Genomic DNA, 118,163 nt, shown 5'->3' with positions numbered 1-118,163 from the left:
AGCAATAGCGAAACGTGTCAGAAACGCAGTCCCAATTAGCATTAGTGAAACATGTTGGGGAAACAGAAGCGCTATCAAAATTGATCTTAAACAATCGGGTATACACTTAAGCCCCGCCCACTAAAAATGCTCCATTTCAGCTGAGTTGCAAAAATAACACTCAATGATGAAGAAAAACAGATTGAGTGAATTTTTAATAGTTTTTATTTGATTCAGAAATTCAAATAAATGTCCAACAAACACAAGATGAAACAGAAGTGATGTCTGAGTCGTTGCGAGGACATCAGTGGAGGATCATGGAGCAAACGTACGCCATTTTTGTGGTGCATTTCTGGTCATTCCAGTAGTTTTCTGTAGGGGGAATATCACAGTAAGAACCTCTCTTTAGGAGGAAAGAAGATTTTCTACTCACTGCGCCAATTCATCTCTGCGCAGTGCTCTTTATTAAGGTTGTTGGGTTCATTCGCGGCCCAACGCTTGTAAATGAATTTGGTGCCATCGGTCCACATCCAGAGACCCTCCTGGAAAGAGAAACCCTCGTTTGATTCTCATCCGTGTTCGACAACTCATGAACAAGGAAGTCAGTCTCACCACCACCGAGTCGTGAGCTCCGATCCAGACCCGGGGGAAGTGGCCGGTCACTCTTTGGATCAGATTACGGACGTAGATATGCTCTCTGCCTTTGGTGATGGAAGCCAAGTTTCCTCCAAATGTCTGGCAGTGTTTCTGAAACAAGAGGAAGTCGATGACTCGGCAGATTCTGACGAGCACAGGTTTTCAGGTTGTAGTACCTCTGCGCTGACCCAGTCCTTATTGGTGTGGTGGTACATGTAGCAGCGCTCCTCAAACTGGGTCCATCCATTCGGGCAGCAGCGAACTAGTAACCAAAGACAATTTGATTGTAAAAAAAAAACAGATTGTAATAACCACAGATCAGATACAAATCACCAAACACTGACCTGGTTTGACTTCTTTATCACAGCAACACTGTAAACACAAGAAAGTTGTTGAAAACAAACCGTGAGATCTTTGTCTCCATCAGTCGACACTCGAGACTCACAGAGGTGGCGGACAAAACTGCACAGCTCAGGCAGGCCAGCAGGAGCACGAGCGATGACGACGACATCTGGAAGAGACGCAAATATAATGCTAAGCTCCCGATGAAGGAAAGAAAATGCATCGACGGCGAGGTCCTACCTTCACTGGTTGTATCTTCGCGGTGGTGATGAACAAGCGTTGACTGATGACTGTCTCAGGCGTGACTGCTCTTTATATACTCTCGCAGATCTCTAAAGTATGTGGGACACCGGGATACACCTTCACTTGGAATTACAATAATGTATTTAATTATCCAATTTTCAATAGTTACTTAATGCTGGGAGGTTAAGCCCATTATCTTCTTGTTTGAATACATCTCTGATAATTGTCTATCATTACTTGACGTATCTGGTTCACCCGAGCTTCGTATACAAAGTCAACAGTTGTATCCCTGCCACACATTCCATTTTCTCCTGATCAAGTGCTTATATACCCCACAAAGTTTATCTAACATTTATTAGAATACAGTTTGTTGGCATTCTTGATACTTTAAGCAGTTAACCCTTGTGTTATCTCAGGGTCAAGGTGACCCGAAAAGCAAATATGTTTGTGCTATACCCTGTGTTATGTTTCGGTTGTGTTGCCTCACCTTCGTCTCATCTTGGTCTTGATACTCTTCTGTGTGGTAGGTATACTTTTAGTGAACATGTTGGAGCTGAAGAAAAGAGATCCCATCTTCCCCCTTCCCTACAAACCTCTTGGAACTACCAAGGTATTCCTGGGCCAAATGATATAGTATTTTCAATGTGTCCAGTGGGTCTACACCAGGGCCTCCACCCAGTTGGAATTGTCTACAGAACGTCACCTTGTGTGTCCAGGGAAAAGGGTAATGGTTGGTACAAATCAAGACATTCAAGTTTCTTATGAGGAAAAGAGGTATTTAAGGGCGACCATACCGTGAATCGCCACAGATAGATGGAGTTGTCGCTTGGTTAGGTCTTGTGTTTCTAAACATTTAACCAGGCCTTGTGGAGATGCTGAAAAATAAACTGTGATTCTTATTTTACTCCTTTAATTCGTCTCCTCTCGGTCTTGATACTCTTGATAGTCGGATGAAGCTTCATGAGCATCAGTGTCATTATCCACAGAGTCCACTAGATGGCGTCTCTGAATTATTTTACCTTGTTTTGAACAACTGTTCTAATGAAACTTCATTTTTAAACAGAAGGCGCCACCTACTGACCTCTAAAAAACATGACACTGTTTCATGAAGCTTCATCAGCCCATCACTACTTGGAGGTCTACTTTGAGGGAATAGTATCCATCCATTCATTCTTCTGAGGTCAGGTTTTCGGCAACAGCAGGAGCTGAAGACCAGAGGTCCCCGACTTCCCCCTAGCCTAGAAATCTCATGGAACTACCAAGGTTTTTCCTTGGCCAACTAAGAGACACAGTCTTTTCAACGTGATCTGGTTCTACGCCTGAGCCTACTTCGCCTTGTGTGTCCAGAAACAATATTAATGTTTGGAACATAAGAGAACATTGAAGGCTCTTATCAGAAAAAAAATATGTATTGTAGGGCGACCATATCCTAAAACCCCCAAAATAGGACACTGATACGTGGAGTTGTATTGTCGCAAATTTCTCTAGGTTTGTGGTTCTGGTTAAGTGTTCCGAATTTCCAAGGAAACATAATCATCCCTCTTGGAGATGCTCAGCCAAATACAAGGTTGCGGCAAAAAACAAAACAAACTAAGGACTGTCCATGGTGACCCATGGTGTTGGCCGATATTGAGGCGCGGGAATGCTTTTTTGTTTTCAGGAATCCAGCCACCGGTACCATGAAACCAACTGGTTTGTGTAAGAGGAGCATTCCTGATCAACCCTGGCAGGGTCAACACCCTATGAACCCAGGATGCAACACTAATGATGTGTCTAAGTTGCACCAAGAGTGTTTGCTATAACAAGTTCATCTGGCCAAGCCAGGAATGGGCCGGAAGAGGACTATGAATAGGCAGAGAGGGTCAGCAACCCAAGCTGCAGCTCCACAGAGGGAGCACCTACAAGAAGCTACGGAAAACTCCCCGAGAGGGGGGGAGGATGAGCACCCTAGCAGGACGGATAAACAGGCTTCGAACATTTATAGCGGCAACGAGCGCAGTCTGTTCACGTGGCAAAGTGTGCAGGAACCAGCATGGCCTGAAGATCCATCAGGCCAAAATGAAACGTCTGACAGGAAAGCATGTGGAGCAACGCACCGGTCCAGTACCTGGTTAGATGTGGGAGGAGCCCGGCCGGGACGCAACCCACAGTGCCCGGACCCTCGACGCTCCACAAGCCCCACCCCATGCCAGGCTTTCAGGACACCGCTGGGTCATGTGGCATGCTAACCAAAAGGAAAGAGAGCGGCTCCAGTTTGATGAGGTTCTGGATCAGGAGCTGGTAGGCGAACAAGGACCCGATGCAACCCAATCAAGGTCGGTTGCAGAGGGTTTGTCGGCCAGTCTCTCATCAGGGCACTCAAAATGTTGGGAGTGAAGGGACTGCAGATTAGGAAAGCTACAAGGCAACGCAGCAGAAAAGGCATCAAGGTGGCTGTGGATAAGGGGGGGATCCCTGGGCTACACAAGCTACTCAGACACAATCCGGGGCCTGATCAACACAACACAACACTGATGATGTGTCTCACCTGCACCAAGAGTTTTTGCTATAACGATGGTGAAGGTGTAACAATCATATAATTAGAGTAGAAGAAAAGATTGAAAGGTTTAAGGTCATCCAGTAGAAATAAATGTGTTTACTTCATATTATTGACGTGGAACGTGGAATAACAGGTCTGACTAATGGCTACATTAAAAAATAATTGAGAACATTTCTAAGAGCTCGATCAACCACAAGTTTTCACTCAATTAACTTATTCACAGACACGCCTTCTCTCATTAACATATGAAATTAGAACATTGAGAAAACATTGTTATATCACCTTGATTTTGAAGTTATATGTTTCTCTGAACTTTCCCATGAGGAAGTAAAAACACGGATTTTGTAACCCGAGATACAGAAAGAAAAAGGAATTTATATAATCACTTTTTTTTTTTTTACTGTCTGATGTGTTTTTGTTTTTTTTTAAGGAAAAAAGTATTTTTTCTCTCGAGTAACATTTTACTCTTGACACGTCAAGACAATCGTTTTCGCCCAGTTTACTTAAAAGATAAACCTGTAAAACAAGAAAAATGAGTGAAAAACAAACTCTCTATTATTTATATTTACACAGCACATTTTAAAAACCCTAAAGAAAATAACAGCATATTTAATGATAATTTACAAATACTGAAACAAATTCACAAAGCTATTTGGATAATTTCAAGATTTTTAAAAACAAAATTGACAAAATATTGAAAAGAACTGTCAAATTCTTGAAATACATTTTCAAACTTTTATTAAAATGTACAGATTCATGAAACAAAAAACTGGAACTTTGTTATTTTATTTAGTTTGTAAATGTGTGTCACATTCACTTACTGTCAAGTCTGGCTTGACTATAAATAAATAAACTACAGCTAAAAAGGTATTAGTACCTTAAAGGTAGCCAGAATAAAAAGTAAAGTTTCAACAATTCAACCCTCTTGAGTTTCTGAAGTATTTGTAAAGCACAAAGGATTCAGCCAAAAGTACTGTGAAGAAGTCTTGATTTTTTTTATGAAAGATATCTTCTTTACTTTCCAGGACGACTTGTGTTGCGCACTTAGAACCATAAACTAGATTCCAGGCGTGCATTAGTTTCGATGATTTTATTTCTCTGTAGACAGAAACACAGAAACACTTAACTCGGCTGCTTCGCACATGCTCGCTCTTCATCGAATGACTCGAATGAGCCGAACGGACCAATATTTAAATTTACACTTTTTTTACAAGGAGCTCTTCCAGTCTGATTTGGCTTCTGGTGTCCGATTTCTCAGCATGGAAAGGAGTGTCCGATTAAACCGTTCTACCTGACCGTTCCCAGCTGGATGGTAGGGTGTTGTTCTGGAGCCCTTTATACCGCAGTATTCTTCCAACTTTGAAAACAACTTGTTTTCGAACTCTCTGCCCTGATCATGATGTAACTTGGCAGGAAATCCAAACTTGAGCACAAAGTCTCCGAAGATCTTCTCCGCTGCCGTCCTAGCTGATTTGTTGGTACAAGCATAGGCCTGGGCTCAGCGCGTAAAATGATCCATGACTACCAAGATATACTCATATCCTCCTTTGCAGCTTTCCAAGTGCAGGAAATCTATTGAGACCATCTCAAAGGGGTATGTAGTTACCACATTAACCATTGGCGCTCTTGTTATCTTATTTGTACGCTTCTGCTTTAGGCAGCGGCACACCTTGGTGACGTAATGATCCACATCTCTTTGCATACGAGGCCAATAGAAACTATCACGGATCAAACTGAGTGTCCGCTCTACCCGAGGTGTCCCATTTACTCATGCAGTTAGATCAGCTGATGGAGAGATTTTGGCAGTAACAGTTGAGCTCGAGCTCCTGACTTTCTATACAAGATACTCTCGTCGTTGACAAACAACTTGTTTTTGTCACTCACTAGTATAGAAATGTCATCACGCCGGTCTCTCCCTCCCAGATAAGGCCACTTCCCTGCTCTGACATACTCTAGTACCTTTCCAATGACCGGATCATCCTCCTGCGCTCTCCTGAGTGTCTCTGCAGAGATTTCTGCCACTGGGGGTATTACTCGTTCCTGCTCTACATGAGTACATGCTGCATGAATAGTGACTGGACACATCCAAGGTTCATGCTTGTCAAACTCAAGTTGAAGTGCCTGTGTGACGGTGGCGATCACCATCTGGTTCCATCACTGAGTTGAACTTCAGTGACAGCTGGTACCCACGTGACCGCAGTTCGCTTCAAAAGATCCCGCTCTGCGCGCCTGTCAGTGACGTCATCGGTGCTGAATGTGGGACTTCTTAATGTTCGCTCCATTACTAACAAATCCTTTATTCTTAATGATCTTTTCACAAGAGTTAATTTGGATTTATTATGTCTTTCTGAGACTTGGCAGAGAGAGGAAGAGTTTATTCATCTGAACGAACTCTGTCCAGTAGGGAGCGCTGTCCTGGGGAAGCCTCGTCTCTCTGGTCGTGGAGGAGGTCTTGCTACTGTTTTTAGGGAGAGTTGGTCTTGCAAAGTGATTCAGACACAGGAATTCACTTCTTTTGAGTCTCAGATGATCTTGGTTGGTTCTACAAGACCTTTCTATTGTGTGTCAATCTACCGCCCGCCTGGTCCTGCGGTGGTGTTCTTGAAAGACTTTAGTGACTTCTTATCTTCCATTATTCAGATGGAATCTGTTCTTATTCTTGGAGACTTTAATCTTCATGTTGATGACGTCACATCTTGTTCTGCTAAAGAACTTTTAACTTTAACCGAAGCCTTTAATTTTGAGCAACATGTTTCTGAACCCACTCATCAAAAAGGCCACATTTTAGACTTAGTTTTTACTCTTGGCCTGAACATTTCTAATGTATCTGTACATGATGTCCATCTGAGTGATCATTCTCTTGTCTTGTTCAACCTGGACTTCATCCCTGAACCTAAGCCTTTGAAAGTTAGGTCTCAGAGGCGTGTCATCTCAGCCGATACTGCAGACAGTTTTTCTGCTATGTTTGACCGTCTTTCCTTTGATGACTGTCCAGATGTGGACAGTTTGATTCACTGTTACACTGATCATTGTGTTGAAATACTGGATCAAGTGGCACCTGTTAAATCGAACTTGAAAATTCATAAAAAACGGTGCCCTTGGACAAATGAAGATCTCCTGAGTCTGAAGAGACTTTGTCGAAAGACTGAGCGTCTCTGGAAGTCTACTAAACTTGAGGTGCACAGACTTCACCTCAGGGATCTGTTGACTTCTTACAATGAGATGGTAGAAACTGCTAGATCTGATTACATCAGAAAACTGGTAGCAGCAAATAGGAAAAACCCCAAAGTTTTGTTTGACACGATTAATTCTCTCGTGTCTCCTGCTCCTCAAATCACGCCCATCTTCTGTGAAGCTGACAGCAATGCATTGTTGAGATTTTTCATTGACAAAATTAAATTGATCAAAGAGAAAATCTCTCCCCCTTTGTTGGGAACCCCTACTGTCTCTGAGCCCATCTCCTCCTCTTGGTCATCCTTCACTGCTGTATCTTTGGGTGATATTTCAGCACTAGTGAACAAGATGAAACCCTCCTCTTGCTCAGATGACGTCCTTCCTTGTAGGCTTTTTATCAAAGTATTTGATGTAATTGGCCCCTGGGTTACCAATATGGTAAACCTCTCCCTTTCCACAGGGGTTTTTCCCAATGCATTTAAACATGCCATTGTGCAGCCTCTGCTCAAAAAACCAGGCTTAGACCAAACTGACCTCAGTAATTTCAGGCCTATTTCTAAGCTCCCTTTCTTGTCCAAGATCTTGGAGAAGGTGGTGTCCGAGCAGCTGTCTTTGTTCCTGGATCAGAGCGACATCCATAAGAAGTTTCAGTCTGGCTTCCGTAAACATCATTCTACGGAGACAGCTTTATTGAAAGTGTCCAGTGACATCATGATGTCGGCTGACTCTGGTAAATTCACTGTTCTGGTTCTCTTGGATCTGTCGTCAGCCTTTGACACAGTTGATCACCAGATCCTGCTGAGAAGACTAAGGGATGAAGTGGGACTGTCTGGGTCTGTGTTAGAATGGTTCTCATCTTACCTTTCTGGGCGCAGTTTTAGTGTATCTGCCAATCAAATGAGGTCTGAATCGGCAGATCTGTTGTGTGTGTATTGTTTTTGCTGTACTTGATTCCCCTTGGTAAAATCATTCAGAGATTTCCAGATGTTTCTTATCACATTTTTGCTGATGACATCCAGCTCTACTGCTCTTTTGACCCAACTGAGCCCCAAAGGCTGAACAGCTTAGTCAATTGTTTGCTAGAAATCAAACAATGGCTGAGTGAAAACACTTTACAGCTAAATGTGGACAAAACTGAAACTCTGGTGATTGCTCCTGATGATAAGATTCCAGGGTTGAGTCAGTACTTGGGTGACTTAGGTCAGTCTGTCAAACTGAGCCTGAGAAACCTGGGTGTTGTATTTGATAAAGACATGTCTCTTATTCAACACTGCAGAAAACTGACCAGAAACTGTTTCCTTCAACTGAGAAAAATCTCTAAACTTAGGAAAATGTTGTCACAACATGATCTGGAGCTTGTAATCCATGCGTTTGTTTATTCTCGTCTGGACTATTGTAACAGTTTGTTTTCATGTCTTAACAAGAAGGATCTGTCTCGTCTGCAGTTGATTCAGAACTCTGCAGCGAGAATTCTGACCCGCTCAAGTAGGAGAACTCACATTTCTCCGATCCTTAAAACTCTTCACTGGCTTCCAGTTTCTTTCAGGATCAACTTTAAAATTCTGGTTCTTACTTTCAGAGCTATTCATGGTCAGGCTCCTCCTTACATCACTGATCTGATCCAGCCTTACACCCCAGCTCGGGCTCTGAGGTCTGTGGATCAGAATCTACTTATGGTTCCACGCACACGGCTCAGGACCAGAGGAGAGAAATCTTTTCAGGCTGTTGCTCCTAAGCTTTGGAACAATCTTCCTCTCTCTTTGCGCTTGATGGAGTCTACTGACTCCTTTAAGAAACATCTTAAGACGTTTCTATTTGTTCAGGCTTTTCCTTGAATTTCTCGAACTCCTGTGTTGTTCTCGGTGTTGTCTTGATCTTTGAAGTATTTACTGTTTTGAGTATTGTTTTGATTGTTAAAGCGCTTTGTGACCCTGGTCTCGAAAAGCGCTATATAAATAAATATTACTTACTTACTTACTTACTTACTATCTCTTGTGAGCAGGCATGCATATACTCTTCCATGTTAAGCGGCATACGCGACAAGCCATCTGCGTCTCCATTAACTTTCCCAGGCCGGTATTTGATTGAGAAGTTAAAGTCTGCTAACTCTGCAATCCACCGGTGGGTGGTGGCGTTCAGCTTGGCTGTGGTCAACACATAGGTTAAGGGATTATTATCTGTGTAAACTATAAAAGATGGTGCATAGTACAGATAATCACGAAACCTTTCACAAATGTCCCACTTCATTGCTAAGAACTCTAACTTCCCTGAGTGTAGGTGGTAATTCTTCTCTGGAGCAGTTAGTGTTCTTGACCCATAACCAATGACGACCAATTTACCTTGTTGTCTCTGGTACAGTACTGCACCCAGCCCCTCCTGGGAGGCATCACAATGCAGTACAAACGGCTTCTCAAAGTCTGGATAACCAAGGAGTGGTGGATGCAGCAGATAGTCAAGCAGTTGGCAGAGCACTTTTTGGTTTAGTTCTGTCCAGGTGATCGACTGTCGAGAGGGTAGCTGATCTGACTTCTTGCATTTTCCTCTGGCCTTACTCGCTTTTGATCCTTGAACATTGCCCTCTTTAGTCTTATCTGTGCATAACAAACTGTAAACTGTGGTTTGGCAGTCCTTGAGAAGTTCGATATATACTGTCGATAGTATGAGAGGAAGCCTAGCATTTTCCTCAGGTCTCCCACAGTCTCAGGTTTACGGTCTTTGAGTGCTTGTACTGTAATTTCAGCAGGGTCCATGCAATAGCCATCTTTGGACACAATCTTTCCCAAAAATTTGACCTTGTCTCTGAACATTTCACATTTCTTTGGTGTAAGTTTCACTCCATGTGCCTGATAACGGCGTAAGACTTCTCTCATATCCTTCAGATGGTTTTCAAAAGTGTTGCTGTGGACAAGATTGTCATCCAAATATGGTTGCGATGTCTCGTCTCTCAAACCTGCGAGGCACTCCTCCATACTGCGCTGAAACTCTGCTGGGGCCGAGGACAAGCCAAAGGGGATCCTGACCCACTCGTACAAACCCTAGGGTGTTATAAAGGCTGTGAGTGGTCTGCTACTTTCCTCCAAGAAACCCTGATGGTAGGCCTTTCCCTGGTCCAAAACTCAGAACCATGCACTTCCAGTCAAGCTATTCAGCATGTCCTGCACTCGGGGAATGGGGTGGCGATCGGGAATTGATTTCTGATTCAGTTCATGGTAATCCACACATAGGTGCAAACCCCCATCCTTCTTGCGGACACAAACTATTGGTGAGGAGTATGGGGACCGGGATTTCTTTATCCATCCTCTGTTCAGCAAGTCCTCCAGATACTCCTTTACCTCCTTGTGAAGTGGCTTGGGTACAGAGGTGTAGGTGCGTCTGACTGGAGTTGTGTCACTCAATCTGATTTTTAGCTGCAGAGATGGTATACAGCCCACATCCTGGTCATCTTTAGAAAATGCTGCACTTTCTTCCCTCAACATTTGTCTCACCTTTTCCTGCTCGTCTGGTGTCAGGTGATCAACTGCCACTGGAGGGTCCCATAGATCTTGTGTGCATTTATCCACTGGTCTGTTGCACTTTTGCTGCATTCCAGGAGTGCTGACAGTATCTTCTCTGCTCTCACTTGTACTAGATGTTTTGATTTTGTTTCCATTCACTGTGGCTGGTCTTACATCTGCTGGATATATTGCTGTAACTTGTTGTAATTGTCCCAGCACTGTACGGGGGTTGAGAGTAATGGCATGGTTACTCTCATTAGTGACAGGTATCGTTACCTTGGACCAGCTTCCCTTCTGCAGGCAGATGACAGCTTCCAAGATGTAGGTACCTCCTCTGGTTCAAAAACAACTTCCTGTTTAGTGGAAAGGGGACCTGTCCTCACACTGCACTTCACCTCTTTGGTCTGCCCTGCAGGGATCACAGTCTTTGTTTTTCCGGCTCTTACTAAACCTTCTTTGTCATGCAGGACACCACTTTGAACTACCCTTATCAACCCACTTGCCTTCTTGGAGTCAATGCAGAAAGCGTCTTCTACTACAGCAGGTATCACTTGTGGATGCTGCTCCATCCCATTTAGGACTAAATGCTCAATCACATTGTAGCCGATGATTGGTGGGTCTGCTATTCCTGGCTCCCTTGAGACAAGCACTGGCACAATGAGTTCTGGTTGTGGGCTTGAGACTGATCCAAGTCTGAACTTGATCTCCACCCAGCCTGCAAAGGGGATATCCGTCTGGTTTGCTGCTTTTCCGACAAGGGTCTCCTCTTCACTTAGGAGTTCATCTAGGCTCCTCAACTGGATTTGTGGAAAGCAGGATTCTCTCCAGCTGTCATTTATGATAGTGACCTGCGAGCCTGTATCCCACAATGCTTGCGTTGATACTCCCTCAAAGGAACAGTCCACCATGCACTTCCTACCAATGAGGGCTCTCAACTTTGCTTGCCGATGTAAAGAGAGATGACTGTTGTAGGTAGCACACACGATCTGTTCAGTTCTTTCGCCTTTCTGTAACTCTTCCTCAAGCTGCTTGATTCTCCCATGCAGTAACTTATGCACCATGCTATCCTGTTCAGCTGGGCTTGGAGTAGATTCTCGTATAGGTGCAGTAGTTTGTATTGTCACAAAGACCCTAAAGCTGCCCAAAGTGCCTGCTAAAGTTTAACTCACTGTCCCTGTCTAAAAATAGAAATACAATTGTTCTGCACACATGAATGATACAAATTAACAAAACTCACAAAATAACATAAAATAATGAAAAATAAATAAACAAATAAGAAAGGGGTGCTCTTTCAATATGCTAAATATTACTATTGCTCCACACTTGCGTTCGGCTTTTAGTTCAACATTTTGTATTTCGAAAACATATTTTCCACTATTTTCAAGAACTTAACTATTCAGAGAAATCCACGAACTTTAAAACCAATTTACCAAAAATTTAAAACCAATGCGAGACTTGCAGTTGACTTTTGTGCGTTACTTTGTAGTCACTTTTTTTTAAAACCTGTTATGTATTAGTGACAACTTCATCAAGTTTTCTCACGCTCATAGCTGAACAAGCAATTTCAAGTAATTACAGATTCAGAAGATGCAATTAAAAAAATAAATACAAATAAATGAGATTGCAATTACAATTAGCATTAATTGTACAGTGAAGGTGTGTTCGGGTGGAGGTGCCATCATTTCTGGACCTGGTTGTCACGGAGATACATTCCTCATCCAGGGCCAACGATATAAAGAGGCAGAATCTCTCTTCAGCTGCACTCGTACTGCGACGGAGATCTTGCAAAGGTGTCGGCAAAGGCAAGAGAGAAACACAAAAAAGGTAAAAAAGATGATTAGATACAGAAAAGAAACAGGGTGTATTAGCTTGAAAAAAAATGAAATTGAAAAACTTTTTTTCTTGTGTATTTTTTTTTTTTCAGATGGCCTCGTCTCACCTGCTTCTGCTCGTCTGCCTGTCTTGTGCAGTTCTGACGGTTTGTTCTCGGACAACATTTTTATTTGTGTAAATCTCAAATAATCAACTTAAAAAAAATAACATTATTGTGAATTAACATAAACTTTATGAAGGCGATACTTTAATGATCCTTTTTTACACTATTAAACAGCTAGCTAATAGACCAACGGGTGTTAGCTCTTCATCAGCTGCCGGCCGGATTCGGTATCCTCCCTACTACTACCAACGTCAGTATATTTTCCATTTTCTATTATAACTGGCAGGTTAAGAATCTGACTTACTATTGACATAAACAAAGAATAGAAATCAGATCTTTTTTTTTTTTCACATTTTACTTGTATGAGAGAGAAGAACACAGAGTTAACATGTCTGTCTGAATAATTTCTGAAGCGCAGAGGTGTTTAGTGGTTGTTGGTCACCTGAAGAAAAGACTTGTTCGCTGGTTGTTGGTCACCTGAAGTAAAGACTTGTGCGCTTGTTGTTGGTCACCTGAAGTAAAGACTTGTGCGCTTGTTGTTGGTCACCTGAAGTAAAGACTTGTGCGCTTGTTGTTGGTCACCTGAAGTAAAGACTTGTGTGCTTGATGTTGGTCACCTGAAGTAAAGACTTGTGTGCTGGTTGTTGGTCACCTGAAGTAAAGACTTGTGCACTTGTTTGCAGCTCGCTGCTGCCCCGCCGGCTGGACCAGCACGTGGAACAGATGCTTCATGTACCATTCAAAGGCCAAGACCTGGTTCGATGCCGAGGTGAGGCGGGATCTCTCCGCCGTCCGTCTTCCTGTCACAACAACCGTATCAACTCGTGGCTATTGATTTCAGAAACACTGTGTCTCGCTCGGAGGACACCTGACCTCCATCAGAGGAGCCTGGGAGGACAAGTTTGTCAAAGGCATGGTGAGAAGACTCGCGGCTGCCAACAACCCAGTCTGGATCGGTGCCTTCAACAGCATCCAGGTACATCTTCACAGAACCTTTAAGACGTTGTGTTAAACACGTGTGACCTGAAAGGAAATACTTTTATACAGTGGTATGCAAAAGTTTTGGCAGCCCTGCATCAGTTTGCACTTGCTGAGCTTTTAAAGCAGCAACTTCATTTTGACATGTTATACCTTATGGAAACAGAAACATCTCCGTAGTGAAATCATTTGCAACTCGTGTTTTGTGGACCAATCAGAGCAGAGTGGGCGTGGTTGCTTGGACGTGACTTCTTCTCAGCCAAAAAAGCGCACTTTAAGTGGGCGGGGCTTAAGCGTATTTTCTAATGTAAATATCTTTATTAAATGAGAGTTTTGTGCAAAAAGAAACATACTGATGAGTATAATAGAGGTCCTAGAACAATTTAAGAGACACCTAAATCAGCACATTAGGTTCCCTTCAGCTCTAGGTAGTTTGGGTAGCTTAATATTTATTTTGGGGGGGATTATGGTCCAAAAAAATATTCATTAAAAATTATTTCATTATCCACAATCTGATTCATTACATCATCAGTATCATCCTTCATTCAGACAATGGAAACAGAAAATTCTTTCAACTGCTACAAACTGGGACATGGCAACTTTTGCGTTTCGCAAGTGCTCATGGGAAATGTAGTCTCCCGTCGGACTACACACTACTACTGTAGTCCACTTGACCAAAAATCGAATTGCTTTTAAATTGAGATTTGAAGAAACTTCTCGTGTGTTGGATCTTTTTCCATCAAATAAATTAACTTGCCTGCTTAAGGCCTTTCATGCTTGTTTGTCACTTTTAAGTTGAGAAACATTGTCAAGTACTAGAGGTATCCATTTTTTTTTGATAATTAGAAAAAGTATAATATATGTAAAATAGACAAGAAAATGTCACGTATCATGCCGTGTAGTGAAATTGTTCTTCTTCTTTCCAAGGACGGAGCCTGGCTCTGGCTCGACGGGAATAGATTCTATACAATGACCGCGTGTAGAAACCTGAAGAAGATGAAAACCGACAAGGAGTGTGTGCTGTTGTACCCGGACGGTGAGACGAAAAAAAAGCCAACATTTGAATTTTAAAAACTTTCCAAACGGTGTGATCTTTTCCTCAGATTCCCACTGGCACGAATGGAAGTGCGACCAAAAACGTTCCTACGTGTGCGGCATGACCAAGTAAAGAAGACGCCATGGCGTCGATGAAATGACGTCTCGCCGCCTTCGCGCTTCTTTTTTTTTTTGCCGTTTCCATAAATATCACCATCATCTTCCACCTTGAATCACTATTCTGTTCAATAAATCTGCTCAACTTCTCTCGTCTTTTGTTTACTTAAAAAGTTTCTACCAATCCTTTTAGTTTTTGCTTCTTCTGCACATATCCCACAATGCATTGCGAGTGTGAACCAATAAAAAGGCGAGAGTGTGGGGGGACACAGGTGATATTGCTCTGGCAAAGACTTTTATAAATTAATACAAACATTTTCATCGTAGTGTTAATCCCACAGATTATCCTCCATTTTTTTTTTCTTGTGACCACATTGATTCTCAAAGTATAGAAAAATATTGTTTCGCAAACATTCATCGTTATTTTTCGTTCCATCTGTTCACGTTGGTTTTTTGTTTCGTTTTTTTCTCCCGTTCCGGGGTTCGGTTCAGGTGGTGGTTTGGGGCAGGTTTGCATAGATCACGGCTGAGATTGGGGGGAAAAAAAAGACAGACTTGGCAACGTCGAAACAGGAAGTTGCAACGGAAGGTTTTAAAACAAACAGGAAATGCAACGTCAAGACTATGATCTCTAAATTCCAGTTAAGATTCCAAAAAACATTATTACGAGTAAAATCATTTAAATCAACTGAAAACATTTTTCATTTCAAATCCCGCTTTTCCGACAATTTCAGTGTCGTCCTGGACGATATTTTGGCAAAAAAAAAAAAAACCTGCTCGTAACACAAACAACCCAGAAGAAGGCGCTGATCATTTTTTCGGCGTCTGGAGAATGGGCCAATGGGTGGGGGAGATGTAAGATTCCAGTTTTGCCAGAAGTTATTGAAGCTGATAATGAAAAATTAATCTCTAAAGTCGCTTGTTATCAGGTGCAAATTAGGAAGAAACGACTTCAGCGCGAGAAATTCAAACTGAAGAAGTGGTAAAACATGAAGGTTTCTGGACACGCTTGGCACAGTTAAAGTGGTCGTTCAACCCAAAATTCAAACTCGTTTTCTTCTCGCCCTCATGTCGACTAAGGGTTGGGATTATTTTCAGAGTGATCTGTTCTTTTTTTTAGAGTTATAGACAAAAACGTATTTCCATCGACAGTCGTGACTCACTTTAATTCGTCCAAAAGACACTTGAAAACCTCCAAAAACCTCCATACTGCTCATTTGTAACGTCCCTCTTGTACTGAAGCATCGACATAAGGAATAATCCTAAATATATTATTATCTAGTTTTTAATTTAAATGTGTTTGTAACAGACGGTAAAATGCTAACATGCTAAATATCACCAGTTTAGCTTCTGCTAAAAACACTCTTAAAATATAAACTTCTTCAATCGTTTTCCGAACAATTCCTCGCGTCGAGGCTTCACGCTCGGTTGGAAGACCATGTTGGTGTTGAGCAGGAAGGAGCGGAGGAGGGGCTGTGGGTAGCAGGCCAGCTGCGCCACGATGCCCGTAAGCAGAATGTTGACGTACAGAGAGTTCTGGAGCATGTTCTCCAGCTTGGCAAACAGAACCATCATAAAAGGACCTGCAGAGGGAGCGAAATATTAACAAAAGATATGTTTTTCTCTTTTGGCTTGTAGGGGGCGTCTCAGTTACCAATAGTGACAGACAAAAATAAATAAACTTAAATATCGGATATTACTTCTCAAACCAGCACTGTATAGATGTGTTATTTGAATGTGAATATTCACAGCATTTGTTAATTTATGTTGCTATTCTGGCAGCAGACCCCAAGCCAAGTTCAGCAATATCCTGGCGACGACTGAGGACAGGAGGATACAGTCGACTCCAGCATCTTTTAAAGCTGATCTTTGGACATATTTTGAATTTCGAACAAAATATAGTTTTTTCTCGCCACTGTCACAATGTGATTCACTCATTGTTGATAAGTACCAGTTTTTCTTTCCTCCCATATAGTCTTATTTAAACTGTAAAGTGTCTTGAGATAAGTTTGTTAAGATTTCACACTTAAAGTTAAATAAAACTAAAATATATACTGTAAGTACATTATTCCAACACATCGTATCGTTGCCCCTGTATCGTGAGACGTATTGTAAACTAAATTCTTGCCAATACACAGTAGTTCCATCTGGATCTAAGAGGGTTTGGAAGACTTGTCTCAGTTAAAGTAAATCTGACGCATGTTGTGAAAAAGGGGGTACCTGTGTAGGGCTGAGATGCTGGCTGGTTCAAGGGTCTTCAGGACTACACACGCTCGCCGCAGACGGCTCTGCTTTGTAGCTGCCGATCACCTTCGCTTCGGAGCCGCCGGGCAGTGCTGGGTCCTCCTCCTGCGTCTCTACGGTGACCTCTTCCTGTCGGTCGGTTGAGCCGCCGCGCTCCTTCACCCTTTTCTCCAGCTCTCTCAGCTCCTGGGTGAAAGCTTCAATGCTGATGCCCTGACCATTGGAGTCCCCAGGGAGCTGAGGGTCTCCCGGAGCTTGTTCCAGCAGCTCCTTGATGAGACTTTCTACAGACTGTTGTGTGTTATTGGCTTCTGGAAGATCTGAGAGTGCACCCTGCAAGTATGAGGTATCGCTGTTGGGCTGACTGAGGGAGGTGGTGCAGTGAGACGTCGCATTACTCGAGTCGCTCTTGGTAAACATGGACTGTGAGAGAGTAGGGCAGGTCTGGGATGTGCAGGTGACGATGGATCCGTTGGCGTTCTCATCCAAGAACTGGGTCTCCCCGAAGTCCCTCTTCACTTTCTTGACCTCGAGTTCTCGATCCTGAGCCCGAGAGCAGCCGTTGTCCGGCCTTATTGGCCCGTTGTACACGGCCTGGTAGCTGACGGTGATGGCAGTGGCTGGAATGTGAGGCGCAGCGGACGACGTTTGGCGAGACCCTGATGACGTGTCGTCGGACGAACAGGAAGGGATCAGAGGAGGAACTGGTTTTGGCAGGAATTCCTCTCTCTGTAAGCTGCACTTCTTGGAGCGCCTCGTCAGGCTGATGCAGTTGTTTTCCCCGATGGTCACGTCCCATTCCCCGCTCTCTCGCTCGCTGCTCGACCACTCCGAGCGTGCCACCGCCACCACCGCCGCCCTCTGCTGGCCGGGTGGGGTTTCGCTGCCGCCCGAGTGCTGCAACGAGAAGTGCTCCGGGAACATGGCCAGAGAGGGGTTGGATGTCGGGGGAAGAGACGGCGGGGGTGCAGTGTTCGCAGAGGGATTCTCTCCGTCGTATGGAGCTGACCAGTCCCGGCAGGCCCACGAGCAGATTTCCACGCCTCTCCTGGCGTCTTTGAGATACTCGAGATAGCCAGAGTCCCATTCCAGGCAGTCCAACTGGCCATGCTGGTGAGTCACGCAGTCAGGGGACATGGAGCTGGAAGACCCCGGCTGCAGCGACTCCACTCCGGTGGGGGTCGAGGGTTCCCCCAATCCACCGCTGCTCTGTTGGCGTATGAAGAAGGACAGGCAGGACGGTGTGCTTGGTCTAGGTGGAACCGGGGATTCTGTGTTTCAGGCAGACAAAACACCACAGATTTAAACGACTTCACGACTTTCAACAACACAATCCTACTCACCTCTTCCCCACAACGGAGCTTCCTCTTCTCGGTCAGCAGATGGCGCCACACTCACACGACAACATTCAGGAATGAGCGACAGGAACTTGTTAGCAGACTTCCCGGAGACGTCGGTTTCCCTAATGGACCTGCTTTGACTCAGCATCAGGTGGGTGCAGGGCAGCAGATTTGGGGGCTAGGAAGTGTATCGTATGTTACCCTAATGAGGAAACTGAGTCAAATCTGTGGCAGTTTCCAAAACTCAGTTGCCTAGTGAAACCCTCCCAGATTTGCAAATTCACGATTGTACACACAACCTATGTCAGAAATGGTGTCTGACTGTTCAAAAGTACAAATTTGGGATCAGATAAAACCTGGATCATAACAATCCTGAATCAAAAGGGGTCTGTGGTCTTCTTGGTACCGCAGAACTTATTAGACCCAAACATTGAGTTGGCTAATCGCTAGCTTAAGCAATTATCGGTTCCTGGAAGGGCATCTTAACTACAGGTCTATGAATCCAGAAGAACTTTTCATTTGAATCGCTTGTTTCTGAATCTTAAGACATGATAGTGGATCCCTGAAATTCCCAACAGAACATACCTCCATTCCAAGATAAATACATGTGGGATTCTGGGTATGTTGGTATGTGTTTTTTAGTCAAATGGCTGAGAATATTTGAGGACGACCTTTTTTGCACAACCTGAAAAAGAATGCTAGTTAATTTTTTTCTAGACACTTTCTTAAACCTTTTTTTCGGTGTAAGTAGATTTTCTAGTGTATCACCTTTAGGCACCTGATCAGGATCCTCCAGGACGCCTCCCTGGTGGGGTGTTCAGGGAATGTCCAACTGGTAGAAGACTCAGGGAGTAGACCCAGGACACGCTGGAGAGACTATGTCTCCTTAGTTCGTCTGGGAACGCTTTGGTGTCCGCCGGGAAGAGCTAGACGGTGTTGGCGAGGAAAGTCTGGGCCTCCTTTCTGAAGCTGCCAACCCAAAACTGGGTAAGCAGAAGAAAACTAACAAAGTTTTCCACTTTTCACTAAAAAAGATTTGGATCTTCTCCCAGCTACAGTGGAGCAGTGGTTCCTGTCACGGCTAATTTGAGGTTTTCTTGGGTAAGCGGTAATAAGTGTTGTTGCTTCTTACTTGTCTAACTCGTCTATAAGTGACCTACATTTGACTAGTAGCCATTCCATGATAACTCACCTCTTGTTAGTGTAGCTGTGATGGGCTTTCAATCCCAGTGGTTCTTGAAATCATTAAAGGTTTGAACCAGATCAAAACCAGGACTTACAACTTCCCCAAGTTCCCTTCACGCTGAACCTGCATTAACTCTACTTGAAATCAGCGGCTCATCCCAACATACTTTTAAAAACACAATTCCTGCTGTTCGTCTGCAAAAAAAAGACAATTCTCGTTTTTCACGATTGGGTTTTACGACCCGGGACTGTACTGGTCTGGTTCTTGAAAGTATCAACTATGAAGCCTGAATAGGTTTCATTCATTTACTCAAAAAGCAAGAAAAAGTCTCCTCCTAATTTATTTGTCTGTTTTGAACAGATGTACGCAAATAATTATTTTACTTGGTTTGATGTCAATATGATCGCTGCTGTCATCCAGATTTGAAGGCGGATGAATTAATGTGGTCGTGTTTGCGCTACCAGGCTCAAATTTTTTATCCTTTGAAAAGTTTATTGATTTTACTGTCAGGTCAGGAAACTGACTTAGAGCTGAAACCCAAAGAACCAACACCAGGTTTAGTTTAAAGCCACAAATATTTACTTGCAGGAAGGACATCAGTTTAAATGCCCAGAGCTGTTAGTTCGCTGTTATACTGTACCTTCATTCCAGTCTCACAGTCCGTTAATTATCTTCCCCAAAGGTATCCACCAAAGACAAACCTAAATTATTTTTAAGTCAAGGTTGGCGTCTACTCCTTCAGAGACCAGTTCCTGGCACAAAGGCATCTCTAATCCTTATATTCCTTCCTCACACAGCCACAACTGGATACAATTCAAATAATAATCTGTGTGGTTAAGAAAATTTGAAGAACATACTTTAGCTCAGGACTTTCCCATCAGTAACACCCTATGAAAATGAGTATTGTTGTTTGTGATCCTGCAGTTCTGGTTTCGGGTTCTGTAGGTGACACAAAATAAGGTTAATCGTGGAGAAAATCTTTTGTGTTAGGTCCAGATTAGGGGTTTCAAAAACCGTTGAATGCCCTGATTAGCAACAATAGATATTGGGAAAAGACATGTTACATCTAGACCTTTATCTGGTATTTCTTTCCTATTCCTATCTTTCTTATTAAATCGGTCAAAACAGGACTCCGTTCCGGTCGCTCCAACACGCCTTTACTTCCGGTTCTTATGCTTCGCTTTGTGGAGAGAAATGGTCAATGCAGAGTGTCACGGGTCGTTTATTAGCCGCTTCAAGTCAAACAAAATACAAGCTTTACAGTTCAATAGCCACGGAGAAATGGTCCCAAGCTGTAGAAACATCACGATATTTAAGGCAAATTTCCCGCCCAGGGGGTCGTCTTTTCCGGGGAAAATGGTTCTTTCAAGTTGCCTGTGTCTCGATCACCCGCAGAGCGAACTTCCTAACTTGCCCTCTTGCAATCTATGATTCAAATGTTCTCGGGTGGGGGCCTCCGTCTTCCAGCCCCCCCTCCTGGATGTGTCCCGCTTCATTCTTTGATCCATGACCCAAGGTGTGAAACGGCAGACAAACAGATGTTTTTTAAATAACCGGTGTTATGTCTCTAATTCTGTTTCAAGCTTGTCTTGAGTGTAAATCAGTCTGAGTGAAATGTTGATTGTGAATGTGTATTCAAACGATTTATACTTTATCTTTTGATTATCATTTAGCATTAATTTAAGTATGGCGTATACTTATAGTGTATAATAATTTTTAATCTTACAGTATTTATGGAAGCAGGGAAGTCGGACATGCTTAAAGTGTCATGACCATAACATACTGACAGTCATGGTAGATGAGAATATGTGGAAGGGAAATAAGAAGAAGTTGCAAAAGTTAAGGGACGCACAAGTGTTAAGAAAAGGTTATCAGGAAAAGGCTAGCAATAGCGAAACGTGTCAGAAACGCAGTCCCAATTAGCATTAGCGAAACATGTTGGGGAAACAGAAGCGCTATCAAAATTGATCTTAAACAATCGGGTATACACTTAAGCCCCGCCCACTAAAAATGCTCCGTTTCAGCTGAGTTGCAAAAATAACACTCAATGATGAAGAAAAACAGATTGAGTGAATGTTTAATAGTTTTTATTTGATTCAGAAATTAAAATAAATGTCCAACAAACACAAGATGAAACAGAAGTGATGTCTGAGTCGTTGCGAGGACATCAGTGGAGGATCATGGAGCAAACGTACGCCATTTTTGTGGTGCATTTCTGGTCGTTCCAGTAGTTTTCTGTAGGGGGAATATCACAGTAAGAACCTCTCTTTAGGAGGAAAGAAGATTTTCTACTCACTGCGCCAGTTCATCTCTGCGCAGTGCTCTTTATTAAGGTTGTTGGGTTCATTCGCGGCCCAACGCTTGTAAATGAATTTGGTGCCATCGGTCCACATCCAGAGACCCTCCTGGAAAGAGAAACCCTCGTTTGATTCTCATCCGTGTTCGACAACTCATGAACAAGGAAGTCAGTCTCACCAGCACCGAGTCGTGAGCTCCGATCCAGACCCGGGGGAAGTGGCCGGTCACTCTTTGGATCAGATTACGGACGTAGATATGCTCTCTGCCTTTGGTGATGGAAGCCAAGTTTCCTCCAAATGTCTGGCAGTGTTTCTGAAACAAGAGGAAGTCGATGACTCGGCAGATTCTGACGAGCACAGGTTTTCAGGTTGTAGTACCTCTGCGCTGACCCAGTCCTTATTGGTGTGGTGGTACATGTAGCAGCGCTCCTCAAACTGGGTCCATCCATTCGGGCAGCAGCGAACTAGTAACCAAAGACAATTTGATTGTAAAAAAAAACAGATTGTAATAACCACAGATCAGATACAAATCACCAAACACTGACCTGGTTTGACAGGTTCTTCTTTATCACAGCAACACTGTAAACACAAGAAAGTTGTTGAAAACAAACCGTGAGATCTTTGTCTCCATCAGTCGACACTCGAGACTCACAGAGGTGGCGGACAAAACTGCACAGCTCAGGCAGGCCAGCAGGAGCACGAGCGATGACGACGACATCTGGAAGAGACGCAAATATAATGCTAAGCTCCCGATGAAGGAAAGAAAATGCATCGACGGCGAGGTCCTACCTTCACTGGTTGTATCTTCGCGGTGGTGATGAACAAGCGTTGCCTGATGACTGTCTCAGGCGGGACTGCTCTTTATATACTCTCGCAGATCTCTAAAGTATGTGGGACACCGGGATACACCTTCACTTGGAATTACAATAATGTATTTAATTATCCAATTTTCAATAGTTACTTAATGCTGGGAGGTTAAGCCCATTATCTTCTTGTTTGAATACATCTCTGATAATTGTCTATCATTACTTGACGTATCTGGTTCACCCGAGCTTCGTATACAAAGTCAACAGTTGTATCCCTGCCACACATTCCATTTTCTCCTGATCAAGTGCTTATATACCCCACAAAGTTTATCTAACATTTATTAGAATACAGTTTGTTGGCATTCTTGATACTTTAAGCAGTTAACCCTTGTGTTATCTCAGGGTCAAGGTGACCCGAAAAGCAAATATGTTTGTGCTATACCCTGTGTTATGTTTCGGTTGTGTTGCCTCACCTTCGTCTCATCTTGGTCTTGATACTCTTCTGTGTGGTAGGTATACTTTTAGTGAACATGTTGGAGCTGAAGAAAAGAGATCCCATCTTCCCCCTTCCCTACAAACCTCTTGGAACTACCAAGGTATTCCTGGGCCAAATGATATAGTATTTTCAATGTGTCCAGTGGGTCTACACCAGGGCCTCCACCCAGTTGGAATTGTCTACAGAACGTCACCTTGTGTGTCCAGGGAAACGGGTAATGGTTGGTACAAATCAAGACATTCAAGGTTCTTATGAGGAAAAGAGGTATTTAAGGGCGACCATACCGTGAATCGCCACAGATAGATGGAGTTGTCGCTTGGTTAGGTCTTGTGTTTCTAAACATTTAACCAGGCCTTGTGGAGATGCTGAAAAATAAACTGTGATTCTTATTTTACTCCTTTAATTCGTCTCCTCTCGGTCTTGATACTCTTGATAGTCGGATGAAGCTTCATGAGCATCAGTGTCATTATCCACAGAGTCCACTAGATGGCGTCTCTGAATTATTTTACCTTGTTTTGAACAACTGTTCTAATGAAACTTCATTTTTAAACAGAAGGCGCCACCTACTGACCTCTAAAAAACATGACACTGTTTCATGAAGCTTCATCAGCCCATCACTACTTGGAGGTCTACTTTGAGGGAATAGTATCCATCCATTCATTCTTCTGAGGTCAGGTTTTCGGCAACAGCAGGAGCTGAAGACCAGAGGTCCCCGACTTCCCCCTAGCCTAGAAATCTCATGGAACTACCTAGGTTTTTCCTTGGCCAACTAAGAGACACAGTCTTTTCAACGTGATCTGGTTCTACGCCTGAGCCTACTTCGCCTTGTGTGTCCAGAAACAATATTAATGTTTGGAACATAAGAGAACATTGAAGGCTCTTATCAGAAAAAAAATATGTATTGTAGGGCGACCATATCCTAAAACCCCCAAAATAGGACACTGATACGTGGAGTTGTATTGTCGCAAATTTCTCTAGGTTTGTGGTTCTGGTTAAGTGTTCCGAATTTCCAAGGAAACATAATCATCCCTCTTGGAGATGCTCAGCCAAATACAAGGTTGCGGCAAAAAACAAAACAAACTAAGGACTGTCCATGGTGACCCATGGTGTTGGCCGATATTGAGGCGCGGGAATGCTTTTTTGTTTTCAGGAATCCAGCCACCGGTACCATGAAACCAACCGGTTTGTGTAAGAGGAGCATTCCTGATCAACCCTGGCAGGGTCAACACCCTATGAACCCAGGATGCAACACTAATGATGTGTCTAAGTTGCACCAAGAGTGTTTGCTATAACAAGTTCATCTGGCCAAGCCAGGAATAGGCCGGAAGAGGACTATGAATAGGCAGAGAGGGTCAGCAACCCAAGCTGCAGCTCCACAGAGGGAGCACCTACAAGAAGCTACGGAAAACTCCCCGAGAGGGGGGGAGGATGAGCACCCTAGCAGGACGGATAAACAGGCTACGAACATTTATAGCGGCAACGAGCGCAGTCTGTTCACGTGGCAAAGTGTGCAGGAACCAGCATGGCCTGAAGATCCATCAGGCCAAAATTTAACGTCTGACAAGAAAGCATGTGGAGCAACGCACCGGTCCAGTACCTGGTTAGATGTGGGAGGAGCCCGGCCGGGACGCAACCCACAGTGCCCGGACCCTCGACGCTCCACAAGCCCCACCCCATGCCAGGCTTTCAGGACACCGCTGGGTCATGTGGCCTGCTAACCAAAAGGAAAGAGAGCGGCTCCAGTTTGATGAGGTTCTGGATCAGGAGCTGGTAGGCGAACAAGGACCCGATGCAACCCAATCAAGGTCGGTTGCAGAGGGTTTGTCAGCCAGTCTCTCATCAGGGCACTCAAAATGTTGGGAGTGAAGGGACTGCAGATTAGGAAAGCTACAAGGCAACGCAGCAGAAAAGGCATCAAGGTGGCTGTGGATAAGGGGGGGATCCCTGGGCTACACAAGCTACTCAGACACAATCCGGGGCCTGATCAACACAACACAACACTGATGATGTGTCTCACCTGCACCAAGAGTTTTTGCTATAACGATGGTGAAGGTGTAACAATCATATAATTAGAGTAGAAGAAAAGATTGAAAGGTTTAAGGTCATCCAGTAGAAATAAATGTGTTTACTTCATATTATTGACGTGGAACGTGGAATAACAGGTCTGACTAATGGCTACATTAAAAAATAATTGAGAACATTTCTAAGAGCTCGATCAACCACAAGTTTTCACTCAATTAACTTATTCACAGACACGCCTTCTCTCATTAACATATGAAATTAGAACATTGAGAAAACATTGTTATATAACCTTGATTTTGAAATTATATGTTTCTCTGAACTTTCCCATGAGGAAGTAAAAACACGGATTTTGTAACCCGAGATACAGAAAGAAAAAGGAATTTATATAATCACTGTTCTATTTTTTTTTTACTGTCTGATGTGTTTTTGTTTTTTTTTAAGGAAAAAAGTATTTTTTCTCTCAAGTAACATTTTACTCTTGACACGTCAAGACAATCGTTTTCGCCCAGTTTACTTAAAAGATAAACCTGTAAAACAAGAAAAATGAGTGAAAAACAAACTCTCTATTATTTATATTTACACAACACATTTTAAAAACCCTAAAGAAAATAACAGCATATTTAATGATAATTTACAAATACTGAAACAAATTCACAAAGCTATTTGGATAATTTCAAGATTTTTAAAAACAAAATTGACAAAATATTGAAAAGAACTGTCAAATTCTTGAAATACATTTTCAAACTTTTATTAAAATGTACAGATTCATGAAACAAAAAACTGGAACTTTGTTATTTTATTTAGTTTGTAAATGTGTGTCACATTCACTTACTGTCAAGTCTGGCTTGACTATAAATAAATAAACTACAGCTAAAAAGGTATTAGTACCTTAAAGGTAGCCAGAATAAAAAGTAAAGTTTCAACAATTCAACCCTCTTGAGTTTCTGAAGTATTTGTAAAGCACATTTTTCAAAGGATTCAGCCAAAAGTACTGTGAAGAAGTCTTGATTTATTTTATGAAAGATATCTTCTTTACTTTCCAGGACGACTTGTGTTGCGCACTTAGAACCATAAACTAGATTCCAGGCGTGCATTGGTTTCGATGATTTTATTTCTCTGTAGACAGAAACACAGAAACACTTAACTCGGCTGCTTCGCACATGCTCGCTCTTCATCGAATGACTCGAATGAGCCGAACGGACCAATATTTAAATTTACACTTTTTTTACAAGGAGCTCTTCCAGTCTGATTTGGCTTCTGGTGTCCGATTTCTCAGCATGGAAAGGAGTGTCCGATTAAACCGTTCTACCTGACCGTTCCCAGCTGGATGGTAGGGTGTTGTTCTGGAGCCCTTTATACCGCAGTATTCTTCCAACTTTGAAAACAACTTGTTTTCGAACTCTCTGCCCTGATCATGATGTAACTTGGCAGGAAATCCAAACTTGAGCACAAAGTCTCCGAAGATCTTCTCCGCTGCCGTCCTAGCTGATTTGTTGGTACAAGCATAGGCCTGGGCGCAGCGCGTAAAATGATCCATGACTACCAAGATATACTCATATTCTCCTTTGCAGCTTTCCAAGTGCAGGAAATCTATTGAGACCATCTCAAAGGGGTATGTAGTTACCACATTAACCATTGGCGCTCTTGTTATCTTATTTGGACGCTTCTGCTTTAGGCAGCGGCAAACCTTGGTGACGTAATGATCCACATCTCTTTGCATACGAGGCCAATAGAAACGATCACGGATCAAACTGAGTGTCCGCTCTACCCGAGGTGTCCCATTTCCTCATGCAGTTCCCGGTAGATCAGCTGATGGAGAGATTTTGGCAGTAACAGTTGAGCTCGAGCTCCTGACTTTCTATACAAGATACTCTCGTCGTTGACAAACAACTTGTTTTTGTCACGCACTAGTATAGAAATGTCATCACGCCGGTCTCTCCCTCCCAGATAAGGCCACTTCCCTGCTCTGACATACTCTAGTACCTTTCCAATGACAGGATCATCCTCCTGCGCTCTCCTGAGTGTCTCTGCGGAGATTTCTGCCACTGGGAGTATTACTCGTTCCTGCTCTACATGAGTACACGCTGCATGAATAGTGACTAGACACATCCAAGGTTCATGCTTGTCAAACTCAAGTTAAAGTGCCTGTGTGACGGTGGCGATCACCTCTGGTTCCATCTCTTGTGAGCAGGCATGCATATACTCTTCCATGTTAAGCGGCATACGCGACAAGCCATCTGCGTCTCCATTAACTTTCCCAGGCCGGTATTTGATTGAGAAGTTAAAGTCTGCTAACTCTGCAATCCACCGGTGGGTGGTGGCGTTCAGCTTGGCTGTGGTCAACACATAGGTTAAGGGATTATTATCTGTGTAAACTATAAAAGATGGTGCATAGTACAGATAATCACGAAACCTTTCACAAATGTCCCACTTCATTGCTAAGAACTCTAACTTCCCTGAGTGAAGGTGGTAGTTGTTCTCTGGAGCAGTTAGTGTTCTTGACCCATAACCAATGACGACCAATTTACCTTGTTGTCTCTGGTACAGTACTGCACCCAGCCCCTCCTGGGAGGCATCACAATGCAGTACAAACGGCTTCTCAAAGTCTGGATAACCAAGGAGTGGTGGATGCAGCAGATAGTCAAGCAGTTGGCAGAGCACTTTTTGGTTTAGTTCTGTCCAGGTGATCGGCTGTCGAGAGGGTAGCTGATCTGACTTCTTGCATTTTCCTCTGGCCTTACTCGCTTTTGATCCTTGAACATTGCCCTCTTTAGTCTTATCTGTGCATAACAAACTGTAAACTGTGGTTTGGCAGTCCTTGAGAAGTTCGATATATACTGTCGATAGTATGAGAGGAAGCCTAGCATTTTCCTCAGGTCTCCCACAGTCTCAGGTTTACGGTCTTTGAGTGCTTGTACTGGTGCAATTTCAGCAGGGTCCATGCAATAGCCATCCTTGGACACAATCTTTCCCAAAAATTTGACCTTGTCTCTGAACATTTCACATTTCTTTGGTGTCAGTTTCACTCCATGTGCCTGATAACGGCGTAAGACTTCTCTCATATCCTTCAGATGGTTTTCAAAAGTGTTGCTGTGGACAAGATTGTCATCCAAATATGGTTGCGATGTCTCGTCTCTCAAACCTGCGAGGCACTCCTCCATACTGCGCTGAAACTCTGCTGGGGCCGAGGACAAGCCAAAGGGGATCCTGACCCACTCGTACAAACCCCAGGGTGTTATAAAGGCTGTGAGTGGTCTGCTACTTTCCTCCAAGAAACCCTGATGGTAGGCCTTTCCCTGGTCCAAAACTCAGAACCATGCACTTCCAGTCAAGCTATTCAGCATGTCCTGCACTCGGGGAATGGGGTGGTGATCGGGAATTGATTTCTGATTCAGTTCATGGTAATCCACACATAGGCGCAAACCCCCATCCTTCTTGCGGACAAAAACTATAGGTGAGGAGTATGGGGACCGGGATTTCTTTATCCATCCTCTGTTCAGCAAGTCCTCCAGATACTCCTTTACCTCCTTGTGAAGTGGCTTGGGTACAGAGGTGTAGGTGCGTCTGACTGGAGTTGTGTCACTCAATCTGATTTTTAGCTGCAGAGATGGTATACAGCCCACATCCTGGTCATCTTTAGAAAATGCTGCACTTTCTTCCCTCAACATTTGTCTCACCTTTTCCTGCTCGTCTGGTGTCAGGTGATATACTGCCACTGGAGGGTCGCATAGATCTTGTGTGCATTTATCCACTGGTCTGTTGCACTTTTGCTGCATTCCAGGAGTGCTGACAGTATCTTCTCTGCTCTCACTTGTACTAGATGTTTTGATTTTGTTTCCATTCACTGTGGCTGGTCTTACATCTGCTGGATATATTGCTGTAACTTGTTGTAATTGTCCCAGCACTGTACGGGGGTTGAGAGTAATGGCATGGTTACTCTCATTAGTGACAGGTATCGTTACCTTGGACCAGCTTCCCTTCTGCAGGCAGATGACAGCTTCCAAGATGTTCAAGCCCTCTGGCCACTTAGGTACCTCCTCTGGTTCAAAAACAACTTCCTGTTTAGTGGAAAGGGGACCTGTCCTCACACTGCACTTCACCTCTTTGGTCTGCCCTGCAGGGATCACAGTCTTTGTTTTTCCGGCTCTTACTAAACTTTCTTTGTCATGCAGGACACCACTTTGAACTACCCTTATCAACCCACTTGCCTTCTTGGAGTCAATGCAGAAAGCGTCTTTTACTACAGCAGGTATCACTTGTGGATGCTGCTCCATCACATTTAGGACTAAATGCTCAATCACATTGTAGCCGATGATTGGTGGGTCTGCTATTCCTGGCTCCCTTGACACAAGCACTGGCACAATGAGTTCTGGTTGTGGGCTTGAGACTGATCCAAGTCTGAACTTGATCTCCACCCAGCCTGCAAAGGGGATATCCGTCTGGTTTGCTGCTTTTCCGACAAGGGTCTCCTCTTCACTTAGGAGTTCATCTAGGCTCCTCAACTGGATTTGTGGAAAGCAGGATTCTCTCCAGCTGTCATTTATGATAGTGACCTGCGAGCCTGTATCCCACAATGCTTGCGTTGATACTCCCTCAAAGGAACAGTCCACCATGCACTTCCTACCAATGAGGGCTCTCAACTTTGCTTGCCGATGTAAAGAGAGATGACTGTTGTAGGTAGCACACACGATCTGTTCAGTTCTTTCGCCTTTCTGTAACTCTTCCTCAAGCTGCTTGATTCTCCCATGCAGTAACTTATGCACCATGCTATCCTGTTCAGCTGGGCTTGGAGTAGATTCTCGTATAGGTGCAGTAGTTTGTATTGTCACAAAGACCCTAAAGCTGCCCAAAGTGCCTGCTAAAGTTTAAGTCACTGTCCCTGTCTAAAAATAGAAATACAATTGTTCTGCACACATGAATGATACAAATTAACAAAACTCACAAAATAACATAAAATAATGAAAAATAAATAAACAAATAAGAAAGGGGTGCTCTTTCAATATGCTAAATATTACTATTGCTCCACAACTGCGTTCGGCTTTTAGTTCAACATTTTGTATTTCGAAAACATATTTTCCACTATTTTCAAGAACTTAACTATTCAGAGAAATCCACGAACTTTAAAACCAATTTACCAAAAATTTAAAACCAATGCGAGACTTGCAGTTGACTTTTGTGCGTTACTTTGTAGTCACTTTTTTTTTAAAACCTGTTATGTATTAGTGACAACTTAATCAAGTTTCCTCACGCTCATAGCTGAACAAGCAATTTCAAGTAATTACAGATTCAGAAGATGCAATTAAAAAAATAAATACAAATAAATGAGATTGCAATTACAATTAGCATTAATTGTACAGTGAAGGTGTGTTCGGGTGGAGGTGCCATCATTTCTGGACCTGGTTGTCACGGAGATACATTCCTCATCCAGGGCCAACGATATAAAGAGGCAGAATCTCTCTTCAGCTGCACTCGTACTGCGACGGAGATCTTGCAAAGGTGTCGGCAAAGGCAAGAGAGAAACACAAAAAAGGTAAAAAAGATGATTAGATACAGAAAAGAAACAGGGTGTATTAGCTTGAAAAAAAATGAAATTGAAAAACTTTTTTTCTTGTGTATTTTTTTTTTTTCAGATGGCTTCGTCTCACCTGCTTCTGCTCGTCTGCCTGTCTTGTGCAGTTCTGACGGTTTGTTCTCGGACAACATTTTTATTTGTGTAAATCTCAAATAATCAACTTAAAAAAAATAACATTATTGTGAATTAACATAAACTTTATGAAGGCGATACTTTAATGATCCTTTTTTACACTATAAAACAGCTAGCTAATAGACCAACGGGTGTTAGCTGTTCATCAGCTGCCGGCCGGATTCGGTATCCTCCCTACTACTACCAACGTCAGTATATTTTCCATTTTCTATTATAACTGGCAGGTTAAGAATCTGACTTACTATTGACTTAAACAAAGAATAGAAATCAGATCTTTTTTTTTTTACACATTTTACTTGTATGAGAGAGAAGAACACGGAGTTAACATGTCTGTCTGAATAATTTCTGAAGCGCAGAGGTGTTTAATGGTTGTTGGTCACCTGAAGAAAAGACTTGTTCGCTGGTTGTTGGTCACCTGAAGTAAAGACTTGTGCGCTTGTTGTTGGTCACCTGAAGTAAAGACTTGTGCGCTTGTTGTTGGTCACCTGAAGTAAAGACTTGTGCGCTTGTTGTTGGTCACCTGAAGTAAAGACTTGTGTGCTTGATGTTGGTCACCTGAAGTAAAGACTTGTGTGCTGGTTGTTGATCACCTGAAGTAAAGACTTGTGCGCTGGTTGTTGGTCACCTGAAGTAAAGACTTGTGCGCTTGATGTTGGTCACCTGAAGTAAAGACTTGTGCACTTGTTTGCAGCTCGCTGCTGCCCCGCCGGATGGACCAGCACGTGGAACAGATGCTTCATGTACCATTCAAAGGCCAAGACCTGGTTCGATGCCGAGGTGAGGCGGGATCTCTCCGCCGTCCGTCTTCCTGTCACAACAACCGTATCAACTCGTGGCTATTGATTTCAGAAACACTGTGTCTCGCTCGGAGGACACCTGACCTCCATCAGAGGAGCCTGGGAGGACAAGTTTGTCAAAGGCATGGTGAGAAGACTCGCGGCTGCCAACAACCCAGTCTGGATCGGTGCCTTCAACAGCATCCAGGTACATCTTCACAGAACCTTTAAGACGTTGTGTTAAACACGTGTGACCTGAAAGGAAATACTTTTATACAGTGGTATGCAAAAGTTTTGGCAGCCCTGCATCAGTTTGCACTTGCTGAGCTTTTAAAGCAGCAACTTCATTTTGACATGTTATACCTTATGGAAACAGAAACATCTCCGTAGTGAAATCATTTGCAACTCGTGTTTTGTGGACCAATCAGAGCAGAGTGGGCGTGGTTGCTTGGACGTGACTTCTTCTCAGCCACTTTAAGTGGGCGGGGCTTAAGCGTATTTTCTAATGTAAATATCTTTATTAAATGAGAGTTTTGTGCAAAAAGAAACATACTGATGAGTATAATAGAGGTCCTAGAACAATTTAAGAGACACCTAAATCAGCACATTAGGTTCCCTTCAGCTCTAGGTAGTTTGGGTAGCTTAATATTTATTTTGGGGGGGATTATGGTCCAAAAAAATATTCATTAAAAATTATTTCATTATCCACAATCTGATTCATTACATCATCAGTATCATCCTTCATTCAGACAATGGAAACAGAAAATTCTTTCAACTGCTACAAACTGGGACATGGCAACTTTTGCGTTTCGCAAGTGCTCATGGGAAATGTAGTCTCCCGTCGGACTACACACTACTACTGTAGTCCACTTGACCAAAAATCTAATTGCTTTTAAATTGAGATTTGAAGAAACTTCTCTTGTGTGTTGGATCTTTTTCCATCAAATAAATTAACTTGCCTGCTTAAGGCCTTTCATGCTTGTTTGTCACTTTTAAGTTGAGAAACATTGTCAAGTACTAGAGGTATCCTTTTTTTTTTGATAATTAGAAAAAGTATAATATATGTAAAATAGACAAGAAAATGTCACGTATCATGTCGTGTAGTGAAATTGTTCTTCTTCTCTCCAAGGACGGAGCCTGGCTCTGGCTCGACGGGAATAGATTCTATACAATGACCGCGTGTAGAAACCTGAAGAAGATAAAAACCGACAATGAGTGTGTGCTGTTGTACCCGGACGGTGAGACGAAAAAAAAGCCAACATTTGAATTTTAAAAACTTTCCAAACGGTGTGATCTTTTCCTCAGATTCCCACTGGCACGAATGGAAGTGCGACCAAAAACGTTCCTACGTGTGCGGCATGACAAAGTAAAGAAGACGCCACGGCGTCGATGAAATGACGTCTCGCCGCCTTCGCGCTTCTTTTTTTTTTGCCATTTCCATAAATATCACCATCATCTTCCACCTTGAATCACTATTCTGTTCAATAAATCTGCTCAACTTCTCTCGTCTTTTGTTTACTTAAAAAGTTTCTACCAATCCTTTTAGTTTTTGCTTCTTCTGCACATATCCCACAATGCATTGCGAGTGTGAACCAATAAAAAGGCGAGAGTGTGGGGGGACACAGGTGATATTGCTCTGGCAAAGACTTTTATAAATTAATACAAACATTTTCATCGTAGTGTTAATCCCACAGATTATCCTCCATTTTTTTTTTCTTGTGACCACGTTGATTCTCAAAGTATAGAAAAATATTGTTTCGCAAACATTCATCGTTATTTTTCGTTCCATCTGTTCACGTTGGTTTTTTGTTTCGTTTTTTTCTCCCGTTCCGGGGTTCGGTTCAGGTGGTGGTTTTGGGGCAGGTTTGCATAGATCACGGCTGAGATTGGGGGGAAAAAAAAGACCGACTTGGCAACGTCGAAACAGGAAGTTGCAACGGAAGGTTTTAAAACAAACAGGAAATGCAACGTCAAGACTATGACCTCTAAATTCCAGTTAAGATTCCAAAAAACATTATTACGAGTAAAATTATTTAAATCAACTGAAAACTTTTTTCATTTCAAATCCCACTTTTCCGACAATTTCAGCGTCGTCCTGGACGATATTTTGGCTAAAAAAAAACAACCTGCTCGTAACACAACAACCCAGAAGAAGATCATTTTTTCGGGGTCTGGAGAATGGGCCAATGGGGGGGGGGGGGGGGGGACGTAAGGATCCAGTTTTGCCAGAAGTTATTGAAGCTGATAATGAAAAATTAATCTCTAAAGTCGCTTGTTATCAGGTGCAAATTAGGAAGAAAAAGACTTCAGCGCGAGAGATTCAAACTGAAGAAGTGGTCAAACATGAAGGTTTCTGGACACGCTTGGCACAGTTAAAGTGGTCGTTCAACCCAAAATTCAAACTCGTTTTCTTCTCGCCCTCATGTCGACTAAGGGTTGGGATTATTTTCAGAGTGATCTGTTCTTTTTTTAAGAGTTATAGACAAAAACGTATTTCGATCGACAGTCGTGACTCACTTTAATTCGTCCAAAAAGACACTTGAAAACCTCCATACTGCTCATTTTTTAACGTCCCTCTTGTACGGAAGCATCGACATAAGGAATAATCCTAAATATATTATTAATTAGTCTTTATTTTAAATGAGTTCGTTACAGAAGCTAAAATGCTAACATGCTATATATCACCAGTTGTTAGCCATTTAGCTTCTGCTAAAAACACTCTTAAAATATAAACTTCTTCAATCGTTTTCCGAACAATTCCTCGCGTCGAGGCTTCAGCACAAGATGGACGTCACGGACGATGAGGTATTTGGACGTTTTTAAGAGTTTTTTCGGACGAAGATGAAGTTAGCATCAGACGCCACATTAGCGCGCACGTACATTTCTGCCTAAAAATGAACAGATTACTCTGAAAATAATTCCGAGTCGACATGAGGGCGAGTCGAAAATGAGTGAATTTTTTTAGGGTGAACTATCACTTTAAGGAACAAACACAAAATCTCTTTAACGACACTATAAAACTGCATGGGTAGAATTTTCCCCGTGTGCAATCTCTCTCCACGTGGAGACGTTTTCATAAACACTGCATTCTTTACGACGCTGATCCTCGGATCGACTGGAGTGGAAGGGATTTCGTTTTGGCAGTTCAGGCTTTCTCCACGCGCTCGCCATCTTGGCTTAAATGAGGATTTAAGAGTCAAACTAAGAACGATCGATGGTTCTCCGCGAGTTCAAAACAAAAAAAAAGCTTTTTTTTTAAAAAACAAACATAGTTAGTCGAGTGCTCGTGTTTTCTGGCCAGTACAAGACATCAAGGTGCGTATGTTCCCAAGGGTTCTTGGGACTTTTTTTTGGGGAGCTTTAGTGTCGCCTGAAGATCCCATCGACTAAACTAAGGTAAAACTACCGTACTGGAGGTTTAAACGTTTAAAAAGAAAAGGATTTTGGCCTTGAAACGGTCATTCGTGGTCACGTGACTGTAGCTGCTGCGAATCAACCCCCGACAGACTTGATCATCGACCGGCTCGCTATGAATGCCAAACTATTTAAACCCATCGAGGTCAAAGGTTTTTTTCCCTTTTCACCGCCAGGATGCGCCCGGAGGTCGTTTCCCTTTGACGCATGTATGTACAAACTTCAAGCTTAAATCTTCTGACTGTAAATATATTACAAGATATGTACACGTGTCTGATCATAGAATATTTTGGTAGAAAACTCTTTTTCGTATTCCCTTCTTTTTTTTTTTTACCCCCCCCCCCCACCACCCCAGAGGCAGCCTTCACTCCTCTGCCCTCCGACTGTGAGGGAAGGGCAGGCTGACCGCGTGCTCTTGAGCCAGCGCCGCCAACTCCTTCAGGAACTCGGAGAAGACGACGGCGCAGTAGACGGCGTTCTTGACCCGGAGCGCCTCCGCCTGCTTCTCCAGGCCCGTGACTCCGCCCCCTCCGCCGCCCTTGAAGAGAGCGCTGTGCAGCGATTGGCCGCCCACTCGCACGTGCGCCAGGGCCAGCTGGGCGGCGTTCCTGGCCCGGGTCGGACTGTTGGTGTGTCGCAGGATCAGGTCGCCCAGGGACGGCTTGCGGCTCTTCACTGCAAACGGACGAAGGTTTAGACTCTTGACTCAAGAATATCTTGGTAGAAAAAAATAAAATCGTATAAATCTTAGTCTGAGGGACAGGAAGTTGAAAAAATAAATAAAAATTACAATATTAAATTAATTAAATTGTAAAGTTACAGACAAAGGTCTAAAAGTGGCCCTTAGTTCTATATTTTTCACATCATAGTTTGGTGCAACTGCAGTTTATTGAAGATCAAAAATTATTATTGGTATTAATTTAATTGAAAAATTAATAGGCCCGGGGGCCAAATAAGTCCGTTTTAGTGCATTTAAGTGGCCCTGAGAGGTAAAACTAAAAATTTGATCAAAAAAGTTTCATGAAAGATACTATTTAATAATAATTTTAACTCGCAGTTTAATTTTGCTCTTTTTTTCAAAATTTTACATTTAACCTTTTCTGTTCTCTTTTGTAGAATACACTTTTATTTTACTCCTTTTAACTGTAAAATCACAAATCAATGTGTTTAATCAAATTTAAACTTTAAACTTTTATTGGATCCTAAATATTTGCATTTGTATTAATGAAAATTATTGACTGAGCCTCATGTCAGCTTCGAAAATGATCAATAATGACAATAATTAAACATTTTATTTGCCAATTTTTTCTCTTTAAGGAAACCTATTTATCTTCCCTCTCTTTTGACATTTTCTTTCAGAAAAAAAAAAGGTTCAATAAATTACAGTGAAATTATAGTTATACATTTTATGTTGAACATCTTTAATACAAACTTTTATATAAAACATTTAAATATTAATTTATCCATTTCTTTTTTTTTATTGACGTTTTTCTCTTTTCCACCATATTTAGGATGTTTTTTTGTCATCCTTTCTTATTTTGCTTGGCTTGACGTTCCCATTTAACCCAATAAAGTGTGCCGCCCCTGCCTAACGTGGAGAAGCTTCTCACCCAGTGAGTCGGAGCGCCGCAGAGGAGGCACAGCAGCAGGCGAGTCGCTCCAGTCCAGCTTCCCTCGGGCCACCAGGTACTGCTGGGCTTTCTTCAACATGGCGGGAAATTCCTCGTGCGAGGCGGCGAACGCGTCAATGCGGTTCTTGACGGAACCCAGCACCTGGTTTTGGGTTACAAAGTTATCCCGGTGAAACAGAGAACAGGAAGTTGAAAATGTACGTTCATTTATACATATATATATGTTGATGCCTCACCTGGATCAGAGACTTCACGCTCGGTTGGAAGACCATGTTGGTGTTGAGCAGGAAGGAGCGGAGGAGGGGCTGTGGGTAGCAGGCCAGCTGCGCCACGATGCCCGTAAGCAGGATGTTGACGTACAGAGAGTTCTGGAGCATGTTCTCCAGCTTGGCAAACAGAACCATCATAAAAGGACCTGCAGAGGGAGTGAAATATTAACAAAAGATATGTTTTTCTCTTTTGGCCTGTAGGGGGCGTCTCAGTTACCAATAGTGACAGACAAAAATAAATAAACTTAAATATCGGATATTACTTCTCAAACCAGCACTGTATAGATGTGTTATTTGAATGTGAATATTCACAGCATTTGTTAATTTATGTTGCTATTCCGGCAGCAGACCCCAAGCCAAATTCAGCAATATCCTGGCGATGACTGAGGACAGGAGGATACAGTTGACTCCAGCAGCTTTTAAAGCTGATCTTTGGACATATTTTGAATTTCGAACAAATGAAAAAAGTTACGACTTCGTCAAGAGTCATGTGGTCTGTAAATTCTGCAACACCAGAGTCAAGTACTCGACAATACTACAAATATAGCTTTTTCTCGCCACTGTCACAATGTGATTCACTCATTGTTGAAGTACCAGTTTTTCTTTCCTCCCATATAGTCTTATTTAAACTGTAATGTGTCTTGAGAAAAGTTTGTTAAGATTTCACATTTAAAGTTAAATAAAACTAAAATATATACTGTAAGTACATTATTGCAACAAATCGTATCATTGCCCCTGTATCGTGAGACGTATTGTAAACTAAATTCTTGCCAATACACAGTAGTTCCATCTGGATCTAAGAGTGTTTTGAAGACTTGTCTCAGTTCTTTTGTAAATCTGACGCATGTTGTGAAAAAGGGGGTACCTGTGTAGGGCTGAGATGCTGGCTGGTTCAAGGGTCTAGCAGGACTACAAACGCTCGCCGCAGACGGCTCTGCTTTGTAGCTGCCGATCACCTTCGCTTCGGAGCCGCCGGGCAGTGCTGGGTCCTCCTCCTGCGTCTCTACGGCGACCTCTTCCTGTCGGTCGGTTGAGCCGCCGCGCTCCTTCACCCTGTTCTCCAGCTCTCTCAGCTCCTGGGTGAAAGCTTCAATGCTGATGCCCTGACCATTGGAGTCCCCGGGGAGCTGAGGGTCTCCCGGAGCTTGTTCCAGCAGCTCCTTGATGAGACTTTCTACAGACTGTTGTGTGTTATTGGCTTCTGGAAGATCTGAGAGTGCACCCTGCAAGTATGAGGTATCGCTGTTGGGCTGACTGAGGGAGGTGGTGCAGTGAGGCGTCGCATTACTCGAGTCGCTCTTGGTAAACATGGACTGTGAGAGGGTAGGGCAGGTCTGGGATGTGCAGGTGACGATGGATCCGTTGGCGTTCTCGTCCAAGAACTGGGTCTCCCCGAAGTCCCTCTTCACTTTCTTGACCTCGAGTTCTCGATCCCGACCCCGAGAGCAGACGTTGTCCGGCCTTATTGCCCCGTTGTACACGGCCTGGTAGCTGACGGTGATGGCAGTGGCTGGAATGTGAGGCGCAGCGGACGACGCTTGGCGAGACCCTGATGACGTGTCGTCGGACGAACAGGAAGGGATCAGAGGAGGAACTGGTTTTGGCAGGAGTTCCTCTCTCTGTAAGCTGCGCTTCTTGGAGCGCGGCGTCAGGCTGATGCAGTTGTTTTTCCCGATGGTCACGTCCCATTCCCCGCTCTCTCGCTCGCTGCTCGGCCACTCCGAGCGCGCCGCCGCCACCACCGCCGCCCTCTGCTGGCCGGGAGGGGTTTCGCTGCCACCCGAGTGCTGCAACGAGAAGTGCTCCGGGAACATGGCCAGAGAGGGGTTGGATGTCGGGGGAAGAGGCGGCGGGGGTGCAGTGTTCGCAGAGGGATTCTCTCCGTCGTATGGAGCTGACCAGTCCCGGCAGGCCCACGAGCAGATTTCCACGCCTCTCCTGGCGTCTTTGAGATACTCGAGATAGCCAGAGTCCCATTCCAGGCAGTCCAACTGGCCATGCTGGTGAGTCACGCCGTCGGGGGACATGGAGCTGGAAGACCCCGGCTGCAGCGACTCCACGCCGGTGGGGGTGGAGGGTCCCCCCAATCCACCGCTGCTCTGTTGGCGTATGAAGAAGGACAGGCGGGACGGTGTGCTTGGTCTAGGCGGAACCGGGGATTCTGTGTTCAGGCAGACAAAACGCCACAGATTTAAACATCGTCACGACTTTCAAAGATCCTACTCACCTCTTCCCCACAACGGAGCTTCCTCTTCTCGGTCAGCAGATGGCGCCACACTCACACGACAACATTCAGGAATGAGCGACAGGAACTTGTTAGCAGACTTCCCGTAGATGTCGGTTTCCCTAATGGACCTGCGTTGACTCAGCATCAGGTGGGTGCAGGGCAGCAAATACCTGTCGATAAATGAACCACACAAAAACTAAAATATTGAATTTTAGCTCATTTTTATCAGAACTGATGATTGAGTGATGACCATCAAGGTTCTTTTAAACAAAGGCGTTGAAGAACGATTTTGTCCGTTAGTAGAGATAAGCGAACTCGATCGTGTGACCCATGTTTTGCTCATATGTAGCCTGCCCAACATAATCCAGCCCAAATGTTTTGCCTGGGACATGTGACTTGCGGCTATGAGTCACTCTAGAGCTCAGTCATACTTGGCCAACAGTAAATCATTGACTCATTGCAGAAGTTGAAGAGCAAGTCAGAAATATTTGACTAAAACACAAGTACTTCTAGTGGCTTCACATACTGTAGTGGTCTGTGACTTGCTGAGGTGTCACAAAATTAGATGGAAATTTGAATTTGTATTCAAACCGATGAATAAAAAGGGGATATTTTTGATAATCGTCGACAGTTGTAAATATATCATACGGTAAGGTAAGGTAAGGTAAGGTAAATTGTATTTCCTAGTAGCCAGCAATTTTTCATAAACAATAAAAAATAATACATAAAAAATAAAATAAGAAAAGAACATAAGCGTAAGAGAAAATGACACAATCTAAGTACAAAGATAAAGACAAAGAACATAGGTCAAAGAAAAAAAACAAAGACAAAGGATACAAAGACTAACATAGAACAGAACATCCAGATACTCTCACTCCACTCCTGCCCCTGAACTCAGAATTGTACAATTGAATAGCCCGAGGAATGAATGAGTCCTTGAGTCTATTAGTTTTGCACCTGGGTAGGAGCATTCGTGCACTCATTCTGCTTCTCTGCGCACTGATGACAGTGTTCAGAGGATGACTGTCATCATCCATGATGGACAGTAGTTTGTTCAATGATCTCCTCTCAGCAACTGTCACCTGTGAGTCCAGCTTCATTCCAACCACAGAGCCAGCCCTCCTGATCAACCTGTCCAACCTGTTGACACTCCTCTTGGACACATTTCCACCCCAACACACCACAGCATAGAACAGGACACTGGCCACCACAGACTGGTAGAACATGCAGAGGAGCTTCTTGCAGATGTTAAATGATCGAAGCCTCCTCAGAAAGTACAGTCTACTCTGAACCTTCTTATATACATGGTCTGTATTGCAGGACCAGTCCAGTTTACTGTCCATCCACACACCGAGGTACTTATAGTTGTCAACTATCTCCACCTCGTCGCCTCTGATGGACACTGGACGTGGCTTTGTCCTGGACCTCCCGAAGTCCAAGACCAGCTCCTTGGTCTTTGAGGTGTTCAGCTCATCATCAAGCGAAGACTGTTTTTTCAATTATAAAAATATCTTCTGCATTATTATGCAGCAGAATGATCTGAATTTTGGTCAAAACTCAGGACAATAAGCCATCATAAACATTTCAATGTTCCATCCGACATCTGAAACCATGGTGTTGAAGGAGAGGAGAAGAAGAAGAAACTATCCTATCATTCTGTTTATTTTTAGAATCCTTCTTGTCCTTACAATGACAACACATGAGGCCTATGACATACGGAGGAGAGATTAGATGATAATCTCTTCATCATTTACTAAATGTGATTGCGTTAAAAGATCATGACAATATAGATTAGCCTAACAAGCATGTTAAAGCAGCTTCATTTGATCATCATCAACCAGGATTTACTACTATTGTGTTTATATAACCTTAATAGTTACCTGAGAACAAGCTGCAGCATGATGTCCTCACAGTTCAGTGAGAGGAGGGTCCTGAAGAGGCTGAGGGACACCATGCAGAGCTGCAACACACATAAGACAAATGCTTACTTTTAACAAGGCAGTGGGTTTTTTGTTTGTTTGCAGTATACAGAAACCAATATTTTCTTGATTCTTATCGTCATCACATCGTTTCCTGTGTATTTAAAAAGCTTGGTTTTCAAAAAATGAAACCGTGTCAGACATGTTCATCCAAGTGAATGGAGGGTTGAATGTCAGATTGTGTTTGCTCATCCGAAGCTGCAAGTGCAGTGACCAAACATGATCTCCACAACAAAACCTCCGCGAACAGAACTATTGCTTTAGTATTATTTGACAAAAACTAGGACTTGTGTTCTCGTCAAAGCTGCGTTTCTAAGGAAAGCCGATGACTCTTGCTACTGATGAAATGTTACGCCTGCATATGCCTTTAGAGCATGCGGTCCATTAGGACGGTTGGCTCAAAGTAGATTAATGTTCATGTTAATATTCTGACATAAAAAGATGCCAGTGTTTAAGATAAGGAACTGATTTTATCTTCATCAACATACAGCTATTTCTAAGTTAAAAAAAAGTTTACTATAAAAGTATAAAACTAAAAGTATACTATATAAATAGTTTGGTAAATATAACATTTCTTTGGTCCCTTTGCCCGATTGTTTTGCCACCCTTGCTTTAGAGGAAAAAGAACGTAACAGCAGTCCATGAAAACAGGTAAATATTAACGCTCCAATCACCTCATTTTCATCGTGCTAAATTGTGCATAACCCACTCAATGAGGTGGTGCCTGGTTAATCTAAAATGTATTTAACTTTTCTGCATCTTACACTGGTGATTTACGATGAGTAATGTTCAAATAATTGAATGTTTAAATGTTATCATGTACCGTAAAGTCAATCACCAAAGCCAGCATTCGCTTATCACAGTGTTACTTTTAGTTCTTCACATGCATCTAATGTATATGCATGTTTGTAGTACATTCATTTGAAATCAATTATTGATTTATTTTTAATTTTTGCAAATGGTTAATTGCATTTAATGTTGTATTTCCTCTTAATGTTTCTATACATTTAGAGTTTGATTTGAGGAAAATAATCAAAAATAGTCTTTAAATCCAAAAATACTTAAATCCTTCAGTCGTAAGCGTAAGTCACATGTTCTTAAACGCTTTCCGTTCCCCTCACATGGCAAAACAAAACGAGTGCACACACCCTGGAATTGCTGCTGATACGTGTGACCAGTGTGTCGAGGATGGAGTCATTGTCGAGGTGATGTAGGAGGATAAAACGCAGGAAGGTTTTCAGGAGCGATGTCTCGGTCACACTGCGCAGGAAGAGATCCAGGTACGCCGTGCTGGCGATCATCTCGTCCACCGACGACTAGAAACACACACAGATGTTTAAAAAAAAAAAAAAAAATCACTGTAATAACAGCAAGGATCATAATACTTTTCTAAAAAAACAAACTATTAGAGCAAACTTAATTTTGTCAAATTATTAATTTAAATGTATCGTTTTAAAAGGCAGCTCAAATAACAAGAATCTGATGATTTGATATGTATAACAATACAACAATACAATATTTTGTGATACTGTAGAAACAAGGACATATTTGTAGTATTGTCGAGTACTTGACTCTGGCTTGGAACATTTTTTACAGTTCACATGACTCTTGACTTAGTCGTATCTGCTTTCATTTCTTTTGAAACCAAAATATGTTCAAACATCAGCCAGTGGAGGACGTAATGGCTGCTTCCATCTAGTGGCTGGGAGTTTAATTGCAAACCCAAAATAAACACTGAATAAATTATACTGGAAAATAATGTGACTATATATATTATTCATATTGATATTTTCAAACACCCCTAAAGATGAGAAAGTTTTCTAATGGACGGAGAGTACATCAACTCATCTCTCTGCACTTCCTACCTTGTGGAGTGCAGGACCCATGACGGGCACCAGGAAGCCATTGTGGACATAGTCCAGGAGTTGGGAGCGGACCAGCGGGTGAGCGACCTGGACCACGGCGTTGCAAAACTCCAGGGAGTTCATGAACAAGACGAGCGACGAGACGCCGATCCAATCTTCGCGCCGCAGGGCGTGCCAGTCGTCACCCCGAACCTCAATCTTCCTGGGTAAGGAGGAGTAGAGGGCACTCAGGCCAGTCGCCAACACCTGAGGAGACAAAGTAAAGTCAACAAAAAGAACCATGTGACTTTTTACTTATTGTTCTTGTATACATTTTGAGGGACATTTTTGAAAAAGTTTACTTTTTTCTTTTTAAACGAAGGAAGTCTTACAGCTGAGAAGCGTTGATAAACTTCATGTTCTGCTTTTGTTATCATCACAACATCAGTGAAGAAAAAGAGACACAATTTTGCAGCCACAACGACAAACAGTTTTCAGATCAGTCAGATAATTATTCTACTGATGCACGCCTGCTGATTATAGACTTTACAGCAGTACCTTGTTTATTGCAGGGCTTTCGTTCTAAAACCACCCATCGCGTTATAAACCATCAAAGTAGAGACCATCTAAGTTTTCACTTTAAATGAACAACATAGATTTGAAACGGCAAACCTTGACATTTCATATGAGGTATCAACATTCTAAACAACCTTCTTGTGCCAACCAATCACAGCTGTCGATCACTTCTGACATAGCAACAAAGAAGTAGAATTTAAATTTTAAATACCGTATGTCGCGACCAATTAGCCGTCATTAGATGGAGCAGTATGTAGAAAGGCATCATGGAGTTCACCGATTTGTTGGTACCATAGATAAGGTGGGTGTGGCATTTAGTTGGCTGTGTATTGGCAAAAATCTGCCGTGAAATATTGTGATACGTGTTGTGATATTGTAGGAACAAGTTCATATTTGTTGTATAGTCCAGTACTTGACTCAGGTGTGACACAATTTACAGACCACATGAATCTTGACAAAGTCGTAATGGCTTTAATTTCTTTTGAAACTAAAATATGTCCAAAGATAAGCTTCAAAAGCTGCTGGAGTCACTGTATCCCCTCGTCCTCAGTCATCGCCGGGATCTCGCAGGATTGTACGAATATAAATTACTTACCATACTTACAAACAGTGTAAATATTACAGTATAATAGAAAATAAAATGGTCAATACATTGTTGTAGATGCGCTAGCGTGGAAAATAATAATGCAATATATTGTGATACTTTCTAAAACCCTTAATATTTAGTGCCGCACTAAATTGTGTTGAAGTTAATCTGCTACTCAAATATATAATGGTTTAAACAATGACCAATATATTGTAAGTTGGTTATACATGGTCAAACTATCAAAAACTTTCATTGAATCCAGATTAAATTGACATCAACTGAAACACTTTGATGATGGATAATGGATTGTGTAAGAGCAAGAATAACAGAGACGTCTTCCTCACCGGACAGAAGTAGGAGTTTTCAGTGATGTAATGAGCCACAGCTTCGTTGCTTGCCGACGCCGCCATGACCAGCAGGAGCGCGTCCCGGGCCTGCTGGCCGAGCGCTCCGTCTCGGTGTATAAATGGCACTAGAAGGGAGAAGATCAGCAGGTTGGTGGAACCCTGCTGGGCCGGTGCCGCCCGGAACAGCATCTCCAGAACCACAGGCTGCCGAGCCATGGACACGCATATCTATCCAGGATGTAACAGAAATGGAAGTTATGTCAAGCGTGGAAAATGGGTCGTTCAGAAGGTAAAAAAAGATTGTGAAATCAGATTCGATCATTAAATCTAATCCTAGTTTGTACAAGTACAAGGTGGATTTCAGAAAAGAAATGCATCAACATTCTAAAACCTATATTAATATTATAGAATACTATCCACTTGATTTGTTCAACTGTTGCAGTGCTGAAGTTGAATAACAAACCAACATGAATACATTTCTGTCCTTCAACACTGTATATTCATTAAAATAAAACAATAATCAGAGATGAAACTGTCAAAAATAATTTCAACCCTGAACATTTTTTAAATTTACAACAAATCTACACTATACGAGTTTAGGTTCATTATTTTTTGTTGTCACTCCGAAGCATTTTTCATAAAATAAGCCATAAATACACATTTTTATTTTTTAACCTAAACACAAAATTAAACTTAAAGTCACACCTATTATTCTTCAAATCGCTGGTAGCCAACATTGTGAATACTTCTTGCGTTTAGAGCACAGGTAATCTGGATTTGGTGATCTTAAAAACTGTATCTTGATTAGGGTAATCCAATCCAATGATGCTTTCAAAGACTTTCATAAAAAGAAAAATAAATGACCTGATGCTGGATAGCAAAAATTAGATTTCCAAGTCCGGATCATTTTAATCAAGATTATATATATTTTTGAAACAACTGGCCCCGTGTAATATTGCACATTTTTAGATTATTTTTATTTAAATTTGTCTGTTCTTATTTTTGTTTTGGAAAAAATGGGAACGTAGATAAAAATATTCCAAGGGAAACATGTATTTTGGTGTCCAATTTGAGAATGTCATCCCCATAATGCAAATATTTACAGTCCAGATCAGTATATACATTTGACACGGTGGACTCAAACCTGATTAAGCAGCAGAACCAGGCTGTTCTCCAAGGATGAGGGACACCCCAGATCCGGGTCAGCACATGTTCCCAGCAGCCTCAACAGCGGGTGAAGGACGGCAGTGTGCTGCAGCAGGGGCTGCTGGGACTGACCGATGAGCATCTCGAACAGCTTCAGCAGCGCCCCCTGGCTTTCCGGGTCCAACCCGCGACGCAGGTGCCATTGAACCAGGCACTCGAGAATGTTCTCGGTGACCACGAGCTCCAGAATGGGACCCATCGGCGGCAAACTGGAGGAGCCTTCGAAGCCCTCCAACGGCCGCTCCTCCGCCAGCAGACACAGCATCTGATCCGTGTGATTCCTCACTGCGATCAGGTCATCGCTGGATGAAGACGTGTCGTGTTGATCCAACACCCGGAACAACTGAAATCACAATCAATGTTTTTTACTTAAATAATCATCATCAGCTTTTATGTTGTTTTTTTTTGCAGATAAACATCTTATACCACTAATTACTTATTTTGTATATTTCTAAAACACACATATTTACTCTCAATCTTCTGTATCTATTGGAAATATTTAAGATGTAAATCTGCTTATCAGCATCACCAATAACCACAAGGACTCACACACATGCGTGTTAATGCAAGTGATTATCATTTACACCATCTAGTCACGGGTTTCCATGCCTGCATAGATGATAGCACGTGAAACCTTCTCTAAGTTATTAGTTTATGTAACGCTATCTTGACACAAAACACACTGCTGCTATTGATTTCTTCATATAATATTCTATTTTATGACCATTATAGTTGCTGTATAAAACTCAAATGACATTTAATTTATTTAGAATTTGTCTCTATACACACTTCAATAAACATATGTTGAATTTTACCAAATCCTGTCAGTATAACATGCATGGCAGAACCATACTTTTATTTTAAAGTAATTTTATTTGTATACTGAATTTAAAAAGGTCTATTTTTCCCAATATGGTAACATAAAGTTCTTGTGAGAATTTTTCTGGAAACTTAGACTTAGACTTTATTTACAAGAATCTTGCGACCCGATAAGTATAACGATACAGGGACAACAAAACGATATATTGAGATACTGTAGTAACAAGGATATATTTATACTATTGTCGAGTACTTGACTCTGGTGTTGTAGTATTTACAGACCACATGACTCTTGACAAAGTCGTTACTGCTTTCATTTTATTTCCAATATATGTCCAAACATCAGCTTTAAAAGATGTTGGAGTCACTGTATCCTCTCGTCCTCAGTCATCACCGGGATCTTGAAGGATTTTAATGTTCATTTAGCTGCACGGGACGTAATTAGTGCTCCCATCTAGCGGCTGGAAGCAATACGCAATACTTTCGTTTTAATTGCAAGAAAGGAGTTTAATTAATTTAAATATTTAATTTTAAACACTTTGAACTGTTAACCATAAAATAATATATATACATTTATTAATATTATAATTACTGACAGTATGGTAAAGAAAAAACACATTGCCATATCAAATTTTCTAACAGCACTACTCGAAAACGATTATTATTAAATTAGTAATTAATATTAAGTCAAATTTTGACAGTGTATGCCATTTTAAAGTAATGTCTCTTTTTAATTGTATTTAGATCATATTATTAAATGTAAATATTTATTGTCATCACCACAAAGAAACAAGACAATCCAACAAAAATGTGTTGAATTTACACAGGAAACAAACATGTTCTGTTGTGATTAAACGGCGGAAAAGCATGTGTTTGACTTGGATAAGAACATATTGACGACACACTGTTGTCGTTGATGAGATTACACGATCATGAATCATTGTCAATTAAGAACTCACTTGTCTCCAGTGGTTCTCGAACACCATGAGGCAGGTCTCGGGGTCGGCAGTGCAAGGGCCGGACAGAGGAGCGTTCCGTCCGGTCCGGCTTCCGGGACCCCGGGGGTTAAGCCTGCTCAGCCAACTCATACTGGACACAGTGGGTGGCAAAACCACGAGTTTTGAGGAATTGGAAAAGAAAATGCGGTGTGGGAGGGGGAGGTGAAGAGGACTTTGAAGAAGGGATAGATCTCTCAAAAGGGGAAAGGAACGGACAAGAGGTGTCAATGAGAGTCAGTGGACATTAAAGAAAGGCTTCAGAACTTTGTATCCCTGGTCTCCTTGAACACCCTGTCATCCAGTCTGAAGGCAACTCCACTCCATAGCCAGTCAGGTTTGTTTCACTGTGGAAGAAACAAAATTATATATTACGATGATTCTAGTGCTCTTGAAACTAACCATGAACTTTTTTTTCCCATTTAAACTTGACTGTACATTATATTACCTCCAGGGCTACAGCGATACACTGATCTCACGATACATGTTGATACGATAGATTTCCATACACTCTCGGAACGAGACAGTTTAGTTTAATCTTGTGATTGTTCCATTCTTTTGGTTGAATTAATAGAACTAAATACAGTCTTTCAATTCTACAAAGCTAGAGTCAAGTACTCAGACAATACTACAACTATACCCTTGTTCTTATAGTATTGCAATATATTGTATAGTTATCCTGTATTGTGATATGTATTGTATTGCCAGATCTTTGCCAATACAAACCCCTATATCTAAAAGCCAAAATATGTCCAAACATCAGCTTTAAAGGCTGCTTGAGCCGACTGTATCCTCTCGTCCTCAGTCAGCACCGGGATTTTAATGTTCCTGTACATGTGGACTACATAATAACTGCTGCCATAAGATTAATTGCAACAACAAAAATGAGCAAAGCTGTAAATATTTAGATTGTAATTAATAATAATACCGTTGATGTTCTTGGATTTTTTACACACTTAATTGAAATAGAAACCATAAGAATACTATGATTAAAATAAAACGTGATTTGAAAGGCATAAATATATATGTATATATTGTTTTAGTTTTGTTTTTTTGAAGAGTTGTTTAAAAAATTATAATAATATGATACAATGTTGATGAATATCAATACTGCAACAGGAAGAAGAAGTGCTTGACTGACCTTTTCGGTTACAAAATTATAAATGGTATGAGAGAAAATAAATGAAAACTTGTGAAGACATTTGTCTAACTTTGCACATCTTATGATCACAAGATTTTTTATGTAAACAGCAGTTTAAAAAAACTGTATATTCAACAGACAAACACCGAGCCAAAAATGAAGATCCATCACACCATTTGTGACCGTTATGTAAATGTATTCTTATTTATAACACATTTAACTGAATTTTGTGAAGATTCCACACCTCTTTCTATAAAGAGCACTTTGTCTGTGTTGAAAAAATAAAGAACTCGTGTGCTTCTTACTCTCAATTTCATCATCTTCATTCCTCATACACATGTGGTGCAGGTTGTTAAGTGAGAGTCAAATGAGAACAGATAATGAGAGGAAGTATTAATGAAAGAATGATAGAGACTTATTTCCAGAAATAAAGTGTAAAAAGTCCCTTTTTTAAGGACATATTCAAAGATATGTACAGAAGAAAGAGTAAAAAACACATTTCAGTTAAGACTTTGTCAACTAAAGGATTATCTTGTTACTTATATCCCACTGCTGCAGGGTTAAACATTCAGGGACATACTTAACCACAATAAACCATTTAAGGTAGAGCAAAGTTCAAGCTTAAGTTCCAGGAAATGGAGGCTTTTATGTTTTCTTACAAGGATTGGAAAGAAAAGTTCCACAAATGCTCTCTTTCCTAGTTCAAAACAAATTATTCTTGTTTTGTTTTTTTTCTTCCTTTTTTCCTACCACATATTGTTTCAATATATCTTCAACCGGTCATTGACTTTACTATAGTCTTTATTTCAGATTCATCCAGTGGTTTTTAATTAAAGGTCCCTTCATTTTTTAACTTTCATTTTCCAATAAAAATAAAAATCATATATATCAATATAACTCTATGTCCTCATTTTGTAAAGCAATCTGCAGGTTTTCTTTTCTCTTTAAATAGAATTTTCTTTTTATAGAAGAATAATCAACAGCCGTCAAATTACAGTCAGTTATTATATTTATATATGCATGTAAAAAAAGATCCTGAAAAATGACTGACAATAACTAAAACTTCATTAATTGAACCACAATTTGCTACAAGAATGCTTATCACAATGATGTGAATTGAATTAATAATTTATTACAAAATAATCAAGGATTCACATTAATAAAAAAATATATATTAGGGGTGTGAGAAATATTGATGAAGTGATTAATCGCTATCGATATTTCTTTTTACATGCAATACAGCACTATTTTTGTTGTCATAGACCTTTTGTGGTTTATATTTATGAATATATATATATATATATATAAATATATTTAAATATATTATATTTATTTTAACGTGTGCAAAATCCTGGCAACGACTGAGGACGAGGGGATACAGTGACTCCAGCAGCTTTTAAAGCTGATGTTTGGACATATTTTGATTTGAAAACAAATGAAAGCAGTTACGACTTCGTCAAGAGTCATGTGGTCTGTAAATACTACAACACCAGAGTCAAGTACTCGACAATACTACAAACTTTGCTCTACCTTAAATGGTTTATTGTGGTTAAGTATGTCCCAGAATGTTTAACCCTGCCCAGCAGTGGGATATAAGTAACAAGATAATCCTTTAGTTGACAAAGTCTTGAAATGTGTTTTTTTTACTCTTACTCCTGCATAGATTTTTGGATACGTCCTTAAAAATGGGACTTTTTACACTTTATTTCTAGAAATAATTTTCATATCGTTACCCCTATCGTGATATGTATATGATGACACACCGGAGGAGATGATGAACTATGATTAATCTTTCATTAATAGGTTAGGTTAGGTTAGGTAGAACTTTATTGATCCCTCAGCAAGTGTCCTTTGGGAAATTGTTTTCACCAATTAGTCACAGCAATACAGACGATTTTTCATAAAAAATTAGAACAAGAACGAGAAATGAAAAAAGAAAGAACAAGATGACACAATCTAAGTCTAAAGATGAAGAACATAATAACAAATAACAAAGACATTATTTATCGTTGAAATTTCCTCGTCAATGTCGAACCATCAGTTTGTTTCTTGTATATCTCCAGCAATCTTAGAGTTAACGTTGTATTTTTCTACACTCGCAGTTTCCTCACATTTTTATGACTTCATTTATTTTACCTCACAATTTTAATTGTTATATTTTCTACTTTCGTTGAAGGGAGATTGTTTCGTACGTTCTAGATTTGTTGTTTGTTTTATGTCAATTCAATGTTAACATACTGTATTTCTACTGTTTTCCTTACACATGCTTCAAAATCTGGCATTTAAAAATAACAATCCTTTAAAATTGCGAATTATCGATATCGAACGATACGAGAAAATATTGTGATATCGTTTTAGAAGGGGGGCGGGTGAACTATGATTAATCTTTCACGGTTAGGTAGAACTTTATTGATTGTTTTCCAATTAGACATAGCAAAACAGACGATTATTCATAAAAATAAGAACAACGAGAAATAAAAAAGAAAGAACAAGATGACACAATTCAAGTCTAAAGATAAAGAACATAGATCAAAGACAAATAACAATGACATTAGTTATCGTTGAAATGTTCTCGTCAATGTCGAACTATCAGTTTGTTTCTTGTATATCTTCAACAATCTTAGAGTTAACGGTTAACAGCTTCCTCATATTTTTATGACTTCATTTATTTTACCTCACAGTTTTAAAGACAGTTATATTTTCTACTTTCGTTAAGGGGAGATTATTCGTGATTTGTTGTTTGTTTAATGTCAATTCAATGTTAACTAATGTATTTCTACTGTTTTCCTTACACATGCTTCAAAATCTGTCATTTTAAAAAACAATGCTAAAAAATTGCGAAATACCGATATCGAACGATATGAGAAAATATCGTGATATCGTTTAAGATCAATGCGTTGTTTGGGTTCCACACGCGACCTGTCAACTCGTATCAAACACATCGACATGTCACTTTTGAACTTTACAATCCGCAATAGTAAACAAAGCTACATGTTTATGTTTAACAACAACAACAACAATCTGAGCATTTCACTGCCGCTCGGAGCTTCTCATGCTAGTTAGCGACACAATTCCACTCACTTGTCAGTCACTAGTTTAAATATAACGAGGGGAAAATGTTAGTTAAAGCTCAAGGGACTCACCATGGAGTACTTCTTGGTGAGGTTCTGGTTTTAAGGAGCCGCTGTTTTTTTTTTTTTTCTTCTTCTTCTTCTTCCCTCCGCTCCGGTACCTGCTAGCTGCGCTGCTGGCAGGTTGCTAACGACTAGCGGCTCGATTTATTCCACAATGTCAGAGGAGTAACAGGAACACTGGAGCTCGGATTTGAAAGCGAGAAATGTGTGCAGTCTGCTGTGTGGAAGCGTGGAAGCGAACGAACAAACCACTCCCTGGTTCGGACGCTTGCTCATCGTGCTAGAGGCGGATAAACATCCCGTCTGATGCTCCTTCAGTCACTCGACCCGTTGCGACGGCCATCTTAGTTTGGCTCCGCCCACACCGGATGCGAATGAAGCTGCTATAATAAAAATAAAAATAATAATAATGCATTATAACTGTAACCTCAAAATATATATTTTTTTATTAATCTATTTAAAAAATCTAAATCCAGAAATGTAATTTCTTTACAAATAAGTAAGTAAGTAAGTCATTTTTATTTGTATAGCGCTTTTCCAGACCAGGGTCACAAAGCGCTTAAACAATCAAAACAATATTCAATAAAGTATATACTTTAAAGATCAAGATAAAACTGTTAACACTACAGGAGTTCCAGAAAATCAAGGCAAAAGCCTGAACAAATAAAAAACGTATTAAGATGTTTCTTAAAGGAACCAGTAGACTCCATCAAGCGCAAAGAGAGAGGTAGATCGTTCCAAATAAAGCTTACTTAATAACTTTATTTAAAAACACCTTTCGAGATCCATTGTTTATATAGTAAACCAGGGCATTAACGTTGTTGTTTTTTGTCGCATTCATACCCTTGAGAAACTTACATTTAATTTGGTCATTTAAAGAGATTAGTGTAATTTATTTGCAGAAATTTGACCTTAAAAGGATCTGTCTCGCCTGCAGTTGATACAAATATCTGCAGTGAGAATTCTGAGCAGCTCTAGTAGAAGAACTCACATTTCTCTGATCCTTAAATCTCTTCACTGGCTACCAGTTTCTTTCAGGATCAACTTTAAAATTCTGGTTGTTACTTTCTATTCATGGTCAGACCTTCCATCAGTGATCTGATCCAGACTTACACCCCAGCTCGGGCTCTGAGGTCTGTGGATCAGAATCTACTGATGGTTCCTTTTCCTTGATTTTCTGGAACTCCTGTGTTGTTTTATCTTGACCTTTAAAGTATATATTTTCTATTGAGTACTGTTTTGATTGTTTAAGCCCTTTGACCCTGGTCTGGAAAAGCGCTATATAAATACTTACTTACTTACTTACTTATTATCGCTACAAAGAGGCAAAACATTGATATATTTCGGAGCACTTTTTAGATATTGCATTAAATTAAAAAAAACATAAACATTCATTACATTGTTAATTGTTTCCATTGCTTCTAATCATACCAAGAATCTACTTAAAATAAAAATAATGCATTCAATTAAAGTGATATTGGGGAAGAAAATCATAAAAAACAGCAAATACTTCAAAATCCTGTAAAAAAAAAACTAAAACATTATTATTTTAATAAAGTCTACATTTTAAGTATTCTCATCCTAATTCTAAGTAAGGTCCAGTCCCTGCTGGGTTTTAAAAGGAGGGCGGACTTCCCCAAGGGACCAGGTATCTGTTGTGGTTTCCTTCCATGGAGACAGGCATCACCTGGTAGCTTCACGAATGAGCCTCGAAGACTAAATTAACGGTAGAAGAGAAGGACCTGGTGGAAAATGAATCAACCCAGACAAGTTAGGAATGAATGGCAGAGACTGGCGAGATGGCACCGGAGACAGAAAGTCCAAGATGAGGGATCAGCAGGAGTGGACGTGGATGAAAGGAATCTCAACAATATCCCAGAGCAGCGGATTCAAACCAAGTAAGTAGAATCCAATAAATGTTGACGATAAAGCGGCTCCTGAGGTAACATTTTTTGAAAAGTATTTAGTTGGAGAAAGTGCTACATTTAGCTTCTATCAACTATGAAGTACAGTACATGAAAAACGACAAAACACTAATAGGAAGTAGGTATTCCTGAAACAAACATTATAACTAGTCATAGCTAGTAGTTCACATTATTTCCTTCAGATCCTAATGATCCTTCAGATTCTAATGAATGAGGTATAACTTGTATTTAGCTTCTTCATTCCCTCCCCAGTTGGATACCGCGGGTGGTCGATCCAGCAGAGCAATTCTACTACGTCTGGCTACAAGTCATGATCTTTCCCATCGTCTACAACTGGGTCATCATCATTCTGAGGTACGATAACTAACTTGACAAATTCAAGTTTGGTTTATTTTGACTGTATCTCATAAATTACAGGACGTGCTTCACCTCGATTGCGTTGGCCTACCTCCCCGTGTGGCTGACGCTGGACTATCTGTCTGACGCCATGTACATCGTAGACATGATCATCACCATTCACACGGGTAAGTCGTCTTTTATTAAACGGCGACAAGGTTTGTTGCATGAAGTTTAAAGACTCTCCAGGACAAGTCACCTTTTCAAGTCATGAGTTAGAGTGTTGTGATGCTAATATTGATGTTAGCTGGTTAAATATGTTTCCCCTAATAACTATCCCACTACAAAGAATAATGACCTAAACAAGCTTTACTTTGTACTGCAACCACTTACCGTCAATGTAGCAACTGTATCAGTTTTCTGTTTTCAGTTTTCTGGACACTGTTTTGGTCAGTCATAGTAAAGGTGTTGAGTCAAAAGCCAATGGTCTTGATTTACTCCTTGACCTACATTCATACGATGGGTATTGACCGTGACGAAAAAATGTTTTAAAATACTTTTGTCTTCAAGGTGTCTGGGCTCTTAACTCCTAGATAATTCTCAATTACTAATTCTTTGAAGAGGTAAAAAGAGTACATTGGTCTTTCTGAATGAAATATTCTGACTTTCTCCATCAATTATATTCTATACATTTTTTTTTAACTTTCAATGGACTTTACTATGAATGTATCATTAAACTACAATATACATATCGAATTTAACTATATTTATTATTATTATTATTAAAAATAGATTTCAAAGCTGTACTCTTTCCTCAGAGTTCTTTTTTTGGAGTGTACTACTGCTCAATCTCAGAATACACTTGTGTCCTCATCAGCTCTAGTTGCTCTTAGTTGGCTACAAAGAACAAGCTACAGGATATTTATACTCTTATAAATATTCTTTCTTTTCTTGACTCACTTGGTTATGAAAACCCTTCCGGTGGATGGTGCTCAGCGGCTTCTTCTTCCGTTTCGAGGACTGGGCATCGAAACTAGGAATTGAAATTTAAACTTTTGAACGATTCTGGGAAAATTAGAGCAAGGCCCGATTTGAAACGATTCTTGATACCCAACTTACTAGTAATGTCAGAGAGACACTGGTGCTCCATTAACTTTATTTTCCTTGGGTTTCTAAAACACATTGTCAGGATGAATTATGTGCAACTCACTGGAGAGGTTCAGTAAAACACTACTTTGTGTTATTTTAATTTGATTTATGTTCTTCATATTTGCACTTTGTCATCCTTTGCACTTTGTTCTTGTTATTTGCTCTTTGTTCTTGTTTTTATGAAACTATCATCTGCTGTGAACTGGAAACCCAATTTCCCGAAGGAGATCTCCAGAGGGATTAATAAAGTCTATATAATCTAATCTAGAAGGAGTTTTTTGCACTAACTCTAGCAATTATTTAAGTAAGTAAGTAATTTATATTTATAGATCGCTTTTCTAGACCAGTGTCACAAAGTGCTTAAACAATCAAAACAATACTCATTAAAATGTATACTTAAAAGGTCAAGATAACACCGAGAACAACACTGGAAACACTACTGTAGGGTTATTTAGTGAACCGGATAAGGGCCAAGTGGCTAAAGGCCTTTTTTCAATCGAAAAAAAGAGGACACAGTTAAACCAAAAAGGTTTCTGACTACTAGAAGAAGATTTGTACTTCCCAGGAGACTGTGCAGATGTTTACTTTGCCCATCGCTTTCTCAACCCAACCTCAGATATTCAACCGAGGGACTTGGTTATATTTTTAGATTAGCATTTTGTTTTTATGCGTTCAAAACAAACTTTCAAAATGTAACTATCACTAACACTCTGTTTCGGTCTCCAGGGTACTTGGATCAAGGCATCCTGATCACAGACTTGGCTCAACTAAAAAGCCGCTACCTACACTCCAAGCACTTTTTGCGAGATCTGACCTCCCTTTTGCCCACTGATTTTTTTTACTTCCTGTTTGGCATCCAGACACCAATGGTGCGCATTAACCGCCTTCTTCGCACACCCAGACTCAACGAGGCACTAGACCGCATGGAGACGCGAACTTCCTACCCGAACACCTTCCGCATCTCCAAGCTCATGATTTACATCTTCGTGTTGATCCACTGGAACGCCTGCCTCTACTTCGCCCTCTCCAGCTACATCGGCTTTGGGAGCGACCGTTGGGTGTACCCCAACACCACCGACCCGGAGTTTGCCTCGATGCGGCGTCAGTACTTTTACTGCTTTTGGTTTTCGGCCCAGATTTTCACCACAGTGGGGGACACGCCGCTACCTAAAAGAGAAGAGGAGTACTTGTTCATGATCGCCGACCTCCTCATCGCTGTGCTGGTGTTTGCATCGATAGTCGGGAACGTGGGCAACGTTATCACCAGCCTTCGAGATCGGGATAACGTCTTCTTTCCAAATCACGAGCTAGTAAGTACAGATGCGGAAAGTATACCGAAAGCCCGATACAGCTGTTATCAGTCCATCCTATGACCATTTTCATATAAGCCATCCGAATGGGCGAATAGGCTCCAACTGTTTTTTCCAGTTGCCACAGAAGGCTGCGTTCCCCCTTTATATGGGCGCAACTATGGTCAGTCAATAATGGTAGCCCTCTTTTCTAGCCCTCCAATAACCCTTACCCCTTATTCTAACCTTACTACCTCAAAGTAAGATCGGCAAAAAACTATGGCAATGTGGTGATTGAAGGGAAGGGATTTGCCAAAAGTGTGCCATCGTGTCATCTGCCATCAAGAAGACGGCAGTTGCTGTTACATGGTATTCAGCCAGTGCTCTTCATTAGACTTCCTTGTACATACAATTTAATATTTTCTGTGATTTTTAAGGCTTGATTTACTCTTTTCGGAAGCTTGCTTCTTCCTTATTGTGTTAAGATTATGGTACCACATTGCCATGTTAGAAGTTAAGATGACCTCTCTCTGGTTCCTATAATATGTTCGCAGACGTTGATTGGAGGTCTTTTCATATATAATCTAATAATCGATATTATAATAATATTTCCTTTGATCTATTTTCTTTACATTTGCACTTTTTTCTTTAAATTGCACTTTGTTCTTGTTTTTATGACACTATCGTCTGCTGTGAACCGGAAACCCAATTTCCTGAAGGAGATCTCCAGAGTCCATCTAATCTTATACGTAATACTTTGTGTAGCATGTACTACTGGCCCATACAGTATGAATGGTTGATACTTACAATGAAAAAGCCATTTATTAAGTCAAGTACCCAAGAACTTCCTTATCAACCCTAACCTTCTCCTCTCAAACGTTTGTATTAAACTACAACAAACGTATCAAATCTATATACTTAACTATATTTATTAATAATTATAAATACATTGTGAAGTCGTACCCATTCCTCAAGAGCTCTATTTTTGGAGAGTACCCAAGAACTTCCTTATCAAACCTAAAATCTTCTGTGTCCCAGGTAAAAGCCTACCTGCGAAGTCACCACATCAGCAAAGAGCTTCGTCAGCGCACAGACAACTGGTACCAGCATCTTCACATCAACAAAAAAATCATCAGAGAGAACGAAATCCTGCAGCAGCTCCCGGTTCACCTGAGAACAGAGATCGCCGTCAGCGTTCATCTACCCACGCTCTCTAAAGTCACCATCTTCCAGAGCTGTGAGAAAAGTCTGCTGGAGGAGCTCGTCCTGAAACTCACGCCTCAGGTATGACTCCTGGATCACAGGTACAACTCTTAACACTGCCCCCTATGGACACCTTGAGTAATTCTTGTTTCAGAATTTGCCTTATTCCTGTTGAAATTTCAAAAATAATAATGGTGGAATTATTTGGTCCCATTTTTTTGCCACAGGTTTTTAGTCCAGGTGAGTACGTGTGCAAAAAAGGCGACGTAGGTCATGAGATGTACATCATCAAAGATGGAAAACTAGCCGTGGTGGCCGACGACGGAGTTACGGAGTTTGCTGTGCTGAGCGAAGGAAACTTCTTCGGGGAGATAAGTATCCTGAACATCAAGGGTGAGTCCGGTTGTGAAATAATGCTTGTTTCTTTTGAGACGTATGGGTAAAATCTCTTTAAATATAAAAATAAAAGGTTAAAGTTGTTTATTTAATCTATATTTCTGTGAATTGTGACCCTGGTCTGGAAAAAGCGCTATACAAATAAAAAATTACTTACTTACATGCTGATGTAAATTATTATTAATATTACTTGTTGTTGAAACTAGGATTTTTTTTTTTTTGTTGTTGTTGAATAAATTTAGCAAAGCGATGAGACCATGTCTCCTGCTTTACCTCTGAAAGAGAAAATAGAAAATAAATACATAATTTAGTTGATAATTTGGATAAAGACCTGATGAAATGAAGTTAGTCATGGTATATATATTCCCTTTTCTCTTCTGTCATTTAGGACATTTGAATTGTTCCTCAAAAAAAAGATTAAACATATGGAAAAAAACGATTACAAAAATAATAATAAAAATCAGATTAAATAAATAAAACAACAACTACTAACAGTAGTATAAGTGCAACAGAGTACATTAGTTGGGGAAGGGAGTTAAAAACACGGATTAAAAAGGTTGTTTTTTTTTGTTACGTTTTTGTTACTTAGGATGAAAGCATATTTCTTAAAGTAAAGTAAGTAAGTCTAATACAATAACTCAAAAATGTTTGTCAGAATCACTTCGGTTAAATAAAAAAGTGGTTAAAAACGTATCTATTTCCTCGTCCAGGTTTCCTGGTATAGTATTATCATTTACTTTATCTACCGTCTTGTTTTCCTGTTGCACAGTAACAACCACATGATGGCGATATTTCCATTTAAGAGCGTGGATGTTCATTTAAGTCACGACGAGAAGGAATTTTAAACCTTATTCGCTGTAGTCACATCAAACTGTTTGCTGTGTTGGTCTCGGTGTTATCTTGACCTTTTAAGTATTTATTTTTGGGTTTGGGTCACGTTTCTTCCTGAAAACCATTAGTTCTGTCATTATTTGATTTATAGAAAGTCATAGACTCAGGTGCATGTAAACAATACATTATTACGGTGGCCCAGGTGTGGAAAGGAAATTACAAATTCTGAAACAAAATGACAAACTCTTAAACGAATTTACAACTTCCTGAAATAAATGAACACATTCTGAAACACTTTTTCAAGCCCTGGGGAAAAAAACTGAGACAAAATAACAATTTCCTCGAATTAATTTACAAAACTTTAATAAAAAATGTCAATTTACTGAAACAAATTTACAAACTTAAAAAAAAAGACAATTTACTGAAACAAATTTACAAAATTTAAAAAAAAGACAATTTACTGAAACAAATTTACAAACTTTAAAACAAAAGTACAATTTACTGAAACAAATTTACATTTACATTCAATTTAATTGTAATTTCTTTTAAGACCTTTTAGGCCACTGTAATTATGGTTCAAGTATTGTTCTAAACCATGACAAGATGATGTTCATGTTTTAGGCAACAAGTCAGGAAATCGTCGCACCGCCAACATCCGAAGCATCGGCCACTCCGACCTCTTCAGCCTCTCCAAAGAAGACCTGACCGACGTTCTGTCCGAGTTCCCCGCCGCGAAGCGCCACCTGGAGGAGAAAGGCCGACAGATCCTCACCAAGATGGGCATGCTAGCCGAGAACAAGGATGGGGCGGACGAAGAGGACGAGAAAATAGAGACCAAGATCGGCCGTCTGGAGGGCACCCTGGAGGTCCTCCAGACCAAACTGGCTCGGCTCATGGTCGAGATAGAGTCCAGCAACCGTAAGATGCAGGCACGAGTTGAGCAGGTGGAGCAAGAGTGGGCCACGAATGGGAATCAGTCTCCATCGAGGGGTCAGGAAGAAGATGGGGATCTAGGACAGGGCAGAGGAGAAGGTGTCGGCACAGAACTGGTTTGGGAACGAGAGGAGGCGGAGGGTGAAGAAGAGCAGGATTCAAAGACCACGGCTCAACAGGAACACAGAGACAGCCGGGAGAGTGACACGAAGAGCAAGAGTCAATATGAGGTGGTGGAAGAAGAGATGGACGAGGAGAAGAAAATAGATCCAGGAGAGAAGGAGGATGGAGATGGGGCTGAGATCGTAGATGAAACGAAGGTAGAAGAAGAGTCTGGTGAGACAAAGGAACAAACAGATGAGCGAGATCAAGAGAAGCAACAGGATGAATAAAGAGAAAAAAACTGTATTTTTGCCCCTTCGTGTGTTTTTCTATTTGAAGTTTTTATGGAAAATGTAAAATAAATGTTGTCTATGTTGTCTGGATACATTATCAACAGTGACTTTCTATGCAGAATTGAAAAATAAAAAATACTTAAATATGACAGGAAAACATGAAAAAATACTGACTGACAAAAAATTTAAATATAAAAAAGTTTGAAATAAATTGGTCGGGATATTACTAGAAAAATTATGAAATAAATACAGAGGCATAATCAGACAGGTTATTTGAATGTACGTAAATATGTTTAAATGTATTTATTATTTTAATTTTATTTTTATTTGTTGTGAGTGACAAACAATACTAAAGAAAGGGACAAAAAAAATAAATGAATTTGAATTCTTTACAAAATAAAAAATTAGACAGAATTTGATTATTTGAAGTATAAAATAAAACGGTTTTCTGTAAATATTTCTATAAGATTCGATTTACGGATTTACTCTGACATCATAAGTATAAATATGTTCAAAGAGCCATACCTTTCCAATTACAAAAACAACAATACTGACCTTTAAAAAAAATATGGTAGGATTAAGATCCGATTTGTGTTACATTACATCTTTATTAATCCTCATAATTACCTGATTAAAGTTAATTTAATATCCATTAAAGTCGGGTACTAGATATGGACGAAGGGTTGTGGGAAATAGGATCTTTTTGTCTCTTAGCAACAGAAAACAAACGAGAGCGGGAAAGAGAGAGAGAAGAGATGAGGACTGATGGAAGATGAACCTCTTCTGCAGGTAAGAATTAGTTTTTTTTCTTCGCATTTACTTGTAGGTCAAAAAAAGTAGATCTCACTAATTTACTTACTTTTAAATATTAACTCCAGATTTCTCTTTTCCGTTAGACTTGCATTTCCAAACTGTTTTTTCTAGGTCTCATCTCTCGACCTCAGTACTTCTCGAAGTTACAGGAAATTATTTCTTCTTTGCCTAATTCAATCCAACCTTTTTCACACTTCTTTTGCTTTGAATGGCTGGCAAAGCGCTTTGTGACCCTGGTCTAGAAAGGCACTATATAAATAGACATTATTATTATTATTATTATTTATTTGTCAACGCTTCTGGAAAGACTTTGCAGCAGAGTAAAGGGAAACCGGACTCCGTTAATCAATAATGTAGATTGGTAATGTGATCAGAACCAGGTCTGTTATTCAATAGCCTAACATTTCATTTACATAAACAAATTAGATTATGTCTGATGGGAAAGTCTTGAGCTTCAGTTCATCAAATTTACTTACACATATAATATTATTTTTATTGTATCACTGTTGGTGTTTTTACAACTACTTGGGGATTAGAGATATCTTCGTCAGGAACTAATTTGAAGGAGTAAACACCCCCCTCGACCTTGAGGATAATAACTCACTCAAGCTTGTAATTAGTGGAACCTTTGGAGTAAGACAATAAAAGGCAAAATAACAGCAACCTAATTGCTCTTTGATTCAGAGAGACATGTAAACTCTGTATTATTCTTCTTTCTTACTTGTATGCAAGTAAAAATGTGTGATTTTAAACCAGATCTTATTTCTATTCTTTGTTTAAGTAAGTAAGGGCGTTAAAGTCAGATCCCTAACCTGACAACTCACAACAACAATCCTGTCTTTGGCATGATTTTAATTTAATTTAAAATCCACGTACCTACCCTCACCTATGGTCATGAACGATCAACATTGCAGTAGAAGCGTTTGAGAGGAGTCAGTTAAGGTGGGTTGGACACCTGATTAAGATGCCTTGTGGACCCCTGGCTGGTCATGTGTTCAGGGCTTATGTAGAAGTCCACAGAATACCCAGGAAACAGTAAGGGTCTGGGAACGTCTCTGCGTCCCCCGGGAAGCTTTGTACGATGTATTAGGGAGAGAAAAATCGGGGCTTCTGGCAACATTACCCCGGACGTTCTGTTGAAGACGAGACAAAATCTGTGAATAACTGAAGCGTCTCCATCCTGTTGCCATATTCATCATGTGCATATGCTTTATAAAAATATGAAACCCCCTTTTTTTTACAGGGGGTTACTCTCAGAAATTCAGCCACAATAAAAATGACTGCAACAGCCGTCTCCGGCTCTCTACCCTTAAGTGAATGATGGTCATGTTGTGACCAGACCTAGGCAACATGCTATAAATATCCATTTGCAACCAGTATTTAGTTTTTATATCTGTATTTTATTACTAATTATTAGTTATAACAAGTGTTGATATTGGTAATAACATTATAGAATTATTAATGGATAAGTAAGACAGGGATAGGCTCCTCAAGATTTTACTTTAATATACTATTTAGACACTGCTTTATTGATTGTATTTATTTATGTTAAAAAAAAACAATGAAAAAAAAGTTTTGTGTTATCAACTCATCTTTCAAGAATCTCTAAAACAAATATCTTTGAAAAACATACATTTTCCACTACGTGCTATGTACTTTGTTCTGCTCATGAATAAAAGATCAAAGCAGGTTATTCTTCCAGTGCAAGAGTGGAGGACTGTTGTAATATTGACACTGGTACCGTCTGTTCCCGACCCTGCTCTCTTCGTGACTGCCTCTGGCTTACTTACATTTGAAATCCTAACAGAAATACACAAATCGACAACCATATTGTGTTTCTTAGACCTTATTTTTGTGGTTGTTTTATCAACAGATGCTCACAAAAAGTTTGTTGAAGCACATTTATCGCGGTAATTTTAGTCCATTTTGATAATATAAAGCCTAACAAACAAAGTATATGATTTGCTGAGCACCATGTGACGTCTTAATAAACTTTATTCATCAAATAAAAAATAGTATTTTGCATTATTGTCAGGCAAAGGCGAGATCTGGTTTCCCTATTCAACGGAATGTTTGAAAACTAAGTTTATTCTATGTCCTCTGCTTAAAAAGATTGACTACAATAAGAAATTTGGATTTTTTACATCTTTTGTCAAACTTTTAGGGTAATTTAAATTTATATTCGTCAGGAATATTCTGTATGAAGCAGTTGAGTCTGACACAGCCAAAGAAATAAGCACAGAACAGCATACCGAGGATACCGAGTGAAGCAAAAACCCAAGTATGTGTGGTTTGTGGTTGTTGCAGAGAGACTCGCACAACAAGTTCAAAATGAGTCAGTTTAATAGAACGAATAGCAGACAAACAACAAGGAGAACCAAGGAGTAGCTAAAATACAGAGCAATTAAATTATACTAGACAGAAAACAAGGGTAAGACTCATGGGAAAAAAACAAAATGACAATACAAGTAAGTGACTTGGACGACTGCACATTTGCAGTACAAAAAAGAAACAACAGACCGAGACTCTGTTCCAAATCATTCACTTCTCAGAATGCACTGGTTTATAGTCCAAATTAAGATACATGGCCAGTGCGCAAATGTTCGGCAGTACTGTCTCAAATCAAACACTCTGGCTAAACACTTGACATTGACTCGACAGCTTCTTCTTCTACTGCTTTTTAACGCTGATTGTAACCAGAAGTTGGTATATGTGCCAACACTTGACAGCACTCCGTTTAGTGTCATCTACGTCACTAACGCAGCGGTCGTTGAGGGACGAAAGTGTCCATTGATCCACACAAAATGTTTGTGTTTTTGACACTACATTTTCGCACACTGCTAATTGGGAGGCACTTGTGCACTCAAAATACTAAGTATAAGTGCTTGATTTGGGACACAGCTCGTGAATACCAGGAAGGAAGGAAGGAACGCAATTTACCAGTATGGTAGCAAAGTTGATCTAGCAGACATCACTGGTACTTGGTGGTCTTTATCCAGGTTTCTTGATTGCTAGATAAGTTCCTGGTGAGTGCGATTAGGAAAGCTGGGACGGATGAACTGGGTAGAACATAAAAAAACAGAACATGACTCAGAAAAGGGTGGTGACCACGTCTTCCATGTACAAGAATGTTAGTTTCCATGAAAATATATCAGCATTATTGGTAACATTTCTTGATATTCTGTTTCATTGTTTTACAGAGGTGAAGAGGATTAAACACACCACCATGATTCCTGGAAGTCCTTTAAGTAGCAACCCAACATCGCCAATTCCCCTCTGCAGCCCCGGTTCCGATTGTCAACCCGACAATCTGTATCCTAGCCGCTCTCCTCTGCCTCCTCCATGCTGGTTCGCTCAGGTGCAGCAAGACCTTGCTCAGGCTGAGGCAGAGCTTAGTTGCCTTCAAAGACGCCATGCATCTGAGATAGACTCTGTGAAGCGAGGTGTGGAGCGAGCTATTCATGGAGCACATAGAGAGGAGCGACGGCTGTTGGAAAGAGTTGAACAAGACCATCGGGACACTCAGCAACGTCTTGAGCAGGTCCATAGAGAAAACATGTCAGCCTCCAGGGTCAGCCAGACCCTATTAGACAAAAGACACTCTAAATTGGCCAATCTGAAGCAGCGACTCCAAGAGGCAGCAAGACACTCGGGACCAAGTGAAAATGAATCTATCCAAGATATTCTGCTAAGGGAGGTTTCCGAGTTCCTTCAACCTTGGGAGATTTCAATAAGCTTAACAAAAGTAAACTTCAAACCAAGCGCCCAACCGAATGCTGTGACCTTTGGGGACATACGGGTTCAAGAGCAGGACCTGTGCTTGCAAACTGGAGGCTGTGGGCCAAACGGGCAACTATGTGCACTTCATTCGGAGGAAGTGCAAGGTGGAGTTCCAAGTCAGCAAAGTCATGCAGAAGACAAAAGCTCTCAAAAGCAGGATAGGACAAACCTAAAAGGAAGAGTTGTTAAAAAGATTACCCTCTCTAACTGGTCGGATCAGGAGTCGCCAGAAAACGCAACACGATCTTCACCTTGCCACTGGGTGTCAACAGATGGAGAACTTCAATCAGGAGCTTTTGAACATAATACAGGGGACACCACCCTGGCCATTCCTGTAATTGCCCAAAGTAAGAATTATGAAAGAGATCATCTAAACATTGTGAAGAATCATGGAAAACCCATGCAGAGAAACCAGGGGAAGTACCTTACTGTACTTCCAGTGCAGAATCAGCCTACATTACAAGAATATGGTAGGCAAAATAACATTTTCAATTCAGAGCGTCAAGATGAAGAAAAAACGAATGAAAATCTGAATTCCAATAGCAGAATTATGAGGTACAGAAACAGATCGTTCTCATCTCCCAAAATGGCCATGAGAGAGCCGTTAACAAGTCAAAGCTGCCTGGATCTCACCTCCACAAGCCGTCCACATTCTTGTCTCAGCCAATGTTCTGACGAACACTCGATTGGGACACTTGGAGACTCCGGTCGTGCTCCTTCTCCGGCAAACAGCCTGGATTCAAATTACACCTTCATTATTAGCCCATCTCATAACTGCAGTAATAATCAAGGGCCTCTGACCTGCCGTGGTAATCTGTCGAAGTCTGCAGTGGATTTAACCATTCGAAACCACTCACCAATTGGTGGAGGAATAAATGTTGGAGCTTGGAGTGGGCAGAGTGGTAACTTGAGTCTTGGCTCCAATTTCACTTCACCTCTACTTGGCCGGAAGCAGAGAGTCTCTGATCAGTCTAACATATACCCTGTTAATCGCAATCAAGTTATGGGACACCAGCATATTAAAAGGCTTGTTTCCCCTGGATTTAAACAACCGCCAGTAGCCAGGTCGTTATCTATGTCTGTCATTGATGGATCCTGTGGATCTAAGCGAGGCAAGGGGGAAAGAGGAGACACGGCGCTGGCCGAGTTGTATGAGGACGACATATCGATGAGCACATGTGCAGCAGGAGCCGCTCTAGTCAGACAGTTTGGAAAACAGGGTTCAGGTCGTGCAGAATATACACTGCCAAGTGGAATCCATTGTACTGCACAAGGTCAACTCTTCATAGTAGATTGTGGTAACGCTCGTGTCCAGGTAGCCGTGTTTAAACATTCTAACCTTGTGATCTTGTTACTCTGCTTTGACTATTGTTTTCTTTGCTCAGGTAACTGACCTAAGAGGAAATGTCCTCCAGCAAGTGAATTCATCTAATTCTGAAGGATCTTCCAGACGATGCAGAAACTACTTCGACATTGCAGTGAACTCCAAGGGACTGATTGCACTAAGCTGTGCTGCGGAGCGAGCCCTGCTGGTGTTCAACAGACACGGTCGATTGCTCGAGACTTTTGGTGGACACAGACTTAGCTCCGCAAAAGATGAGTTGGAGGCTCCGAGAGGTGTGACGGTAACTCGGCTTGATGAGTTCCTGGTAGCCGATATCAGAAAAGGCACTCTTGTTGCATTTAAGCTCGATACAAAGACAGGCTCACGTCTAGAACGCACAGTAGTAACTGGATTCCACCGGCCTTATTTGGTGGCAGCATGCTTGAGCTCAGGTATTGTGGCTGTGTCTGAGAGGGGAAGTGAGACAGGTCGGGTACCTTGCATCAAAGTACTAGAACCAGGATGGAACACAATCCGAGTTCTGGGAGTGTGTTCAGGAATGGGGCCCGTCTTGACCTGTCCTTGGGGCATCTGTATTGATGCAGATGGGAGTGTGATAGTTGCAGACTGGGGGGAAACACACAGAGTTTTGGTTTATCCAGCAGAAGGGGTAGGTTGGCCCTTAGTTAACCAGGGACTAAGTAGTCCCCGGGGCCTTGCCCTTCTGCCTGAAGGACAGCTAGCAGTGTCTGACAGTATGCACCACTGCATCAAAGTATACCAGTACAAATCCCTACAGAAGTAAACATTTTATTTCCAACACTTACTCAAATCAAATAATCCTTACAGACTACAAATCTTTCACAGAAGACATGGGGCTATGAACACACACATACACACTTAGTAGATAATAACTTAATACGTTTCTATCAGTCAGTCTTAAAAATGCTATGTGCATGTTGTCAGGGAGGATTTCAATAATTCTTGACAAGATCAGAGATTTTCCAGCTGTCACTGATCCTAACTGACAGTTGGAGGAACACGTCTGCTCGTCTCCGTCCTCCTACTCTACTGCCTTCTATAACCAGCAGCCGAGTCTTGAATTAATATTCATGCTGCCTTAATGGATTCCGTGTCAACAGATGGAAGTGAGGTGCAGGGTGGGTGATGAGCGCTGGGTAAAACCAGCCATATTTAAATTCGCATGCAGGAACCAAGGAAAGGACTGAGAGTTATATTAAGTCCAGAAAGTTTTAGCAATTTCAGGAATGATATAAAGATTGAAATGATCTGCATTAAGCTGTATTTTTCAGTTTTGCAGCAGATCTTAAGCAATGGTTTTCAAACAATTGAATTGGAAGAATAGTTAGTCTCTAATCAGTAAAATGTTAGGGAGGGATTACACAATTGATTGTCGGGTAAGAATCGTCAAGAATAAATTGTCCGTGGTTCGGTGAAAGACGCTTTACAAATAAAGCTCAATTATTATAAACACACTTTTAAGCGTAAATGTCATATTATATATAATAATAATATATATAAAATGTATATTCTATTTCCATAAGCAAGCATAAGTTGGAGGGTGGTATACCCTTTTTAAATGTTAGGGAGCCCTCTAGTGGGCATTTCTGGGACTATAGATACAAAACTAAGAAAAAAGTCCTACTAAAATTTCTGTCCCGGAGAAGTGGCTACGTAGTACATCTTTTCCCCCCCGCAGTATTTAATGAGCATGTGAGAGTTTGTTATTGGTGACATTCTTTTAAGAACCAGGAAAGAAAATTAGAATGATGGTGGTGAGCAACAGAAGAAGATAGATAAATAGATTAATATTTAAAACAAATAATCACACTTTTTTTGTTTGTTTTCTTTTAGTCTAGTCTGTATGTTGTGAGTTGAAAAAATATAATTTGTAGTTTATCGTGTTGAGGAGAATCTTCACCATAACATATTTAATGTACTTTTGTGCTTTGCAGTTTAAATAAATTAAGTTGTCTCTTTTATAAAGCGGTTTTCGGCATCTTTGTGATTGTAATTATAATAAATAAAGGAAAAAAAAGATTGGTATGTCTCTTAGTTGACTGTTTTGTGAAAGCACATCATGTCCATGTAATGTGACAATTTAGCCCTTAAAATAACATGTTATTTCAAGGGCTAAATTTTCTGGTCGCAAAAAAGAAGAGAGTCTGGCGATCTGAGCAAAGGCTGTGAAAAGAATGTGAACAAAGTGTTGTTTTGTTAAGAAAAAAGGCTGAAATATCATCACATTTCTGACAGTCTTTATAAAGTTGTTTAACTGCAACATCGGAGGCAATTACTCCTCCCGGGACACATGGTTACAAAGTGTTTGTCCGTATTATCAGTTTCTTCAAAGTCAGACGTCAGACCGGAGCCACAATTACTGTAGTCTGGACGCGACTCTTTGTACATCTTGTAACTTTGCAGTGTCATGGAAACAGAACTGAAGCTCAGTTTAGCAACAAATCAACTTTGCGTCATTGTCGGTGTCGCCTTCCACTTTACAAAACATGCATTATGTTGGTAAGAGCATTTGCATTTATAGTTGTAAGGGGGTGGAGGGTACCTGGTGCAGAGCTAGCCTGGATTGCTCCTGTAACTGCACATTGTCCTTTTAAATAAAGTGAAACTGATACATGATGCAAAAAAAGTCAAATTAGGACTTTAAACTTTTCATTGATCAAAGGTCAAAGTACATCTGTTAGTAGTGCTCAGTATTTTGATTTATTTTTGTTTTGACAATTCTTAAATTGTGGAACTTAAGATCACCAACTTAGTTTAACATCCAATCTATAGGTCAAATATCATAAGTGACTATAAGGATGAAAAGATAATACGACTTTCTTTGAGTTATTCTGCTTACAAATAAAATGAGAAGCAAAAATAAATAGATAATAATAATAATAACACCAGTGTCGGGTGATTTAAAAAATGTATCTTATAAAATAAAATAAATGTGTAATCAATGAATCACAATTAAATCTTATATGTGCTTAAGGTCCCCAATTAAAGAATTCAAATTCTAGGAAATTACAAAATTGTAGTGTGTAACTAATGTAATGTCATACCAAATAGAAATCCACATTTCTTTCGGTGATGTAGGCAACAGTTTTTTATATGGATGCACTCAGGAAAAAATGTTTTTAAGGCAGTTTATAGGTATTTGTGAAGGCTTTTCAGAACTTGAGAAAAATAAAAGTGGTGTCCCCGGGTTGAACAAAAGAGCCATCTGTCCCTCGAAGCTTCTGACACTCGTCTTGAAAATTAATTGAGGTTTAACCTTCTTGGAAAGTGGCCCACCTTAGATGAACAACAGCAACACGGTCATGAAAAAGAGTTTTTCTTTTCGTTTTAAGCTTTTTATTTGATCTGAACAGGTCGATGCCAAGAGCTTCAGTTGCTCTTTCGCAGGTCACAACAAGTGCCTCGGCGTTGTTAAACTTCATTTTGCAGTTCATTACAGACTGAAGGTTCAAACTTGTTCTTCATTCGGAGAAATATGGCCAGAAGGCTGCGGAGACGTTTATGACGCCGAGGTGGGATCACAGCTGGGCTGTGACCTGAGCGTCGACATTTCCAACCTGAGATATTTCAGGAATGACTCAACGGAGAGTTGCACCCTCGACTCCCTACGCGTGTGCACAGCTTGAAACCGTGGTGAGGATTATTTCCACGTCTAGCTAAAGGGCAACTAATCTGAAACCCATGTTGTAAACGTCTTTCTCTCCAAGATGCAGTAAGTCCCTCATCATGACCTTATTTTGAACTTATTACTTCCTAAAGTTGCTCTGAAATCTGGGCGAACGAGAGGTTACGAGGGTCCATTATGACGTAATAATGGCTTCACTCCTCAACGAGCCAGCTGTAATCACACCTTGCTTTGTTTATACAACGAGTCCCTTGTGGTGGATACTTCCAGGATTGATGACGCGCAGTGACAAATCTCCACGATTGACCAATCACAGCAGAGTGGGTGTGGTCATGGTAACAAGATTATATCTCCAGAAAAATAAAGTGTTTTCAGTGGGTTTAAGATCATTTTCTAATATTTCAACGAAAAGACAGTTTTGTACAAACACACACACACTGATGATACCATAAAGTCCAACATCACAACGACACACACGCACACATTGGTTGAACTTTGAATGCTGCCGAAGGGTTCTGCTCTGAATCCAAAACAAACCTTCATCCTCCTATAAAGTTTCCTCAATCGTGGCACAATGTTATTCTCTGTTCCTTCACAAGAAAGAAGGATTGTTCATCAAATAATGACGTCAAACAACAGTCGAGTATCTGCAGAAGTCCTCTTGTCCGCGAGGTAATTTCCCATCAGCTGCTTCCGCGCTGAAAGCCTCCACTTCATTGTTTTCCACTGATGCTTCTTACTTCCTAAGCAGCTGCTCATCCTGTGTTTCCAGCCTTTTTTTTTTTTCTCCTGCTGAGACATTTAACCCTCAACGTTTACCATGAGTGTGAAGTAGGCCAGGAGGATTTAAAGTCATTTCTGACTCAACATTTATTCTACTCACCCAAAATTGAAACTTTTACTCACCCTTATAGCGACTAAGGGTTGGGATTATTTTAGTAATATGTTCCTTTTTAGAGTTACAGACAAAAATGAATGTTCATGCTAATGTAGTGACCGTTGCTAACTTGTCTTCTGCACTTACACTTATATATTTAGAGTACACAATTGCGTCTACATTGAGCAGTGTGCGAAAATGTGATTGCGCAATGAGCACTCAATTGGCGCTCTCAAATGTCCAGAAAATTGAGTCTGGATCGATGGACACTTTCCACCCTTAAGGGCCGCAATCTTAGTGACGTAGATGACGCTACGTCTAGAGCTATGTCGCTAAACGGAAACTACGTCACCGACGGCGCTTCTTCGGAGCAGATACCGGCGTAAATCGAGAAAACACTAATTTTACCACAAAACGACGCAGCAACAATAATAACACAATGAAACACAACTTAATAACTTGTTTCAATTGATGAAAAGTGTTGTCAAGTGTTGGTAATAGTGTGTCAACGACTGGTTGCAATCAGTGTTAAAAAAGTAGTAGAAGAAAAAGCAGTCTTTCATTTGAGACAGTACTACACTGTCAAAATTGTCAGCAGTGCACTTAATCAAGTGCGTTATTAAGATGTGTTTTAATTTCGTTATTAATGTTGTTGTGTTGTTTTGTGGTAAAATAAGTGTTTTCTCGAGACATTTACGTCGGTATCTGCTCCGAAGACGCGTCGTCAGTGACGTAGCTTCAGTTTAGCGTCATCTACGTCACTAAGATGGCGGTTGTTAAGGGTGGAAAGTGTCCATCGATCCACACTCTATTTTCTGGCTGTTTGAACGTCAAATAAGGGCTCATTGTGCACTACATTTTCACACACTGCTCATCGGGACGCAATTGCGCACTCAAATATTAAGTGTAAGTGCAGAAGTGCACCAATTGGGACACATCCACAACCTTTGTCTTCATCTTCGTCCAAAAAAACAAACAAACTTCTCAACTGCTCGTCTGAAACGTCCATATTGAAGTCTGGACATGAGAAACAAGTCTGTATTTTAAGATTGTTTTTAGCGGTAGATCTCAGGATATTGGCGTAAATCCTACACATGCGCACTGACACTTGTGATCAGTGAGGACACAGTTGTAGTTGGAGCTGAGAGGCTGAAACCTTCTGCTAAAAACAAGCTTAGAATATCGTCTTATTTAAGTTTCTTCTGAACAATTTCTAATGTCCCGGTTATAATACAAGATGGATGCACCTTAGTAATGAATTCTCCTTGTCTTAAAACAGTCAAATTTTATAATACAATATTGTTTTATTAAATTATATTTCAAATAAAAACTAACATGTGTTTTTTACATGATGAGAAAATCTCCACATATTTGTGCTGTCGTGCCTCACTCTGTTCTCAGTGCTGCTATTTAAGGTCACACAGTTGCTGCCGTCCCCACGGTAACTGTCAGAGTCGACAACATTTTCTTTTGTACGTCTGGATGAAACTCCATCAGGTCCAGCCGTGTAAGGAGTCCAGGAAACCTGTTGAGAGCAAGAGTGGAGAAGGAGAGTTCAGATGCGAACACTTTGTTGTGCAAACATGAAGACAACAGTAGCAAGAGATTCATCCCGTGGTGTGGGAGGTTTTTTTTGTTTTTTTTTCTCTTCTCTTCTGAGTTCCTGCTCAATCGATCAGAATGCAGCAGCATAATAATGTAAGATTATATAATTTCAACATTCTTGTTGGATGGATAAAGTTGCAGATGTTCTCAGATGTGAAGCCGAGAAATACATTTGGTTTCATTGGAACAATTCAATTTATCTGTTGTGACTGATTTCCCAATATGTACAGTTCTAGGGTATAAGAAGCTTAACTTATTTTCTTTTCACTCCCAATTATGAGTCCATTCAGGGCATTTTAGTGTTGCAATCAAACTTCCGGACGCTAGAGAGAAGGATTCATCATGGCGGTGACTGAGGACAAGAGGATACAGTGAGCTCTTAAAGATGATATTTGGGTTCCAAAAACAAATGATAGCAGTTACGACTTCGTCAAGAGTCATTTGGTCTGTAAATTCTGCAACACCAGAGTCAAGTACTCACCATTACTACAAATATATCCTTGTTACTACACTATCGCAATCTATTGTATCATTGTCACTGTATCATGATATGTATCGTACGGCCAGATTCTTGCCAACACACACCCCTATTAATAAGATATTTTATGTTTTTTGGTCAATGCTATTTAAAGAAAATATTAAAGCCTACTTTGCGAGACTTATAGAGACCGGACCACAAGGAAAGAACCTCGAGATGATCGATCCAAAGACCGTAGATCAAGAAAAGGAACATTATTTTCTGAATTCTATTCATCACCTGTGCAGTTTAAACCCACACTTTTCTCATCTCTCCCGGAGCTCCATGGGTCCACCTCCAGCGCTGCTGCTGGATCCAGAATCGCCACCATGTCAACGGATCCAGAGTACCCTCCATGGACTCTGCTGCCTTACTCTCCTCTTTTCTCTCACTGTATCCTCCATCCATCCATCCATCTGTCTACCCCCCCAACCACCCTTCCAAGTGGTCGCAGCAGGAGGCCATCAACACAGAGTCTGGTTCTGCTCCAGGTTTCTTCTAAAAGGAGTTCTTTCTTCGCCTGTTTTTCTTTTCTCCACTTTAGTTTTACTTCAACTGCAAAGTGTTTCGAGATAACTTTGTCATTTTAAGACACACAATCTTAAATCCTAGATAAACTGGTGACCAATTAATACTGGACCTTGAAAATATGAAGAAAAAGTGAAAATCCCACCAAGTAATGCGTGTCAGCAGCTGGCACCATGTGACCTGGCAACAAGTGATGATTTAACTACCCTATCAGCTCGTGCTGAAGAAGTGCTGATGCCGTCAACGATCCGGTTTCTAATCTGTCCAAAATCTCTGCGCGCTGGATCCCAGGTGGCTGCGATCAGCCGGCAGCCTCTCCTCTTATCTCACCTCGGTGAAAGCACATCAGAGGTTCTCCGCTGACATTTAGCTTTTCAAAGAGCATCAGACACACTTTCTCGCACACACAAACACGCAGCAAACACAGACAAACGTTCGGCAGCTTGAGCCGGGAGTTAAATATTCATCAAGAAAAGAAGATATGAAAATGTATTTGGGTCATTTACAAGTTATGTCGGCAGGTCACGGATCAATCTTTTGTTAGTCACTCAGTAAACACAAGTTCATTTGTGAGTCAAAGGAACAGATGGAAGTTTTACTTTTTATTCGCACAATTTTTTAAACATGCCAACATTTCTCAGCAGTTTTCTTTAAATGGATCAGAACCCTGAATCTAAGAGCTGATCTAGAACTGGTTCACCCTGGAGGGCTATGAAGATTGATTAATAATTTAAAACCTCAACTCAACTTAGGAAGAAGAACGATAGAGTCAAAACCTTTGCTTTACAAACTTAAAAATGTTCTCAACTTGATTGAAACCATTTAAATGGACACATTGTGCTCATTATCAGGGTATGCTGTATATGAAAATGAATGAATAAAAATCTTAACTATAGCAGTTTAGAGAAGCTGGATCTTGGTGGGAATTTCCCTTTCAGGAACTGAAAGAATGGCAAACTCCTACCATAATAAGAGAAGAGGTTCAGAGGCGAAATTAAAATCAGATTTTTCTATTTCTTCACAAATTGACCCATCACCAGTATAGTGTTTCATTCATTATGTTTAGTAACTATTAAAAAGCAAAGTTTAGCTCTGACACTTTATCCAAACTTTTTATACCGTATTATTCGGACCTTAAGACGCACCGGATTATACGGCGCAATATCAATGAACAGGTATAATCCACACATAGGGCGCACTGGCTCATAAATGATGTTAAATGCTGCACGGCTTCGTAGTGTCATGTTACTGCGTTGACCCAGGTATAGTTTGAGTCGGCCAACATTACATTTGCTGAGAGGATATAGTTGAGGACCTTGAGAGTGCAGGTAGCATAGGGGCTCGAAAGTGTACTTGGACCACAAAAGTTTTAATGTGCACAGAGAAAGAAACAGATTTTGAAAAGAGTAAATAAATGTTTTTTTTAAAGCAAAACTGATTTTATTTTGGAGTTCATTTTGACAGATTTTTGAGCACGGTGTTCCACATACAATCGTTTGAGATCATTAAAAACGACCAGAAATCAAAATTAAGGCACATCAGAATCCAAGACGTTCCGTCTATTTTTAATTGAGCCTTTCAATTGGACAAACACGGCACATCTTAAGTTTCGGTAGGTTTTTGTTGTTGTGAGTTTATTGTGTTTAGTAACTGTGTTGATCTGACAAGTAATTACTTTAAATATTCACGCGTCCAGCATGTGAAATGTTGATAATTGAAAGGACAAGACAAGCCTCACTATCTTCCACAAACAGTGCAAGAAAAATGCCTTTTTTTTTTAGGAACAAAAGCCTTTGAGACAAATGATTGCCTTTTTTGGCTCTGGTTTGCTTGAAGCCACATCCAGTGTCCATCAGAGGCGAGGAGGTGGAGATAGTTCACAACTATACGTACCTTGGTATGTGGCTGGACAGTAAACTGGTCCATCTATCTATTTCAATAAACAACACTTTCTGGATCAGTTAAAACAAGATTTAATCCATGACCACATCTGGAAAAAAATGAAATTCACAATGTTACTTGTATCAATTCACGAACAATGGTAGTGTGGTTTAAACTAATGAAGAGTTTCAGTCGAGAATTCTGTATTAAAAACATCAGAAATAAGGAAACAAGTTTAAAATGAGTGGAGGCACATGCAACTTCCTTTTTTTATGCAAAAAAAACTATTACATAATCATCAAACAATAACATGTGTAAGAAAGCGGGGTGATTGTCAAGCTGTGGAGAAACAGAAAGGAAGCATTTTACTTCCTCCTATGGAATCATTGTTTCTTAGCTACAAATTGTGCTCTCTGTGCACAGCACATACATTTAAACTTTAAATTCACAAAGATAATGAAAGTAAAGCAACACCATTTAGTGTTCGATCATAAGGGTGTTTCTCTCTTGTTATAGACTGCACTTGTTGGACCCTCGAATTGTAGTTTAATTGCCTGCTTGAGATTGAGTTTTGGGTCCGTGGATGTCATAGCAACCACAACATTGTCTGTCAAGGCACTAAAAGGTGGCACTGGCGCAAAACTGTAACAACTTGGTGACAAAATGTGCTCCTCGGGTAAAGATTCCCAGGCCGGTCCCTGAACGGGGCTCTGTAACTTGTGCGGGTAGCCCACAGGCGCCGTCTCTCTGTCCTTTACATGTGCTGAACTGTCTTGCTTTGGTGATATTCCCAACGATGCAATGAGTGACTGCCATTTCTCGGCAGAGTAGGTGATACTGTCTGCTTTTACAAGGTTATGTTTGTTAAGTTTGTTGTAGTCAAATCTACTAAAGGAATCTTCTGGAGACACTTCACAGTTGTGTATCATTGCAGTGATTTTGCCAATGGTTGGTGGGGGGCTATGTTTTGTCTTCTCTGGGAAGCTTCCTTTAAGTTTGTTGTGGCCCAGGCTCCCTGGATGGTTGAGGGTAGAGGGACGACTCCGGCTGCGTGGCAGTGAATGCTGTTGAATCTGCTGAATAAAGCTAAGACTGTCTGCCGGTACAGTTTGCACCGTAGCTTGTGAGTGACAGGTAGATGAGGTCTGAGAACTTTGCATGGAGTGAAACCGTCCCCCTGTTGAGCTGGGAGAAGACACAGAAGATGAAGAGGTCGAAGTCAAGACTTCAACCCCATTGCTGGCCAAGACCCTTGAAGTAAAGTTCATGGTGGGTTTAGATGGAGATGCAGTAGTGCTATACTGAACGAAGTAAGGCCTAGCTCCATATCTCTCCAAGAGTCGGACAATGTCAAAGTGTTTTTGTTTACCTGCCACTTTCACAGGACTGCGGCCATATTTATCCATATGGTTTGGATTTGCACCTTTTTCCAAAAGCATTGCAACAATGTTAGTATGCCCTACTTGTGCTGCAATGCTTAGAGCTGTTGCCCCCTGATGGCAGGCAAGGTCAATATTAACCCTGCCTGCTCCTAGCAGACGTTTTCCCACATTTTCATGTCCTGTCCAAGCCACTGAGTGCATTGGTGGTCTTCCCTCTACATCCTGTGCATTGGGGTTTGCACCTTGCTGTAAGAGTAAATCTACTAACTCTACACTTCCCTGCCAGCAAGCCACATGAAGTGCGCTGCGGCCCTCTGAGTCTCTGGATTCCAGAGGTACTCCACCTTTCTCTATGAGTATAGAGGCCATATCAACCTGACCTTCCAATGCAAGGAGATAAAGCAGGGGTCTCCCCTCAGCGTCCCTCACATCAGTATCAGCTCCTCTTCTCATTAACAGCTCTGCTACCTCAGCATGACCCTCCAAGAAAGCAGCACTCAGAGCGGAGTGGCCGTCATAAGCCCTGTGATCAATAGGAGATCGCCTATCCAAAAGCAACCTCACTGTGCTAAGATGACCTTCTTCAGCGGCCAAAATAAGCGGTGTACGCCCTTCGATGTCCATGTCTCCAACACGAGCCATGCTTCCACGCTCTGTTAATGCAGCACAAACAGCCCGGTGGCCTTCACATGCAGCAGCGTGCAATGGAGTCCAACCAAGATCGTCCTTATGGTTCTCATCAAGGCCTCTGTCTAAAAGTGCACGAACAACCTCTGTGCTACCCCTTGCTGCTGCCAGACACAGTGCTGTCCTGCCTTCACAATCAATGGCATCAACAGCAGCAGCCCAGAAGAGTAGTCTGGAAACTGCCCTTATGTGGCCCATTGCAGCAGCAGCAAGCAGAGGGGTGATTGCAGCAGCAGCTGCAGAGTTTTCCTGAGGTGCAGCAGTCTCATCTACATCAGCACCTGCTTCAAGTAAAAGCTCTACAATTTCATAATGCCCCTCGTAGGCTGCAAGAAGCAATGGTGTCATTCCATCATGGTCCCTGTGGCAAGGATCAGCACCATGTTCTAGTAACAGACTTGCCACCTCACTGTATCCTTTAATCCCTTCAGCTGTGGGGACGCACAAGGCAGCCACAGATAGGGCAGAGCGTCCATCTCCATCTGCTAAGTTAACGTCTGCATTGTGGTCTAGCAAAATCTCCACAGCTTCATGATGTCCCATATAGGCAGCAGCAATAAGAGGTGTGCAGCCTTTTACGTCGGCTTTGTTGACCTGAGCCCCATACGTCAACAATGTTCTAACTGTTTCCTCATGGCCACCCCAGGCTGCAGCTCTAAGGGCAGTACGTCCATCCCCATCACAACCATCCACATCTGCTCCAGCATCAAGTAGGAGTCTCACAGCCTCACTATGTCCTCCCCAAGCTGCGGAACGCAGCGCTGTCCAGCCTTCATTGTCCACATGCTCCATTATACGAAGAGTGATTTCTGGCTCCTGGATTTCAGTCCATTCTATAAGGAGATGTATAACTTCAACATGGGCCTGTCTTGAAGCCAAAATCAGAGGCGTTTGTCCATGTTGGTCACTGATGAGAGGATCAGATCCATGTGCTAGCAGAAGCCTGGCTACGTTTGTCGAGCCCTCATGGGCAGCATCAGCGAGCAAAGTTAAACCATTCGTAGAACTGACCTGGTTTACAGATGCTCCATTTTCCAGCAGCTTTTTTACTAATATCTCCTTTTCAAAAGAATGGTTAGCATCTGTCCTTGAGCCAGCAATACAATGCACTCCAGATCTTGATTCTGCACCTGTCAAAGTGCTACCAGAAATTATTCCACTCCTCTGTAAGAGCTGAAAGACTTCCTGGCTGACCAAAACTGGTTTCAAAGATGACGTGCAGGTGTCCAGATTAGAAACATTTGTCCAGAGTAACCATAATGCCAGCAAAGAAGGGTTATTTTGATGGTGACCAGAGCAAACTAAATGTGTGGCAAGTTGGCAGGTTTCCTCAGTATCCAGATAGGGTGCCTGCATGGTAAGGGCCATAGCAAGCATACTGTGGCCTTCCTGCATACTACACAGGTACTTTTGTGTGCAGTACTTTATATCAGTTAGCCACTCTGCAAAGCTTGTATGAAAAAGAAGTTTGCTTCCATCAGGTCCATCAACCAAAAGTGGCATTAGGGTACGGAGCTTGTTCTGGAATTCCTGGGTGCTAAGCAAAGTGTCTTGAGTCCTCACAGCTTTAAACAGCTGCTGCAGGGTAAGTGGCTTGTGGGCAGCCAAAAGCACATTAAATAGTGGCTTTGCATAGACAAAGAGTCCACGAGGGAAGAGTCTTTGGCAGAGCCACAGGTAGAGACCGTTCAGAGTCCCCGGGATGTCCCTGATTTCCCGTAGGCCCACCAGGGCAGCAACCACACCATCCAGAACTTTTTCGAGAAACAGAAAGCAGCCTCCGCTTTTGATGTGGAGTAGGTTCAACATGCTGGCTGTTTCAGGCGTGAGTTGACGACGAAGGGTCGCTTCTTCTTCCAAGCGACAGAGAATGTACTGCTGCACGTCTCGTACCGGCTGGGGCTTCCGAAGATCATCAAGGCAGAGCCGACGAAAACCTGTAGCATATAAGACCAAGATCAGCACTAGATAAAATAAATGATAAAATAAATGTAGGGCAATGGAATTGGGATGTAGATCTGAGCTTTGGTCGTTCAGTAGATATAGAAAACAAACAGAACACATCAAATGTTTACAAAAATAACAAGAACATTTCGTAGTTCTATTGCTATTGCTCAGTGTTTAAGCACGTACACATGCAAGTACAAGTGCCTCCAGCTTTTTCTCCTCTCCCGACAAATACTTGTTCTGTTTGACATTTAAAGATGTGGATAATATTTTTAAATACTGCTAAGAATGCAAGAAATCAAGCCTACATGGCAGGAAGTGTCACCACTGTATAATGAATTCAACCAATTAAGGGATGTATGCAACTGTACTTCCTCTCACCTGAGAACATTTTGCACATGGTCTTGTTTTGGCGTCGTACCGAACAGACCAGCAACAGCCAGTCAGGCAGCAAGTGTTGGTTCACAGCCAGGAGTTCCGCGATGGAAAAGTTGCTTCCTCCACTTGTTACATTTCCTACATCCAGGGAATCAACCACCAGCATCAGCGATCGAGGGGGAGGAGGGAGGTCGAGCAGGGGACCCAAGACAGCTCTGTGGACACATAAAAACAACGGACATTTTAAGAGGGCGCAATTAATAACAAGGTTTAACTGAATACAGAATAACCATCTTCTTCAACGGATCCACAGAAGATGGACTATTTGTAAGTGGGTCAATACCAATGTTAAGAAGAGTAAATCCAACAAGTAAACAGAAAGACATTCCTAGCACGTCTCCCGCAGCACGATAGCCTCCTACACGTTAAGCTATTTTGATCATATCCCCAGTAATAACACCTCTTCATGTCCCCATCTTTTGCCTTCATGAACATCATCGGTCCTTCTCCTTGATCTCCATCTCTTGTTTTCTTCATCCATCTGTAACTTCTTTCACTGTTTCCAAAAACATATATCTATCAATCTTCAAATCAATTTCATCTTACTATATTCAACTGATTTAAAGTTGCTAAATTTGGCTACAGGCTACTGTAATCCACGCTAGCTATGTTTAGCTAGCTGTGTTTATGTTGTGTTGTTAGCTATGGCTAGCAGTCTTAGGCTTGCTAAAGTGACTTGATTAACTAAGCTATGTATTAAAAAAGAGAAAATTCAAAATGCAACCTAACCATAGAAACAACTTTACCACTGCTGTTCTAAAAATATTCAAAGTGTTAAAGTTTCCTGAAGCTTTAAAAAATAATCAAGTTTAAAAAAGACATCCATGATCAAGTATCGAGCACCAAGTGTTGTCAATAATAATAAGGTTTCAAATTGTGTTGGAACTTCGATTTTGGTTATTTATTTTTGCATTAAAGTGAAAAGTGTATACATTTATTTAATATTTTTTAGATTATTTAACATTTAATCAATTTTCCAATGTTTGTTGTTTGTATTTCAGGGAATCTTTTAACAACGTTTCATTGTTTTAAAACATTGCGTTGTCCACCCACAAGAAGCTCCTCATTTCACTGTTCGGCAAACATTAATCACCTTAGATGCCTCCAGTTTTAGTGTTTCCAAGCTCCACATTCCATCATGTCTTGCATGATAAACTTGAAAAATAAAGCATCTAAACTCTATCGTCTAAAACCCTCAGATGATCAAATAGTAATTGGATGTTACATCACAAGTTCAAGAAGTTACACAGCTGACATGGAAGCTGTAAATTAGGTTGTGATGGGTGCGACACCCACATCTCTCCGAGATGAGTCAAATAAATGTTATTTCCTGCTTCTCCCACCTTCACTTTACAGTCGACCGCACTTATGAGTCGTGCAGCATCTTTGAGATCCTCAGAAGTCAAGCCTGAACACACATCCTTCTTTTGAATTCAACATTAACATTAATTCTAGTCAATGTGACCCATAAAGATGCCCGTGTTTAAGTGAGATAAAAGTACATTTTATTGACGTACACAATGATAACCAATAACAGTAAAACAGGTGTTGAATTAAATGGGAATGTCTGGTTAAATATGATTAGTAAAAAGACAATGAAGATAAACTGAGCCTTAACTAATGAAAAGACAATACCACATACAGACTCCTACGTAAAAATACATTTTCTTCAGCCCGCGGTGCAGACTGCCAAAATGTTTTTGCCCTTTATTTGATTGAGTTCTGCTCAACAACTCCAAAAGACCATGTTTAAACATACACTAAGTGCATTTCCATTTAAACATTGTCTCTAGTACTTGTCTACAACCTGCATCTAAATATTGCAGGTTTTTTGTTTTTCCAGTACTGTATTGATATTCAACAGCACATTTTTTTTGGCTTTCAAATCCTATTTTTTATCATAGTTCTGTAATGGTTTATATTTAAGTAAAGTGTCTGTAAAATGTACATTTACAACAAGTGGACCAATGTTCATGGTGTTTGTTCATTTTTGTCTTGCAATTAAACTTCAGGCCGCTAGATGGCAGCAGCCATTTTGTCCTCCGCAGCTAAAGGAAAACAATTAAATCCTGCGAGATGACTGAGTACGAGAGGATACAATCCACACCTGCAGCTTTTTTGGCAGATGTTTGATGACATTTTGGTTTGAAAAACAAATGAGAGCAGTTACGACTTAGTCAAGAGTCATGTGGTCTGTAAATTCTGCAACACCAGAGTCAAGTACTCGACAATACTACAAATATAATCTTCCTGCAGTATCACGATAAATAGTACTGTTGACCCTGTATAGTGATATGTATCGTATAAACAAATTCTTGGCAGTACACAAACCTACGAATACAACATACTAAATCTTCTTAAGCATCTCTAATTCTGCCATAAAACACCTTTGACCGTGTAGCGATCTTCACTTTACGACTTCACATCACAAACATCTGTAATAGGGGTCACGCAGCAGGTCAGCTTCAGAGAGCCGACAATTAGAAGGTGTTTGCAGCAACGAACAGGTCACGCTCAGGCTGAATTTGGGTCAATTATCCTTCAACAAACAGCGACGACCGTGTGCGTCAACTGTTATTAGACTTAACGTCTATGATTAGGAAGGACCGGGAGCTCCAGTACCGGGCAGGAATCTCCAGAAATAGCAGGGTAAATCACTCAAAGGCCGCTGTGATTCTCCCTCAGACGACGCTGATAATCAGCGGGAGGATGTTCTGGTGCCAGGAAGGAAGCGACCACTCCGGTGTTTATTAAAGGCCACGAGGGCCGCGTGCTTCTGATGCAGCGACTCTTTCCTCTGACAAGTGGGCAACTGATTCTTCCAGGAGCCAGAGAAACAAAGATGAGGTCAACCAAGATGAAGATTAACATACGAGTGGGCAGAGCGCTGTTTTTTTTTTTTTAATCCGAAGTCGTTTGACTCTTCCTCACATTGAAACGGAACTCACATTTTTAACAAAAATAAAACGCTTTCCTCACTTCAAGTCTCATATTATTCATTAGGCTGCCAATTTCTATTTTTATTTCCCAAACTACCTTTCTTATTAGACTAGAAGCATAATTATTTCCGAGAGAAAAACACAGATTTTTGCCTTTGAGAAAATACTCTCTTATGCAATTGTATTTATTATTTACTATAAATGTATTCATCACTATGAATACATCTTCTAAATACTATTATTTTTTAAGCTCTGACTGAGTGGTAAGTTAGATTTCCTCGGGAGACATATAATGTATAGTGATTGTTGTGAGGGCCAAAAAAGAAAGAAAGAAAAATATATATATATATATATATATATATATATATATATATATATTAAAAAAAAACTCCTTAAATGCAAATATAATATTTATAAAACCTTGCATTTAAAAATAATTTATATATCACTATTCAATTAAATTATTTTGAGTTGACAAAAAGGACTGAGAAAAGATTTATGAAGACAAACGTTATACAATACAATAATACAAAATTTCGAGTTGTCATAAACACCTAACATGGGCTGATACAATCTAAGGGCCGTGTACGGGCCACAGAACAGCACTTCTGTTCTAGTTATGTATAAATATAAAAGTAGTATCAGTGACATCACACAGTTGTCACTGAAGGCAGCAAAAGTCTTTTCCTTGTTCAGTCAGACTTAGTTGCGGCTATGGTTGCTAGTATGCGCTCACTGGTCAGTGAATTTGAATTCCACTGCAACAGGGAAAACAATAAATAGGGATATCATCAAAAAATAAAATGTTAGATAGTTTTTGTTGATTTGTGTATAAAATGTATGGCTCCTTGTGTACTTTTGTTCTTTTAGCCGCCAGCCTCTAGTAGACACTGAATGAACTGCGTTTTTCTCTTCCACCTTGCTCTGATGTTAATATTATCAACTGTTGGCAATTTCTTGAATCAATATTTAACTCTTCAACATGAAGAAAAAAATGGCACAATATACACTGAAGTTAATGAGTTAATGTCTCAATGAAAGATTGACGGATTAAAATATATAGGATTAGATTTAGTATGTCCCTGAATCACTCCGAGTACCAATGTTACGCAATTTCCTTCGTCCACAAACATTAGTTGAATGGATGGTATATTCTGGAAAGTAATAGTTCAACCAAAATTGAAATTTCACCCATTTTCTACCTGATCTTCTGCTTAAAATATAGACTTTTTTTCAGGTCAATTTCTAATATTGAGGCTTAGACACAAGAGGGATGTTACAGACGAGCAGTATGGAGGTATTTGGATGTTTTTAAGTGGGTTTTTTTGGATGAAGGTGAAGACAAAGTCAACAGACTTTTCATCAATCTTTCATCGATCATTTGTCCTTTTTAAGGGTCTTTGCTGTAGATCATGAATTAAACATTTGCTTTTAAAGCAATGTATTAGCATTATTAGACACAGTGAAATACATGTTTTTTGCTATTGGCATGATGACCATAGATTGAGGATGGGCTGTTGTAGATGACAGTGGAAAATATTCTAGGGGGCGCTCTCTACCAGTGCATTTTCCTGCCTGTACCATTACAGTCAAAAATTGTCTAAACTTTGCATCCCAGCGCCCTCTATAGGCCAGATGCCACTGGTAGATGGGCACAAATGGAGAAGTCTAGGAGTCACTTAAAGCTGCCTGGTCACCGTGAGAGCCTTTCCCCTAAATCTGACATGGTTGTTACTCAGGACTATAAACCCTCCCAAATTCGGTCACTCCTTGTTTTGAGAAGATAAAACTGCTCTTTTAACACTCCTTAATTCCACGTCACAAGCGGCCAACAAAAAAGTAGAACGAAAATGAATCACATCGGAAATTGGAGTCAGATTTATGATTTGATTCTCCTTATCAACCCCGGCCTCGTCCGAATGAATCATCTCGGTGATAAACGACTCGGTAGTCGCTGCTTTCAAGTCCGAGAACGTCCTACAATTAAAAGCACATTTGCACCATGACCTGGGTGACGGGTCGGACAGGTTTAGTGCGAGCTTATCATACCTTTGTGTGCTTTAGTCACCTGATTAGAGCGACACTCCTCGGAGCACACGCCACCGTACAGGAAGTGTTTTCATTAGTCAAACCGTTTATTCACTTTTACGTTTCCAATCCTGCTCCGCGAGACACCTCGGCTTCGGTTTTTACTGCTTCTACACTCGTTTATAGAATACCTTGCTGTCTGGTGGTGCCGAGAAAATGTTAAATTCATTTCATTTTAACGCTTGTTTGAAAGAATAATTTCTGACCAGCTTTGGTTTTTAGCGACACAGAGAAGAAATGTGGATTCCCAGAATAATTGGGGTTCAAAAATATGATTTTTGTACTTATTTTTTTTATTCTAAATTAATAACGACCTACACAAATTCGAATACCAAACCCTAAAACTGGTATTTTACCTTTTCCCACTCTAAACTTAGAAAATTAAATAGTATTTTAAAGAAATGTGACTTTAGAGGAAAATGAACAGTAGAAAAATTTTGGAAATTTGTGTTTGTAAGTAGCAAATATTACCTTAAAATTCATTTTATCTGCTAGCGCTAATATGCTAACAAAAGTTAGCATCCAAATGCTATCTTTTTTCTGCTATCAAAGCTAGCCTAGCTCAAATGTGTATGAACTAATGGTGAGAGCACGCTTTGACATTTTAAAGAGAAATTGATCAACTTGAATTAAATCTTAAAAAATAATAATAATAATGAAGACACATCACAAGATGGCCCCCGGGGGGACAAATCTTTTTTTTTGTTTTACGTCGTCCGTTGGCTCAGATCAAACCAAGATAAATGTTGTTGTGAACTTTAGAAGGTTCCTGTGTTTAAGTTAAGATAAGGAACAGAGATTAGTGATGTCAACAATTATACAGATATTTATGTTTTTTTTCATGTGTAGTTTTTAGAAAGCTCATATGTTTTATGTTTTACTTGGTTATGGTGTGTATGTTGTTTAATAAAATTCATACGCCCTTGAATGCATCATTTGCGTTTGTAAATTAGCATTTGAGACGGCAAAAGAGTGAGTTTAATCATAGTTTAGTCATAGTAGTTTCTATAAACTCATATATGGAAATGTCTGTAGGAAAATTAAACTCGTAATTCAATAAAAAAAAAAGTTTTTTTCCATGTAACATTGGTTTATTATTTGTAAAAGTGGAAGATATACATTTCCCTGACGTTTATTTCTGACTCAGCTCAATCTTAGTGAAAGATTTCCATAAGCTAAGAGCGACTCTGCGAAAAACGTCCTTCTTTCAAAACATTCTCAAGACCATTCCAAAGAAGATTGTAGCCTCTTCTAATGAGAGTAAAATTGACGTCAAAGGCTCAACAAACTCTTAATAATTAAGATGAATCAAAATTGATCAAATCCCAAATAGACATTTCTTGTCATAGACTGGTAAATATAAAACATTTATCAGCCCGTAAAAATTGAACTGATCGGTCATTTTGGCCCTAAATATATATATATATATATTTTTTTAATGCATTATTGCTCCAGATCCATGTGTAACAGTTGGACCTGACGGTTCTCTACTTCCTGTTTGGGAAAACATGGGTATTTCCAGCGTGATGCAATAGGAGAAAAGTTCAATTTAAAATTACACAAATCTATGAGTAGCAAAGGAGAAAGTGTTGCAGAATCTTGGCAAAACAAGTGTTTTTCAGTCAAAATCTCTATAAAAAAAACTGAAATTCTTTCTCTCGGGCAACATAACTGTTTTATTATTAAGCATCTTGTTTCTATACCATGAAGCCAAGATTTCTCTCGGGTTTTCTGAGATTCAATTCTGAGATGTGCTGCAAACTGCCCTGTGAAAGGAAAAGTTTTGAGTTCTACACCCACATGCCCAGAGGACAGCCTGTCATCACAACCCCCCCCCCCCCCCCCCCGCACACACACACACACACACACACACACACTTTACGTTTCATCAGCTTGTTGACAGTTGCTCTCACATGGCAGCGTTTCACTGTCTCACAAGTGTTTCGAACACAAACAGCCCTCTGGCTGGAATTTGGAAATCCAGCTCGGTACTTCACACCGAGAGCAGCGCAAACACAGGAGGAGCAGAGCAAACATGTGGCAGGGAGAGTGACCTCACCGGGGCCGGTGCTGAGACGGTCACCGGGGTTCATGAGGCATTTTTCACCTCTTTGTTCCCTGTTTTCTGACTCCCGTGAAAGGATGCGATGTCATAAATAACAGTGCGGCCCTCGCTCACACTGGGGCTCTATTGTGCGGGAGGTGAATGGGCAGAACTGCGACATGAGTGGAGACGAGAGTCGCCGTTTTCATCCTGTCCGCGCTGATGGACGAGTGGCCTACACTTTTACAACACTTTTACACCAATAAAAGCTACATTTTTTAGCCGAAAAACTATTTCAAAATGATACATGACCACTCACAACATGCCAACAGTACATATGTTAATTTAAAGAGAAATAGAGTGAAAATAAATGTATTTTTTAAAGAGTTTCCTGGAGTCAACAGTTGTTATGGTGGGATATTTATGTCACAATGGAGTTAAGTGACAGATATTATTTTCTTTTTCTTTTTTAAAAAGCATTTACAAAAAAAAGATACATTACAGGTGGTATAGAAAATGCCCCTATGCAAAGCAACTTAAAAAGTAATAAACAATTAAGTATGTAAGAAATGATTGATGCACTTTAATATCACAATAATTTAACAGAACTGTATCAATATATTTATTAATTTATTTTGCTTTTAATCATCATGTTTTTTATTTTAATAAAGTATTTATTCAATGAAATAATTCATTTTTTGAATTTACACTTAAAATGCAAATTATTCACAGCGTTTGTTTATTTTTGTCTTGCAATTACACTTCCGGCCGCTAGATGGCGTTACGTCCAATGCCGCTATAGGAAGTAAGTAAGACCAGGGAGAACCTAATCCTTCTAGATCCAGGTGATGACTGAGGGCGAGAGGATACAGTAGACTCCAGCAGCTTTTAAAGCTGATGTTTGGACATATTTTGGTTTTGAAAACAAATTAAATCAGTTACGACTTCGTCAAGAGTCATGTGGTCTGTAAATACTACAACACCAGAGTCAAGTACTGGACAATACTACACATATATACTTGTTACTACAGTATCACTATATATATATATAAATATTTCGTATTGTTGCCAATGTACAGTATTGTGGTGTGCATCCCATCACCAGATTCTATAAAACACAAATTAAATAAATATAACTTATAATAACAATAATAATCATTAATTATAATTAATGCCGTTATAACATCGTATAAATGTTTTTATACAAGATGGACATTGTCCAGATCAATCATCCAAATATTTTACAGCTTTAGGTATATTTTTTTAATCTATTTTAAGTTGCCACAGCTAATCTATTAAAAGTGTTTTCATCATGAGCTAGTTCTTTAAAGATAAAAAAGTGTGTTTTCTTGTGCAGTTATGTTCATCTTCACAGTTTAGTCGGAGTAATTTCACCTGTGGCGAGTAAGACCGTCACCGTCTTTAACTCAACGCTGAATATACAATTGAACTGCTTAAATGTGGGAAGGTGAGTAATACACGTTTAATACGCGTAAGAAAGGACTTTAGAGTTACAGCGTTGTGAAAGTGAAAGAGGAACAAAGCAATGACTCAACAATTCCTGCGCGGTTCGAAGTGACTGATGTATATTTTTACTGCTGTTTGTATACTTCACAGATAGATCGACTTCCTCATGTCAGTCACAAATCATCTACTTCACAACATGTCCATTCGATTTTCAAAACATTAGAACAATGTGCTCGTTATAATTACCTCTGCCAAGGAGGTGATTCTATTATATGGATCAACAACTCTTCTCCTCCTACTGTGTTTTACAATACTTCCTGACTGAAGTATTTGCTATCAACAATATTATCAATAAAGGTAGCAAATGTTACAGATAAATACATGTAGGGGACGAATTGGAAGGAAATTAAATCATGATAATGCTTGGCAGAGGTCTGCATGCACTATTTTTCTTGAGGTACAGGGATAAGCTACGAGATAATCCACTAATACAGAGTTATTGATCGAAACATTCTTAGTCGATGAGCAAAGCCAGACAACTGAATAATAAAGCGTCCCAAACTTGACAAAAACACCTGAGATTATTCCGGGTGTGTTTGCTCTTGTTGAGGTTTGCCCAGAGACACTACGGATCAGTGGAGAACTGATATAAAACGTGGTTCTTAGTGGGCGCTGTCGAGAGAATCGGCGTTAAAATGAAAGTGTTTGAAGGTAAAGTCTGCAAATCTGCTGACACCACCCAAATATCCAAAGACCTGATAAGTACAGGACCAGCATTAGAAGGACCCTTTGGTGAAGGGACACGAGATCCTATCAGCAGAACCTGCCGGCCGTTGCTGGTTGTTTGCTGTTCGAGACACTCAGCTGCTGAAAACAAATGTTGACACAACAAACAAAAACTTCTTTTGTTCTCCCGCGGACATTTGTAGGATTCTTGTTTCCCTCATCAGAGTACGTGTGTCGACTCGGCGGAACGTTTGTGGGGAAAACATGATTTAAAGATTGAACAAACCTCTTGAACGTGTCGTCGGGGGCTCTCTGACAGTGGAAGGGGTCCAAAGTTGAAGACACGGTCGGGCTCCCGAGGGCCTCGGTGTAGGTGGCGGGCAGCAGAGGTGAGGACCTCAGCTGATCCACCAGGCTTAAGACGAACCTCCATGGCTCGCTGCTTCTCTGGTCTTCCCGCTTGCAGAAGTGCGACGCCAGGCAGCGTGGTGCCAGCCCGGCCGCCAACCCCGCCTTCGATGTGGGCCAGACCGCCTCGGTGCACAGTGCCGTTTTACCGGCTCCAGGTCCGCCGGTTACCAGCAGCCCCGGCGGCGGCCCGGGGCCCAAACGGGAATCCAGGCAGTGCTTCAGCTTCTCCAGGGCCCATTCCCGACAGTAGAAACGTCTACCCTTGAGCAAGCTGTCGTAGGGTCCGAGGCTACTCGTGAACTCCGACATGACTCACAGGGTCATGTTCCTTCTGAGCCTTCAACCGCTGGCCTGATGTTTCCTCAGAAGCAGGGAGTCTGGCATCAGGTCTCTCTCCTGTAGTTTTAGAGACTCTGCCGACATTTTCTCAAGTGGTTCAGAAGATCCATGATCAGCTCGGAAAACTTCCTCCTCATGTTCCGCCTGAAAGCGCAAAGAGAGAGTCGTTGAGGAATCAAACAAGTTCAGGGAGTGAAGTCCCTTTAAAAAAAGACCCTGAAGCATCAACCCACGGGCAGATCCTGCGCTGTCAAGCTCCTTCCTTTCTCACACCTCCCTCTCTCGCCGTTTCTGGTGTGCTCTAGTTTTTCTTGTTCCTGCCTCTCCTCCCTCCCCGAGAGTTACTCAGCCTGTCGAGACATGCCCAGGATATGAGAGCGACCGGAGGAGAGAGAGGGAGGAGTCGCGACTCCACGACAGTAACGGGAGGAGTTTTCAAGTGGTCAAAGGTTCAGGTCTCTTGACCTACACTTTATGAATTTCGACTGATTCGTAACAGGTGAAGGGGGTTCGTCGTCGGTGGGCGGGGCCAGAGCCCTTACATACCTTTGAAGATCCCACTTTCACTTTCATTTGTGGAATGTCAGTAATTCCAGAAATGAGGGACGGCTTTTCCGATGCGTCTTTCGCAAGAGTCGTTGAGATGTTATCATCCACGGAAACTTACATCAGTTTAGAAAACAGAGCCAAGGACCTTGACTTTAGTAGACCGTGACTTAATGCAACTTTCTTTTCTATATTTCCATCACCCCAGAGGTCCTCTAGCGCCCCCAGGAAAAACACTAATAAGCCTTTATTGAATTAATACATATGACTTTTTGATAAATTGGGAATTTATTTTAGAATCATACATAGCCTTGACCTTGTGTTGAAACCTTTTTTGAACAGTCATGACTAGGGTTTTAAGAAAGTAACAATTTACTAACTCTTGTGTTATTTCAGGGTCAAGGTGACCCGGAGGAGTTTTGTGTTTGTTTCTGGGTCAAAGTGAACAAGCTTCCTGGCTGCCATGAATACATATGCAGTGGTGGAGGTCGTTCACCTCGACTAAGAGACAAGGGATACAAGCAACACATTTGTTTTGGAGTTAACACAAGGGTTAAATATAACAAGATAACTTAGCGATATATATAAATAAAGTTTGTAATGAATAAAATGTATTATTTAACTTACAATTAAAATTTTAATATTCACAGAATTTTTGTGTATCAATAAAACTAGATAGGAGTCATTACGTCCTCCATAGCTAGAGGACCTATAAAAAAATGACTGAGGACTAGAGGATACACTCATCTTCTTTAAAGCTGATTTTTGGATATATTTTGGTTTTAAAACAAATGAAAACAGTTACGACTTGGTCAAGAGTAATATGGTCTGTAAATTCTACAACACCAGAGTCAAGTACTCGACAATACTACATATATTATTGTCACTACAGCATCACAATATATCCTATTATTGGCCCTGTATTGTGATACGTATCGTATCAACAGATTCTTGCCCATACACGCCTACAATTACGCAACCTGGTCTTTCACTCCACGACCATCAAACTACTTTATGGCAGTGGGTTGGAGACGACAGTTGCGCTCATTTTCTTCACTATTAAAAGAGCCTTTCGCTCGGTCGATTAACAAATGTGGAATGTGGTGGCAGTGTCTGAGGTACTTATTAAGTTTTACAGACAGTCAACGCTGCTTCAATTACACTTTTCTAGCATGGGTGGAGAATTTTGACGACAAAGGGCATTCCTTTTTTTAAGAGTCATCATTCAGATCAGACGCACCCGTCGTGTGAACCCGGGAGAGTCCGTTCATTGCCACCCTTAGAAGGCGTAAAGATTTCATTCAGGTTTGTGTAACTGTACCGTAAAAAACTATTGTTTCACATTTACTTAACGTTTCTTACTTTACTTCATTCAACACCACAATCATCCGTGTCAATCATGATGCAGTAAAAATTAGTTTTTGAACAAATTTAAATCATGTTTGGTCTTATTTGAATCAACGTTTATATTTTAGATTCGTTTTTTATCGTTGAAGGCACGGCTAGTTTGACATGAAGAAATATTATGTCGTATTTTCATTCTCTGTGTGTAACCTTAAGAATTTCCTAGCAATTGAAATGTATTACGAACTTCCACTTCCTGGTGAATGCTTTCGTGCTTTAAACGCATTTGATTATAACTATTTTGATGCTTCTAAGACTATGTCCAGCATGTATTGGAAAAAATTAATGAGTGTGGTGGAATTTCAATTCCCACTTATGGTGGAGTTTCTGAATCACGGCCGCTGAACGTTTGACGGGATAAGTGTTCAAATGGAGCCGTGGTACCGTGGAAACTACTTAAGACGGAGGCTGAAAAACCTTGTCATTTTTTTGGGGATGGAAGCTGATATTTGAAAAAATTAGTAAAAAACGCTGCCATTTGCGAAAGTGGTGCCTTAAACGTGGCCCTGAAATGCACACAGTACCCGCTAAGGGATATGACTAAAGTGGTGCCCAACAGGGGGGTGTTTTCAAAGTGCAGCCTGGACAAGTTTTGCCGAAAATTGGTTCCAGATGATACCTCAAAAAGGTTCTTATTATCCCTCAGTGGAGGGAAATGTGTTTGGGAAAAGCATCAAGAAAAATAGTCTCAAAGAAAAATACCTTGAAGTTTTCCTCAAAGTTAGCAAGTAGCTTCTCTTAAACACGGATGACCCAGTTCAGAGTCTAGCATAATTAACATTAAGGAATGATTTGATAAACCATGAATACTTTATTAGTTTCAATATTTCAGTAGAGTGTCCCCGAAAGAGATGGGAGCTTCCGTCTGAGACTTCTGTCCCGGCAGACGAGCGGTGAGGCGCGAGGAAGACGTGGCACCGAGCCGCGATTTCCATCTACATTCTTGTCATTACTCGTCGCCACTAATTGTAATCTGCTTCACCGCAACCCGAGGCTGACGTAGACTCCGTGTCGGCCACCGTCTGTCGCCGCTGATCCGTCTCAATTCATCGCAAATGGGTTTTCATGTATCGCAGCTCTTGTAGTAATAGTCGAATGTACACGGTAAACATAGGTATATCTAGGACACTTAACAATCCTGATAGAATATTGTCTTCTGTGGCACTTTTTCTAGTAGAATCATTATTTGTTTGTGGTATGACAACAAAAAAAACTTGATAATTATATGAATTAAAGTGTAAATGAATCAGTTCTGGTTGATCTTAAGTATCTTTATTTTACTTTAAATATTTAGATAATTATTATCTTACCATTTCAAGTAAAGGCCGTATAAAGGTTTGCTTCAGAATGAAAAAAAAACCCCTCAAAAACCCTCAAATAAAGTTGTGGTTTATTCTTCAAAGAGGACCAACTTCTTTAGAAGCTCTTCATTGGAAACAGGAAGTTCTGTTTGCGATCATGAAACCAAATTATCTTCACTAAAAGCAACAAAAAGCTCCTGCTTAATTGTTTTATGATACAATAATCAACTTTTTTTTTAACAACTACCGACATTTTCACCGGTTGAATCTCAGATTCAGTTATTATTTGTAATTTATTAGAACAAGTCACTACTTTTAAAGGACGTCACTCATCGTTTCTATGGAATTCGTTTTTTTTTTCAACTAAATAAAAACAAAGCAGTCACGTTATCCCTAACAGCCAATCAGCTGCTGGCAGTCCAGCCCTCAGGTGAACCTGAAAGAAGTGACTTTAAAATTAAATAATTTCCACAGAATCATGAACAGGAAGGAAAAGATAGTTGCGTTAAATCCACGTGGTTCGCTGTTTTTTTTTAAAAATAAATAGTAAATAAAAACGCAATGAAATGATCGGTTATTGAAGATTCTCTACCTGCGTCTCTCTCTCGTCTCCTCGCCGACTTAGAGCGACACGTGAGCGGCTTCACGCCGGTGCTTCTCCCGCTGCAGCAGCTCCGGAAGACTCGAGCACATTCTCCGGTGTCTGGTGGTGACACTTGTTTCCGCCTCCTGCCGCTTCCTCCATCCCTTCCTCACTTAACGCTTTCTTTCTCCGCGTGAAAAACACATTTTCTCTCAATATATTTATGAAATGAATTTATTTTAAAGCGTTGTGTTCATGAATAACGTCACACAAAAGAGGAAAAACAAACAAAAAACTATAATATCAATTAAAAATTATTTAAATAACACCTAAAATGAAAAATAAATATTAGTTTATTTGTGACCAGCAAACACGCTGCCTTATTAATATAATAATAAAGATACACTTACCAAAGCGAAAACCTTTACATAAAATACATTTGTTTTGTTTTTGTATTTTTGTATTTTTTCTTTAGATAAATATTTTATCTCTCAGGCCAGATAAAATATGTAAAATATGATAAAAAACTTAATTTTTCCTTTAATTTGAAAAACCATCAAATTTCAAAATACTGTTTCTTCATTTTTTTCAATGCATGAATAAAGTCAATGTGAAATTCAATATGTAAAAAATAATCTAAAAAAACAAACAACCCCCCAACAACCTGTAAGCAATTTAATGTTAAAATTCGAGGGAAAAGGGGTCAAATTTAAATTCGGTGTAAACAAATTCAGTGTTAAGATCTGGGCAACCAGACAGAAGCAATCGATCCAAACAATACAACTCATTTAGAGCTCCGTTGTTTTATCCTCGTCATTTTTCCAAAGCATGAATAAACATGTAGAAGCTTAAGTGTACAAAATATTCCTTCTAAGCAATTCAATGTAAAAAAAAAAGAAGGAAAAAGTAACTAAATTCAGTTAAAAAAAATCAGTGTTTACATCAGGGAAACCAAGGAAAAGCAATCGATCCCTACTTCAGCTTACACTGCAAGGTCACACAAAGGTCACAGGAAGTAGGAGTGAGCCATGGAAACCAACATGCGTGCTACTGATAACAGAAATAAAGTATACAGACTCTCCTAAATACCATCACGCGTGTGACGGCTGAGATCGATTGCTTCTCCCTAATTGCCCAGATGTAAACACTGAATTTTTTTACACCAAATTTTTACACCATCAAAATAAAACTTTGAATTTCAAAGAATCCTTCATATTTCAAGACCTTATTGGCGTTTCTTTTTTTTCAATGCATGAATACATTCAGTTTAAAATCCAATGTGTAAAAACTGTTATTTTTGAATTCAATATAAAAACTAGATATTAAAAAATTCATGCTTTGGTTTCCTGGATTTTAACACCAAATTTCTTGAACTGAATTTATTTAATTTTATTTATTTTTGACACTGAGTTTACACACATTGACTTCCATAGGATTTAAATGTGTACAGTTGGACTTTTTTATAGGATTTTTTAACAACACATTTTTAAACCATCAAAATACGACTTGTGAAAAAACATCACATCTCAAGCCTTCCTTTTTGTGTCTATTTTTATTCAATGGATGAATCAATTCTGAGTAAAATTCAACCTGTACAATTGTTTTTGTAAAAAATATAAATAGTAAAAAATTAAATGTAAAAATTAAATATATAAACAAAAATGAATGTCAAAAATGTAATGTAAATAAATTGTGTAGGAAATTCGGTGTGAAAAATACATATATCTTTGGTTGCCTGGATTTTAACACTGAATTTTTTATTTATAAATTCAATGTTTTTAAAGTTCAAACTCATTTTAAAATTTACGCTCAAAGTCTGATGATTGACTTTAACGTTCATAAATTTCACGTGACTAGAAATAAAAGCGGGAACGTGTGTCCACTGGTGATTGTTTGAAGTCATTTCGGAGCAGCTATGAACCCTGGCTGGCTGGGACATGTGGTCTATTGAAGCATGTACTGGAGACGAAGCCTTTCTTCATGTCAGACCAAAGAGAGACTTTGGAACTAAAGACCACTCGACCCTCAACATGCAGCTCACGCAGGTGTGACAAGTGACCTTTTCACCTCTTCAGCTAATTCTCCACATTCTGACGTCTGCTTCATGGACAGTAAAAATACCACTTCTCCCTTTTTGGTTTTCTTGAGCTTTTTTTTTTTTTAACTTAATCCATCAACAGAATCTACGCTGGATAATTAAAAATTAAATTAATTATATTTAAAAAAGATATGACCTGTATGGGACGTCCATAACACTGTCAGCGAAACTTTAAATTTAAAGTTTTATTTTAAATAATATGCTTTATTCACACTAGACAACACATTATATTATTGTTATATAATTGAGATTATTATATTCGATTATTATATTAAAAAATATATTTATATATATTTAAAAAAATATTTAATTTATTGATTACGTGAGATTTGAGAAAATAGATAATAATGATATATAAACACGATTAAAAAAAACATTAACATATAAAAACATTTAATTAATTTTTTTTTTAAGAAAACAAGAGGGGATTTAGTGACCTCTTCTGGAATGTAAAGGGTATTTCAAAACCCCTGCATTGTATTTATTCAAAGATTAAAAAAGAAATTCCATTAAAAAAGAAGAAGTTATTCTTCTTTATTTACAATGCACTTTATTATTTTACTAATCGGGTGATTTATTTGGGCAAAGATAAGCCTTGTTTTGTTTTTTTTAATCTCTGTTTGGACTGACAAGTTTATTGATTTTGGTTTAGTTTCAACAATCAAACTCACACAAAAACAAGTTCAGACTACACGACCGAGTGTAATGTAATTTCGAATAATGGAACACAATTCCTGTCTGTATAAAAGCAGTGTTCCGTAAAGTTATGTTAAAAAAGTTTGACTTTGTTCACAGTAGTGGTGACAAGAACATGGTTATTTCTATTTAACGTCTTTTTATTAGATTTCATTAAAATCTGGGCCCCAAATTGCAATTTTCTTAAATCTTAAATGGTCTTTTTTGCTTCATGTTTGTTTTTTCTCTGCCAAACACTCATCAAACACACATGGTTTAAAAACACAGATTTATTATATGATTTTACTGGGTTCAGCTTTAACTGTACTTGTTTCTAATTAACCACAAAAATAATAATACCAGAAAAAAGTGACAATATTAATAACAACATCAATAACAGCCCCAATAAAAAAAACAAAAAAAACTATGAACTAAATCTTTTTGTGTGGAAAAAACATAAATAAAAAAATGTATCTTATTTTTTTTTCTTCTGATGTCAGACTAGCCGACATGGGTATACCTCGGGGGTCAAAAACGCTCCTGTACTTTCTACCCGCCAGCCAAAAGGTTCATTGGAGTCCAGGTGAGGCTCTATTAGTTAATATTCACCAGCAGTTTATATTGACTCTTGCTTCAGGACTGGGTTAGTTACCTCTGGCGGTTCAGGGTGCAGTCACGTAGAAAGATCCAGAGAAGTATTCTGATGTAATCGCTGTGTTTATTTTTAAACAATCAAAGTTTTTTAAGCGATCAAGTTATCACAGCTATTAGCTTCATAGCATCAACACACTTTGAAGAAACGCAGCATATTTAAAGTTTAATTTTCTTTTCTTTGTTTTAAGTACAAATAATGTGAAATAGAAAAATATTATAAATTCATTATTTAAGGCTTAATTTTTCTTTAGTTTTTCAGGTAATTTTAGCGAGAAGCATATGACGCATCTCAGATCCAAATCTTTGTTGGAAACTATGATTCATTTTTTCGTAAGACACACACTTAACACAAACTAAATCTCTTTGTTCGACTGTTTCAGTAAAAAAAAAAGAAAGAAAGGGGGAACTCCTCGTCCTTTGCTTCAACTTGACAGAGTGGATTATTGGGTAACGCGGCAAAGTTTGGACACGCTTGGTGTTCCTGAATGACTCACGTTAAGCCTTGTTGCCAACACAAAACATACCAGGGTTTATTTGGCAAGACTTTTCCAAAAAAACATAAAAGATATTTGCGTGGGTGGGTGTTGAATCGGATTGTCCTCCCAAGCCTTTTCTACTATGGACTGACATCAACCAACAGAGGCCATTATTTTTCCCTCGATACAAAAAAAGAGAAATAAAAATGAAATAAATAACATGCAAAAAAAAAACCACATGCACATCAATAAATTTAGCAGACACTTTATCCAAAGTCACTATCAACAATTGTATCCGTTTACGCAATTGCACAATGATGGGAGTAGGCTGTGATGCGGCAAACCGACAATGTGACAAAACAACACTATGTTATCCAGACCTGGGATTGAACCTGCAACGTCTTGTAACCACTTTACAATATGGCCAATCTGGCAATAAAGGGAGATTTTGGGCACGTGAGCAGAAGCAGATATCAGCCACACAAGTGTCTTTAAATCTTTGTTTAATCTAGTAAAAAACTCCAAAACACAACATAAAATCCAATCATGTTTTCTGAAAATGTGGTTTGATTACTTTAACATTAATGGATGGATGGATGGATGGATGGATGGATGGATGGATGGATGGATGGATGGATGGACGGATGGACGGATGGACGGATGGACGGATGGACGGATGGACGGATGGATGGATGGATGGATGGATGGATGGATGGATGGATGGATGGATGGATGGATGGATGGATGGACGGATGGACGGATGGATGGATGGATGGGGTTTTCAGTTCGGTACAGCAAGTTCGAACAAGAATAAGAACAAAGTGCAAGCAAATGAACAAAGTGCAACGGATGACAAAGTAGAAGGAAACAACGCAAAGAAAAGGATACAAAGGAAAAAGGATACAAAGATTAACATAGAATAGATTGGTTAAGATAAAAATAAGCCATTTGATAAACTGGTGGTAAATAAAAATGTACTAAATAATTTTGGTAAAAAGCAGGTAAAGGTTTAGTTATTTAATTTTTAACTTGTGAGCTAATATGTGACACAGGTAGAAACATGCAATCTTCTTAATCATTTAAATTTGAACATTAATAATTATTGGTTATTTATAACTGCAATAGAGAAAACAAACAGAAAACTGACATTGAAAGTTGAATTTATTTATGCATTACAAGCCAAACACTGAACTATCGCCTCTGACTGTTCCTGGTATCGTTCCCAGAATCGGTTGTTTGGGTGGGCAGAGCAAACATCGGTATGTTTGGACAACTCCTGACCCTCCTAAGCCTTTGTCCCCGACGTACCCTACATGTAAACCGGCCGGTGATATAAAGGGGAGGGAGTCGGCAGAGGTTGGTCACGGTTCTGTATTCTTAAACCAGAGGGATCGCTCAGCATGAAGATGCTCACCAGAGTCCTGTGCCTCTGCCTGGCCCTGGCTCTCACACTGGCCGACACGTGAGTAGAACTTTAAACGGTCAAAACTCGGGTCCGTTTCCGTCGCTCCAACACGACGTCACTTCTGGGTCTTAATACTTTGCCTTATGGAGACAAATGGTCAATGCAGAGTGTTACTTTATATTTTGATTATCTTTTAGCATTAATTTAAGTATGGCATATACGTATAGTGTATAATAATTTTTAATCTAACAAACTGGTTTCCGTTCAAGTGGTTTTCATGATGCTATACTGTTAAAGTACTTTTATTTTAGTTGTTAAAACCACAGAAATTGATTCGACAAATGGTAAAATACCTTTGAGGTATGAATAAAATACTTCAAATTCTCTGTAGCTGACAAAAAAAAAGAATTACCGATGGTCTTATATCTCCTTTACAAAAGTATTAAACATTGGATTATAGATCCGAAAAAAACGACCTTCGTCCTAAACAAAAGCTATCAAAACGTCTTAGAAACGTAAGGTTAGCAAGGTTGGTATTATCTCCCTGTAACTACCCACAATCCTCTGTCATACATCAACTTGCTTTTTTAGCTGTACACACTTTTTAAAAAAAAAGAAAGAACGATAGAAGCTCAATAGTTCAAGAGGCAGTTTTTAGGCAACAGAATGATGTCGTCAGCAAACAGCCTCACATTCTCTCCTTAAGCTGTAGTCTGGACCCAATGTCACAAAATCTATTTTCTTCCAGGCATAACCATGCACACGACCACAATCATGACGGCCACGGCCATAATCATGACGGCCACGGACACGATCATGACGGCCACGACCATAATCATGACGGCCACGGACACGATCATGACGGCCACGACCATGCACATCATGCAACACGTATATATCTTTCCTTTTCTCTGTATAGATATAAATAGGATTTTCTTCTCGGGTTTTGAAACGATACCTGGCTCTCCTCAGATGTCTACGATCGCTGCGAGGGCCTTGAGATGGACGCGGTCACTGTGAACGAAGAGGGTGTTCCTTACTTCTTCAAAGGTGAGCTCCTGGAAAATAAGTGACTTGAGAATGTATTATCTCTTATTGATGGTTTAAGGACAGTATCACTGATAGAACAACAGGAAACAGATTGAGAAGAGTCAGAGTTGAAGATGCTACGATTTTCATGGAATGAATAAACTGCATCAGAAAGACCACACAAACTGTTGCCCTTTCTCTCTATACAAGAACAAGGTGCAAAGGTTGACAAAGTGCAAATATAAGGAACATAGACCAAAGAAAAGGATACAAAGATTAAGATAGAATAAAAGAACATCATACTTTCACTCCACTCCTGCCCCAAAATTCAGAATTATACTATCTAATTGCATGAGGAGTGAATGAGTCCCTGAGTCTATAAGTGTTGCATCTGGGGAGTAGCATTCTTGCTCCATCTGCTTCTCAGTTCGCTTTAGAGTTTATTTGTGAATCACTACGGGAAATTCATTTGAAAACCTTTGTGGTCCGTGAGTGAAATTGTTTTTAATCTCCAGTCCCTCCCCTCTAGCCAAACCCACTACAAATGGTTTCTTTTTCCTGTATTTCTTTTTCATCCAGGGGATCACGTCTTCAAGGGCTTCCATGGAAAGGCTGAGCTCTCCAATGAGTCTTTCCCTGATATGGACGACCACCACCACCTGGGCCACGTGGACGCTGCTTTCCAAATGCACTACAAGATTAGCCTTGAGAAGCATGCACGCATATTCTTCTTCTTGGTAGGTTGATGTTGTTATGTAGTCATATGCACTCAGGACCAAAGCTAGAGATGGGTTGATGATGTTTCATGATACCCACTGATTATCAGATGCTGGGTCACATGTGCAGCAGCTTTAGCAGGGAGGCGTTACCCAGGCCAGCTGAAGATCATAGCCTTTCCAGTTCGCCCTGGGTCTCCAACCCACCTTAGCAGGTCTCTAGGTGGCGACTCCCACAAAATGCATCACCAATTCATTGTGTTTGACAGCTGATTTGTCATATACAATTTCAGAGGATGTATTACGAAAGCGGGTCTTCTCAGACAGATCTTAAAAACAATCCCCCTTATTCTGTCCATTATTGGGTGACAGCCAAGGAAATCCTGGCACCACAAGAAAAATTCCCACCCAAAAACATCTCACAGAGGTTGACTTCTTCCAAATTTTGAAGGCTCTTCTTATATCTAGGCCATTGTGTTGTTCTTGTTTTCCACTTGGAGTAGTTTGGTGCTAAAGTTAAGGAGACAATAGTCAAATTGTTTGGACTTATAAACTTTGAGAGACAGAGGATATGCTGGACAAGAATTTCGGAAATTGTGGCAAGAAGGAACGAAGAAAAGAAGGAAAAAGCGAATGATGAAGGTCCTGGTTTTGGGCGAGGAGGACAGAAAGAGAAAGTCTGAAAGAAAAATAATTGACCTCTTAATTAGCATGTTTTATGCTAACAACAGGACAACAAAGTGTTCAGCTATCACGAGCGCAAGATTGAGGATGGCTACCCCAAGGACATCTCAGACGATTTCCCTGGTATTCCTGACCACCTTGATGCTGCTGTTAATTGCCCAAAGCCACAATGCGATGAAGACACCGTCATCTTTTTCAAGGGTCAGTGCAATGTTTTCTACTTGTGCATCCAAAACACTTCTCTGCCGACGACTGCTGAAGATTTTGGAACGTATCTAGTTGGGAGAATATCAGTAAAAAGAAATCGACACATTTAACAATGTTCTAGGATCGGATATCTACCATTTCAACTACAAAACCAAGGCGGTAGATAAGAAAGAGTTCGCCTCCATGCCCAACTGCACGTCCGCCTTCAGCTTCATGGAGCACTTCTACTGCTTCCACGGACACATGGTCTCCAAGTTCGACCCAAAGACTGGGGAGGTTCATGGCAAGTACCCCAAGGAAGCGCGCGACTACTTCATGAGATGCGATAAGTTTGGTAAGTAGCCGTTAAAAGAGTCAAGATATTACGATATGTAACTACGAGGATTGGTGGAGACCTTGTTCACTGACACCAGGTAATGGAAGCGACCACGTGGAGAGGGAGCGCTGCAGCCGAGTGCACTTGGATGCCATTACCTCGGATAAAGCCGGGAACATTTATGCTTTCAGAGGTACCAGATAATACCGAAGGATGCTGAGTTTGAAAAGATAAATGAACGCTGTCTTCGCCAGGTCACCATTTCTTGCGTAAAGATGCCGACGACTCCCCGCTGAAGGCGGACACCATCGAGAGCGCCTTCAAGGAACTGCACAGTGACGTCGACGCGGTCTTCTCCTACGAGGAGCACCTGTACATGATCAAGGTGCGCTTCCCAAAGATTGTCTGATGTTACAGTTTTTGTAAAACCAAAACAAACTTCCACAGGACGATAATGTCTTCGTTTACAAAGTTGGCGAGCCTCACACCCACCTGGACGGCTACCCCAAGTCCGTGAAGGAAGAGCTGGGCATAGAGGGTCACATCGACGCAGCTTTCGTTTGTGGAGACTCGCACATCGCGCACATAATCAAAGGTTTTTCATTTCACCAATGATCACCGCACGGAACCTCACGAAGCACCATCTGACTCACATCTTCTTTAACTTTAGGGAATCACATCTTTGACGTGGATATGAAGTCCAGCCCTCGCACGGCAACAAACGAGCGTCCAATTGCCGCCTACAAGAGAATTGACGCCGCCATGTGCGGCCCCGATGGAGTCCGGGTCATTGTCGGGAACCACTTCTACCACCATCCCACCGTCTTCCTGCTCGTCGCCGGCAGAAATCTGGCTGAGCCCGTCAGAGTCTCCCAGGAGCTCTTTGGCTGCGACCACTGAGGAGAGTCATGGAAAAACAGTCAAACCTTCCTGACCGCGCTTTCCATCTTTTTACAAGCTATTTTTTCTACCACTTGAACTGTGAATAAATACACTCTTGTAAGGACCTATGTTTCCCTCTCGTGGTCATGAGGAGGAAGTGCAAGATGATGAATTGTGTTTCAGAAACTACATCAAACAGAAGTAATTGATAGATTTGCTTTGAATTAAGAATAAAAAAAACTCTTTAGCTTCTTTCTCAAGGCTTTGATAACAGCGCCACTTAGTGGCCCATGCGTGCATAATCACCGAATAGATGGGTCGTTACATGAATTTAAAAATTCTATAGAAAAGCGGAAGTTCCTAAAATAACCATGTACTTTCAGCTTGAAGCCCGAAAGATGTCACTATCAGTTAAATTATCGTCTCTTATTCATCAAAATTAAACAGAGCGCCATCTTTCGTAGAAAACAAAAAACCAAAACAGAAAAAAAAAGCAAGACAAAAAAGCCACTGAAAATGGAAACATTTTCCAGAAAGAAATGTTCATCGTTTCATGTTATTATTTATTATTTCAAACCTTTATTAAACAATAAAGGGGAGGCATTTTGACAGTTTATTAAAAAAGATTGATATAGATATTATAATTACTATTTTTTTATTATCATTTTTAATGATAGATATACTAGAACTAAACTTCTGGTTGCCCGAAGAGACATTAAAGGTCTATTCTGTGCTACTGTTAAATTTTAAAAACATGTTTTTATTTGCGTTTATTATTATATTATAAAATGATCATTTATACAATAAACAAAACAAAATAAATTAATAATAAATAATACATATTTATATTATATTAATAATAATTATATATATATATATATATATATATATATATATATATTTATATGTGTGTGTGTGTGTTAATCTTCATCACTATCAAAAATATAAGATTTAATAGAAGCCCAGAATAACAGAATCAAACCCTCTTTTCTCTTCAGGACACCAAATCTGTACTTCTTGTATATTTATCGGTAATAAAGATAATAATAATAACAATAATAAACAGGATGAATGGAAATAGATGCCCCTGCTCGTCGTCCCCGGTGACCCACGGTCGCTCATTCATGTTTACACTGAGACAATCGCGATGATGTCATTCTCACGAGTCCAGCTCTCTGACTTCATTGGCTCATGCACAGACGATCTCTTCACGCCACGAGTCAACTCTTTCATGTCTGACACCTCCTTTGTTTCCCCTTTAAATGTCAGGAAGAAAGAAAAATGTCTCACAACAATTGTATGTATTTCTTAACCCTTGTGTTATCTCCGGGTCACAATGACCCGAATGCCCAAAAACAAATAGTAAGTAAGTAATATTTATTTGTGAAGCGCCTTTCTAGATCAGGGTCATGAGAAAATACATACACATTTAAAAACCTTAAAAGGCCAGGACAACATAGAGACAAACACGGGAGTCCCAGAAAATCAAGGAAAAAAAGCACAAATAAAAAAAGTCTTGAGATGTTTCTTGAAGGAGTCAGTAGATCATCAAACATAGAGATCGTTCCAAAGCTTAGGAGCAACAGTCTGGAAGGATTTCTCTCCTCTGGTCCTGAAGTGTGTTCAGGAACCATCAGTAGATTCTGATCCACAGACCTCAGAGCCCGAGCTGGGGTGTAAGTCTGGATCAGATCCCTGATGGAAGGTCTGACCATGAATAGATCTGAAAGTAAGAACCAGAATTTTAAAGATGATCCTGAAAGAAACTGGAAGCCAGTGAAGAGATTTAAGGATCGGGAGAAATGTGAGTTCTTCTACTAGAGCAGCTATTTTCGCTGCAGAGTTTTGAATGAACTGCATTCGAGACAGTTGATTTGTTATTCGGCAACTACTGGAATATTTCTTCTAGCGTTTTCTACCTTTGATCAAACCTTTCGTTTTATTCATTATTAATCTACTCTTTTGTCATTGGAAAGTGGTCATCAAGCCAAGAATCAAGTGAGTCATAGCCCAGATATCTACGTGTATGTATGTGAGTTCTTCTACTAGATCAGGTCAGAATTCTCGCTCCACAGTTTTGTATGAACTGCAGGTGAGACAGATCCTTCTTGTTTAGACACCATAACAATTGTAACAATCTAAAAGCATGGATTACAAGCTCTAATTAATTAACAAATGTGTTTGTGAAGATACCACAACAACACGAGATAACACTCGATAATAAGAGTTTAATAAGAGTTAAAACCAAAAAGGTAACAAATAATTAAAATGGATTAATTTAAGCAAAATGTTCTTTAATTAATAATGTAAACTTTTAACTCAATTAAATTGATCAAACACACAATAGCCTGAACTCGACCAGAGGAGAGACAGTGTTGTGTGTTTGTCTGATGGTGACGCTTAATTAACTGGACGGTTTGAAGGACATCTGCTCTCAGCCTGTCGCCACAATTAACCTGTGTGTGTCTGTGTGTGTGTGTGTTTGAGTGTGTGTGTGTGTGTTACAAGCTGGTATGGACATTGGCCAACATGGTGCCAGATACCACGGATCTCCTGACCAGATGGTGCCAGCCAGCGTCCCCTCGGCGGAACCGGTGACCGCTACAAACAGTCCCTAAGATGTAACCTCGCTGCCCCGCGTCAAAAACTGTCAGAGAGCAGCAGCAACAACACACACACACACACACACACACACTAAAAACACACACTTTAAAGGAGAGTAAAGAGGAGTTTTAGACCTGGTCAGTCGGAGCTCGGGGTAGGTGTCGAGGAGGTCATCAATACTCTCCCTTCGGTCATTGGCAAAGTGCCTGGACATTTCTACGCCGCTGTTTCTCTCGGACCCCGCTGTCAACATCCTCCCCCCTCCTCGTCCATCACACCCTCTCCTCAGACCCCCCTCACCTTTCCCCTTCCTCCCGGGTCCTGCACCGACCTGTCAGTCCCCGGCCGGACCTGCCAAACCATCCTGGTCAGAAGGGGCCAAACGGTCTGTGGCGCTTGTTACGGGGGTCCAAGCGCCGACCTCCCACCACAGAGCTGAGCCCCCCTGTGCCCCCCCCCCCTCAACAGATTGAGCCTCCAGCTGGTCAGGACCAGGGGCCCCCGGCGAGCCCCCATGCTGAGGACACACATGCCACGATGCACAGAGTCCCACTGGCGCACACACACTCACACATGCTCTGACACACACTCGGATGAACTTCAAGACGTCTCAGAGATTTTCTGAGATTTTCTAAGACTTTTGGAAAAACAAACTTGAGAGTCAGATTCTTGTAACTCTCACACCTTTAATTGACTCTTTTTATCGAACAAAAACCCTACAATTAAAAAGGTATTTATCTTGTTGTTTATTAAGTGTGTTACCCCGCACTTTATTTTGAAATTTAAACAGTCGAAATCTGCCTTGTTTTATTTTGGTATTTTGTACATCCTCCATTCTTCCTTAATCTCTTCTTTAATGTTTATTTTCTTTTTGTTTTAGAAAACATTATTTTGTTATTTTAAAATATGTTTTTATACCTTTGTATTTATAGGCAAAATTTAATTTTAACTGTTTAAAATTTTAAATGGTTTACTTTAGATGATCAAAGTGTTAAGTAAACCTCAAAATCTCCCATTTTCTTTATCTCGTTGTTCATTTGTGTTGAAAATTTCCATTTTTTTTATCATTGCAACGCATTTTATTTTGAAATAAAGTCTCAATCTGCCTTACTTCCTGTTTTAATACCTCGTTTAACTTCATTATAATTTTTTGTGTATAGAATATTTAATTATTGAATGTATTTAGTTTCTTTTTACATTAATTTGATTTGAATATTTCAAAGAAATCTTAAAAGAACTTGGTAGAAAATATGTGATTTTTGGCAGTTTCCTCACTTTGTGTCTTCTCTTATTTTGTTCATTTTTGTTTATTTTGCAAATCATCAATCAGTCGCAGTATCTTTTTTTTTTTTTATTCCTTCATTTACTTTTCATTGTTCTACCTTTACATTTATGGAAGATAAGTATATCATTGATTTTTACTGTTAAACTTTAAATAGCTTTCATTAAAAAATTAAATAAAAATTTCACAATGCATTTTATTTTGACATGTAGACTTCCTGTTTCATTAAATGTATTTCCCTCTGGCCACTAACACAGTTAGTGAGTCAATTAATGTCAAGGTTTATACTTTAGTAAAGTAAAACATTAAAAAAAGAGGACAAACAACTTAAAATAATACATTCTTTTAATTAGAAAAATATTTTGTTAAAAGTTTGGCTTGATTGTATATCGTTTCCTTTTATATTAAATTAATCAAAAAGTGTAAAAAGAAATAAAAAAAATCACTTAATTTAATTGCACAATTAAAAAGAAATAATTCTGTCTCTCATTTTGTTGAGCCATTCGACTGTGAAGCATTTTTATTTTCTTTCTCTTTTAAAAAAAATACTTTGTTTTTGTTCGGGTATGACATCTTTTCATTATTTCCTCTGCAATAATGTAAGAAAAGTCTTATTATAACTGTTAAACTAAATTTTATTTCCATTAAATAAAAATGCGTTTTTCTTATTTAAAGCTGCAAACTGTCATCATATAATTTTGCAATTTTATTAAAAAAATGAAAACCTCACATAATGAGTTTCAGACATAACAACTTTATACTATTTAAAGTGGATTTTTAATTCTTCTGTCGAATGACTTTAGACGTTCTGAAGACGAGCGACTCCACCTTGGCAGGTGAGATTGTCTGTCTTCATTAGCTTCTCCTGCCGACGTCCCCGTCCCTGGCCCCCTGAAGGCACCGTCTCCGGGGCCTCCCGGGGGCCACAGGAGCCAGGCTGCACCCTGTCGGTCCACAGTCTGTTCTCCAGTTGTGACAGGGACCGTGGCCTTATGATGACAATTAGTGGCTGTTAGGAAGCACAGATGAGCGAGAGAGAGAGAGAGAGAGAGAGAGAGAGAGAGAGAGAGGGAGGAAGGAGGGAGGAGAGGAAGAGAGGGAGGAGGTGCAGGTGGTCCGACGGTAGCGAGAGTCAATTAACAAACATGTGAGAAATACCTGCTAATGAGGACGAGCCGAGCTCCAGGGATCCGACGGAGGAGGAGGACCAGAGGGTCGACGGTGACAGACTCGCTCCAGAGATGAGGAGGAAACATCAGTTTGAGGAGGTCTTTAAAGAAGTGTCGAGAGGTAATACGACATAATTCCTGGAGGTCAAGAGGGTCAGTCTGGCCAGAAGCTTTTAAAAGTAGGAAATTAAATTAAAATACAGTGTGAATGCTGAATCTGTAAATGTCAGAGTGTGTAAATGCTTGAAAGTATTGAATTAGTTTTCAAAGAAAACATGTGGAAAAAGTTGTAATGATTGCATGAAGGAAAAATACTGATGTAGAAACGTTGAAATAAACTGAAAAAGGTTGAGAAGAAGAAAAGGAAGAATACAAAGAAGGTGAAAAAGAAAAAAGTAAAATAATTTGTACTACAAGTAGAATAAGTAGTAGTAGTGGGAGTAGAGGTAGTAGTAGTAGACGTAGACGTAGACGTAGACGTAGACGTAGACGTAGACGTAGACATAGAAGTAGAAGTAGATGTAGAAGTAGAAGTAGAAGTAGTAGTAGTAGAAGTAGTAGTAGTAGTAGGAGAAGTAGAAGTAGTAGTAGTAGACGTAGACGTAGACGTAGACGTAGACGTAGACGTAGACGTAGACGTAGACATAGATGTAGAAGTAGAAGTAGTAGTAGTAGAAGTAGTAGTAGGAGAAGTAGAAGTAGTAGTAGTAGTAGTAGACGTAGACGTAGACGTAGACGTAGACGTAGACGTAGACGTAGACGTAGACGTAGACGTAGACGTAGACGTAGACGTAGACGTAGACGTAGACGTAGACATAGATGTAGAAGTAGAAGTAGTAGTAGTAGGAGTAGTAGTAGTAGGAGAAGTAGAAGTAGTAGTAGTAGGGGAAGTAGTAGTATACGTAGAAGTAGTAGTATAAGTTGTTGTAGACGTAGAAGTAGTAGTAGCAGATGTAGAAGTAATAGTAGTAGGAGAAGTAGTAGTAGTAGGAGAAGTAGTAGTATATGTAGAAGTAGTAGTATAAGTTGTTGTAGACGTAGAAGTAGTAGTAGAAGTAGTAGTAGTAGGAGAAGTAGAAGTAGTAGTAGTAGACGTAGACGTAGACGTAGACGTAGATGTAGACGTAGAAGTAGAAGTAGTAGTAGTAGAAGTAGTAGTAGTAGGAGAAGTAGAAGTAGTAGTAGTAGGGGAAGTAGTAGTATACGTAGAAGTAGTAGTATAAGTTGTTGTAGACGTAGAAGTAGTAGTAGTAGATGTAGAAGTAATAGTAGTAGGAGAAGTAGTAGTAGTAGGAGAAGTAGTAGTAGTAGGAGAAGTAGTAGTATATGTAGAAGTAGTAGTATAAGTTGTTGCAGACGTAGAAGTAGTAGTAGTAGTAGTAGTAGTAGGAGGAGAAGTAGATGTAGATGTAGATGTAGATGTAGATGTAGATGTAGATGTAGATGTAGATGTAGATGTAGATGTAGATGTAGATGTAGAAGTAATAGTATTAGTAGTACAATAGGTAGTAGTAGAGTAGAAGTAGTAGTAATAGGAGAAGAAGTAGGTTGTAGAAGAAGCAGAATTAGTAGTAGAATAAGTAGTATACGTATAATTAGTTAAAGCAGTAGTAGTAGTATTAGTAGTAAAATAGAAGTAGAAGAATTATTAGTAGAAATAGAAGAAGAAGGAGTAGTAGTAGAATTAGAAGTAGATGATGTAGTAGAAGTAGTAGTGGGAGTAGAAGAAGTAGTATAATAATTAATAGTAAAAGTAGAAGTAGTAAAACCCTTATTAGAACTAGTAGTAAAAGTATAATTAGTAGTAGCAAGCAGACAAAAGTGTTTTTAAAGTTAAATGAAGTTTCTAGGTGTGAGTAGATGAATTTATCGAAAGGTCAAAGGTCATGTGAATAGGGAATAAAAGGGTAGAAAAAGAGGAATAGAAGAAATCGTGGAAGAGATAAAAGAAAGATAGAACATAGCCCGCATTTCGGACACGAGCCAAATTGATAAAAGTTTGAACAATTAAAATTTGATAAAATTTGTAAGAGGTATAAAGTGGATCTCAATAGTACACAATGATGTAATGATTTATTTTCTCTTTATTCAGATTTTATTTTGTACATTCTTGGTCGATATACGTTTCAATAAATGTCTTTTATTGAGACAGAAATGTATTCATTTTGTTTTGTTTTTATATTTGTGGTGTTTAAGTTTTTATTTGAATACAGTAGTATTCAAAATATTTAAAAAGCCCAAAAAAAATAAAATAAAGCTCAAATCACGCTATTGTTTAATTTACTTAATGTTAATAGTTTGGTTTGATCCTGTTTTTGTTTTTGGTTTAAAACCTCCATGTTGGTTCTGAGAAATGGGCTGAAATGTAATATCATTAAAAAAGAAAACGACTAAATGGAGTGAAATTATTATTTTGATTCTTTATTTTTCTCATCATATTTACGTGTGTTGAACTTTTTTTTTTTTTTGCATCGTTAGAATGGACTTTATTTTGAAATCAAGATCTGCCTTTACTTCCTGTTTTAATACATGAACTTCCCTCGACTAGCATATGAGTGAGACATTGGGGGCCACATTTGTAATTTTGTAAATCAAATACAAAAGGGACCAAAAAATGATAAGAATACCTTCTTTTTTTTATATAATATTGTAAAATGGTTGACTCATCATATATCCTTCATTTAATATTAATATATTAAGTTGATTTAATATCAACAAAAACAACAAACAAAAATATGATTCAATGGCCCTTTAGGTACAAATTTTCTTTTTTTAAAAAAGGAAAAATGACGAAATAGTTTGAAATGAGAGATCATTACAACATTTTATATTCATATAGTTTAGGTTTTGTTGATATATTCCTGATATTTACACATCTCCGACACCATGTCTTCTCATAGAATAGGCTCCAGACGACTAATATTTATTTGATATATAATAATATATCAAATAATATATAATAATAATTCTTTACTAGATTGGATTAGATTAGATAGAGTCTATTAATCAAACGATAGATTCGTAAAAACAAGAACAAAGGACAAAATTCAAATAAAAGAACAAAATGCTAGGGATGACAAAGTGCAAATAAAAGAAAAAAAATGCAAGGGATGACAAAGTTGAAATAAAAGAACAAAGAACAAAGAATTGCAAAGTGCAAATAAAAGAACAACGTGCAAAGGAAATAACACAAAGAAAAGGATTAACATACAATAGAATAACATCATCCTTTCATCCTATGTATTTGTTATGATATTTGGTGGTGGAGTCAGGACTGCAAACTGTTGGTTGTCGTCGCCTCAACGTTGGACTTCTTTCTATATTTTGTTCATCTTGTTTTTGCATTTATGAAAATGGATTCACAAATAACGCGCTACTAAAAACATGTGAACTTTGTAAAATGCAAAAGAATTGTCGCAATTTATGCGATTGATTATACATTATTTTTAGTTTAACTACACAACTTCGCCACGTAAACAAGAAAACTTGCTTTTGAATGTAGCCATTAGCTCCGAGATGCTCACTCAATCGGAAGCTGAAACGAAGACACACTTTTACAAGCAGCTGAGTCGACACAAAAAAAAAAAAAATTGAATAATCTCGTCGTTCCAGCAGAAAACACCAAGACCAAGAAAATATACTGTCGTCCAATTAGCGAGCGCGGCCGACATTACCAAAGAGACGGAAGCAAAACATCTGAAACAACAGCCCGAGTATTTAGCAAATGGCTGGTGTGTGTCCCGGTGGTAGAGGTGTGTGTGTGTGTGTGTGTGTGTGTGTGTGTGTGTGTGTGTGTGTGCACCTGGCAAGGCAAGCAAACATCAGGGACGAACCTGGAGACCGAGCACTAATTTCCCCCAGGAAGACTGCGGGGGCACCAGCGAGCACATGAATACCAAACGTATACACAAACATATGCAGAGACTCACACACCTGAAGACACACACACACCGTCGTCCTCGGTGAGAACCTCGGGGGAACTCGGTGGCGGCGGTGTGTGTTCCGACCGTGTCGTCTAATGAGGAGTCGCAACTGTTTATTTAGCAGAAGACAATCGCACACAGACTCACACTGACATTTATTAGCTATTAGGAGACGCTGCAATAGTGTGTGTCTTCATTTAGCCTGTTTGTTGGAGTTGAATCAACATAAAATAACATCATTTTTATAATCATTATTCATGTTAATATTCGTATTCTCTTAATTTATTTTGTGGTTGTTATTTTTATCTCAATTGTTTTATATTATTTGTTATTATATTGTTATTATTGTAACTGTTGACATTATAATTTTTCTTGTAAGTTTTGTTTGTTCTGATATATTTCGTGGTTGTTTTTAGTTATTATTATTGTTTTTCTTTGCTATTATAATTATTTATAATTATAATTATTTACCTTGTTGTTATTATTTTTGTTTTTTGTGGTCATTACGGTTTGTGTTGCAGTTATTTAGTTGTTGTTACTATTTTTTAGTAAAGTTATTATTGTTATTTTTCCTTTTAGAGAATAAATCAAACACAACCGAAAATAATAACATTATTATTACTATTACTATTGTTATTACAAATACTTTTGTTATTACTATTATTATCGTTGTTGTCATTGTTATTGGTTTTTTTCTTTCTATTAAAATGTTTTTTCCTGGATTTTGTTATCGTTTTTTTGGTTATTACAATTTTTGTTGTTGTTATTTGAGTTTTTATTCTTAGTAGTTTTATCAGTAGTTTTTTTTAGAGAATAAACAAAATATATATTGTATAAATTAATTCTGCTGCCAAAAACAGATATATTGACAAATAACTTTAAAAAAAAAAAAATATGCTGCTTATGTTAGATTAGAAATAATAGCAAAAAACATTTTCCAGGACTTTGAATAAACAGTTTAATCTAAAATAACAATATTTATCACTAATATTGTATGTAATTGTTTTGTTGTTATTGTTACTGTTATAATTGTTCTTGTACTTCATTTGGTGCTCCGCCCTCTAACCGCTTCGTTATTGGTTAACCCCCGAGACGGTGCCAAAAGCGAAGCGCTTAGAGGGCGGAGCCCCACATTGTAATAAAAATAATTTAAATGTTTTTGAATATGTTGTTTGAGAAGAAAAAATACTTTGAATAAAAAGTTGAATCTTAGTTTAATTAAAATAATTATTTATTAATATTATTATCTTAGTTGTTGTTTTGTTATTATTGTTTCTGTTATAAAAAAAAATGTTTTGCTGTCATTATGGTTTGTTTTTTATTCATTTTTGTCTTATTTTTATTGTTATCTTTCTATCATTTATTCTCTAGAGCCGGAACCAAATTGAATAACACCAACTGACAAAAAGAAACAATAAATTAAAGATTAATTTCTACATGTTGTTAATTTTAAATGGGAAATAAAGTGGGAAAACTTTTTTTCAAGTACTATACTGTATATATATTTTTCTTATTTTACATTTAAAAAAAACAATCTTTAAATAAATAAAAAATATATATATATAAAAAGCAAAATTTAAAATCATCTTTGCCATTAAAAAAATAAAGTATGGAATCTGTATGAGGAGGAAATTCACTATAAAAACGATAAAGAATGATAAAGAATTCCCCAAAAAAGATAAACATATGGAATATAAACTCAGGACGATTTCACTCTGTTATTGCAACACAAACTTAAAAACATTTAAACAAAATGCAAAGTTTATTTTGTGTTTCAAAAACTTTCTATTTCTTGAATTCTATCATCTGGACCTGAAAACTCAACCGACCTCTCAGGGTTTGATTTTATTTCTTGACAAAGATCTTCCAGCAGGTCGTTTCACTTCCTTCTCACCTTCAGTCCGTCCTTGAGCCTCTGATCTTCTCCCGCGGAGGTTGCACGAGTGTCGAAGTGCTCACAGCAGAGTGGAGTGTGATGTAATTCAACTTGCATCATTCCTCACGATGACAGTCCGGCCTGTTTCCCCCCCGACCAGCTCGTCCCAGCTGCTGTGAGGCAACGTAGTCTGCCAGGAACAATCCGGCGTGTCAGACGTCCACAATGCTGCGCTTGTGCGCCCTGGATGGCATCATTGTGGCACTTTTGCGTTTTCTTTTGTGTTGTTGTTGTTGTAGCTAAACGTCTCAGTGGGTCAGCTGTGGTTTAAACACACACTGCACACGTGTGGCTTCGATGTGGCTCGTATGGGAAGATGATGATCAGACACTTTAGAAACCTTCAGAGTTTTTCACATTTAACTCTTACAATTAGTTCTTATTTTTTATAATTCAGTATTAGTTCAACAGTATTTTGGGTTATTTACTTAGTATTTATTTTTTATTTACTTTTACATTTAAAAAAATAAAACATTCAATATGATATATAACATAATATATAATATAATGGGTTAAATAATAGTAATATTTATATTATATAATAGGTGTAAAAAATAGTAATATTTATAGTATATAATAGCTGTATATAATAGTAATATTTATAGTAAATAATAGCTCTAAATAATAGTAATATTTATAGTATGTAATAGCTGTATATAATAGTTATATATACTATATAATAGCTGTATATAATAGTTATATATAGTATATAATAGCTGTATATAATAGTTTTATATATATAGTGTATAATATCTGTATATAATAGTAATATTTATAGTAAATAATAGCTGTATATAATAGTTATATATAGTATATAATTGCTGTATATAACAGTTTTATATATAGTGTATAATAGCTGTAAATAATAGTAATATTATATTATGTAATATCTGTATATAATAGTTATATATATATATATAGTACATAATAGCTGTATATAATAGTTATATATATAGTATTAAATATTAATATTTATAGTATATAATAGCTGTATATAATAGTTATATATAGTATATAATAGCTGTATATAACAGTTTTATATATATAGTGTATAATATCTGTATATAATAGTAATATTTATAGTAAATAATAGCTGTATATAATAGATATATATAGTATATAATTGCTATATATAACAGTTTTATATATAGTGTATAATAGCTGGATAAAATAGTAATATTTATAATATATGATAGCTGTATATAATAGTTATATATATAGTAAGGTAAGGTAAGGTAAAATTTATTGATTGATTGAAATTGTTTGATAGCTGTATATAATAGTTATATATATATATAGTACATAATAGCTGTATATAATAGTTATATATATAGTATAAAATATTAATATTTATAGTATAAAATAGCTGTATATAATAGTTATACATATATAGTATATAATAACTGTATATAATAGTGATGAGTTGACCATCTTACACTGAGCATCACTCTGGCGCGGTAATGTCTTTTCCCCAACACTGGGAGTTGAACTTTGTGTAAGTTTTTTATTTATTTGTAAAATCTATCCCAGGACAACAATAACACGTCCACTGTTCTTGGGCTGTTGTTTTTGTCCGAGCCACTTCTAAATCACGATGGAGTTTCTTCTGACCTGCAGCAGCAGCTCCTGCAGGAGGTTTGGAATCCAGAGGTGAAGCAGATGTTTGTTCCAGCACCAAGAACGCATGAGGTCAAAGTTGAAACCACGTGAAACCAGGAGGCACGTCATGAGGTCAGCGGGTGAAAAAAGCACGTTCAAGAAACTTTCTCGTTTGTAATTCAGTCTAAAACATGTTTTTCAAAACCAAGACCAGAGGAAAATATATTTCATCATTATTTGATATAAAACACTTGATTATCACACTTAAATAGTAAATAATAAGTAGAAATAGAATAAACCCAAGGGTCTACTTTCTGACAATTATCTCCAACTACATGTGAAGAGAGGAGAAGCCATTTGGGGCCAATGTGACAAAGCCCCACCTAGTGTCCTGAAAAACTAAAAGAATAAAAGTGGGTTTACTCTGGAAACTCTGGTTTCCTCCCACAGTCCAAAAAACAAACAGAGGTCTATTGAGAACTTGGGGGAAATTGTCCGTAGGAGTGTGTTTGTGTGAATGGTTGTGTGTCTTTGTGTGTCCTGAGAAAGACCAGCGTCCTCCAGCCACCCCCAAAAGGGATTATGCGGCAAAGAAAATGAATAAATTAATATATATATATATATTTAAAAAAAGACTGTAGGTTTTGTGTTGTTATATTCTACATATACCTCCATTTTCTCCTCCCTAAGAAGGTCTGAAATATATCAAGATTTTAGGGCCAAAAATTACAATTAATAAAACTTTTTTTCTGTGAAAGGGTTATTTGATCGTTATTTATTTCACAAATAGTGTTATTTATTACCTAACTTTTTTTGTGAAGAACCTTGAACGGGTTATTTGGTTAAGTGTTGCTTTCTGGAAAACAATACATTTTTACGTTTGGGCACTCCTGCTCGTTTTCTGGTACAAACTGATCCTGGCCCCCCCTTCAGAGATAAGAACAGTTATGTGGCCCTCATGGGGAAAAATAAACATGGACCCCTGCTCTAAAGCATCATGTCATTTTTGAGACTTGAGCATTTAGGCTAACAATAAGCACGCCATTGAACACTTCTCTAAGTGCACTGCTTTACAGTACACTGTAAGACACTGATTGCAACCGACCGTTGGAACCCTATCATTGACACTTTACAGCATTTTTTTTCGCCAATCGAAACACGTTTTAAGTCGTGTTTCATTGTGTTATTATTGTTGTTTTGTGTTAAAATTAGTGTTTTCTCGTGACGTTCATGCTGGTATCTGCTCCAAAGTCGTCAGTGACGTAGCATCGGTTTAGCGTCATCTACGTCACTAAGATGGAGGCCGTTAAGGGTGGAAAGTGTCCTTCGATCCACACTTAATTTTCTGGCCATTTGAGTGCACTACATTTTCGCAAACTGCAAATTGGGACACACTTGAGCACTCAATGTACTGTAAGTGCAGAAGTGCGCGATTTGGGACACAGACCTTAGATATTTTTTGGCCCTAGCAAAATTTTAGGAGAATATTGAAATTGAGTGTATTTGCACCTAAGCGTGTTCTATTGTATGCCGACGATGTCATTCTGTATGTGTGCGTCCACTAGCTTTTAGTTACTTTGTGCCGATGCGTGAGCATGTTTGTGTTAAACAATTTTTCATCCCTTGTGTTATCTAAGGATCAAGGTGACCCCATGGCCAAGTACAAGGGATACCAAAATAGTTTTCGGGTCTTCGGGTCACCTTGACCCTGAAATAACACAAGGGTTATATCGAAAAGAGGACTTTGAAAGAGAAACTTTCTCTTTCTAGAGCTCGTGTTTAAATTATTATTTATAAGAAAATCATTTTTCTTTTTCCAAATGGAAACTTTTTTTTTCTTTCTATGCGGTCCGGGTACCGGTACCGGAATTAAGTGTAATAGTGCCAATACATTTAAAAAAAAATCTGTTTAGCAGTAACTTCAAACTGCTAGACAATTTATTTCCGAAAGCTTTGATCATTTCTTTTTAGAATTTAAAAAATAGATGTATTTTTTATACTTTAGTTCAATTATATGGTTAACAACGGAGAACGAGGGCCCCGTGAAAACTTCTCCAGGGCCGAAAAAAACACCCTCCAGGCCGGACCTTCACTGGTGACGCTTAAAAGAAACAGACCCGACTCCAGTGTGTTTTCGCTCCTCAAGCCTCGAAGGTTTTTTTCCGCCATCGGCCGCAAAGATGAACCATCTGTTCAGCAGCGACTGCGCCGCTGCTTCCCCCGCCTGACAGAAGCCACAGAGATGCGTGAAAACACACGTTGCTGTGTCCGCCCGGGATGATATTGAAAAGCTGCAGTGACGGACCCGACTGACAGAATAAAGAGCCAGAGTGACACTATTCAGGGCCCGACATGAGAGTCGCTCTTTGTCCGTTCAGATCGCAGGTGTTTGGTTTGTTCTTCCGAGGCGTGTCTTTTTTTTGTCACGGCCCTGAATGGAGGACACGTGAAAACAGCCCGTTTTCTTGCCGGAGACATGAAGACGTCTCTGTTGTCTCATGTTGAAGCGACTTGTTGTTTCCATGTCGGCTGATTTCGCCAACGTTTCTGGAGAACTTGCGGTTGTAGTTGCAGTTACAAACACTCCCCGAACAATCCCTTACATTGTTGTAGTGAAAAGCCACGGATTCCCTTCTTGAACTTAGTAACGCAGACGCTAAAAACTGAAGCTACATTTTTGACAAAATGTTGTTAATGCTACATGTAGCACAACGTTAGCTCTGTGTGGCTCACGACAGATGTCTGTTGTCGAACAGTCCCGTCACTGTCCGAGGCACAGACACAGCGGATTGTTGTGTCTGTAAATGTTGAGAGAAACCACACATGTGCTCATCAGTGTCAGCTCAATCAATTACAGTTTAAATATATATATATTTTTTTACGCTTTAAAGTCACTTTACTGCCAAAATCGTCATCAACGTCAACTTTGCTAACTTTATATACAGGATTATTGAGAATTATTGTTGAGATAAAATCGTTATTTGTACAGAATAAATAGAAACACATCAGGATTTTTATATTTAACGTTATATTTTAGTTGTGTTTTCAGGTTGAGACATGATTTTGCATCTTGGAATGTGAAGAATGAAACTTGACATTTGTCCAAATCTGTGGAATTTCAACAAAGAATTCTCGACTTTCTTGGTTGTCGTGTTCTTTGAATTTTGCTTTGAACGTCTGCTCAGTCTCGGATGCAGGAATAATCCAAGACACAAAACGACCTCTCTTTGGAAGTGAAGGTCAACT

The 118,163-nt window shown here is 39.7% G+C and overlaps 10 protein-coding genes across 11 annotated transcripts; 5 read left to right on the top strand and 5 right to left on the bottom strand.

The window, feature by feature from the left end:
* The first annotated feature begins 13,073 nt into the window (after positions 1-13,073).
* On the top strand, positions 13,074-14,573 carry LOC148068130 (ladderlectin-like). Its single transcript, XM_087804574.1, has 4 exons — positions 13,074-13,112; positions 13,185-13,319; positions 14,249-14,357; positions 14,425-14,573. The coding sequence occupies exons 1-4, from the start codon at positions 13,074-13,076 to the stop codon at positions 14,487-14,489; spliced, it is 348 nt and encodes a 115-aa protein (XP_087660700.1). The 3' UTR covers positions 14,490-14,573.
* Positions 14,574-16,730: 2,157 nt separating this feature from the next.
* Positions 16,731-18,648, bottom strand: LOC148068129 (FHF complex subunit HOOK-interacting protein 1B-like). Its single transcript, XM_087804573.1, has 4 exons — positions 18,643-18,648; positions 18,061-18,235; positions 16,784-17,988; positions 16,731-16,736 (listed from the first exon to the last, which is right to left on the bottom strand). Exons 1-4 carry the CDS (start codon positions 18,646-18,648, stop codon positions 16,731-16,733), a joined length of 1,392 nt encoding a protein of 463 aa, XP_087660699.1.
* Positions 18,649-21,335: 2,687 nt separating this feature from the next.
* Positions 21,336-22,362, bottom strand: LOC148068128 (galactose-specific lectin nattectin-like). The gene is made up of 7 exons (XM_087803426.1): positions 22,330-22,362; positions 22,193-22,258; positions 22,086-22,119; positions 21,919-22,004; positions 21,719-21,853; positions 21,540-21,648; positions 21,336-21,478 (listed from the first exon to the last, which is right to left on the bottom strand). The coding sequence occupies exons 2-7, from the start codon at positions 22,256-22,258 to the stop codon at positions 21,411-21,413; spliced, it is 498 nt and encodes a 165-aa protein (XP_087659552.1). The 5' UTR covers positions 22,330-22,362; the 3' UTR covers positions 21,336-21,410.
* A 3,465-nt stretch (positions 22,363-25,827) lies between these two features.
* Positions 25,828-31,582, bottom strand: LOC148068127 (uncharacterized). The gene is made up of 2 exons (XM_087803424.1): positions 31,450-31,582; positions 25,828-31,376 (listed from the first exon to the last, which is right to left on the bottom strand). The coding sequence occupies exon 2, from the start codon at positions 29,628-29,630 to the stop codon at positions 28,173-28,175; it is 1,458 nt and encodes a 485-aa protein (XP_087659550.1). The 5' UTR covers positions 29,631-31,376; positions 31,450-31,582; the 3' UTR covers positions 25,828-28,172.
* Positions 30,686-32,774, top strand: LOC148068126 (ladderlectin-like). The gene is made up of 5 exons (XM_087803427.1): positions 30,686-30,756; positions 31,260-31,345; positions 31,418-31,552; positions 32,474-32,582; positions 32,650-32,774. Exons 2-5 carry the CDS (start codon positions 31,307-31,309, stop codon positions 32,712-32,714), a joined length of 348 nt encoding a protein of 115 aa, XP_087659553.1. The 5' UTR covers positions 30,686-30,756; positions 31,260-31,306; the 3' UTR covers positions 32,715-32,774.
* A 196-nt stretch (positions 32,775-32,970) lies between these two features.
* Positions 32,971-51,852, bottom strand: fhip1b (FHF complex subunit HOOK interacting protein 1B). Its single transcript, XM_087803423.1, has 12 exons — positions 51,522-51,852; positions 47,202-47,584; positions 45,362-45,766; positions 44,215-44,445; positions 42,730-42,975; positions 42,013-42,180; positions 40,766-40,845; positions 38,886-39,055; positions 37,524-38,819; positions 36,626-36,804; positions 36,369-36,531; positions 32,971-35,433 (listed from the first exon to the last, which is right to left on the bottom strand). The coding sequence occupies exons 2-12, from the start codon at positions 47,328-47,330 to the stop codon at positions 35,123-35,125; spliced, it is 3,378 nt and encodes a 1,125-aa protein (XP_087659549.1). The 5' UTR covers positions 47,331-47,584; positions 51,522-51,852; the 3' UTR covers positions 32,971-35,122.
* Positions 51,853-53,705: 1,853 nt separating this feature from the next.
* cnga4 (cyclic nucleotide gated channel subunit alpha 4) lies at positions 53,706-59,966 on the top strand. The gene is made up of 6 exons (XM_087804572.1): positions 53,706-53,791; positions 53,855-53,961; positions 55,649-56,232; positions 57,250-57,495; positions 57,642-57,807; positions 59,263-59,966. The coding sequence occupies exons 1-6, from the start codon at positions 53,748-53,750 to the stop codon at positions 59,964-59,966; spliced, it is 1,851 nt and encodes a 616-aa protein (XP_087660698.1). The 5' UTR covers positions 53,706-53,747.
* Positions 59,967-64,008: 4,042 nt separating this feature from the next.
* Positions 64,009-66,691, top strand: LOC148068123 (uncharacterized). Its single transcript, XM_087804571.1, has 3 exons — positions 64,009-65,531; positions 65,589-65,877; positions 65,948-66,691. Exons 1-3 carry the CDS (start codon positions 64,009-64,011, stop codon positions 66,689-66,691), a joined length of 2,556 nt encoding a protein of 851 aa, XP_087660697.1.
* Positions 66,692-75,037: 8,346 nt separating this feature from the next.
* On the bottom strand, positions 75,038-93,363 carry ankrd50l (ankyrin repeat domain 50-like). 2 transcript variants are annotated; one of them, XM_087803954.1, is made up of 4 exons: positions 93,273-93,363; positions 88,966-89,573; positions 79,359-79,570; positions 75,038-78,967 (listed from the first exon to the last, which is right to left on the bottom strand). In XM_087803954.1, the coding sequence occupies exons 2-4, from the start codon at positions 89,397-89,399 to the stop codon at positions 75,450-75,452; spliced, it is 4,164 nt and encodes a 1,387-aa protein (XP_087660080.1). In that variant the 5' UTR covers positions 89,400-89,573; positions 93,273-93,363; the 3' UTR covers positions 75,038-75,449. The 2 variants fall into 2 exon arrangements, with proteins under 2 accessions (XP_087660080.1, XP_087660079.1); XM_087803953.1 differs by lacking the exon at positions 93,273-93,363 and adding an exon at positions 89,663-89,760.
* Positions 93,364-98,528: 5,165 nt separating this feature from the next.
* Positions 98,529-102,529, top strand: hpxa (hemopexin a). The gene is made up of 10 exons (XM_087803926.1): positions 98,529-98,628; positions 99,320-99,462; positions 99,544-99,621; positions 100,180-100,337; positions 101,048-101,201; positions 101,329-101,541; positions 101,621-101,716; positions 101,778-101,908; positions 101,971-102,118; positions 102,194-102,529. The coding sequence occupies exons 1-10, from the start codon at positions 98,567-98,569 to the stop codon at positions 102,421-102,423; spliced, it is 1,413 nt and encodes a 470-aa protein (XP_087660052.1). The 5' UTR covers positions 98,529-98,566; the 3' UTR covers positions 102,424-102,529.
* The last annotated feature ends 15,634 nt before the right edge of the window (positions 102,530-118,163 follow it).

The sequence above is a fragment of the Callionymus lyra genome, chromosome 12 (assembly GCF_982586985.1).
Source record: "Callionymus lyra chromosome 12, fCalLyr1.hap1.1, whole genome shotgun sequence".
NCBI lineage: Eukaryota > Metazoa > Chordata > Actinopteri > Syngnathiformes > Callionymidae > Callionymus > Callionymus lyra.
This window is presented reverse-complemented; position numbering and strand designations above follow the sequence as displayed.

Excerpts from the sequence above, each read along its gene's own strand:
- LOC148068130 (XM_087804574.1), top strand. The coding sequence starts at position 13,074 with ATGTACCATTCAAAGGCCAAGACCTGGTTCGATGCCGAG. Across the intron at positions 13,113-13,184 it reads AGACCTGGTTCGATGCCGAG|AAACACTGTGTCTCGCTCGG; the intron begins GTGAGGCGGGAT and ends TATTGATTTCAG. Across the intron at positions 13,320-14,248 it reads GTGCCTTCAACAGCATCCAG|GACGGAGCCTGGCTCTGGCT; the intron begins GTACATCTTCAC and ends CTTCTTTCCAAG.
- LOC148068129 (XM_087804573.1), bottom strand. Across the intron at positions 17,989-18,060 it reads AGCTCCGTTGTGGGGAAGAG|AATCCCCGGTTCCACCTAGA; the intron begins GTGAGTAGGATT and ends CCTGAAACACAG.
- LOC148068128 (XM_087803426.1), bottom strand. The coding sequence starts at position 22,258 with ATGTCGTCGTCATCGCTCGTGCTCCTGCTGGCCTGCCTGAGCTGTGCA. Across the intron at positions 22,005-22,085 it reads AGAAGAACCTGTCAAACCAG|TTCGCTGCTGCCCGAATGGA; the intron begins GTCAGTGTTTGG and ends TTTGGTTACTAG. Across the intron at positions 21,479-21,539 it reads CGCAGAGATGAACTGGCGCA|AAAACTACTGGAACGACCAG; the intron begins GTGAGTAGAAAA and ends TTCCCCCTACAG.
- LOC148068127 (XM_087803424.1), bottom strand. The coding sequence starts at position 29,630 with ATGGTGCATAAGTTACTGCATGGGAGAATCAAGCAGCTTGAGGAAGAG.
- LOC148068126 (XM_087803427.1), top strand. The coding sequence starts at position 31,307 with ATGTACCATTCAAAGGCCAAGACCTGGTTCGATGCCGAG. Across the intron at positions 31,346-31,417 it reads AGACCTGGTTCGATGCCGAG|AAACACTGTGTCTCGCTCGG; the intron begins GTGAGGCGGGAT and ends TATTGATTTCAG. Across the intron at positions 32,583-32,649 it reads TGTGCTGTTGTACCCGGACG|ATTCCCACTGGCACGAATGG; the intron begins GTGAGACGAAAA and ends TCTTTTCCTCAG.
- fhip1b (XM_087803423.1), bottom strand. The coding sequence starts at position 47,330 with ATGAGTTGGCTGAGCAGGCTTAACCCCCGGGGTCCCGGAAGCCGGACC. Across the intron at positions 44,446-45,361 it reads TGGTTCTGCTGCTTAATCAG|ATATGCGTGTCCATGGCTCG; the intron begins GTTTGAGTCCAC and ends CATCCTGGATAG. Across the intron at positions 42,181-42,729 it reads TGGGTCCTGCACTCCACAAG|TCGTCGGTGGACGAGATGAT; the intron begins GTAGGAAGTGCA and ends GTGTGTTTCTAG.
- cnga4 (XM_087804572.1), top strand. The coding sequence starts at position 53,748 with ATGATCTTTCCCATCGTCTACAACTGGGTCATCATCATTCTGAG. Across the intron at positions 53,962-55,648 it reads GATCATCACCATTCACACGG|GGTACTTGGATCAAGGCATC; the intron begins GTAAGTCGTCTT and ends TTCGGTCTCCAG. Across the intron at positions 57,496-57,641 it reads TCCTGAAACTCACGCCTCAG|GTTTTTAGTCCAGGTGAGTA; the intron begins GTATGACTCCTG and ends TTTTTGCCACAG.
- LOC148068123 (XM_087804571.1), top strand. The coding sequence starts at position 64,009 with ATGATTCCTGGAAGTCCTTTAAGTAGCAACCCAACATCGCCAATTCCC. Across the intron at positions 65,532-65,588 it reads AAGCAGAGAGTCTCTGATCA|GCTTGTTTCCCCTGGATTTA; the intron begins GTCTAACATATA and ends GCATATTAAAAG. Across the intron at positions 65,878-65,947 it reads GTGGTAACGCTCGTGTCCAG|GTAACTGACCTAAGAGGAAA; the intron begins GTAGCCGTGTTT and ends TTCTTTGCTCAG.
- ankrd50l (XM_087803954.1), bottom strand. The coding sequence starts at position 89,399 with ATGTCGGAGTTCACGAGTAGCCTCGGACCCTACGACAGCTTGCTCAAG. Across the intron at positions 79,571-88,965 it reads CCCGACGACACGTTCAAGAG|AGCTGTCTTGGGTCCCCTGC; the intron begins GTTTGTTCAATC and ends ATGTGTCCACAG. Across the intron at positions 78,968-79,358 it reads CATGTGCAAAATGTTCTCAG|GTTTTCGTCGGCTCTGCCTT; the intron begins GTGAGAGGAAGT and ends TATATGCTACAG.
- hpxa (XM_087803926.1), top strand. The coding sequence starts at position 98,567 with ATGAAGATGCTCACCAGAGTCCTGTGCCTCTGCCTGGCCCTGGCTCTC. Across the intron at positions 99,463-99,543 it reads CCATGCACATCATGCAACAC|ATGTCTACGATCGCTGCGAG; the intron begins GTATATATCTTT and ends GGCTCTCCTCAG. Across the intron at positions 101,717-101,777 it reads GAACATTTATGCTTTCAGAG|GTCACCATTTCTTGCGTAAA; the intron begins GTACCAGATAAT and ends TGTCTTCGCCAG.